Here is a 144,179-nt window from a genome sequence, read left to right on the forward strand (position 1 = left end):
TGTGGCCCAACAGTGGGTATAAAGACTGTTCATCACGTCAAATCCTCTTATGTCCATTTTCCCCTGTGTAACAGGAGTCCTTATAGGCAGGGACTAATATTGGAGGGGCTAAAACAGAAACGGTAATACTGTTTCTGCAACAGAGGGATAATCATACTTGACGTTTTCATTGCTTTTGTTACCACAGTTACGAGGAAGGCAACCTTATGTTCTGCTATCGAGTGCTTCCCTCAATTGCAGATGTGTTGTTTATCTGAAACTTTACCACACAAGCAGCCTTTACGACTCCCAGGATACATAGTCCATTCCCAGGCCGGAGAGGAAATAAAAACAAGGCAATAATAGAGTCCAAATGCCGTATCTTAATTTGACCCAGTTTCTCACAGCAGGAAAATACTCCTGCAGCAACAGGAAATGTGAATTGTTATGTGGATTATAATTAATAGCCATTTTTTGTAGTGGTTTCTACATTTTTCATTAGGGCAAATCAAGTCTGAAATGTACTAACTTTAGAAAAAAATGTAAACCTTGAATACAGTACAAGTTGGCATCCCTGCCGTGCAGGAAAGTTCCTGCAACAACAGGATGATCTAATTAAGATATGCCATCTGTACTTGAGGTGTAATTGCCTAAATAGCATGCAGTGCAGATCAAATTGAGTCAGTTCCACAGATACAGTATGAGTATCTGCTACTGTATGCCAAAGTCCTTTAGTGGTACTGTATAATTTGATTTGTGGGTTTGTGCTTACCATTTTCTCTCAAGACTCCTCACAATCTGGCCCAACAAGAGGAGTCAGACAGCCCAGCCCACGCCTGAGCCATTCATAAAAGGTATTGAATCAAATCTGCTCCGAACAGGGCAGGGAACAAAAATAGAATCCAGTGAATTCCTCTCTTACATTGGGTTAATTCACGATAAAATGGTGCTACTTGAACCCATATTTTCTAATCTGTCATCTTAAAGCAGTACAATATTTAAAGGCTTAATTCTCCATGGCTCTACAGCCGCAATAATCTGAGCAGAGGTGTGGGGCCCCATGCAGCCTGAGCTACAGTAGCAGTGAGAGATAGATAGAGAGAAGCACAAGCTAGCTAGCTAGGCCACATCATCAACTGATGAGCCAGGAGATCTAGGTCAGCCAGAGCACTAAATTAGTACAATGTGCCACATGCTCAGTAATGCTGCCACTTGTCTTTGGTTTGAAGCTACCGTGGAGTTTATGTTGAAAACAGATTGAAATGAATGACGCTGTGGGGGTTGTTTGAATTTCTGATATAACCACTGTGCAGACAGAGACATTAGAGAGAACGTTGCTCCTTCCCACGTGCCCAGAGCAGCATGTGTGTGATGGTAAGAGTCATGAGGTAAAGAGGTGTGATTCATCTCTGCCTGTCTGGCCACAGCACCCTCCACAACACAACTCGCTCCAGCATCAACATCCTAAACACGCAGGCAGCTCCCAGAATCCACCTCAGGCCAGGATCAGAGCTCCATCTCCATAAGAGGCTGTATGGGAGTGGACCAGGGCAAAGCAAGGCAATATGGAAGCTGCTGGTTCCACTGTGCAGTGTGATGACGACTCCTGTAATAGCCCTGGCCCCTCACTCTCTCAACAGACAGTGAAACGCCTCCCCCACAGGAAAAACATAGCTTTAGCTACGCTATCACATTGAACTCAATTAGGGATGAGCAGAAGACTCATACACAGTCAAGTCCATACATCATTCTGACCAATCTCTGAAAGTGGAGGATCCCATGCTAAATTATAAATCAAACCACATCTGTTGTCTCAGTCAGTATGGGCTCTGACTGGGTGAGCCAACTAGCCAAACAGACAGCACTGTGATGGTCATGTGGGAGGGAACAACGCTGGCTTTTTCAATGAATAATTCAGAAAGCTGGTGGGTTTGCTGCTGTGTGTATTCAGTGGGGGGTAAACCCAGTGTGGCTGGTAGACACTCAGTATAGGCAGGGACGGAAAAATCATCCTGCTGCGACAATTCCTCATATTAGCTCTCTACACGCACACCAGATGCTTGCATTTTTCTGAAACGCGACCTAGAGGTATTCATTCCGAAGTAATTTTCCACCCAACCAATTACCCTGAGCAGACAGCTTTTGATATCTTTCAGAGGTTTTAATGTATTCATTGGTCCCTTTGCCAATACACGTGTTTACACGCGCTCTCGTTTGAATGCGACCTGCTTACTGAAAGCTTTGAGGGTCTCTCAATTACCCGCTGTAATCTTATTGTATTGTATTCAGTGGTCTGCAAATCATACTTCTACAGCAGAGGTCCCCTTATTAACAAAAGTGCCTGTAAATACCTTCAGTATTACCTTGGTCGTAACACTGTTTAGTTCACTCGCATGCCTTACTGCCTATAGGTGAAATTGGTGTGCGCTCAGGAGTGTGGCATCCATTTTAGGACATTCATTCGATGTAAACATACTCTGCAGCATACAGGAGTGCAGAACAGTAAATAAGAGAGCAGAGCGATACCAATCCAAGTGGGTCCATATTTATTGGTTGTTTTTTTGCTCAGGACATGTTTGATTCAGTTACATAATTTAAATCAGCAAGTTCTCTTTAAGGACATTTAAACATTAAAACACTCTGCCCAACACGTCCTCTTTGAATAATCTGAGATTTGACTAGACCTCTAAATTGAGTTTCTCTGCCATCTGTTCCTACATGTATATACAATCAAAGTGACATGAAAACATGACACCAAAGACATAACTCAAAGCAATAATATGCATTCATTTCATGAAAAATAATACATTGTCGTAATAAATCGTTGCTTTACCTTCAAGCCATGGATTATTATTAAGTAAAGCATAATACAATAAAATCTTTGTTTTGTCAATGGGTGGCTTTGGTTGAAATGGCAAGGCTGGATACATGAAAACAGTTGGAAGAACATTCCAAATGCTAAACAAGCATATTCAATTCTCAAAAACGCTGCTGCTCTTGTTGCATGATCTGAATAGTGCACAGGACAAACAAGCACCATGAATGCCTTAAAATACTGATGAACATCACACAAAAATATACCAGGTTGATGCACACAGACAGCACCATCTGATAATGAGGCTTTAGTTTTAAAAAATTACATTGTTCAGCTATCAAGTTATTGTAACATCTCACACATACGGTTACTACAGACAGAGTGGGTAACACTGACAAGCTCTTATGGCACCCTTTCTTCACCAAAGCAACCAAGAAGGTCCCTGGGTCTGCAGCAGTTGAAAGCCCGAGTCACTCAGTCATTGAGCTGGAGCTGACATTTCCTGTACGTTTTACGGTACTGTGTTCACTGGGTATTAAGAATGTCTGTCTGCCTGGCCTAGTTCTGGGCAGCAGGCAGCCACTCCAGAGTGAATTTACAAACTCACCCCATGTTAGTGTCATAACAGGAAGGCAGCACTGTGTCAGGGCTCAGGGGCTCCAGAGCTGAACATGGCCTCAAGCTTCACCACCATGCAGGGAGAAACAAAGGAGCTCGCAACGGATGATCACACAGTGGCATACACTGACTGTACCCTTGCAGCCATTACAAAAGCTTGTTATCACACGGTATATAAGTCTACATTATATCTTAACTTCCACCATCATAAAATAAGATATAAGAAAATAATGTCTATATATTTTAAATACTGTATCTAAATTGGTTTTCAAGTAGGTGTAGCCATGCTGTTGTGGACAGCTTCACTCCTATTGAAACAAATAGTTTCAAGATAATCCTCAAAGCATGTGTAGTTAATACATCTTAAACAAGAACTCATTTCTGGAATCACATGACACAGAGAAAACATTCTTAACACTTCTGAGCTGAACCAATAGCTAATACTAAATCATCTCAAAATATAAAACAATTGTCATGTGACCTTGCTGTTGCAGAATTGTTTCATGGTACTGTACGCACGTCTTACTGTGTATCTTGTCTCAAATGCAATATGAAATACCTAACCTTGACACATGTTCCATAAATGTTGAAAAATGTAATGGTTTGAAGACACTGTTTAGCCAAATTTAACCATATATAACCATAGATAAGAAGCCATTCTGGATGAAAGTATTCCAATAGCAAGATTCAGACCAAACAAAAAATGTGGTCTCTGACAAAAACACATAATTCATTGAGCCTTGAACAGTAAAGGGGAGTTTGCTTTTAGATAGAGAAACCTGAACGTCTGTTTGAATTCCTCAAATGAAAGAGCCACATGCCTTGCTGTGCAAGCAGTCAGACACTTTCTGCTTCACATTTAAAGAGAACCTCATCATTATTAGAACTAATCCTGAGCTGCACTTGCCGGTTTGGACATTTTAGAAATTGTACCGAAAGTCCCCAGCTCCCAATCCTCTTTAAGCATGATTTTCCATCAACCTCCTAAGGTACCATTTTTTCACAAAATATTTCACAAGCACATACAGATTATTAACAGCAGTCTCTAGATGTGTTTCTGTCACAATGAGTTCCCCATTCTCCTGGGGTTTAGATCAGAAGTGTATTTACAGTTTTGAATTGGCACTTAACAATAACATATGGAACTCTGCTAGTAACTCTTATTCCTTTTTTTAAATTTATTTTTTTAGAAATATCCCTCAAAATGGTGGGTCGGGCCATCTTTATGATGCCAGAACAGGCTCTTCTCGTTCTCCAATCTCTTCCCTGCTCCTCACTTCCTTTTTATACCGGTGTTGGTTTTTTTTGTTTCAGGGGAACAAGGGCATTCTTTCCCGTCATTCTGTCTGTGTCTGTCTGTGTCTGTCTGAGGGTCAATGTTTTCTAGGCTGTTTGTGTTGTGTCAGACTCTACATTAGTCCAGCGAGAGCAGTGGCTGCATGTTCTCCTCCTCACTCTTCACCTTTTCTGGCCGTTTAAGAACTCCGGGCTCCACCACCGACTGAGACCTGTGGATATAAATAAAAGATGACTGGCATCCGAGAGGCCTGTGCTCAGTGAAGCATTATCACTGATGACTTCTCACCTACTCAAGTACAAAGGAGTGGGATGAAAAGGTGTGAGCCCCAGAGCCCCCTTGCCTCCTGCAGAGCAGGTAGCACACATGGGGGTCATATAAGATGGGTTTCATAAATGCATCCCAAAATCCCTCCGCATTAATTGTTTTAGAAGAGGCCTTGGGTTACATGCAAACACACAAATGCACACACATGCACAAGCACACAAAACCATCAATAAAATTATCTTCTCCTAGAAAAATAAATGGTGTTATCTTGTCTAGTACATGAGCCCAAAAAGTTGATCACAAAATGTCACCCTCAGACACTGATCTGACCTATTTTTGATGTATTTCTCTAATAAAAGCCTAAGCTGCTTTGGGGAACGGGAGCTATCATTCATCATGCAGAAATCTGGGACAGGTTGGTCTCCTGTGTCTACCGTGACAGAGAAAGATTCATATGACCGATGATGATAACTAAGTCAACAACCAGAGCTTCATTCACCTGTAGCAAAAAAACACCCCAAAACAAAATAAAATGTATGAACACAGGGGCTAAATTAACACAGGGGCTAAATTACCATAGGAATGAATAGTAGAACTCAATCACGTCAGCCTCAGTGAGGTTAACATTTAGAGGTTCATACAGCTACTGCTGCTAGCGGGGAGCTATGTCATTACTGCAGCAGTAAAGTAAAACAGATCTGCCTCCACTCACAGACATCATAGTCACACAGTACAGTATGGCTTCGTCATTATGGGGTCCCCATGACAGAGTGGCTCATCATACAAAACATATACTTCTCTAACAGTGACTCATACACAATTTTGCTATTTTAATCAAGTAATTGATGAGGTAATGTTTCCTTGAACTTTGTGGAGTGTATGAATGGCAGTGTACATTGGGGAGAAAATAGCACTGACTAAAGAAGTCACTTCAGATCATATGGCTGCTGGTGATTACAGCCTTTAGTTCACCATACATCAGGACCCTGGCCAGGATGCTATGATTCACCAATCAAATGCTCTTCTGTCACAGATACGGGGCAGTGCAGAGCAACAGAGTGCTTAACAATAGGAATAAAGACATTATTAAATGCGTTTATGTTCTTTATGAACATCCCATACTGTGCTGTATCTCTCATTGCTTTGCCTGCTGTGTCGGTCTACTGTCTTGGTAAGCAGAAATGTCAATGAGAATTAATTTCACTGATTCAAATCTGCTGAATCCAGACATGTTTTCACTAAAGAGTCTGTGCTATGAACGGTGGAAGTGCATGTATTTCCTTTCAGGTAGACACACATACACACGTAGATGCATGCATGCACAGACACAAACACACTTGACAAATTGAGATGGCTCTCAAAAAAAGGACATTAGAGAGGCCAATTTCCCCAAGGCAAGAAGGCCTGCCTTCATGACAATGTCATATGTCTGTAAAGGTTTAGTCAGAGGGTTTTGTGAGGCAGCAGGAGTGGAACTGAGCTTATTGCCGAAGGTAAAACTCCATCACTTCTGTTCATGCTCCAGAAGGTAGCTACAGTAGCTAGCGCACTCAGAAGAAGTCAGAGCTCCGTCAATTGAGTGCAGATCAGTGCATCATTTCATTTTTTTGCCTAATGCTCATTTCATGACCCAGTAAGTCGTAAGAGACACAGCCCTGAAAAAAATCACTGAGACAATAGACTGTCAAAAAAAGATACACTTCCAGTCAAAAGTTTTACAAAACCTACTCATTCAAGGGTTTTTCTATATTTTGACTATTTTCTACTTTGTAGAATAATAGTGAAGACATCAAAACTATGAAATAACACATATGGAATCATGTAGTAACCAAAGTATTAAACAAATAAAAATATACACTGCTCAAAAAAATAAAGGGAACACTTAAACAACACAATGTAACTCCAAGTCAATCACACTTCTGTGAAATCAAACTGTCCACTTAGGAAGCAACACTGATTGACAATACATTTGTAGTTGTTGTGCAAATGGAATAGACAACAGGTGGAAATTATAGGCAATTAGCAAGACACCCCCAATAAAGGAGTGGTTCTGTAGGTGGGGACCCCAGACCACTTCTCAGTTCCTATGCTTCCTGGCTGATGTTTTGGTCACTTTTGAATGCTGGCAGTGCTTTCACTCTAGTGGTAGCATGAGACGGAGTCTACAACCCACACAAGTGGCTCAGGTAGTGCAGCTCATCCAGGATGGCACATCAATGCGAGCTGTGGCAAGAAGGTTTGCTGTGTCTGTCAGCGTAGTGTCCAGAGCATGGAGGCGCTACCAGGAGACAGGCCAGTACATCAGGAGATGTGGAGGAGGCCGTAGGAGGGCAACAACCCAGCAGCAGGACTGCTACCTCCGCCTTTGTGCAAGGAGGAGCAGGAGGAGCACTGCAAGAGCCCTGCAAAATGACCTCCAGCAGGCCACAAATGTGCATGTGTCTGCTCAAATGGTCAGAAACAGACTCCATGAGGGTGGTATGAGGGCCTGATGTCCACAGGTGTGGGTTGTGCTTACAGCCCAACACCGTGCTTACAGCCCAACACCGTGCAGTGTGCATTTGCCAGAGAACACCAAGATTGGCAAATTCGCCACTGGCGCCCTGTGCTCTTCACAGATGAAAGCAGGTTCACACTGAGCACATGTGACAGGCGTGACAGAGTCTGGAGACGCCGTGGAGAACGTTCTGCTGCCTGCAACATCCTCCAGCATGACCGGTTTGGCGGTGGGTCAGTCATGGTGTGTGGTGGCATTTCTTTGGGGGGCCGCACAGCCCTCCATGTGCTCGCCAGAGGTAGCCTGACTGCCATTGGGCACCGAGATGAGATCCTCAGACCCCTTGTGAGACCATATGCTGGTGCGGTTGGCCCTGGGTTCCTCCTAATGCAAGACAATGCTAGACCTCATGTGGATGGAGTGTGTCAGCAGTTCCTGCAAGAGGAAGGCATTGATGCTATGGACTGGCCCACCCATTCCCCAGACCTGAATCCAATTGAGCACATCTGGGACATCATGTCTCGCTCCATCCACCACAGACTGTCCAGGAGTTGGCGGATGCTTTAGTCCAGGTCTGGGAGGAGATCCCTCAGGAGACCATCCGCCACCTCATCAGGAGCATGCCCAGGTGTTGTAGGGAGGTCATACAGGCACGTGGAGGCCACACACACTACTGAGCCTCATTTTGACTTGTTTTAAGGACATTACATCAAAGTTGGATCAGCCTGTAGTGTGGTTTTCCCACTTTAATTTTGAGTGTGACTCCAAATCCAGACCTCCATGGGTTGATACATTTTATTTCCATTGATCATTTTTGTGTGATTTTGTTGTCAGCACATTCAACTATGTAAAGAAAAAAGTATTTAATAAGAATATTCCATTCATTCAGATCTAGGATGTATTTTAGTGTTCCCTTTATTTTTTTGAGCAGTGTATTTTATATTTGAGATTCTTCAAATAGCCACCCTTTGCCTTAATGACAGCTTTGCACACACTTGGCATTCTCTCAACCAGCTTCACCTGGAATGCTTTTCTAACAGTCTTGAAGGAGTTCCCACATATGCTGAGCACTTGTTGGCTGCTTTTCCTTCACTCTTCGGTCCAACTCATCCCAAACCATCTCAATTGGGTTGAGGTCGGGGGATTGTGGAGGACAGGTCATCTGATGCAGCACTCCATCACTCTCCTTCTTCATCAAATAGCCCTTACACAGTCTGGAGATGTGTTGGATCATTGTCCTGTTGAAAGACAAATGATAGTCCCACTAAGCCCAAACCAGATGGGATGGCGTATCACTGCAGAATGCTGTGATAGCCATGCTGGTTAAGTGTGCCTTGAATTCTAAATAAATCACAGACAGTGTCACCAGCAGACACCCCCACACAATAACACCTCATTCTCTATGCTTTACGGTGGAAACCACACATGCGGAGATCATCTGTTCACCCACACCGCGTCTCACAAAGACACAGCGGTTGGAACCAAAAATCTCCAATTTGGACCAGACCAAACGACAAATTTACACCGGTCTAATGACCATTGCTCATGTTTCTTGGCCCAAGCAAGTCTCTTCTTATTTTTGGTGTCCTTTAGTAGTGGTTCCTTTGCAGCAATTTGACCATGAAGGCCTGATTCACAGTATCCTCTGAACAGCTGATGTTATGATGTGTCTGTTACTTGAACTCAGTGAAGCATTTATTTTGGGCTGCAATTTCTGAGGCTGGTAACTAATGAACTTATCCTCTGCAGAAAAGGTACCTCTGGGTCTTCCATTCCTGAGGCGGTCCTCATGAGAGCCAGTTTCATCATAATGCTTGATGGTTTTTGCGACTGCACTTGAAGAAACATTCAAAGTTCTTGAAATGTTCCATGTTGACTGAACTTCAAGTCTTAAAGTAATGATGGACTGTCGATTCTCTTTGCTTATTTGAGCTGTTCTTGCCATAATATGGACTTAGTCTTTACCAAAAAGGTCTATCTTCTGCATACCACCCCTACCTTGTCACAACACAACTGATTGGCTCAAACACAATAAGAATTAAGAAATTCCACAAAATAACTTTTAAGAAGGTACAACTGTTAATTGAAATGCATTCCAGGTGACTACCTCATGCAGCTGGTTGAGAGAATGCCAAGAGTGTGCAGAGCTATCATCACGGCAAAGGGTGGCTACTTTGAAGAATCTCAAATATTAAATATATTGTATAACACGTTTTTGGTTACTACATGATTCCATATGTGATATTTCATAGTTTTGATGTCTTCACTATTATTCTACAAAGTAGAAAATAGCCAAAATAAAGAAAAACACTGAGTAGGTGTTCTAAAACTTTTGACCGGTAGTGTATATGTCAAGGAGGATTTCCTAAACTACTCACCTGAATGAAACACACAGAAACAATATTTAGCATATTGAATAGTGAATAAATAAGATCATCTCCAAGTATACAATTTTCAATGCTTATCTCTCTCGCAATTCAACTAAATTATGCCAGTGAGAGGGAATTAATACACCCCACACACAAACAAGCATATGGATCTTTGTGCTCTGCACTACCATGTGTAGTGGAAAAATGAGAGAAGGTGATACTCGGGACTGGCGACTTGAAGGCGCCGAGGCCCAGCGTGATGACTCAATCACGATTTATGACATTGTTTGGATGAATGACCATCTGTGGGCTATTACAGGGCTCAAAAACACATTATCTGTGGTTTTCTGTGGGGTTCCCACAGAACCCTGAGAGCACAGACACCTTTGGAGATGTGAAGTTAGATGAAAATGTGAAATCGACTAAATTAATGTTCCTGTGTGAATTAAATTGTCATGTTTGGATTGTTCAAGAGATCGTAAAGAGCTATGAATTTTGATACCATATATATGTTTTATTGTACTGTAAGTGCTATGGATTTATTGTTACTGGGAAACTGTTATTTTGTTCATCGGACAACGGGTAGTTCAAAGAGGGAGTGACACAGGGGTGGGCTCCAATCATTTAAATTGAGTTGATTTGTTTAGAGATTATTCTGAATTGAAGACGTATAACCACGTTAAGTCTTATCCTATTGGTCGTAGTAATTTACTGTGCTAGTCTGCAATGGATCATGTATTTCATGTAATTGTTTGAGCATTAGTTATTTTGTGACTAATATATTATATTAGCTGAATTGAGTAAATACGTTCCTCGTTTTACAGAGTAATTCTTTGATTGACTACATGTTCATCATTTAGTAGGTCTATTTGTAGTTGTTATTTACACTACATGTTTGGGTAACACGTTGACATCTCTGATCTGCTTGTCTGAATAAATTAATGCTAGAACATTGGTTGCCAGGATTAGCTATTCGTATCTAGTCTCTTAATAATTGCATAATGTTGCAAGTTAGACACATGATCATTATAGTCATACTGAGAGGAGTTGTAAGGCTCGCTACCTTGACTAGATTCCTCCAGAGACGTACAGGGCCTGTTGCATTTTCTCACAGAATAATGGAGTCAGATTGATAAATGTAATTTATTATTATATTCAACATAATTTCTACATAATGGTTGGATAATTTCCACTGAACTACACGTGTAGTGCAATTTAATGAAGGATTGTTCTTACTGTAGGATGTGTTTTCCATAGATTGTATAGCTCAAGGAAGCCCTACCTACTCTTCTAGCTCTAGGAAGCCCTACTTACTCTTCTAGCTCTAGGAAGCCCTACTTACTCTTCTAGCTCTAGGAAGCCCTACTTACTCTTCTAGCTCTAGGAAGCCCTACTTACTCTTCTAGCTCTAGGAAGCCCTACTTACTCTTCTAGCTCTAGGAAGCCCTACTTACTCTTCTAGCTCTAGGAAGCTCTACCTACTCTTCTAGCTCTAGGAAGCCCTACTTACTCTTCTAGCTCTAGGAAGCCCTACCTACTCTTCTAGCTCTAGGAAGCCCTAGGAAGCTCTACTTACTCTTCTAGCTTTAGGAAGCCCTACGTACAGTATATTCCATATCTGCCCTATTACATGAACCATATACTTTATGATATATTTAAGCAATAAGACCCGAGGGGGTGTGGTAAATGACCAATATTACACGGCTAAGGGCTGTTCTTATGCACGACACGACGCATAAACTGGTTACCAACGAAATTAGACCAGTAAATAGTATTTTTTTTGTCATAGCAGTGGAATATGGTCTATTATAAACTGGGTGGTTCGAGCCCTGAATGCTGATTGGCTGACAGCCGTGGTATATCAGACCGTATACCACGTGTATGACAAAACACTTTTTGATCTCTAATTACGCTCTAATTATTTCTTAAATATACCACAGCTTTTAGCCAATCAGCATTCAGGGCTGGAACCAGCCGGTTTATAAATGGAAACAATGCATCAGTTATGACATATCTGACAGACTAACATATCGCTTTCTCAGAAGACACCTCCACCTTATCTTGTATGAAGACACACAATACACAATCTATCACATTGACACACGTGAATAACATGACTGTCCAGAGTCTAGACTGACCTCTTCATGGTTTTGGGAGACAGGTCTTTCTCCAGGTCTTTGACAGATAGGGAATAGGACTCGGGGCAGTACTCAGTCTCCTCATCATAGGCGTGGTCCAGGAGGGTGCGGGCCCAGGTGCCCATGTCGTAGGGGGGCATCATCCCACCCAGCTCAGAGGGCAGGATCTCAGGGTGCATGAGCTGGTGAAGGCTGTTCAGGTTGTTCCCATGCATGAAGATCTAGAGCGGGATGGGCAAAACCAGTGGTTGACTTGGGCAGGAGCTCACCGGAACTGAGTACCGGCACCTCGAACATTCTACTACTTTAGGTCATGTTCCTCTTACAGAATAATAGCTCAAAAGTATTGTGGAGCTTCTGTTTTATTCCAAGTCAAGCACTGGACAAAACAACAACATTGACACAGATAGATAATGAGTATATACTGTCTTAGAGCACGTTATAAAAGTCTACAGTTTGTTGGAGTGGATAGATTTGCCCTTTTGAAAAGCAAAAGTCCTGACCTGAACAATGTTTATGACAGCAGCTATTCAGAAATTATGATAACCGATGCTATATGTTGAATAGAATGACCTGACATTCATTGGTTACAGCAACACAGTTGACTTGTTGGTCTCTGTCAAAGTGATTTTTCAGAATGTTCAGTCAACAACTTCCTCACATCTTACCCTTTTTCTTGTCTTGTCCTTCAGAAAGGGTCGTATGACAGTGTACAGGGCGTGGATGTACCACGGCTGGTTCACAAAATGGATTCCTCCGAACCTGGCAGGAAAGCTGTCCTGTGGGCAATACAAAACACAAACACATTCACTATTCTACCTGTTGGTATGGTAATCCACTTTTGATGTGTTTTCGCTAAGAGTATATATTGTTTTATTCTATCAAACTACATTATGAGGAGGGTATGTTGGCTAATGAGAGTGGATTTGAACATTGTTTTGTAGAATGTAAATAGAAGGTAATTCTGTTTTTTTCATTTCCTTGTCCAACGTCACAGATTTATCTTGATGGGTTTGCATATGGGCATTATTGGCTTTATGTTAATGTTGCGCATTGAAAATCACCCAGTCCATTTATGTTACAATATTGCACTTACATTGGCTTTTTCCGTGCTGTTACATTACTATGCAGGTTTGAGACATACAGTGTCTGGCCGGGCGGCCAGCTCTAGGAAGAGTCTTGGGGGTTCCAAACTTCTTCCATTTAAGAATGATAGAGGCCACTGTGTTCTTGGGGACCTTCATATCTGCAGAAATGTTTTGGTACCCTTCCCCAGATCTGTTCCTCGACACAATCCTATCTCAGAGCTATACGGACAATTCCTTCAATATCATGGCTTAGTTTTTTGCTCTGACATGCACTGTCAACTGTGGGACCTTATCTAGACAGGTGTGTGCCTTTCCAAATCATGTCCAATCAATTTAATTTATCACAGGTGGATTCCAATCAAGTTGTAGAAACATCGAAAGGATGATCAATGGAAACAGGATGCACCTGAGCTCAATTTCGAATCTCATAGCAAACGGTCTGAATACTTATGTAAATAGGGTATTTATGTTTTCATTTTGAATACATTTGCAAAGAATTCTAAAAACCTGTTTTCACTTTGTCATTATGGGATATTGTGTCTAGATTGCTGAAAAAAATGTTTAATCCATTTTTAGAATAAGGCTGTAACTAAACAAAATGTGGAAAAAGTCAAGGGGTCTGAATACTTTCCGAAGGCACTGTAGATTGAACATTATTATCATAATGGTCTGTTATAATTTGGACACAGGGAGTATTCTGAGATTATACACTGATATAACAGGGTTGGCTGACGAGCAGCAGAACTGTGTCCCTGGGGAGAAGTTCATGTAAAGGAGCAATCTGATGATTTAGGGAATAGTTTGTGAGGAGGACGCAGGAGGAACACCCAGAGTGCCCCCTGTAATCTAGTGACACAATCTAGGGTAAAGTAATCTCACACAGGCACCGCAGCAGAGCAACATCACAGCTACAGTCAAACCCGTGGGAGGACAATCACCAGGAAAGCTCAAAATACACAATAGTCTCACAACATTTAACAAGTTGGTAATGCCTCATTTTCATGTGTAAGTGTGGTTCCCATCTGTTCTGCAGACTTTACTGAAGTTTAAGACTGGTGTAATGGCTACCTGTATTAATTGAATTAGCTAATGGAGGTAGTTGACAATGGTGTTACTAGCTCATTGTAGCTTCCCTGCTGAAAAAAACACTGCATAGAAAAGCTGGTCATGCTGGTCACCAGCCTTCCAGCCTTCGCTGTGTTTTTGCTGGTGATCAACCTTTGCTGTGTTTTTTTCTGGTCATCAGCCATGCACTGTGTTTCTGCTGGTGCCTTCGTTGTTCTTTTGCTGGTGCATTCGCTTGGTTTTTGCTGGTCTCTTCCCCGTGTTTTTGCTGGTGTTTTGCTTAGTTTTCGCTGGTGATCAGCCTTTTGCTGGGTTTTGCTGCTGACCAGCCACTATGTTTTGAACACTAGTGACCAACATAACCAGCATCAAGTCACATTATGCTGGCTTGCAAAGTAATGTTTAATTCCTATTGGAATCCTGACAGATTGGGGATATCCAACAATTGGAACTTTCATTCACCTAAAATCTGCATTCAGAATGACTGCCCGGGTTAGAAATATTCATAAATGACACTACCTACAGTGTATTCAGACACCTTGAATTTTTCCAAATGTTGTTATTTATTAGATTGTACCTTTATTTAACTAGGCAAGTCAGTTAAGAACAAATTCTTATTTTCAATGACGGACTAGGAACAGTGGGTTAACCACCTTGTTCAGGGGTAGAATGACAGATTTTTACCTTGTCAGCTCAGGGATTCGATCTTGCAACCTTTCAGTTACAAGTACAACGCTCTAACTACTAGGCTACCTGCCGCCCCAAGGGATATTAAATTACAGCCTTATTCTAAAATGTATTCAACAGTTTTTTTCCCTCATCAATGTACACACAATACAGGTCATTAGACATTTTAGCATGTCCAATCAATTTAATTTACCACAGGTGGACTCCAATAAAGTTGTATAAACATCTCAAGGATGATCAATGAAAACAGGATGCACCTGAGCTCAATTTCGAGTCCCATAGTAAAAGGTCTGAGTACTTACATAAATAGGGTATTTAAATAAGTAAAAATGTTGCTAAATTGTCTAAGAACCTGTTTTCGCTTTGTCATTGTGTGGTATTGCGTGTTGATTGATGGAAAAAAGGAATTTCATCCATTTTAGAACAAGGCTGTATTGCAAGAAAATGTGGAAAAGGTCAAGAGGTCTGAATAATTTCCAAATGTACTGTAACCACCTAAACTGGAACAACCATTTCGGTAACAGGTGCAATAACTCCAACTAACAGATTGGATTAGTTTAGAAAATGTTATTTATCTTTGTGTAGCATAAGATAATTTAATCGATTAATCAATCAAGTACATGCAAAAATACTGATATTGAAAAAAACAATTCCAAAAATCAAACTGCAATGAGCATGCTGGGAAAATATGATAATGATGGGCGTGGTTTTGCAGACTAGCTTCACCAGCTAGACCATGCTGGACTAGCATAGACCAGCATGGACCAGCTTGGTCACCAGCATACCACCATCACCAGCACATCAGCATGAGCTGGTCACCTGCATACCAGAATCACCGGCATACCAGCATGAGCTGTTCACCAGCATCGCCAGCTTGACCAGCTAGTTGGCCAGCCTAACCAGCTAGACCATGCTGGTCAGACCATCTTGACCAGCAATCCGTCCTGCATGGACAACATAGCCCAGTGTGGACCAGCTTGAAAATTAGGCTATTAGGTTTTTTTCCAGTAGGGTTACCCTCTTAAATCTGTCTCAGACTGCTATTATTGAGTTTTTTCCTCCCAGCTCAGAGAACCAACACTGAGAATTCTTCAATAACACAAGCTGTGCTATACCTATCTACCCAGCTGGATGTATACTTTTACTAAGCATGGTAATCAACTCTCAACACTAATTCTCTCTATCACACTTTCAGACAAAAAAATCAAGTGTCAGAGGGTATCCTTGCAGTTTGAGATAGATCTTGCCTCTTGGCTATGCATAGTTTGCAGATACCCAGATAGCTGTTAATTTTTAAAACAGGGCACTAATGGCCTAGAACAAATTCTTATTTTCAATGACGGCCTAGGAACAGTGGGTTAACTGCCTGTTCAGGGGTAGAACAACAGATTTGTACCTTGTCAGATTGGGGGTTTGAACAGTGGGTTAACTGCCTGTTCAGGGGCAGAACGACAGATTTGTACCTTGTCAGCTTGGGGGTTTGAACTTGCAACCTCCCGGTTACAAGTCCAACACTCTAACCACTAGGGTGGACCATTCTTGATACACACGAGAAACTGTTGAGTGTGAAAAACCCAGCAGCGTTGTAGTTCATGAAACAAACCGGTGCGCCCGACACCTACTATCATACCCCGTTCAAAGGCACTTACATTTTTTTTGTCTTGCCCATTTACCATCTGAATGGCACATATACACAATCCATGTCTCAATTGTATCAAAGTTTTAAAATCCTTCTTTATCCTGTCTCCTCCCCTTGATCTACACTGATTGAAGTGAATTTAACAAGTAACACCAATAAGAGATCATAGCTTTCACCTGGAAAAAAACAGTACAACACCGGTGCCCCTGCACATTGACTCTGTACTGGTACCTCCTGTATTTAGCCCCGCTATTGTTATTTACTGCTGCTCTTTAATTATTTGTTATTCTTATCTCATACTTTCTTTTTTTTTAGGTATTTTCTTAAAACTGCATTGTTGGTTAAGGACTTGCAAGTAAGTATTTCACTGTAAGGTCTACACCTGTATTCAACACAGGTGACAAATAACATTTTATTTGATTTGATTTGAGTCTATGTCAGTCTATGTCATGGAAATAACAGCTGTTCTTAATGTTTTATACACTGAATGTATAAGAAACACAAAATAGAATGCAGGATGGAGACTTCGTCTTCCTCCTCTGGTTTGATGGTCTGTACCTCTAGTGCGATGTTGGAGGAAGGAGGGAAAGGGGAAGAATAGAAAACCCCTGCTGCCCTCTTTGATGTATTCTAGCTACAAGCTACTTCTGCTACAGTTTCATTTGGAGAGGAAATAATAATTGAGAGAGCATGAAGCTTAAAGCTGCAATATGTAACTTTTTGGGTGACCAGACCAAATTCACATAGAAATGTGTGTTAAACATCTGTCATTCTCATTGAAAGCAAGTCTAAGAAGGGATAGATCTGTTATATGTGTGCTATTTCTATGCTACCTGTTTTTAAGATTCATTTTTGTGTCTTTTACTTTCTGTTTTGTACACCAGCTTCAAACAGCTGAAAATACAACATTTTTGATTATGGACAATACCTTTCACAGCGGTTTAGATGGTACAATGATTCTCTATACTATATTCGATTGTTTTGTCACATAAACTGAAATTAGGCGAACTATAAGAATTTTAGCAACCAGGAAATGCCGGAGCGATTTATGCATATGCATCTTTAACTGTGAGCAACTAAAAGGGCAAATGACATCCAAGCATCATCAGAAGCCAGCAACATGGAACATGAACAGATGGACGTGGGCATACGTGGGCCATTTTGCAGGGCTCCAAAGATCTTTTAACACAAGATCAGTTCAATTGATTTATTAGCTTCTGTTTAGATGTATTAGTTAATAACCAAACATATATATTTGTTTATCTCTTGGTGACTGTTATGTCACAGTTTAGCCTCCTGATATACTTGTCCTTTTGTTGAAAACATATAGGTTGCCTGATGTTACCTCATAGATTTTCCCAAGCAACAAAAGCAAGAAACTAGGGCAGAGATTCAAGGGCAGCCCACCTAACAAGGCAGAGATTGCTGATGAGACTTTCCTTGCATTGCAGAGAGGCACTGATGGCAATAGAAGCCTATAAAGCCAAGCTGTCAAACCCCTCAGTGAACACTGATGAACACATACTGGCAAAATCCCAGAATGTGTTGTTCCACAAGGACTCAATGGTATACACTGATGACGTGTGATTTGTCAACCAGAAAATGCTGATTAGCCCGATTGCAACAGTGAATGCACTATCCCCATTTTGAATGAATCTGATTTGAAGTTGAGCTTCATGGTCTGGAATGAATTTGGAAACTGATTCGTAAACATGACAAAAGGGTATATGCATGCAAACCCAAGAGATGAGATGGTGTACTAAAAGTTATAGCCTATAATATGTAAATCTGATTACATGAATTGTCAATCTGTGCTTTTTTCACTACTGTTGATGTTGAAAATTCTGGAAAGGACTCCCATGTTTTCACATAATTTTTTTTGAAGCTGATGAGCCCATCTTTTCCTGGATTCATTTTTCTTTTCATAGGATAGGCTTGACGAGCTCTCTAAATTCAGCTCTGCTCTTTTCAGGAGTCATTGATAAAGGATCGAGTGAATTAATCCTGCTGTGAAAATGAAAAAAAGAAAACGTCAATTTAGTGGAGTCCTTTTCAAAAAGAAAATGTAGCCTAAAGTGAAGATGCTACTTTGTTATATACCTTTACTTACAGCCACTGGAAGTAGTTTGGGGGTGGGGATGTTGCGTTTTATCATTATTTATTTTCAAGGGAGAGGGCACTTAAAAATATTTTGGCCCATGCAACAGACGCTGTATTGGTCCGCTAATACAGCACTATTAAAGGCCCACTTTTGTGGATTTTTATATTTTTCCCCCTTTATATATATATATTTTTTATTATTATGATTTTCAGGGGGTGCTGCAGCCCCCTCAGCACCCTTTCTTCCCACGGCTCTGCCTGTACTGGAATGAGGCCTCTTCATATGCACTAGTTTAACAGCAGACTACAATATAAACAGGCCCACAGCACTTTGTAGTAGGCTATCTGGGGAAGGCTTTTGATTGAGAGCTACATTAAGTGAAAACTGAAAATGACATAAAGCCATTCTCTGCTTTCTTTGAAGAGACAGACCCTGGATTAATACGTAGCCATGGAAATAGAGAGAGGATGAAAGGAGAGAGAAGAGAGACAGTTACAAACGATAGGTCACGTCAATAATGTAGGCACCACAGGAGACACTTTATCTGCACCTGCCAGATACGGCCTGTTAATTTGGGAAAAAGTAAAGTGAAAAAGTTGGGGGAAAGTTCATTGTGAGGGATGAAGCTCCACTTATTGGCAAAACCACATTCCGTTACAGACCAGACCAGCACAGTTCTTCTGCAGGAGAAACAACATTACAACTCCAGAGTGCCAGGCGGAATCGGAATCTGAGGCAAGCAAACTAACAATTGGTTTTCCTCTGCCCCTCGGTCCAAAATACTGTATGTCTGCTGCTGATTCCTCAGCCAGCTGAGAGTCCCCTGGACAGGGCTGTGGGATACGAGGCAGTGGAGCTGAACATTCAGATGGGAGACTCCCAGTCAGACAGAGAGATGGAGGGAGCACTTTGGTTGAACTTGTTACATGTGCATACTGCACTATTGAGCACAGCACAGCATAATCCCTGACCTCTCATTGAGGAAAGGCTCTGTTCTTCTGAATCACTCAAAATGTGTTAACAGGTCGAATCTATAAATATTATACAGACTCGCCCTTGATAAAACTCCAGACTCGACTGAGGGAAGGTCAAATCCATATTTCACAGCTTTTGGGTATAGTTTGGCGATAAACACATTGAAAAGGTTCTAGTTCAGGACTAAATTCATAAATACAATTTGAATAGCATGGAGCAAGTCCACTGCGTTATCGGCAAGCTTAGAGAACCATGTTGAGCGGTTTGCTGCTTTCAATTCATCCATCCTGTGGGTGGGCTTAATAATAATAATAAAGGGCTATCAAGGGCTATTTTATCCACCTGTAATGACATCATTATCGATGCATGAATCATAGTTTGCATCCAAACAATACAGTAACATTGAGTTGACTAAGAATACTGACCAAAATGTTTTGCTCAGTGGATTGTAAGAGGTATCTGTCTGGGAATAGGGTTTTCTCCCTTCATTACTACATAACGGAGTTTGGGGTCAATTCCATTTCCATTCCTGTCAATTCAGAAAGTAAATGAAAATTCACATTTTCCCTCACTGAAAATCATTGAGGATAATTGGAATTGGAATTTCAGTGTACATCCTGAATTGACCCTAACCCTGACACATACACAATATATACAAAGTATGTGGACACCCCTTCAAATTAGTGGATCCGGCTATTTCAGCCACACCCGTTGCTGACAGGTGTATGAAATCGAGTACACAGCCATGCAATCTCCATAGACAAATATTGGCAGTAGAATGGCCTTACTGAAGAGCCTTCATAGGATGCCACCTTTCCTATAAGTCAGTTCGTCAAATTTCTGCCCTGATAGAGCTGCCCCAGTCAACTGTAAGTGCTGTTATTGTGAAGTGGAAATGTGTAGAAGAAACAACAGCTCAGCCGTAAAGTGCTAGGCCCCACAAGCTCACAGAACGGGACCACCGAGTGCTGAAGCGTGTATCTCGTAAAAATCGTCTGCTCTCGGTTGCAAAACTCACTACCGAGTTCCAAACTGCCTCTGGAAGCAACGTCAGCACAATAACTCTTCATAGGAAGCTTCATGAAATGGGTTTCCATGTCCGAGCAGCCGCACACAAGCCTAAGATCCCCATATGCAATGCCAAGCGTTGGCTGGAGTGGTGTAAAGCTCGCCACAATTGGACGCTGGAGCAGTGGAAACGCGTTCTTTGGAGTGAAGAATCACACTTCACCAACGCTAACTGCCAAAATGCATAGTGCCAACTGTAAGGTTTGGTGGAGGACTAGGCCCCTTAGTTCCAGAGAAGGGAAATCTTAACGCGATGCATATAATGACATTCTAGATTATTCTGTGCTTCTAACTTTGTGGCAACAGTTTCTGGAAGGCCCTTTCCTGTTTCAGCATGAAAATGCCCCCGTGCATAAAGCGAGGTCCATACAAAATCGAGATCGGTGAGGAATATATTGACTGGCCTGCACAGTCCTGACCTCAACCCCATCGAACACCTTTGGGATGAATTGGAATGGCAACTGCGAGCCAGGCCCAATCGCCCAACATCAGTGCCCAGCCTCACTAATGCTCATGTGGCTGAATGGAAGCAAGTCCCAGCAGAAATGTTCCAATTTCTAGCGGAAAGAATTCACAGAAGAGTGGTGACTATTGTAGCAGCAAAGGGGGGGACCAACTCCACATTACTGCAGATGATTTTGGTGTGAGATGTTCGACGAGCAGGTGTTCACATACTTTTGGTCATGTAGTGTATATACAATGTGTAGCTACAGTATGTAGAAGAGTATTGATGGGTGAGAGACTGACTGGGCATCTAATAGATATAAAATCTCAGGGATTAGATGTTAGATAACAAAGGGAAAAGACACAGACAGAGATAACAGCTTTCAATCAATTGAACCACTCTCAAGGGCACACCAAGCTCAGGCCCAAGTTAACGCACAGCAAAAAAATAACTATTCCATCAAATTATCTAGCACTTTAATTGTAAACGATAAAGCCATAAATCATATTTATACTACACCTCTTCACAAAAGTAGACTTTCCTTCTCCCAAGCCTCAGACAGAACATCATATACTGTATAACTACAGCCACTGTCCTCAAAGCACAACACGGCATTATCTGCTGCTACTGAAATAAGTCTATTAGCCATATGCAGGGGGAAAAAACACATTCGTTTGTGAATGAACAAAATGTCGTTTTTCACCACTATACACTTAGAAAAAAATGGCAATGCAATATGAATACTTTATAGAGTGCTCAAAAAATGAGCTCTAAAAATAGCTCCAAGCATGAACCTCTCGCAGTTCCAATTATTTCACTGACGATCTCCCACAATCATTAATAATAGTAATGAAGATTTGGCGGCAGGTAGCCTAGCGGTTAAAGAGCATTGTGGCAGTAACCGAAAGGTCGCTGGTGCAAATCCAAGCCGACAAGGTGAAAATCTGTCGATGTGCCCTTGAGCAAGGAGCTTAACCCTAATTGCTCTTGTAAATTGCTCTGTATAAGAGCGTCTGCTAAATGGCTCAAATTTAAAAATGTAAGAGCATTTAAAAAATGTGTTGCACTCATATATAATTTATTGATCATATATAACTAATTGATTGAGCCTGGCTAAATGGGTTTTAAGCTGTCACCTTTTAAGATGTGAATTAACACCATTGCACCAAATTACATAATTATGGTGAAGCAGACCATATGAAGAGAGGGACTGACTACAGCCCTACATCTGCAGAATTATGTTAATGTAAAACATTTGTCCCCCAATCTGTCTTAAAACCACAGAAATAATGCACACATCATCACCCACTCTGAGAGAGAATGGCAGAAGTGTGTTTCTCTCATCTAGCAGCACAGTCCATCTGGAGAGTACATAGCATGGCGGTTGGACAGGTTGCCACGGAAACTTGTGGGATGGGATGGGGAAGACTGGTCTTTTGTGATTGGCTGCCGAACACAGGTTATTCTCTAGACTAAGAGGGACAAAAGGCATGGCTAAGACAGAGAGAGAGAGAGAGAGAGAGAGAGAGAGAGAGAGAGAGAGAGAGAGAGAGAGAGAGAGAGAGAGAGAGAGAGAGAGAGAGAGAGAGAGAGAGAGAGAGAGAGAGAGAGAGAGAGAGAGAGAGAGAGAGAGAGAGAGAGAGAGAGAGAGAGAGAAAGAGAGAGAGAGAGCGGGCGGGTGGGTGGGTGAGCAAGAGGAAACAACAGAGGCTCTAAGATAACAAAGCATAGCTTGGGGAAACCAAGGCCAGCATGGAGTGTTCTACTCATTTCAACCATTTGTTTCTCTTGGTATTGATTTGCCAAGAATACCCACACTCTAAACAAGTGTTAATTTCTTTCTCTTTGTTTTGCAATATGCAATGAAATCTGTACTAGAGCTGTGCTCTGTGTATTAGCTATTCCAACAACAATAGATGTGACTGTCAGTTTGGGAATAGGAAACTGAATTATCACACATTGACAATTACAATTTAGTTATTTAGCAGACACAGTTGGAGATGCATTTTGAAATATCCTTATGGGGTATGTTCAGATTTTCGGTTAATTTTCATTTTTCTGTTAAACTTCATAATCTTCCATAATCTCTTTCAAATTCTGTAAGCAGAGTGCTTTCATTGTTGCCAGTGGAAGTGTTAAAAAAAATGTAATTGTTGTTAGTAATGTTGAATTTCATCATGTTATTCTGAACACACCACCCACGTGCATTAACAAATGTACTGACAGAAAATGACAAAGAAGCTGAACCGAGATCCGGAATACACACACACAAACACACTGGTGGGCAGCAAACAGTGAGCTGCACCTGATGCAAGTACAAATGATATGTAATATGGATAAATCATTAGCTATAACATGTCCTTCACAATAAAAAACAACATCTTGACTTCTTGGCAATTTCAAAAATCAATACCCACAGAGGCAACGAGTGTTAACCTCAGCTGAGGATGAAAACCTAATGTTGATGTCTTGAATGTGCTTTTCTTTGTGTGTGATTTCTTTAGCAGATCAGGCCCTTCATGACAGTCATAGTGAATCATGAGGCGGGCTGGCACACATGAGCCCTTCAATGTCATTACACAACCCACCAGAGGGCCACAACACCCTGAGATGCTCTCAGTGTTCAGTGTCAAGCGGGCTCACAGATAGGATGTCACCACTATCCATTACACTGGAGAGAAGCATTATGAGGAGAAGGGTCAGGCACTGGACAACACATTTTGTGTCTGAGGTGGAAAATCAATAGTTGAAGATACCATACCATATAATAAATAGCATATATACCTTATAAAGTATCTACTATTGTAGAACCGATGATCATATATTATGTACTGTCGATATAAACTTGCTCAGATTGAAATGGGTTTCTGTTGGAGCTTTTCGTCTCCGACTCAGACAGGGAGAAATGTTTAGCCAGTAACTGTTGATTATGTGGCTGATTCCATTAGTAAGTACAATGTTTCTGTTGGGTTGTATTTTATTTTCCATTCAAATGATGACAAGTGTTCCCGCATGATTTGGTAGCGGCACATTGGGAGGCAGAGATACTAATAGTAGTGATCAATTATTCACAGTCTAATCTGTGTCTGGAGAGGCAGTGGAATGTGGAATGGCCTGATCATGGTCCTCCATTGATATTCAGTCAAGGAACCTTTCTGGTGATAACAGCCTACGCTCTATATGGCTACATATTACATGGCTACATAGCTACGGAACTAGCCTATCTTAACTTTCCATACATTAACATTTGAATGATGGACTACAGAGGAATTGGTTGGCAGATAGCCTAGCGGTTAAGAGCATTGAGCCAATAAACAAAAGGTTGCTGATTCGAATCCCAGATCCGACTATGTGAAAAATCATTCTATGCCTTTGAGCTTGGCACTTGACCCTAATTGCTCCTATAAGTCGTTCTGGATAAGAGTGTCTGCTAAATGACAAAAATGTCATTTGCAATTGCTGTATGCATTTTGTTATTAGGCTACACATCATATTTATAATTTGGTTGGCCACCTCCCAAAGGATGCACTTGGACAGAGACCTTGTCTTTTGTATTCCATTAGAAAATATTGAACATGGTCAAAGGAATGTTGTTCAAATTTGAGTCTCATCACCTGCTGAAGATTGCAATCATAGGCTCAGAAATAAAAATGGAAATGTCGTAATTAATTTCTTATGCAAGTCTTTGATTGTAAAGTAATTTCTGAGAGTACAGAGGAGTGATTATTGAGTGGATGTGCATTTACATTATAACAGCTTGTCACGTCACCAAGAGAATGATAAGAAAGTTGGTCAGAAACTGTTTTTCAGTAAGATTCGGTGACTTGTCCCACTACTCCAGCAAGCATCCCAGGTGTGCAGAACCATGTGTGGTTATATATAGCTTGTCGCTAATGTTCCCCCCATATAAACTAGTAGCAGTAGTGCTATATTTCTATAACCGACCATGACAACAACGAAGATCTGCACTTCCACACTGCAAGAGTGACAAGTGTCTGGTGTATTCAAAATCCCCAAAAACCTTTATTGTTTTAGGCTTGACTAAAATCAGTAAATGTAGCAAACCCCTCTAATCTGGGTAATCTCAGTAAATGGGAGTTTATTGTCAAAAGTAGCTAGGAACTGAGTGATGTGGAGCCCAGCAAAGAGAAGGTTTATAAGAATGTTGAGACTGTTACCTGTAGACCTTCTATGGCCAGTCTCAGCATACTCGGTGTTAGTTTGGAGGCTTGTTTGAACGTGAAGTTGCTCCAGTCGATGATCAGGACAAATCCATTCACCTGTAGCTCTGGATCTTCTATCATGGACTCCAGCGACAACAGAATAGATCGCAGTATATCCACAAATGTATACCTATAGAGGTGAGCAAAAGCATTAGGAGACTATTCTAGTACTGTAATCCCAGTTAAATAGTTAACTGTAAAAATTAAATGTAACCAGCATACCCTTGTTTGGCAGTAAATACAGAATGTGACTCTTTAACCTTTTAATTCAGGAGAGTAATACACAGAGATCCAGATTGCAGATTGACTTGTATGAGTGCTGTTATTAAGTTAATGGACACTCCTGATGGCCTTTTGCGTGTTTATCACAGCCTGCTATTGTGTGAAATTACTAATGTGTTTTCATTGTGACTATGGAGATCACATGAGTGGGCCCCTAAAGTAAAGGAAATCACAAACTCAAATCTCTAAAGTAATGTGGTGAAACGTAATTTGATTGTATCTGGTTCAACACTTACAGTCCTCATTCACTAGTGGGGTGCTAGCATTTTTACTGACCTGTGCAGCCTAGTCTATGCCCATTCCCTGGCCTACATCAATGAGACACTGACAGGGCTCGCCTTTTGGTTAATAGTTCAATTTATGTTTCGGTTAAATTCATGAGACTAGGCTATAACAAAGCCAATGCCACAGATTTGTGGGAAAATATATAGATGGTCGACTAAAAGCAAACTGTCAAGTGGCTTTACAGTAGTTCTGAAAGGACAGCTCCCAAATATCAAACGGACATTACCTGCTCTGGTCCCAGTTAGCAGCAAAGAGAATCAGTATTTTCCTGCCATATCTGTCCAAGTTGGTCAGCACCCCCGGAAATCCGTCTTTGAGAGCTTGCTTGATTCCCGGGTCGGTTGCTTTGAGGTTTTTAAACATATCCAGATTTTGCTGACGATATTCGAAATACTGGGCCAAGAGGCGAAACGACTCGAAATGATTAAATTTCCGCGCTCGGAGAAAGCGCAGGATGAAAGCATCTTCTGTCCTAAGAAAGCCAATGTCTGGGCGGGTGATGATCATGTCCCTCACCTCCTGAATGTCCTGATGCAGAGTGTCGGGGTTCTCCTTTAACTCCACCTTGGCTTTCTCCAGGGTTTCTGGAGACAACCCCGCTTGCAAGTGAGCCATTGTCCTTGCTTCCACCGCCAATATTGAATGGTTGGTAAAATATTACCGTCGATGGAGCCAAAACCTCCAACAATGAATGCGTCACCACTCAATCAGTTCCCTAAAATCAAAGCCTGACTTCCGATATCGTCCTGGGTCCTCCTGAGTAGGCCTGTGATAGAAGGTGCAACATTGGCTGCATTCACTTTTTGGACAGCGCCATTATGTTTCCACCTGTACCTATCTAACATCTGACTTCTGTTTCCAACTTTCTTCTCATATGTTGACATTTATAGCTCTCAAATCAGTCGCAATACTGGCTGTTGCTGACTTCCCAATTAGGTCTATGAATAGCCTATGTTCAGTCACCGATTGCATCTCTAACCTGGCTATGTTGGAAACCTAAACACACAATTGTGAGACAACCGTTATCATCCATCCCCACCCAAAATAATCTAACATTACAATTACCATAAAATCATTACACTATGCTACCTTCAAGCGGTCAGGCAATGCGGCACCCTGCAGTAACTCCTGTCATAACTCTCCTTACCGAATGCATTGTAATTCAGAATCAGAAAGATGCTGTCGCCGACTGCTAGAAATTACAGTCAAAGACTCAAGGCGACATATTCCGTCGACATCCTCACTCCATCCAGTATGCTGTCTATTTCCATTCTGTGTGTTTGGTCCCAATATTGGGTGACCAAGTCCAATTCCCGTTGTTCTGAGCGCGGTGCTTCTCCGGTTCTTTTTGTGGTTGCTTTACGTCAGTGATGCTGTTGCCGTTTTGTTGCTGTTGAAAGTGACTAAAAACCATCGCTCCAGTGTTATAGTCACTCTGGCCGTCATCACATGGTGTAGGAGGGAGAATAACCCTCTCTTCACTCTCTCTATTCATCGCACCCAAACACCACCTGCTCATTGGCTGGGACCAGACCAGACATAGGCTGCCCACTCTGATTTTACATTCGAATTTATGCTGATTCCTCTTCTATCGTCGTCTCAATCTCAGTCTGTCATCAATTTGTGGGTTCATGAATTATTTATTTTATTTTAGCGTATAGGCTATTCTAGTGCTGTATAAATAATATTTTTGAAACGACCTCCAACCATTCAACCATGTTTATGTCATTTATCATTGCATTGTGGAACCCATTTTGCGTTAGGCTATAAATGCATTAGGTCATATGGCTATAGCCTACAATTACAACTGAAAAAAATGCACGTGTTTTGACTTCTTGGGTAATTTTCATTCTCTTTAGTTTATTAAATAGTTTATTCCTATGGCCCTCCCTTTCATTATTGTGACACTTTACATCAAAATGTTTACAATGTTGCATCACACAGGCAACACAATTGGTTTGATATATCTATTTAATTGATTGCAGCAGTATCCCGACATGGCAATTAATTATGTCTTGTGGTGGTCTACGGCTGCACACTGTCCTCCTGGTCCTCCCACTCAGGGCGGGGCCAGTGGCCGCTCAATTGAATAATAAATACCAACCTGTCTGTTCCAGCATTTGTTGCGTTTGTTGCTCTCTCCCCATGTACAAAGAAATGTGATTACAAGTTGTGCTACAAAGGTTGCCCAAATTGCTTCCAAGCTCTGAGAGTGAGGATCAACGGCGCACACTGTTGATGAGGACTTGGCATGCGCACCGGTGCACACGCGCGCGCAGACAGCCGGGGACCCCTTGACTTGACAGGGGTCCAATCAATGTGATTTTTTGAGGTACCATCCGCATCATGGCTAGTGATTGAAGCCCTTATAATGGTGCGCAAACCTGTGTAGGCCTATATTCTAATTGCCTACCTGGATAATAATCTAATGGGTGCTGTTGTCTGAGTCAGACTGAGATGCACATACACTTCCTTGTGCAATGTGCGATGATGAGACATTCAGTTCAAAGTCTTATAGATATAAAAGGCTAAATTTTCAGAGCTTATCAACCTAGTGCAACAAAGGAAATGTCCTCCCACTCACTCAAAGTCGAACCAATTATGCATTGTTCCTTGTGAATCTCCTCTGGAGTCACTTATTCTGCAGAGCTTGTGTGGGGTTTATTAATTGGTTATTTCGTTAACTGATTCATAGTGTTAGTTAGACATCAGATATTCTGGACATCACTCAACCGCTCCCCCAGCTCGAGCGCGACACTGGTGAGGATGTAGCGGGAGATAAGCTGCAGCGCGTGGTTAATTTTATGTAGCGTGAGGGGCCAGAGGGAGCACAGGACTGACATCTGAGCAGTGACAGGGTGGAAAAATAGACTCCCGAGGGAGAGGGAAATGGGCAGACGATAATTACACTCTGTTCTGACGGGTGTGTGGAGGAAATGAATTGAATGGACGGACCTGCATAGCAAATTACCTTTGTTGTGAAGGCGCAGCTGTCATTTTGAAGTGCTCTCTCACGTTGCTATGTGAATAGGCCATTTGGTCTTTCGATGGTTGATTCCTTGATTATTTAAAAAATCGTAGCTTAAGATGTTAGAACTCAGTTTTCAGTATTTGTATTGGTGCATGATGGCATTCAGAATGGCATTTGGCTATCTATGCTCGATGACAATTACCCCTATCTACAAAAAACTGGAGATGTAGGCTTCCGCAGCTACCTGGTAAGACAGGTTGGATGTTTACAAAGTGGTTAATATTACAGAGCCAGATCACAAAGGTGTCATGAAATTAGTGACCTTGACCAAACTCACGCGTCCAGTCACTCCAGTGCTGCCCGGTGGCCGTTTCAGCACCAGGTGAGTGGACAGCGCCTTGTTGAATATGCTCTAGCTCTGCGAGGTATTTGGAAACTGGTGTCGCTGGTTTAAATGACGGCGATGTAACATTATTTTAAATGTTTAGATTGGGGTATAGATGTCAAGTTTAAAACATTCCAAATATACAGTAGTGAGACAAAACAGGCTACTTACTAAACAACACGGGACCATATAGTCCAGAACACTCAGTACATCAGTGCATGGAAAGATGCCATGAGTTGCTATTCTGTAAAGTGCATGAGCTAAAAAAAAATAAAAAAATAGTGTATGCCTATTCAACTCGAATATCAATGATGATTCAATTGCACATCTTAATGGAAAGACAGTGCTTTTAGCTTGAGTTTTGATTTTCTACAGTCATGTTAATAATTATAGGCCCGGGGCCTCTGCCTCTGCCTCTGACCTTGGCTGGTCCATAAGCGTGGTTGTGTGAAAACCTGGTCTGGTACTGCTTCAATATTAGATGGGGCAGGCGCCCATCAAGCCAATGCCCAGGAGCTTATCTCAATAGCCAGATGGTGGAGGGAATGGTGGATCTCTGAACAATCTATGGGGGGAATGGAAGCACGTAGCCTATTAGGCCTACAACAGAAATGCTAACAAATTACCCGAATTGCCGTTTAATTAAACATTATCGAGAACTGTCATGAAGAATTTTCATGAAAACGTTTTTCTTAGCCTTCCAGTCCCCCTTCCCAGCAGGTTCAGAGAAATTGGTGAGTGGGTTCAACATGGCGCCCAGTGCTAAGTAGCATCAGTGCTGCCAGGCCGGGTGTGCTCGCTCGTACAGACAGAGATTCAGATGCCATCTAATGGACTAGTGGTTTATCGGAGGCTTGCCCAGGGCCTTTGCCAATATGGTCGCCGCGTGTCCGCTAATGTTCAGATGGAGCAATATGCTTGAGCTGCTGTAGGGTATAACTCAGGATAAATTACACGCCATATGGCGCACCGGCCCGTGTTTAAGGCCTGAACCAATCTCACTATCTGGCATCTTGTCAGACGCAGCCTACATGGTGTTATTAGTGGCGACAGGTTCAATTAATAGTCTGGGGGTTGAGGGATGTTGTCATAGCATACCACTTACGAACGGAATTTAGAATTGTCTTATGCATGGAAAAAAGTGTGATTTGTCAAACAAACCTATGAGCGTCATATGCACACGGTTAGGAGATAACCATTGATAAACAAATACCAACTGTTCCCAGCATCAGTGCTCATGCACGACTGTAGCCGTTTGCTTTTCGAAACCGCCCTAATTAACCACGTGGTCCATTTAAACCGTGGGGATTGCAAGACGCCATACCATGAAATACAACCGCGCACCCAAAAAAAGGTAAGAAAAAATAATAATACATTAAATAGAGGTGCTACTGTCAGAGAGTGAGTACAACCAAAATGTTTTATTTGTCTTGCTCAGTTGTGGCTTGCCCAGTAAAAATAAAAACATAGCTACAAAGAGAGGACCATTAGGACAAGTCAAGTTGCTTTAGCAATGGCAAAATATAGGTACTGAGTAAGCAACACTCACCAATAAGCCATCCATCCTCAACGGCTACCTTCTGTCGGCATATATGCCAATAATGCTGTTCTGCAGGCATACAGGCCAACAATGCTGTTTTGCATAATAAACATGTCGTGCATTCCACCTGGCCTTCTTGCCACAACATTCAGCAGCGTCTTTTGCGCACCACATAAAGAGTGGAAGCCTTTTCTGTTCACATAGTTGAATTCGTTTTGTGATGGTGATTTTATGGCGATGTGGTGGGTGCCATCTATTGATCCGTTCGTATTTGGGAACCCATTGATGGCATCATGGCAAAGAAACCCCTGTTGACGTCAACCTGTTGTGCGATGGTTTATGGAAATGGTATGTGTTACTGTTCGTTTTGCTGATGATTGCATCTAAAACATTGGCTCATCGAGGGCTGTGAGATGCGAATTGGCAAGCTCCCGCTGTAAAGTACCGGTTGCCAAAACCCGGAGGGTGGATAGCACTTGGATGTGCACCGGAATGGCATGCCTTTTTAAGGTTAGTCTTAAATCCTCGCAAAAATCCTATAAAAATGGGTTTTGGAAATGGAAATACGATTACGTTTAAAAACGATTTCATGATTACTCTCACAGGTTCACACATGTTCAACATACAGTATATTTTCCCCATACTACGCTTGACAAACAGTTCCCTTATTCTACCACTTGGCACTGTGTGTACGCATGGTCATGGCACACTCTCAAGCCAACGTTCATATTGATACATCTCGCATTTTGCGTGGAAATGATCCCACGCATGGTTTACACACAGATGTGTGCCTACGCATGAATGATAAATGAGGTCCCAGGAGACCAATAATGTCATGTTCACTGATTATGTTACAAAATATTACAATCTGTTCCTACACCTTGTTTTTTTTCTGTGGAACATTAGGGGGAAAAATGAGGTTATATGTCACTTTGTCTACATTTATCCCAGAATCACTTGTATAATCTTAAGTGGGAGGGAAGTGCTTTTCAATTAGTTATTTTAATATATTTAATTGAAAAAGCCCTTGCCGTTGTTATTACCTCCTTTGTCACATTAACTATAAGGGAATAAAACATACCACTTCATTCATATGATATCAGGAATGTAATTTAATTATATTAAGGTTCTGACATGTTTATTGTTATTCTTATGATTCCATTCATTTAAATGTTCACATCACAAGTTTCCAAGTGTAAATGACCTGATAAATAAAAATAACACCCCCATATTTAGAGATGACCAATGCACTCCACCAACAAAAGTACAAAACTGTTGACAGAATTTTATTCAAAAGGATGCAATGAACATATAATGTCACATGATGGCACTGTTGTAGAAGTTAATCTGCAGTCTACCACCTTTTCAGACCCCTTTGTCACAGAGTAGTGTATTCCATTTTGGTCAGCAACTACAGATAGCTTGCACAGTTTTAATGCTAATATGATAACACAGAAGATGATCATAATGAGTACTTTTAAACAATTGAATAGCCAGTTTAAAACTAAAACTAAACATCAATTTTCCACATGAGCAGAATGCATAAGTCAGGTCTGATTGTGTTAAAGTATGTCCTGGCAACCTTCCCACACCACATCATCTCCATCCATTGTGTTGTAGAACATCAGGCCATTGCAATGAAGATGGAAATATACTGTATCATGCATACAACAGTGGACTGTGTAAACTAAGGGCGGAAAAACAATATCTTGGGAATTCAAAGTCAAATTGACAATATTGAGGTTGTCAGAATAGTGTTTCTACTGTGAATCATTTCAAGTACTATTTGTACAGTGTTTCTCAGAGCAATTGTTCATATCCATATCAAACTAGCCTGGTTAATGCATGTAACAATGGTGAACATCAAGAGTTCAAAAGGCAGTTAGCAGGGGCTAAATGTAATGAGGAAACCTGCCTTTAGAAATTAACCAGCTCTGTGCCCCTAAACTGCAGGCGGGGTCATCTGTTGGGCTTTGTGCGTTCCTAATGGCACCCTATTCCCTACATAGTGCAGGCCCTGGTCAAACATAATGCCCTACATAGGGAATACGGTGCCATTAGGGACACAGACATAGTATCATGGGTCATTAAAGTTGTTATCATGTGGAATAAAAGGGGTCACGACCCCCAGGCTCCACCATGATCAAAGACCTTGGCCAACATGTTCCATCCTGGGCAAAACCATTGACCCTGAACTACTCAATGCTGCCTACTGAGGCTCTGCCCCACTACAAACCAAGGATAAAGCCAAGGAAGGAAACCTGCAGCAAAGGCACACAATCAGTTTAGGCCTGTCTTTAGAAAATCATTACTGACTTGGAAATATGTCCTTCTGTCCACATACAGTGACTTCAGAATGTATTTATACCCCTTGACGTTTTCCACATTTTGTTGTGTTACAGCCTGAATTCAAAATGGATGAACTATCTGTTTTTTCTCACATATCTACACGAAATACCCCATAACGACAAAGTGAAATAATGTTTTCAGACATTTTTGCAAATGTTTGGAAAATTAAATACAGAAACAACTCATTTACATAACTATTCACACCCGAGTCAATACTTTATAAAAACACGTTTGGCAGCGATTACAGCTGTGAGTATTTCTGGATTAGTTTCTAAGATCTTTCCACACCTGGAAAATTTGACCTTTATTCTTTTAAAAATGCTTCAAGTTCTATCAAATTCGTTGTTGATCATTGCTAGACAAACATTTTCAAGTCCTGCCATAGATTTTCAAGTAGATTTAAGTCAAAACTGTAACTCAGGAACATTCACTGTCTTCTTGGTAAGCAACTCCAGTGTAGTTTTCACCTTGTGTTTTAGGTTATTGTCCTGCTGAAAGGTGAATTAATCTCCCAGTGGCTGGTGGAAAGCAGATTGAACCAGGTTTTCCTCGAGGATTTTGCCTGTTTTAGCTCCATTCTGTTTCTTTTCATCCTGAAAAACTCCCCAGTCCTTAACTATTACAAGCATAACCATAACATGATGCAGGCACCACTATGCTTGAAGATATGGAGAGTGGTACTCAGTATTGTATTCTATTAGATTTGCCCTAAACATAACACTTTTTATTCAGGACAAAAAAAATCATTGCTATGGCACATTGTTTTGGAGTATTACTTTAGTGCCTTTTTGCAAACAAGATGCATGTTTTGGAATATTTGTATTCTGTACAGGCTTCCTTCTTTTCGCTCTGTCAATTAGGTTAGTATTGTGGAGTAACTACAATTGTTGATCCATCCTCAGTTTACTCCTACCACAGCCATTAAACTCTGTAACTGTTTTAAAGTCACCATTGACCTCATGGTGAAATCCCTGAGCGGTTTCCTTCCTCTCCAGCAACTGAGTTAGGAAGGATGCCTGTATCTTTGTAGTGACTGGTGGTATTGATACACCATCGAAATTGTAATGAATAACTTTGCCATGATGAAAGGGACATTCAAATCTCTGCTTTTTTACCAATAGATGCCCTTTGCGAGTCATTAGAAAACATCCCTGGTCTTTGTGGTTGAATCTGTGTTTGAAATTCGCCGGTCAACTGAGGGACCTTACAGATAATTGTATGTGTGGGGTACAGAGATGAGGTAGTCATTCAAAAATCATGTTAAACTAGTGTTTCCCAAACTCTGTCCTCGGGATCCCAAGGGGTGCATGTTTTGGTTTTGCCCTAACACTACACAGCTGATTAACATTTTCAAAGCTGGATGATTAGTTGATTATTTGTCCCAAGGACCAAGTTTGGGAAACCCTGTGTTAAACACTATTAATTAACACAGAGTGAGTCCATGCAACTTATTATGTGACTTGTTAAGCAAATGTTTACTCCTGAACCTTTTTTTGGCTTGCCATAACAAAGGGGTTGAATACTTGAGTCAAGACATTTCAGCTTTGAATTTTTTATTAATTTGTAAAAAATAAAAATAAATCTAATTATGGGCTATTGTGTGTAGGCCAGTGACAGAAAATCTCAGTTTAATCAATTTTAAATTCAGGCTGTAACACACACAAAAACAAAAAAAAAGGTAAAGGGCTGTGAAAACTTTCTGAAGGAACTGTTTTTAGATTAAGCTACAGGGTGGGGGTAGGTAGAACATGATCCTTTAGGATGTTAGTCTGTTAGGTAAGTCACCTCTGATGAGGGAAATAAAAATAGGATGCCAAACAGATGTAACTCACAAGGAATAGATTTATCAAGAATTTGGTCATTCCTACTATGGGTTGTAGGTCATTTATTAATTAACATCTACCATGTTGTTCTCAGATGATGTTAGGCTGAAAACTATTCGAGCTACTGTCCATAGTCTCACAAAATATTTTGGGAAAATACTGTAGTAAGTGTCATGTCATTTATTCACTTTTGTGTAAACCCTACTGTTAATGAAGCAAGAAACAATCCACAAATTGGTTCGAGAACTAGTCATTTATTCACTCTGTCATGCAAAAAAGAATGTCAGTTTTATTCTTTCCAAATGAAACGACTTAAATTCACATCAGTGTACTTCTGTACATTCTTGCAGACCACTGTCTCTTGCACGCATACCTACAGCTCCCACTTCCATAATCAGAGCTTTGTGTCTGAAGACAATAGCTTAACCCTAGTGTATCATGGGAATCTCCATCCCGAGCCCAGTGGGGAACATGTTAATTGGCAGTAGTCTCCATAATGGTGATCTTCCCTGTATGTTTGGCCTACTTCCAAACACTCCCTCAATCATGACTGCCTACACGCCACTTTGTAAAATATTTCCCTGCAGAAATCTGTCTTTTGTTCTCTCTACACTCCGTTGTCAATGTATTCCTGGAGAGAGTGGTTCTCATGGAAGGCCTGATGGAGTTTCATTATTTTCCCAGAGTGCCTTTCTTCCTCTCAAAGGGGAAAAGAGGGAGTGTTTTTCTGGGTGATTGGCATAGACATCATATGATCATGAGGTAATGCCCTAGCTGGATGCCGATTGGCTGAGGGGGAACGGGCTATGCTCGGCCCACAAAGGAACGGGGTACAATCGGCTTAGAGCTCAATCAGATCTGAACCCCGACTGCTGTCTTGTGGGTTCATAAAGACGGCCATTCATGCTGGCTGACAAATTGCCACTGAAGCATGAGACGAAAGGAACCCCCCTGGTCGGGTTTCTGCCTGCTCCCCTTCTCTCTCTCACCCCTGGCCCTTTCCCCCTTCAAGACCCCCTCTTACCCCCATCGTTGGGGAAATAGGCTGGATTGCACAATCACCATGCCTCCCTCTCAATGGCTGGTCTGTGCCAAGTTTGGCTTTGAAAATCTGTTTCACTAAGTCTCTTTATATTTTGTAGGAGAAGGAGTAGGGTGTGAGAGCTAGCATCACATGAGGTTAACTCTATGAATAGAACATTGTGTTGGTCCACAGGGGAATTTGGCTATACAAAGAGTTATATTAGACTTTAGATTTACTTTTGATTTACTAAATGCTTATAGAAGTGGCAATGGCTATCTTGCATTTCACCACTTAAAAACAATAAAACACTTGCCATTCCTGTGAATTTACAAACATTTTCAACCTCCTGTATTGTAAAAAATCATTAGACGACCATGCTTCACCTTTCTGTGAGTTAAGGTAAAAAGTGATTAATCAATGTCCATACTTGATGAATAAAATAAAACCTGAATGGAACAAAGCAACACTTACATAGGGTTGAGCCTTGTTGTAGGCCAACAATACTAGTCTCAATTACTTTCCGGTGAATAAAACACAAAGCTGGGAACGAGACAGTGAACTGGCCAATAAGCAGAACAGTAAGCAGTATTTACAAACCACAGGAATTTCCCACAGGAGGATTGCCAGGCTGGGGAGAGAGAGGTTACTTAGCAGTCACAGACCAGACCCCTCTTGTCCTTGCTGACACAGATTCAACACCAAGGCTATGCATTGTTGACAGAGCTCCTGAAGATGAGTCCCAATAGAGGTGTGACTATGAAAAGGTCTGACCGTCTATCCAGACCATCTCTCACTCTCAGTAGGTAATACAACACTTGGGCTCCCGAGTGGCGCAGCGGGTCTAAGGCACTGCGTCTCAGTGCTAGACACATCACTACAGACACCCTGGTTCGAATCCAGGCCGTATCACAACCGGCCGTGATTGGGAGTCCTATAGGGCGGCACACAATTGGCCCGGCGTCGTCCGGGTTTGGCCGGTGTAGGCCGTCGTTGTAAATAAGAATTTGTTCTTAACTGACTTGCCTCGTTAAATTACGATGAAATAAAAATACTTCTCATGATTCAAGGGGTTTGTATTGGTCTTCAACTGGCTCTGCATCTATACTATCTGTAATGGGACCCTACTGGATGTGGCTGGTATTTTGTGGTAAAGTCATATCTGAGTCATCCAACAATGTTACAACTTGCAACATTGATTTGAAACATAATTTATTGTCTACAAGCACAAAGTACTTGTTGCTGGAATAGACCCACGGGTTTTTAGGCTATTTTGTACTTTAAATGGCACCCTTTTAGGTTTTAGTCGCTGCATGCAAAATAAGTCCTTTTAAAATGAGATCAGAATCTCTTACATTGAAATCAAGTGATAGAGAGAAGGGTAAGTGAGGACAGGTCACTGATATGCACTAGTCTTCACCAAGATGGCTTATGGCTTGTCTCTTCATTAGACTGAGGGTGTGAAATATTGACCTGGGGTATGCAACCCGTTCACACGCCACCTCCACATAATAACCATGCACACTAAAACCACGAGCTGCAATTGTTACTAGACACCCAGTGGCAGTTTTAATGCCTGAACAAGTTCATTACTGGCTACTACGCCTCCTCCTCCGCAACCCCGGAGCGTCTTGGAGACACGGCCAAGATAAATGGGACAACAAAACAATGCACAGCTGGCTCTAACACATAACACTTCAGTCACCATGGCCATAGATGGAAAGACTGTGGAGAGGGTGAGGTAATCTAACGTAAACAATCTCAAAACCCACCGTTTCAGTCTGTCTTTCCCCTAATTTTAGCTCCCCCCTTACTCAGCCCTAGCTAAGCAGCTTTAATAGAATTGTCTTATTCTATACTCTTTGCTGTTGATCTTCCTTGTTGTTGTTTTTTGAAAAGCACTTAAAATCTCATGTATTATTATTATAAGAGACTATAAGGATGTTTGGATGTTAAATAGTTTTTAATAATCCATAGGAACTCCTCAATAACATAATCCATAGGAACTCCTCAATAACTGAACAGATGCTCTAAGTGATATTAAGACTGGGTACGACACCATTACCTAACATTGTGTCATTGCTCTCCGTGTTGAATAAAAGCCTTTAAAGTAACAACAGTCTCCCTGATCAAAGTGGCACAGTGTATTCTGTGTTGAGTGGGTTCTGTGCTCTGCCTCCATTCCCTGAAATGAACAGTCATATTCCAAAGATTCCAGTTCCCCAAGGGCCTGCCCAGGTACACAATCTTGACAGTAATCCACAGATGAAATGTTTTGCAGCATAAACCCAGCCAGCAGAAATAAAAGTGCTGTGAGGTGTGGAGACTGATGACAGTCTACTTGACCATAATGAGGCCTGGTAATTAGCGTAGACTTGACCTGCTGGGGTCCCTCACAACTACAGCTCTTAAGGTTTTCAGGAAGCAAAGAGCACTCTACAAGTCTAAGCATACGTGACAGCATTAACCATGCCTTATTACTTTCTTCATTGGCTACAGGTACAAAATAGAATCCAATTCAGATAGAGAAACATGGACGTATAGAACTTGTGTTCTATTCTGGATTTGTACATTTTATAGCATAGACTATTTACATTACTGAAAAGATGTAAAGCAATACTCTCCATTATATAAGCAAGGCAGGCTGTTGAGTTCCTTGTATCTCTAAGGCGATATGAAGGTCAGAGGCATATAACGGCATTAAGTCCACTTAAGAACTCAGCCTTCTGTCACTATTGTCTGAGTGGATTCTTGGTTTGAAATGTAGAGGCTTGGAGGCTTCCTGAGAAAGCGTGCCTCCCTTCTCATAAGATGCCTAGAATGCTGCTGACAGTTGAAGTGTCTTTTCTGGGCTCAGCCATATTCCGCTCTCTCCTCAGTTCCACCCTACCCAAATCCTTGTTCAGAGGGTGTATAAGAACTGGTATTATTGCCTCTCTTTCAGTGTAGAGGAGGCCAATCAAGGCATTCACTACTACTGCCCACCGTAAGAGGGGCCCTCAGTCACTGTCTCCTACAAGATTTATACTGTTGTTTAAAACCTGGCCTGAACTCAGGACAACCCTGGGTGGCTAGCGGGGTAGTGAAGACTGAAGAGCAGGAGACCCATTCTATTCTCAAATGGAGTCACAGCGACAGGGAAAATATTGACCCATCTCTCTCTTTCACTCCATCAGTAGCTGGTTCTTTGAGATGAAACAGCTTATCTGATTGGCAGGCCAGGGATTCACGCTCATTAGTGGATCTCAGTCATTAATGAGGCCTGCCAGAGTTCTGCTGCAGTTACCCCGGAGTAGTCTTTATCACCATGTCAACCGCTAACTTCATTTCCACAGTCCCTTCCACCGGGTATTGCGGCTCCTCCATACTCTCTGCCCCTGAATGCTAATGACTAAACTCAGTTGAGGGCATATGAGTGGAAAGATTTTGTCCCCAATTCCAAAAGGCAAGGGCAGATAGTCATCCTGGAGTAGATCGTGTGTGGAGAGGGAGAGGGTAGAATAGGAGAGAGGGGGGAAGAGAGGGAGAGAAGGGGGGGGGGTAGAAGAAAGAGAGTGGGGGAAGAGAGGGATAGGAGAAGGGGAAGAGGTGGAGAGAGGGGGAAGAGAAGAGAGGGAGAGGAGAAGAGGGGATAGAGGGAAGAGGAGAGAAGAAGAGGGGGAAGAGGAGAGAAGAAGAGGGGGAGAGGGAGAGGAGAAGAGGGGGAAGAGATGGAGAGGAGAGAGGGGGGAAGAGATGGAGAGGAGAAGAGGGGGGTCAAATGGGTTTGGGGCTGTCTGATTCCCATCCGCTCAACCCCCATCTCCCCTACAGAGTGGTTTGGTCTAGCGAGGCATTTCCGAGGTCATGCGTTAACCTCTCTCACAGTACAGCTATATAAGGGGCTGGGGAGCACATGAAGAGAAGTGCAGCATTACAGCTGGGAAAACTAGGGCCCCTTTGATCCAGGGAGCTTGATCTCAGTAACATCAGAAAACAGATTGGTGTCTCAGAGAAATAATATCAGAACAACTTACAAATGCAGAGTAAATTGTTGTGCCATCTTTTATTTGTAAAAAAAAATAAACAAGCTGTTCATTGAAAAAAAACATCTTTCTCATGAATGCCCTCACTTTCTGTGCAACAGTTTCACTTAGAGCTAATTTGCTTTGTACTGCAAGCAAAGCAATTCAGTTTAGAGTTTATTCAATAACTGCCAGATATTTTCAAACAATAAACATACAATGTGCATAGGAGTTAGTTATTTATTTCCCTTTGATTATAACATTTCACAGAGAGAAAGTTTGTCAAAATATCTTGCCTTTTGCAATTATATAATCATCAACATTTCAAGGTATCATATACATATTTCGACTTCAGATTTGCTTCAAAATTGTCAAAGACTCCAGCCATAGACTGTTCTCTCTACTACCGCATGGCAAGCGGTACAGGAGTGCCAAGTCTAGGACAAAAAGGCTTCTCAACAGTTTTTACCCCCAAGCCATAAGACTCCTGAACAGTTAATCAAATGGCTACCCGGACTATTTGCATTGTGTGCCCCCCCCAACCCCTCTTTTTACACTGCTGCTACTCTGTTTATCATATGCATAGTCACTTTAACTAACATTCATGTACATACTACCTCAATTGGGCCGATCAACCAGTGCTCCCGCACATTGGCTAACCGGGCTATCTGCATTGTGTCCCGCTACCCACCAACCCCTCTTTTACGCTACTGCTACTCTCTGTTCATCATATATGCATAGTCACTTCAACCATATCTACCTACTACCTCAATCAGCCTGACTAACCAGTGTCTGTATGTAGCCTTGCTACTTTTATAGCCTCACTACTGTATATAGCCTGTCTTTTTACTGTTGTTTTATTTCTTTACTTACCTATTGTTCACCTTTTTTGCACTATTGGTTGGAGCCTGTAAGTAAGCATTTCACTGTAAGGTCTACAGCTGTTGTATTTGGTGCACGTGACAAATAAACTTTGATTTGATTTGTAATTATTCAATTGAGAGTATTACAAAAAATACATTTACATTCCATGGTCATGTGAAAACATAAGAAATATCTCTACACGTATAAAATCCCTGAATTTTCAGATGAACTCACACAAAAAAAAGAAGAGAATTGTTTTAATGTCCCTTTTCAATACATTTGGAATAGGAGGCACGTTCTAAGGACTGCACCGCACAGACCTGAGTCAGCTTGCAGGCCCCATCACACACAATGGTATCATCATAGCTCACCATAAAATGGCTAAAATACTTTTGAAATGCTTTGCTTTGCTGCATTTCAAAACTCAAGACAAGTTTAAACAGGCTGTGTGGTTGAATGTCCTTTAATCCAAACGCTTCAGTCATTACATATTCAAGTTTCCAGTCAGATCTTTTTTCTTGGTTGGCTTCGGTGAGATTCAAGTAGTACTGCCAAATATCCTTCAGAGAGAGAAAGACTATTTCAAAACCATGAAAAGCCATGTAAAACCCCCACTCTGAGAAAGTACCTCGATTAGAAGTAGTGATGTGTGACAGCACCATTAATCATGAAGGAACATCATTGCTGTGGGTCTAGGGGCTGGTTAAGCTGTTGAGAGCTAATTTACCTAAATGACGTTGACCTGAATGGTCCCAATTTTAATAAGTTTAGTCAAGATGTTTCTGACTCTCTTATTTTCCGCCTGGCCTTTTCTTAACAGATTACCCCAGAAAGTAGAGCTAGTAGATATTTAAGGGCTATGGCCTCCCCAATGTTGACAGTGGAGCTTACTGCAGTGCTAACATGTTCTAGCTCCCGTCTAAGGGGGATGCTGAAATCACCTGTAAGCTACTCTGAGCTCTATGTTGTATAAGCGAGAATCACATGGGGATTTCTGTACTTTGATCAACCAAGACAAGGACAGATCAGTGCAGACCTTAATGATAAGAGGGAAAATGAAAATGCAGAAATGAAATCGGCCTCTGCGTGGGAATGATGAAATAGTTCTGGCTAACCTACATCCACTTGAGAGAGTTAATAAGGTTAGACATGAGGATGATAATACATTATATCAATGGATATTTCCAAACATGTTCAAATGAAAGGGGCCTGTCCAAAACCACTGGATAATGGTGGTTGTACTTACCAGCAGCCTGTAGTCCTGCGGGTCATAGTGGTACATGCGGAAGGCTGGGTTGTTGGAGTATGGCTCTTCTGCACTCTTGATTGGAGTAACAGCCGGTGTGACAAACAGGGAATTAACCGGTTCCCCTTCAAAGCAAACAAATGAGGATGATTTGGGTAAATAAATAAATGGCTAAATGCATTCATTCCTCAGTCCCTCCTCCATTGAGTTAAACTAGTTAAGACAAACATGCACTTTCGTGGCCGTGGGGATTCTAGCCAACACTGGCAGTCATTGTAACACTGAACCCATAGGAGATGAAAGGTGGATTTGAATTGTCTGAGTAACTTGAGGCAGTGTTGAACATGATCTAAATGCGTCATTATATCTGGAAAGGTACAAAAGATGACTCAGTGTATGATGCCTCGTTCACACCCTGATGTGTTTGTCTGGCTACCAATCCACATCGCTCCGGGCAAACGCCACGCCCATTAACATTTCTTCTCTAGAATGATTCTAAATTTGTTCTCCTCCTTGATGACTTCTCGAATGCGAACACATTCAAGCCGTTCTGATTGGTCCCAGAAACCGATGGGTTGGGCCCAGGGCTGTAGCCAGGGTCCGAGTTATACTGAGGTCGAAAATGCTATGGAGAACAGTAAAAACAAGTAAAAATGACCCCAGCCATTAACCCATTAGAGGCTGTAGCTTCATTCACCTCAGTTAATCTACACACACATAGCCTATAAGATTTACAATTAGCCGCTACACATTAACTCAGAACCAGGATTAAAACCTAGCATTTAAAACGTACAGAGGGATCTGTAAGAGAAAAAAATATTTTATTAACAAAAAGGTAATTGTTTTTATTGTTGCAGTTTTATAGCCAATTTTCTGAAATTCTACACATTTTGCCATGGGGTAGGGAGAAGTTTTAAAAGCTAATTCCCTGCAATTCTACAAATTTGGCCATGATTTATGCCATGTTAATATGATATCTGAGTGAGTGCGACTATCAAAATCAATAGGGGCCACCTGGAGGCAAGGTAATTGGAGGTAATTCAGCCATGAATACTACAAAATAAGAGAGCTAGCTAGACTAATTTAACAAATCTAAAAATGTTTGACTGATATGGGCTAATTGAGTGACTGCCAATGAGTGACATAACATGGGGAAAACTGCTGATGCACAGCCAGTTTTCGAAATTGCACCTTGTGAATTCCACTATTTTAACGTTCAACAGTGTTTATTTTGATTGGTTAGAGATGATCCAATCGCTGATGTTTTGTACAATGCCCCTCAATTTCATGTCAGCAGAAAGGATTTCTACGATGGAAGTCTCAGACTGAATGCATGTTGTGATAGAGCAGTGGAATTAAATTCAGTATGAGTCGTCAGGCAACTGATATGTAGGATGGAGATGTAATAATTTGATCTCAGATAATACAAAATAATGTTCAAACCTCATCCTGACCCAGTCAGTTATCCCTTGATGACAGTAACACAGAGCTTTGACACTAGCCAGTGACTCACCTTGTTGGTCCTGCAAGACCATTATGCTGTCTCTGTGAGTGTGGCCATAGAAATGCCCTGAGATGATGTCACTGTAGTCACGAAAGATCTTCACAAGTCTCTCATTGTAGGCTTCTCTGACGGCGGTGGTGTTCCTGGCAAAGGGCAAGTAACCCACTGGAACATGAGCAATTACAATGACCTACAGAGGGACGACAGGAGGAACAGCATGTTAAGGCATCAGAAGAGAAAAATATTGCTTTTAAAAAGATATAATCAGTCTTCCATGTTATTTGCTGTATATTATCCTGTCTTCCGTAGAAGGCTGCTTAGGATCCATGCAGGACTATTCAGAAGCCATCCTCCCCTGGATAGACAGAGATATTCCTTCTACAGAGTAATGTAGCGATGACCTATTTACCTTCTCCATGCTCTGAGCAGATGCTTCCAGGGTGTCCTGCAGCCACCGGAACTGTCCAGCCGGGTCACTCATATTCACTGTCACTTTATTAGGGCTATAGTATAGGATAGTGTTCAAGCTTATCAGTCGCAGCTTGGGCAGCACCATCTGAGAGTAAAATCCACCTTCACAAAATACATCAAATTCAGGGTCAAGTAAGGTTATTGTATCAAGTTATTGTGAGTTCTGAAAGGGTTATCAATATGTACATGTTTATGTAGATTAAAAACAATGCAAAAAGCAAATGCATAGTAATACCAGGCACCAAGAGGCCTGATCATCAGGCCTAACACTAGTTCCCATGTTCTAAACACAATCAGCTTACCTTCTCTGAGAGTTACAAGGGCTTCTGGCTTTAACCAAGGCTCCCACAGTTTGGCTGCAGCCTGGTAAATATCATTAGTGGACGTTGGAAGTTGATCCTGAAAAGAATGACCATTGTGTCATGGAAATAGAGTAGGCATATAGACTGACAAAAATGAAACAAACATTCTGATGAGAGAAAATGACAAACTGCTGCTGCTCATCTTTCATTTATGCTAAAAATTCCTTTATTTCCAAAAAACATTCATCTTTCAGATGTACAGACTCAATCTCTGGTTTAACTCACAGTCTACCACAATCGGCATTTGGACAGATGACTATACATCACATGTACTTCTCCACCAAATCACCTCCCCATAAGTGGAATACTGTAAATAAAATACCTGTGGCCAGTAGTCATGATTCCCAAGGGCGGGGTACACTAGCATGTCTGGAAAGAACTCCCTGATGGTTTGAGTCATGTTGCTGATGACTTGGATTACCACGTCTGTGGACAGCTCCCCTGCAGGGACATGTGGAGGGCTGTCTCTGGGGGGGGGGGGGGATAAGCCCGTTTTAATAATTTATTAGAGCCCAGGACATAATTGATAAAATAAAACAAATATGTGCTCATGTATTACCCCTAAATCCCTGTAATCCAGGGGTTGGCTTTTTAAACACACATTTTAATATAGGTGCAGTGGCAGGGGCCTTCCACCAAAGCATATTAATTCTGCTTAACACACATTATACATGCCAATAAAATGTCAGGCTTAACTGATTAACTGGAGATTTATGAGTTGGAATGACAAAGCACCATACACATGCAGTACATAACCCTTCATGTGATGTATAATTCATATTTTCAGGCATTAGCTTAGCATTTACTTCATGTTTAATAGTCTTCCGTATGCATCGCTCTTCACTCTATTCATACTGTATGCACACCTATCTGATGCTGAGTCGTCCCCCCCCCCCCCACTGGTTGCACGTTGGCTTTAATGACTTTATAGCACTTCATTTTCATATCAGCAGAAAGTCTTGTATTGATGACTTATGGTTTATTTGGCTGCATGTGCAAATTACTTATTTTATTTTGTATAGCGACGCACACAGCTTAAAGCTGATTCAAGACCAGTGGCGTAATGTAAGGTCCAAGCATATTTTACACATTTTCCATGAGGCTGAGAGAAAATTGTGCTGTTTTAGAGCTCATTTTCTGCTATTCTATACATTTTGCCATGAGGCTGAGATTTTTTTCTCCAGTTTTAAAGCTCATTTCCTGTAGTCCCCCCTCCAAAAAAAATCATGGCTTATGACGTGTTCATATTTTATCGTGGGCCCGCCTTACGTATACTGCTGCAGTGTGTGCTACACCAATGTTCCAGCTGAATGACTATACAATGGCTGCCCAATACCAGTCCTGGAGGGCCAAAACACTTCTGGTTTTTGTTTCTACCTGGTAGTTAATTGCACTCCCATGGTGTCCCCGTTTGGAAGGAGAGGCCGTCCAGGACCAGAATTGGGCAGCCCTGCTATACAGACATTGATTATGTTTAACTTAACTCCAAAAGATCACTGATTTGTTGCTTATGTTACAACAATTCCATCGGTGACAAGATCATTTTTTGTTATCCAATGAAAGGAAAGAGGAAGCAATTTACTATTGTTTGTTTTTGTAACCCTCTCAAACTGTACTTCTGCAATGTTGTTGTGTGTGAAATAGGGATACAAATCCACAGGCACACTACATATGGCTCTTCATAACATATAAAGTTACAAACCCTGTCCAGAGCATAAACTCTGGCTGTGGTGCCACTTGTTTCATGTGCTGAAAGGCTGACAGGATGAGCTGGTAGGGAGAATCACACATGAAATCTCCAAACAGACCAGGGTTTGAGGCTGGGACACCCTTAGAGGAGAAACACACTTTGGTGTGGTCATCAGTCACATGGTACGTGGGGTCCAAATGCAGATCAGAGATGTGCCAGAATCTCCCTGAAATTGAAATATTATTGGGCATGTTATATCGATCTACTTTATAACATGTAGGGGATGATGTAAATCATGCTAGTTACATCAAATGACCAGGACGTAACTCTTTTTTTTTTCCCCAGAAAATAAATATGTAATTTTAGTAGGTTTGGGTTATAAAACTTTTCTGAAGTAAAACCTGGTTTAAACGTTAAACACAAGAATACACGGGCATATAATACAACACAAACAGCAGCATGCGCTTTCATTTTCTAAGCAAAATGATTTTGACAACTCAACATAATCCATGGGTGCAATCAACGCTATAAACAACGTACCTATGCTTGGCAGGTGAATGTTATTTACAGGTGAAAGAGGCGCCGCGTAAATCAGCAGCACGTTGGACAGCAGCCCAAATAGAAGATTGGACACGACCCCCATATTGTCACATTAAACAAACAAAAAACAGTGAGACAAATTGCAGTTGTTTGGATATATCATTGACGTTTTCTCAGCTGATACAAACGGGAAGTACGGCGCTCATGTGACTGCTTTGCCCAGGTCTGAAACGAACAGTACGGTCACGTGATAAATTCCAAAGCGAGTCAAGAGAGCACATGTGGGGAATTCTGACCCCGAGTTAAACGCGCGTAAATTGAACGTAATTCCCTTTTTGTGCACTTTTCTCTACTCCTATTCTGACCATGAATTTTAACATGAGAATAGCATGCCATTCACCTGCTACTCGTTGCGGGTGGAGATAATAGAAATGGAGGTGTGGTGGAGGTGTGTCTACAGATATGTTGTATTCTGACTTGATTTATCTCTATCATAATTCCACTATCTTTATGTGAGATTAAACGTTCAATAAGGTCTAGCAAACTGTTGGTTGCAAGTGGAACAACATATTTATTTTTTCCAATGAAATAACATCATTATCCATGCACTGTAATTTACAAATTGAGAAGAGCTATTGATAGAGCTAGGTAAATGAGTAAACCTTTGGATAAGGGTATTGTAAATATAAATTACAATTGTTTTAGATACATTTTACCTTATGATCACTGAAGACAAATGTGAAACCAGGAAAAGTCTATCCCCTTAGCGTTAGTTTCCTTATGTTTTGCATCATTACATAACATCGTTGGTTTGCCTTTCTTTCCTCTGTGTGGTTGTTTCTAAGGATCAAAATCAAATTTCATTTATCACATGCTCCGAATACAACAGGCATATGTTTGGCTGGGGAGGGGTCTTTGGCCTGGTTTGCTAACTATCTCTCTCAAAGAGTGAAGTGTATAAAGTCAGAACATCTGCTGTCTCAGCCACTGCCTGTCACCAAGGGTGTACAACAAAGCTCGATCCTAGGCCCCACGCTCTTCTCAGTTTACATCAACAACATAGCTCAGGAAGTAGGAAGCTCTCTCCCCCATATATATGTGGATGATACAGCCTTGTACTCCGCTGGCCCCTCCCGGATTTTGTGTTAAACACTCTACAACAAAGCTTTCTTAGTGTCCAACAAGCTATCTCTGCCCCTTAACCTTGTTCCGAACACCTCCAAAACAAAGGTAATGTTGTTTGGTAAGAATAATGACACTTTCCCCACTGGTGTGATTACTTCCTCTGAGGGTTTAGAGGTCTTGTATGAGGTCACCTCATAGAAGTACTTGGGAGTATGGCTAGACGGTGCACTGTCCTTCTCTCAGCACATATCAAAGCTGTAGGTTCAATTTAAATCTAGACTTTATTTCCTCTATCGTAATCGCTCCTTTTTCACCCCAGCTACTAAACTAACCCTGATTTAGATGCCCATTCTACCCATGCTAGATTACGGAGATGTAATTTATAGATCGGCAGGTAAGAGTGCTCGAGCGGCTAGACGTGCTTTACCAGTCGGCCATCAGATTTGCCACCAATGCTCCTTATAGGACAGACCATTGCACTCAATACTCTTCTGTAAACTGGTCATCTCTGTATACCCATCACAAGACCCACTGGTTAATGCTTATTTATAAAACCCTCTTAGGCCTCACTCCCCCCTATCTGAGATATCTACTGCAGCCCTCATCCTCCACATTCAACACCCATTCTGTTAAAGGTCCCCAAAGCACACACATCCCTGTTCGCTGCAGCTAGCGACTGGAACGAGCTGCAACAAATACTCAAACTGGACAGTTGAGTGAGTCAGAAGCAGGTGAAACGTTTTAATTAAACAACAAAACAAAGAACACAACATTAACATAAGGTAGACCGCTGATACACAAGAACAATACCAACTGGTGAGTGAACATGGGAGAATGGAAATTGTGAAAGTAATGGAGTCCAGATGTCAATCATAAAGATTAATGATGAGTGCCAGGTGTGCGTAATGATGAATCCCAGGACCGGTGGTTAGTACTCTGGCGACGTCGTACGCCGGAGGGGAGGAGCAGGAGCAGACTTGACAGTACCCTGTTTTGTGTTGCCACCATGTTGTGCTTCTGCCATGTTGTGTTGCTACCATGTTGTTGTGATGTTGTGTTGTTATCATGCTTTTTATGTAGTGTTGTGTTGTCTCTTCGTGATGTGTGTTTTGTCCTATATTTTTATTGAATTTATTTTAAATTTTTAATCCCAGCCTCCTGTCCCCGCATGAGGCCTTTTGCCTTTTGGTAGGCCGTCATTGAAAATAAGAATTTGTTCTTAACTGACTTGCCTAGTTAAATAAAGATTAAATAAACATTTTAAAAACAGTACTGAGTCCAAGAGGTAAAGAGTGGCAGACAGGCTCGATGTCAGGGCAGGCAGAAGGGTCAGGCAGGCGGGTACGGAGTCCAGAAAAAACAGGCAAGGGACAAAACTGAGAAGACTAGGAAAAGAAAACCTGTCAACCACCAACATGGTGTGCTTTGATGGAACCAAATGAAATCTAGGGAAATATGGGACCAGGGGCGATGACGAACAAGAAATGGCTGAAGGAGACCAGACGGAGCTTGCCTTGCTTTGAGCAACACCATGAGGCAGGGAGACATGGTCTCTGATTGGCCGAGGGTGTGGAGGAAAGCCAGGGTAACTGCACCAGGGTGACAGGTAAGCCTGGAGGAATGAGCACATTCCAGGACTTGGGACCAATCCGAATCAGGAGCGAACATCCAGGTTAGCCAGGCCTTCCCCAGGGTTCGTCTGAGATGGTGAACCAAAGACTCAATACCCCAGACAACCGCAGCTCAAACACAGAGCCCACCGTCTCTGATTCCTAGGGTGTGGCAGTTAAGCACGCCGGATTCACTGTGCAGAGATATTCCAAATTCTGTGCAGAGATTTCTTGTGGTCGGTCCAAACCAAAAATGGATGCTCCGCCCCTTCCAGCAAATGCCTTCACTCCTCCAGGGCCATCTTTACTGTTAGGAATTCCCAGTTGCCAATGTCATAGTTCCTCTCCGCTGAGTTGAGACGACGGGACATGAAGGCACAGGGATGAAGCTTATGGTCCTGGACAGATCTCTGGGAAAGAACGGGCCCTACTCCCACGTCGGAAGCGTCAACCTCCACCACAAACTGACGAGTCGGATTCGGATGGATGAGGATGGGGGCAGTGGTTGCTTCAAATCCACAAAGCCTTGTTTGCTGCTGGTGACCATGTGAACGGTACCTTGGGAGAGGTGAGTGAAGAGGGGGCCGCCACCAGGTTGCTGTAGCCCCGAATGAAATGGAGGTAAAAATGAACAAACCCCAAAAACTGCTGTAGCTGCACCCTGGATGTGGGTTGGGGCCAATCCACCACCGCTCTCACTTTTTCCAGATACATCTGAACATTCCCTTCAGAGATGGAATGGTGGAACTCTCACTTCTCCGTTTTAACAGAATGCACTGAAGAACTTGTCAAAGAGAACGTGTTCCTGGGCAGAACGGGAGAAAACTAGGATGTCATCGAAGTATACAAAAACAAACTGATTCAACATGTCCTGGAGCACATCGTGGAACACAGCAGGAGCGTTAGTGAGTCCAAACGGCATGACCAGGTACTCATAGTGTCCACTTGCTGTATTGAAAGCAGTCTTCCACTTGTCTCCTTCGCGTATCCGAACAAAGTCGTATGCATTCTGGAGGTCCAGTTTAGAAAAGATGGTTGCCCCCTGGAGAGGTTCGAAAGCCGAGGAGAGGAGTGGTAGCGGGTACCGGTTCTTGATCGTGATGTCATTGAGACCCTGGTGATCAATACATGGACACAGGGTCTTGTCCTTCTTTCCCACAAAGAAGAACCTTGCGTCGGGAGGAGAGGCCAAAGGGCGAATACTTACAGCCGCCAGAAATGTATCAATGTACTCCTCCATGGCCTTGGTCTCAGAGCCAGACAGGGAATAAATCCGGACTCAAGGCGGTGTGGTGCCCAAATCACAGGGATGTGAGGAGACTCAATGAGAAGCAGCTGTATTGACTTGCTGTGATTACCAGATATCCACAGAGTCATGGGAACAGTGCTGTGAGTGACTCTGCCAATGGAACAGCCGTCCAGTGCTCTGGCATCCATGGTAATGGAAAGGGGTTGAGTGGGAATACCTAGTTCAGATACCAGGGTAGCGTCATTAAACTTTCATCAGCCCCAGAGTCAATGAGCACCCAAAAAGACTTTGACTCGTCTCCCCACTGCAGAATAACAGCAAAAGGGGTACAGGTAATATGAATTAGGGAATTCCCAGTCTGACTCACCAGAGTATTTGTACCTGCTAATGATCTAGGTCTCCTCACTGGACAGGTAGCAATGAAATGCCCTGCAGCACCGCAATACAGACAACTGTTGGAGCTTAGCCTATGTGAACGTTCCCTAGGTGATAATCTAGCTCTTCCCAGTTCCATAGGTTCTGGTGTCACCTGTCGTCGATGATTCTCGGGGGAGCTCGGGTGGCTTCGGGTCCTCTCGAAGGTGTGCAAGCCACTGCGGATGAACGAGTGTGCCCGAGACCAGACCTCCTCTCACTCCTGCATTCCCTTAGGCATCCATCAATTCTAATGGTGGGGGCGATGAGGGAGTCGAGGTCCACCGGTACTTCCCGAGCAGCTAGCTCATCTTTTACCACCTCAGATAATCCGCGAAGAAAAGTATCGAAAAGAGACTCTGGATTCCAGGCACTCTCGGCGGCCAACGTGCGAAAATCAACCGTGTAGTCTGCCACACTATGAGAGTCTTGATGTAATTCAAGAAGTTTACTGGCCGCCTCTCTCCCCGATGCCGGAGAATCTAATACCTTCCTCACTTCTGCCATGAAATCCTCCAGATGACAACCAATGGTGGATTGTTACTCCCAAACTGCCGTAGCCCAGGAAAGAGCCCTTCCCGACATTAGCGTAATAACATATGCTATTTTAGATCGGTCTGAAGGAAACAAAGATGGCTGTAGCTAAAAAATGAAAGAGCACTGAGACAGAAAACCCCGGCAGATACCAGGATTCCCAGAATATCGCTCCGGAGGAGGTAAGCGGGGTTCTCGGGGAGCCGGGGTAACTCCCTGATTTGCTCCATAATCTCCTTAAACCCTTGCTCGTGTCGTTCCGTCAAGGAACGGAGCCCATCCAGATGGTCCTGTAACAGCTCCTCATGTCTCCCAATAGTGGCTCCCTGCAGGGAGACAGCGTGGCGGAGCTGGTCCAAGTCTGCTGGGTCTGTCATGGCCAGTTCGTACTATAAGGACACAAGGCAAGACCCTGATGCAGACACAGGAGGCAGATGGTTAGAGTCTTTGTTGTTTATTTACAATCCAAAAAGAGTAGACAAGAGAATGGTCGTGGACAGGAAAAAGGTCAAAACCAGTACTGAGTACAAGAGGTAAAGCTTGGCAGACAGACTCAATGTCAGGGCAGGCAGAAGGGTTAGGCAGGCGGGAACGGAGTCCAGAAAAAACAGGTAAGGTTCAAAACCCGGGAAGACTAGAAAAAGAGAATAGAAAACAGGAGCACGGGAAAAACATGCTGGTTGACTTGAAAACATACAACACAAACTGGCACAGAGAGACGGGAAACACAGGGATAAATACACTGGGGAAAACAAGCGACACCTGGAGGGGTTGGCGACGATAACAAGAACAGGTAAAACACATCAGAGCGTGACAATAACTTACTGTGAAATGCTTACTTTCAATGCAGTTTTAAGAAAATAGAGTTAAGAAAATCTTTAATAAATAAACTAAAGTTAAAAAATAATAATAATAACAACAATGAGGCTATATGCAGGGGTACCGGTACCGAGTCAATGTGCGGGGGTTCAGGTTAGTCGAGGTAGTTTGTACATGTAGGCAGGGGTAAAGTGACTATGCATAGATAATAAACAGCGAGTAGCAGCAGTGTAAAAACAAATGGTGGGGGGGTCAATGCAAATAGTACGGGTGGCTATTTGATTCATTGTTCAGCAGGCTTGGGGATAGAAGCTGTTAAGGAGCCTTTTGGACCTAGACTTGGCATTCTTGTATCGCTTGCCGTGCGGTAGCAGAGAGAACAGTCTATGACTTGGGTGACTGAAGTCTTTTTTTGTGCCTTCCTCTGACATCGCCTAGTAGATAGGTCCTGGATGGTAGCAAGCTTGGCCCAGTGATGTACTGGGCTGTACGCACCACCCTCTGTAGCGTCTTATGATCAAATGCCGAGCAGCTGCCAAACCAGGCGGTGATGCGACCACCAGGCGGTGTTGCGACCAAACCAGGCGGTGATGCGACCATGCTCTCGATAGTGCAGCTGTAAAATGCTAGCAATAGTGTATCATATTAGGCTAACGTATTATAAGTTGTGTAATAATTTGGGACATGTTGTCTATTTGAATCATTATGGAACACAGACCATACATAGCAGTTTAAACCAAGTGCACGGGTTCATGACAACTTGCAGCATATGTGAAGTGTGAAAGTATGTCTATGTGTGAGTGTGTGGCGTCAATATGCATGTGTGTGTGTGTGTGTGTGTGTGTGTGTAGTATTTTTGAGTGTGTGGGTAGAGTCTAGTGAGTGTAAATAGAGCCAGTGCAAGGGTGTTAGTGAAAAACAATTAAGATAAATAAATAAATAATGAAGGGGGTCAATGTAAATTGTCCTGGTAACCATTTAACTAACTGTTTCATAGTTTTGATGTCTTCACTGTTATTCCACAATGTAGAAAATAGTACAAATAAAGAAAAACCCTTGAATGAGTAGGTGTGTTCAAACTTTTGACTGGTACTTTATATATATTGTGCATAAATGCTCTCCAAACCTGTTTAATGTTTTAATGTTTTCCAAATACTTTCCTAATCCTAAATATTATACAATATCAGAGTATTTTCTTACCTACCAATTGGTGCTGAAAATGAGATATATGCGTGTATTTGTGGCTTTCTTTCATTTGATCCCTAATATTCTGAACATTCTCTCCATATATTCTAGTGAGTCTGTCAAAAAAAAATCGAATTAAATGTACACCAAATTTAAAGGAACGATCTTACATAAATGTACTGAAAATGCTATTAAATTAAAACTCCATGAGAAAGTCTGTTGACCAGCAAGTGGGAGGTTGAATTCCATTTATTCAGCGCATGCAATGGAACTACACCTGCAAAGCCAGTAAAGCACCTGCATAGGAAGTGCATAAGAAAAGCATACGTAGGAAAGAATTGGGCCCATAGAGAGAAATGGTATTAGAGTATTTTTTACGGGCACTAACTCCATGGCTCGTTGGCCAAAGCCTATGGAGAAATTAGTTTTTTGTAGGATTTTTGTATAAACGCAGAAAATAAGCTCTGCGGTAAACACAGGCTTAGCCAGGGGATCGTATAAATTCATTTTATAAGTTCATCTTCATCAGCTGACGTCACTTTTTGTCAATTGTGAGGCATTTATGTAATTTAAAAAAGCACACAAAGCACATAAAGGATTCCTACTTCATAACGGTCATGTTAACTGATTGATATTATCTCACAGAACAAAACGTATAAAATCTCCTAAACAAACCTGTTAAGCTCAGACCTTATTTCCTGTGTTTATCGCAAAAACCTATTATTTCACATTTATTTTCTCTAAAGGAATCTCTGAACGAAACAGAAGTAAATCATTTGCGTTTTTTAGGATTACGAGCTGGCGAGCTCTATTGATTTCTCCGGCGCAGCTCTGCAAAATAATATTTCGTGCACGCAGACACAGCCGCACAGACAAATGCCCCTTCGCAACACTTTTACAACATGGTCTTCATAGGCATGTGAGCTTGACTTCTGCTGATATATTGTATCGAATAGTCATGACATGAATACATTGTGGCAGACACCTGTTTCCTAGGCATGCCCAATCCTTGAGTGAATGAATATGTTGACGTTTAGGAAATTGCACAACAATGGGTATCAAACAGTCATTTACATAATAGAGTAAAAACATACTGAATTTTGAGTGCATGTTCTTTTATTTTAGTATGTTTCACACAGGTTTACAAATGATGAGCAATCACCAAATGAACATATATAAAAAATGTCTTACAAAAAAGACTTCCAGCCCATGTTGTAAAACATTTGGAAGGATGAAGTGCAAAGGTCAGCATGCAGTAAAAACAAAACACTTCTTGGCTGTAGTCCAGTAAAATGGACTCAAATGATTTAACTAGTGATGTCTCCCAGCTCATGCCTTCTCATAGGTACGCACTGCCACAATGTCTTCAAATGTAAGAGTCTGTGAATGAGATAAAATAACAAATACATCTCTGTGCATTGAAGATATCAAACATGAAATACAGTATAAATAACATTCATCATGAAAAGTAAGATATTGCTTGATGGACTCTTAAAATAAGAGTCCAGTTCCTATATCACATCAGGTCAGACTGGAACTGAAAGGTGCATAATATGGACTATTAGAGGTCACTCCTACAATTTGTGGGAGATGTAAAACTAGAGTCATAATGTTAAACTGATGAGGAACATGCACATTTAAAAAAAACTTATTTTCATGTATCTCTACACTGAGAACTATGCTACTATGCTACTATGCTCAGCAGCACCAGCTTCAGCATAAAGGCTTTCAGCATAGAAATACCCTCTACACCATTTCTAGTACTAGTACTAGTGTAGCCTTGCTTCCCCGTCACCTTGTTTCAAAATCCATATTACCCAGGAATTATCATTTCAGAATACATTTAAGAAGGCTCTTACCATGACCAATTTCCCATCCTTGATTTCTCTCACAAACTTGGTCTCCTTGCCGTCCCACTTCTGAACGTGAGCAAGTTTATCTCCATCCAAGCTCACAGTGGACTGCAACCAGATGGGACAAATAGGTCAGAATATTGCTCTCAACAACAAGTTAAATATAGTTACAATATATTATGGTAAATTCTATGAAGACATAAATGCAATACTTCCAAAGTTCCAATGTTTCATAATCCAGATCATATTACATATTACTAATGTGGCTAAATAGAAACTAATTGAATGAAATTTGTCAAGTAAACATGTTAGTTAATGCATTATTAAAGGGTGGAAACAATCAATTAAAACGTTGGACTGGGCTCTTTAACAGGTTCCTCAAACCAACCCAGTGAAAAATATAAGAGCTGTTCTAGCTGACAAAGCCTATATTCAAGTGCAGTGTCCAGTGCATATATCCCTTTAAACAAAATCCCATATTGTAACACTTACTTTACAGTTTCTGTCATCTGCAGTGGCTTCATCAAACTCCTCTCCCAGTTTGAAGGATATTTCAGTGTTCTTGAAAGTACTCTGGGTTTTAACGACCACTTTGTCCCCCTCTTTTGCGATGATAACGGTTGGTTTGGTCACATTTCCGACCTGCCTTGTTGCAAAACCAACACCTGTGAAAGTAATGAAAAAAGGCAATGAGAGAGGTGGGATCATGCAAAATGAATCACCTGACGCGAACCACTGTACATTATGTCATTGAACAAATATACAGGTAATAAATCACTTTTCTAATTATTAGGTTATAACTGTAAAGTCATGAAAACTTACCAAGTGCTTTCATGTACTCATCGAAGTTGTCACTGTCGACCAGTTTCCAGGTGGCACAGAAGGCATCAACCATGATGAAGAGTTAGAGGACCGTGCAATAAGAGAACTGAGGTAAAGTTGATACGGATGGTGCCGGAGTCAATATGAGCTTTTTCACATAAACCTTCATTATTTGTCTGGGGCTTATTAATATGCTCGTAGGGGGTGGAGACTTACTTCCTATTGGCTAAGGAGATACTTTCTGTCTTCTGATTGGTGTTGAGAGCTTGTAAAGCTATGCTTTGATTTTCACTTTACATAGCATAATATGCCATGCCATGATTTGACACACCTATTGCAAAATACACATATTATTTATCAACTGCTTGTGCATTGATTGCAGTTGCAGATCCGTCTTGTTGTGACTTAGAGTAAACATACTAGCTACACTAATCACTGTCCCTGCTCTGCAAGACAGACGGTAAATGGAATGTGTCAGATCTAGGGCTGAAAACCCACCCAGCTGGAATCAGAGTTTGTTTGACAAATCTTTGTCATTAAGTGGATTAATCCACTCTAACAGTCCCATGGGCTTTCTGCATTGAGGACAGTTATTATGCATTCTGTGTGCATTCAAGTACCAATGTATTTGTTTTAGGCAAAGATAGTTCTTCATTTTCAGTATCCTATATCTGAAGGAAAGTAAAAATCAAACATTTATGTCTTACATATTATTGGGTAGGCTATGGATACTGTAACTATTCCATAGCATGATCAGGTTTGGACTATTCTGATCACATATATAACATATGCTATGCATGTATGAATACCATTAGGAGACAATCATCTTTTTAACTAAAGATTTTCAGCATAATTTTCAGTGCTTTGCTTCCAAGAGCTTTGAAATTTGATACAGAGCTTTTCATGTGTAGTTTAATAGAATGTATATGTATTATTACAGTAGCATGGATAATCCCTATTTGAAGAAATATGTCTCCTTGATGTATTGTTTAATATCTACTCAGTAAGTTGCTTTATATTTCATGACAATAAAAAAGGGTGTTAAAAAAATATAATGTATATTTGCCAGTGGATTTTGTAAAAGATCCATTCATGTTGGTGTGAAAGACATGTTTGGTGCCCTCCTCTGGCCAAATCAGTCCCCACCAGACACTATGGTACAATATAAGGAGAGATATAAATGACATCTACAAAAACAAACAACATGGTTTCATTTTTCAAGGTACTGTAGCCTTTCATTCGTGGCCAACCACACACATCAATATTCTGGTTCCATGGCTAAGAAAAGCTTTTCTGATGTACTGTATTATTGCAGATGACTAAGAAAGAGTAGGAGAGACAATGTAATCGCCATTTTACTGCCAATGATTAAACAAAGTAAGTTGGTATCAATTTCACTGTGCAATGAGACGCCTCCCTTGTACAAAGACAACACACAATGTTTATTTTATTTTTTATTATAGCATCTGAAAAATATTTACCACAATGCCGTATATAAAGCATTATGTTTATTAGCTGCAGTGGACATTGAAATGCATCTTTAATGGGTGGCAACTATAATGTAAAACTATTTACTGCCCAAAAATACATATCTTTTTTTTGGTTTCTAGTTACTCAGTTGTTAACTATGCATATTCTAACAGTAAAAAAACACACAAAGTAGAGGTTGCACTGTAGTGCTCTAATAAACGTCAATTGTAAGATACAAATTTGACTTACATCACCAAGTGGAATGTTTATTATTTTGTTGTGCAAATATAAACATTCCTGCAACTACATTTTGACATTCTGAGAAAAAAATGCATTCATTGGAATAGCTCCATATGCAAAGTATGTACAAGTCCCTCTTGCTCAAATAAAAATGACATTTTTCAGTCATGCCACTTCACCAGTTCAATTCATAAGCTAATATGAACCAGACATAAGTGCAGTTTCATTCTCTGTACATGTAATAAATTATGGGTAATCTTGAACGAATACCCCCTTAACTTATAAAGAAACAGCCTTTTCTTTTTTATAGTGCTCTCCCTTTCTCACCCAAATATTTCAGTTTCCATCATAGGTGTCCTGACATTGCATAGCACAGGGCATGACGATTACAGTTGTCTAGTCAATGGGGTTGGTTTGAGGAGAAGCGGCCATAGTAGAGCCAGTCTCTCTCTTGTTCTCCATCTTCTCTTGTAGTCAGTTAGCCAGAGACCACGGCCCTATTACGTCCCCTCCGCCTTCTCCTCACCCTCTATAGGGCAATTCGGTGGGCTTCCAGAGGACGTGCACTCTCCGCCTTCTCCTCCATCATCTGAGAAACACACAGAGCAACATTCATCATTTCAGTCAGGAACAGATCTTTGAAAATGCCTTAATGCCCATGTAGTTGAAAATGTTTGCATTCCATTCACAATCCAAACTGTAGCGTATACTTTCCCCTATTTTGTGTTTGTTTGTAAGACATGGAAGATACAGTATCTTGCATTCACAAGATGAAGGGAATATGAGATTGTCAACCTCAGCACCTGACACCTTGAATATCAACAGAGACTAAACTTAACACAGATCCTCACAACTCAACCGCTTTGTTCATATTCAGCATTTTAATACGGTTTTGAACACTGTCAAAGTGAGTTACTCTACAGAGAGCCTTCACCATCATTGAGATGACCGTCTTCAGGGAAAATGAGCCAACACAGACTGCTTCTTGACAGACAATTCCTTTCTGTATTTTATAGGGGATTTTTAATTGCACGCAACTGTGATATATCTGGTTCATGCCCTCTACAACATTAGGATCTACAGTATATGCTGCTGGTTGGTTAAATCTGCTTAAATCAAGTCATGAAAAGGCCAATGTGAGTAAGAGAAGGAGATGAATTTCACAAAAGCTATTGTTTGACCATTTGAGCCCTTGTGTGTGTTTGTGTTTATCTGTGTGTGTGTGTGTTTGTTTGTCTGTCTGTCTGTATGTCTGTCTGTGTGTGTTTGTGCATGTGTGCAACCGTGTGTGTGCATAATCTTGTTATTGACTCATACATTAATGCTCAATGGACCAGTCGTTATAGTTGAAGGGTGTAACACTGCGGCCACAAAGTGAAAGGGAGCAACGCTGAGCAAAAAAGTTATACATAAACAGAGGCCTCCAACTAACAATGACTTCCCCTCCTACCTATGAAGCAATATGTGTATTGGCTTTAGTATATAACCAAGACAGCAGCTACTATTCCTGGAGTCCAAACTTCCTGGGCTTTCCCTCACTGATAGATAGTTAGCCCTTTCCAAACTGCCTTTGCGCTATTACTAATAGAGGAAGATGGCTGTTTCTTTCATTTGTTTCCATTTAAAAAGTTAAAGCTGTGGTTCATTTTACATTCTGTTAACGTCCAGATGCCCTTCCCATTAAACCCTGGTTGATTAATGGAAAGCTGGCTGTCCAGACATGACACTTGATAATGGTGATGGGTACTGGGCTGGCAGGGCCTCACAAAAGCACTATCTGAGTAAAGAGTTTCTTTAATGACAGTGCTTTATTACGTGTTGCTCCACCACACTTTTTCTATAATGGCTAAATACAGATAAGTATTGTTATGGAAAATTGCATGTACTTCTATGATTAAAAAAACAGACACAGTACCATCTTTAATATTCACAAAATACTGCTTCTGAAATAAACTGATTCAATTCAAAGTACAATTCATCTTAATCCATACCAGAGTGAAAGCATGCAATCATGTACTGTAGGCGTATGTCAATTATTGTAAATATCGCAGAAACCTTGCAATCAAGTACTGCATGTAATTGAGAGTAAATTTCACTACCCACCTACAACAGAGAGCTCTGCTAGTTTGTCTGACAGGTCAGCAGGCCCTGCCCCAGTGATATCAGGTACAGCGTTCCGCCGGCCAGTCCTCCCCGTGGCTGCAAAATCAGTGACAACAGGCTCCACATCAGTCATCGCTGGGCCCTGTTCTCATAGCATAGTCTGGAACACAACAACAAAGTGGAATTTATGTCTAAACATATTGTACCTGGTTGATAACACTGTGCTATGTTTAAGCAATAAGGCCCGAGGAGGTGTGGTATATGGCCAAAATAGCACGGCTAAGGGCTGTTCTTAGGCACGACGCAAACCCTCGACGTGCCTTATTGCTATTGTAGACTGGTTACCAAAGTAATTAGAGCAGTAAAAATAAATGCATTGTCATACGCATGGTATATTGTCTGATATACCACGGCTTTCAGCCAATTAGCATTCAGTGCTCGACCCACCCAGTTTATGAAACTCATTACACAAGCTTTCCGTCACACATTACAATTCAACAGAATATATCTGTGCACATTACAAAGGTAATGAATGTATTGTGCATGCTGCAACACATACATGTTGTAAGGACCGATGCCGGAGATAAGAAGCAGGTACGGGGAGTCAACATTTAATCAGGAACAAACAGGAAACAAGACAGGCACAGCGTTGGCACACGGGTAAACAAGGACATACGACAATCAATGCTGAAGCAGGGAACAGAGCAGGGAACCAGACATATATAGCGAAGGTAATGACAGAGGTGATAGAGTCCAGGTGAGTCCGATAAGCGCTGATGCACGTGATGGGGGAAAGGCAGGTGTGCATAATGATAGTGGCAGGAGTGCACAATGCTGGGGAGTCTGGCGCCCTCGAGCGCCAGGGGGGAAGAGCGGGAGCAGGCGTGACACATGTACATATAATAATAAGCAGTAATAGGCCTATTATTTTAATGATAATTATCAGAAGAAATCAGTGCATAATTCTTTGACTGTGAAAGTTTCATGCTTCTAACTAAATCTATATGGAATGGTATGGTTTAGTTTAGCTTATTATAATCCCCATTAGCTACAGCACATGCAGCAGCTAGTCTCCTGGGGACCACATAAAACTTACAAATACATTAAAAAGTACAGAACAGTAGGAGACAAGAACAACACAAGATATTAAATTAAATTCAAAATAAAAAATCTAATAAGAGTTATCTGAATGACACCAAGAGACAACAAAACAAGATGTGTCTGTTACATGAACTCTTCAGCAATCTGAAGTACAGTTGACTTTAGTGAACTTATCCTCTGCATCAGAGGTAACTCTGGGTCTTCCTTTCCTGTGGTGGTCCTCATGAGAGCCAGTTTCATCACAGCGCTTGATGTTTTTTTTGCGACTGCACTTGAATAAACTTTAAAAGTTCTTGAAATTTTCCACATTGATTGCCCTTCATGTCTTAAAGTAGAGATAATGATGGACTGTCGTTTCTCTTTGCTTACATGAGCTGTTCTTGCCAAAATATGGACTTGGTCTTTTACCAGATAGGGCTATCTTCTGCATGCCAACCCTACCTTGTCACAACACAACTGATTGGCTCAAACGCATTAAGAAGGAAATACATTTCACAAAATAATTTTTAACAAGGCACACCTGTTAATTGAAATGCATTCCAGGTGAGTACCTCATGAAACTGGTTGAGAGAATGCCAAGAGTGTGCAAAGCTGCCATCAAGGCAAAGGGAAAGGGAAAAGGGTGGCTACTTTGAAGAATCTCAAATATTGAATATATTTTGAATTGTTTAACACTTTTTTATTTACTACACGATTCCATATGTGTTATTTCATAGTTTTGACGTCTTCACAATTATTCTACAATGTAGAAAATAGTAAAAAAAATAAAAAATAATTTAAACTTTTGACTGGTACTGTATGTCTGTTTGAAGTGTATGCAAATAGATTATGCAAGTGGTTAGGCATTTTCAACACACAAACGTTTCTTAAAAAGACTAGATGTAGTGAATTTCTCCTCAACCCTGGTACAGTATGGTATGGTACACACTGAACCATAATATGAGCACTATAACAGACAATAGTGCTTTCAAAAAGAGCACTGCTTGCCTCAATACCCTGCTCTAAGGACATTTGGTCCCTTAGCTCTAGTCTAAATATCCAGGACCTTCATTACCTTGGCCTAATGACTATTGATTGCTACTACTTTATTACTACAGGGACATTGGTACACATGTGATCAATACTTAACCTTGTGTTATGCAACCTTTCCTGCATGCCATTACTGCAGCTCTATTTCCCCTTAAAATATAGAACTTTGACTTTTACATTATGGGACCCCATGTAGTAATGGAGCGACAACCAGTAAGTCTCAAAATAATATGCAATGCAGTATACAATTTGACCAGCAGGGGGCTCATTTCACAGCAGTACAGTACTGAATGACTAAATTACAAATCTACTCTCCATGTTAAACATTCCCTCTTGTTGCTAAATTAATGCAAAATAAAACACATTCCGAGATGTAATTACAGTTTCTCCTGGCCTATTCACTATCTTTCAATGGATTACAGTCTCTCCTGGCCTATTCACTATCTTTCATTGGATTACAGTCTCTCCTGGCCTATTCACAATCTTTCATTGGATTACAAATAGGTTTTAATAGCAGAAATAAATATTGCCAGTCGCTTGACATGGGTACGAGTCCCGGTCGGGGCTACCCCTTGAATTCGCTACAATACCATACACATTTAGACACCCTATACATTTACAAAGAAAACATATCCTACCTCCAAGAACACAACACACACACATGCATGCACACACATACATTTGCGCGCACACACTCACTCACACACACACATACAAAGAAAACATATCCTACCTCCAAGAACACAACACACACACATGCAAGCACACACATACATTTGCGAGCACACACTCACACACACACACACTAGTCATCATTCAACAGAAGGTGCATCACCTCTAATGGGAGTATCAGTCCCGTAGATGATAAGCACTCGCTGGATGTCACAACATTTAGAATTGAATCAAAGCCCCCTTAGTCAAGACAGGCAATTATTGCATTAGATTTGTCGCTATTATTAACAGGGCTCCAGCATAACACCTGGGGCACCGGTGAAAGATGGAATAAGGGGGAGACGTTAGTCAGAATAGGGGCCAGAGCCAAGCAGGGCCATTTAGACCAAAAATGTAATTGTCTTGACTTTGTGTTATGTAAACATTCACTAGGTGAACAACACTTCTTAAATGGGCCCTCTAATCCTCATAGCTCCCTCTCCTTTATCTGTGGCCAGCTTTGGAAGACGTGTTGTGCTGGTTAAGCAGTGTGGCCCTAAAGGCCCTGTGTGTGCTGAGATGCTCTGAGGAGTGTGTTTAAAGGCCCACTGCTAAACACATGCATCCATAACTGTGTGTGACTACAGATAGACTGCTGTATTTGGACTTGGGTCCATACAACAGAAGGCTCTGGGTAGCAGTGGAACCCACAGTGCCCTCGCAGAGTGGAAGCAGCAGGAACTGGTGTTGGCATTCTTCTCCTTGCAGTCTTCCACTCATCTATGTCCACTGGAATAAAAGGAGCTGTGTGCATTGCCAGCAGGCCCCTGTGCCAAGCAGCCAATGAGAGAGAGAGTCCAGTACCAGAAGGCAAGAGGGAGGCATCAGCTTGTGTGTGTTTGACTGAGAACATCGCCTGCCCATTGCTGTTAGAAACACAAGCTTATCTCCGTATGGTTGAGCTTGCTGGAGGGCGTTGTAAAGCATCATGTGCATATGTGGGTTGAAAGGTGTAGGTGTGTAAAGGCTTATGTTATCACAATCAGAAAGGATCACAGTTTAGACCACTAAAGACTAACATATCCTAGTTAATCAGCAAACATATTCCCCTCGAAAGTATCTTGAAAATCAACACCTTAACACAGACATGACCTAATAACAACCCCTCTAAAAAAAAGACTGCTACTCCAGTCTTGATCTGTACTAATCCTAAATAACATTGGAGCAGCACATCATTTTACCTCCTTCTAATACTGAACAACTTTCCACCTAGGACCTCAAGAAGTTGTTAATGGAGAGAAATGTTAATGACTATTTCTAGGAATGCTCAATGAATATCTTCTATGATTAGTGGGGGGTGTGATTGAAGGGACAAATATTGGACAAATAAACTGACTGAGCCCAGCCCAGATGACTGACATCTCTCCATCGAAGGTGGCCAGAACTACATTTTGATAAAGATGGACAATCTTGACAATAACCTTTAAAAAAAGTAGCAGTTAGGCTACAAACTGCAAACAATGTGGAATATCTCTAAAAAAACATGCAATTATTTTAGTCAACAACTTCCATTTCAGGGACATCAAGGCTTTTATACAGTACCAGTCAAAGGTTTGGACACACCTACTCATTCAAGAGTTTTTGTTTATTTTGACTATTTTCTACATGGTAGAATAATAGTGAAGACATCAAAACTATGAAATAGCACATATGGAATCATGTAGTAACCAAAAAAGTGTTAAACAAATCAAAATACATTTTAGATTTTAGATTCTTCAAAGTAGCCACCCTCTGCCCTGATGACAGCTCTGCACACTCTTGGCATTCTCTCGACCAGCTTCATGAGGAATGCTTTTCCAACAGCCTTGAAGGAGTTCCCACATATGTTGAGCACTTGTTGGCTGCTTTTCCTTCACTCTGCGGTCCAACTCATCCCAAACCATCTCAATTGGGTTGAGGTCAGGTGATTGTGAGGCCAGGTCATCGTGAGGCCAGGTCATCTGATGCAGCACTCCATCACTCTCCTTCTTGGTCAAATAGCCCTTACACAGCCTGGAGGTGTGTTTGGGCCATTGTCCTGTTGAAAAACAAATGATAGTATGCACTAAGAGCAAACCAGATGGTATGGCGTAACGCTGCAGAATGTTGTGGTAGCCATGCTGGTTAAGTGTGCCTTGCATTCTAAATAAATCACAGACAGTGTCACCAGCAAAGTACCCCCAAACCCCCACACCATCACACCTCCTCCTCCATACTTCACGGTGGGAACGACACATGCAGAGATAATCCGTTCACATACTCTTTGAACCAAAAACTCTTGGAACCGTTCACATACTCTTGGAACCAAAAATCTCAAATCTGACCTCATCAGACCAAAGGACAGATTTCCAACGGTCTAATGTCCATTTCTGATGTTTCTTGGCCCAAGCAAGTCTCTTCTTCTTATTGGTGTCCTTTAGTGTCCTCCTGCTCTTAGACCTTAGTGCTGCTTTTGATACCATCGATCACCACATTCTTTTGGAGAGATTGGAAACCCACATTGGTCTACACGGACAAGTTCTGGCCTGGTTTAGATCTTATCTGTCAGAAAGATATCAGTTTGTCTCTGTGAATGGCTTGTCCTCTGACAAATCAACTGTAAATTTCGGTGTTCCTCAAGGTTCCGTTTTAGGACCACTATTCTTTTCACTATATATTTTACCTCTTGGGGATGTCATTCGAAAACATAATGTTAACTTTCACTGCTATGCTGATGACACACAGCTGTACATTTCAATGAAACATGGTGAAGCCCCAAAATTGCCGTCGCTAGAAGCCTGTGTTTCAGACATAAGGAAGTGGATGGCTGCAAACTTTCTACTTTTAAACTAGGACAAAACAGAGATGCTTGTTCTAGGTCCCAAGAAATAAAGAGATCTTCTGTTGAATCTGACAATTAATCTTAATGGTTGTACAGTCATCTCAAATAAAACTGTGAAGGACCTCGGCGTTACTCTGGACCCTGATCTCTCTTTTGACGAACATATCAAGACTGTTTCAAGGACAGCTTTTTTCCATTTACGTAAAACATTGCAAAAATCAGACATTTTCTGTCCAAAAATGATGCAGAAAAATTCATCCATGCTTTTGTTACTTGTAGGTTAGACTACTGCAATGCTCTACTTTCCGGCTACCTGGACAAAGCACTAAATAAACTTCAGTTAGTGCTAAATACGGCTGCTAGAATCATGATTAGAACCAAAAAATGTGATCATATTACTTCAGTGCAAGCCTCCCTACACTGGCTTCCTGTCAAGGCAAGGGCTGATTTCAAGGTTCTACTTGCTAACCTACAAAGCATTACATGGGCTTGCTCCTACCTATCTCTCTGATTTGGTCCTGCCGTACATACCTACACGTACGCTATGGTCACAAGACACAGGCCTCCTAATTGTCCCTAGAATTTCTAAGCAAACAGCTGGAGGCAAGGCTTTCTCCTATAGAGCTCCATTTTTATGGAATGGTCTGCATACCCATGTAAGAAACGCAAACTCGGTCTCAACCTTTAAGTCTTTACTGAAGACTCATCTCTTCAGTGGGTCATATGATTGAGTGTAGTCTGGCCCAGGAGTGTGAAGGTGAACGGAAATGCTCTGGAGCAACGAACCGCCCTTGCTGTCTCTGTCTGGCTGGTTCCCCTCTTTCCACCGGGATTCTCTGCCCCTAACCCTATTACAGGGGCTGAGTCACTGGCTTAGTGGTGCTCTTTCATGCCGTCCCTAGGAGGGGTGCGTCACTTGAGTAGGTTGAGTCACTGATGTGATCTTCCTGTCTGGGTTGGCGCCCCCCCTTGGGCTGTGTTGTGGCGGAGATATTTGTGGGCTATACTCGGCCTTGTCTCAGGATGTTAAGTTGGTGGTTGAAGATATCCCTCTAGTGGTGTGGGGGCTGTGCAAAGTGGGTGGGGTTATATCCTTCCTGTTTGGCCCTGTCCGGGGCTATTATCGGATGGGGCCACAGTGTCTCCTGACCCCTCCTGTCTCAGCCTCCAGTATTTATGCTGCAGTAGTTTATGTGTCGAGGGGCTAGGGTCAGTTTGTTATATCTGGAGTACTTCTCCTGTCTTATCCGGTGTCCTGTGTGAATTTAAGTATGCTCTCTCTAATTCTCTCTCTCTTTCTTTCTCTCTCTCTCGGAGGACCTGAGCCCTAGGACCATGCCTCAGGACTGGCATGATGACTCCTTGCTGTCCCCAGTCCACCTGGCCGTGCTGCTGCTCCAGTTCCAACTGTTCTGCCTGCGGCTATGGAATCCATACCTGTTCACCGGACATGTTACCTGTCCCAGACCTATTATTTGACCATGCTGGTCATTTATGAACATTTGAACATCTAACCCTACTTCAACTCTGAGAAACATTTATTTGAGCTGCAATCTGAGGTGCAGTTAACTCTAATGATCTTATCCTCTGCAGCAGAGGTAACTCTGGGTATTCCTTTCCTACCTTGTCACAACACAACTGATTGGCTCAAATGCATTAACTTCTTGCGTCGAGCCATCCCGGATCCGGTATCGTGACTACAGCCTCAAGCTCATTACCATAACGCAACATTAACTATTCATGAAAATCGCAAATGAAATGAAATTCATCTATTTGCTCTCAAGCTTAGCCTTTTGTTAACAACACTGTCATCTCAGATTTTCAAAATATGCTTCTCAACTATTGCAAAACAAGCATTTGTGTAACAGTATTGATGGCTAACGTAGCATTTAGCGTTAGCATTCAGCATGCAACATTTTCCACAAAAACCAGAAAAGCATTCAAATAAAATCATTTACCTTTGAAGAACTTCAGATGTTTTCAATGAGGAGACTCTCAGATAGTAAATGTTCAGTTTTTCCTGAAAGATTATTTGTTTAGGACAAATCGCTCCGTTTTCTGCGTCACGTTTAGCTACGAAAAAAAAACTGTATCCAGGATTGTGTAAATCTATCCGCAAGCTCATTAGCATAACACAACGTTAACTATTCATGAAAATCGCAAATGAAATGAAATTAATCTATTTGCTTTCAAGCTTAGCCTTTTGTTAACAACACTGTCATCTCAGATTTTCAAAATATGCTTCTCAACCATTGCAAAACAAGCATTTGTGTAACAGTATTGATGGCTAACGTAGCATTTAGCGTTAGCATTCAGCATGCAACATTTTCCACAAAAACCAGAAAAGCATTCAAATAAAATAATTTACCTTTGAAGAACTTCAGATGTTTTCAATGAGGAGACTCTCAGATAGTAAATGTTCAGTTTTTCCTGAAAGATTATTTGTTTAGGACAAATCGCTCCGTTTTCTGCGTCACGCTTAGCTACGAAAAAACTGTATCCAGGATTGTGTAAATCTATCCGCAAGCTCATTAGCATAACACAACGTTAACTATTCATGAAAATCGCAAATGAAATGAAATTAATCTATTTGCTTTCAAGCTTAGCCTTTTGTTAACAACACTGTCATCTCAGATTTTCAAAATATGCTTCTCAACCATTGCAAAACAAGCATTTGTGTAACAGTATTGATGGCTAACGTAGCATTTAGCGTTAGCATTCAGCATGCAACATTTTCCACAAAAACCAGAAAAGCATTCAAATAAAATAATTTACCTTTGAAGAACTTCAGATGTTTTCAATGAGGAGACTCTCAGATAGCAAATGTTCAGTTTTTCCTGAAAGATGATTTGTTTAGGACAAATCGCTCCGTTTTCTGCGTCACGTTTAGCTACGAAAAAAACCCTGTATCCAGGATTGTGTAAATCTATCCGCAAGCTCATTAGCATAACACAACGTTAACTATTCATGAAAATCGCAAATGAAATGAAATTAATCTATTTGCTCTCAAGCTTAGCCTTTTGTTAACAACATTGTCATCTCAGATTTTCTAAATATGCTTCTCAACCATTGCAAAACAAGCATTTGTGTAACAGTATTGATAGCTAACGTAGCATTTAGCGTTAGCATTCAGCATGCAACATTTTCCACAAAAACCAGAAAAGCATTCAAATAAAATCATTTACCTTTGAAGAACTTCAGATGTTTTCAATGAGGAGACTCAGATAGCAAATGTTCAGTTTTTCCTGAAAGATTATTTGTTTAGGACAAATCGCTCCGTTTTCTGCGTCACGTTTAGCTACGAAAAAAAACCTGTATCCAGGATTGTGTAAATCTATCCGCAAGCTCATTAGCATAACACAACGTTAACTATTCATGAAAATCGCAAATGAAATGAAATTAATCTATTTGCTCTCAAGCTTAGCCTTTTGTTAACAACACTGTCATCTCAGATTTTAAAAATATGCTTCTCAACCATTGCAAAACAAGCATTTGTGTAACAGTATTGATGGCTAACGTAGCATTTAGCGTTAGCATTCAGCATGCAACATTTTCCACAAAAACCAGAAAAGAATTCAAATAAAATCATTTACCTTTGAAGAACTTCAGATGTTTTCAATGAGGAGACTCCGTTAGATAGCAAATGTTCCGTTTTTACAAAAAAATATTATTTGTGTCGACTAATCGCTCCGTTTTGTTCATCACATTTGGGGAGGGAAAAAATATATATATATATTAAGTCATTAAAACGCAAACTTTTTTCCAAATTAACTCCATAATATCGACAGAAACATGGCAAACCGATGTTTAGAATCAATCCTCAAGGTGTTTTTCACATATCTATCGATGATAAAATCCATCGTGGCATTTTACTTTCTCTTCTGAAGAAATGGAACGTGCATGGACCTACAGATTACGCACACAGGACACCGGGCGGGACACCAGGTAAATGTAGTCTCTTATGGTCAATCTTCCAATGATATGCCTACAAACACGTCACAATGCTGCAGACACCTCGGGGAATAGACAGAAACCGCAGGCTCATTCCTGGCGCATTCACAGCCATATAAGGAGACATTGGAACACAGCGCCTTCAGAATCTGGGGCATTTCCTGTATGAAACTTCATCTTGGTTTCATATGCCTGTTGCATTAGTTCTGGGGCACTCACAGATAATATCTTTGCAGTTTTGGAGACGTCAGAGTTTTGTCTTTCCAAGGCTGTCAATTCCATGCATAGTCGAGCATCTTTTCGTGACAAAATATTGCGCTTAAAACGGGCACGTCTTTTTATCCAATAATGACATAGCGCCCCCATAGGTTGAACAGGTTAAGAAGGAAACAAGTTCCACAAATTAACTTTTAACAAGGCACACCTGTTAATTGAAATGCATTCCAGTTGACTACCTCATGAAGCTGGTTGAGAGAATACTAAGAGTGTGCCAAGCTGTCATCAAGACAAAGGGTGGCTACTTTGAAGAATCTAAAATATATTTAGATTTGTTTAACACTTTTTTGGTTACTACATGATTCCATATGTGTTATGTCATTGTTTTGATGTCTTCACTATTATTCTACATGGTAGAAAATAGTAAAAATAAAGAAAAACCCTGGAATGAGTAGTTGTGTCCAAACTTTTGACTGGTACTGTATATATTATGCCCCCCCCACACACACACTTATAAAACCAATGTTGTGCTCCTGTGTCATGTAGTCTGCTCTCACAACCTTTGTCATCAAAGCTTTGACATTTTAGTGTCACTTGAACTAAAGGCTGAAACAGAATACAGTCTCCCTCTGTCCATCAGTGCTGGTGGGACCAATGTGGAGTGATGACCTAGAGCAGCTTGGCCGAGTGTGATAAGAGTAACGGCCATGGAAGCTCCTCCTCCTGTGTCAGCACAGCAAACAACACGCAAAGCCACCCCAGCCAATTTACTCAGTGACAATGGCTTGAAAGAGAACCATGCCATGTGAAATCGCTGATTACTCTGGGCTAGGCTGACCTTGAAGCTCAAACATCCACCACCACTCATCACCAGCATTGCACACCCTGCCAGCCACAAGGTTCATTTATCCTCCTCATAGCCTCCTATTCTATGGAGAATTTAACAAGCTTTCAATAGCCCCAATAACTATTAATCCGCACACTCTTTGAAAAAAGGGTTACAAAAGGGTTCTTCGGCTGTCCCCATAGTAGAAACCTTTTAAGTTCCAGGTAGAACTTATTTGGGTTCCATGTAGAACCCTCTGTGGAAAGGGGTCTACCTGGAAACAAAAGAGTTCTACCTGGAACCAAAAAGGGTTCTTCAAAGGGTTCTTCTTTAGGGACAGCTGAATTACCCATTTAAATACTAGATAGCACCTTTTTAGAAGCTCTCCATTGTGGTAAGAGGATTGATAAGTGAGGGAAAGTGGAACTTTTACAACAGCTCAGATGAGACACGGGGTGCAGTGTCAACATGTGCATGTACTCATAAAGGAATGTAGTGCTATTTCAACCAACTATTTCTAGAACCTTCTGTAGTATTTTCTATCTAGGTGACAAATACAATTTGTTAGCGCATAGTCCACCATAAATTACATTCAACCAGCTGTCATGAAGGCCATTGTTGTGATAAGTTTTTAATCGACAGTATACGTATGTCCGATTCCCAGGAGGTTTAAAGTGACACCACGGCCCAATCAGGACCCTGTCCCTGGGTCCCCCTCTTCCTTTCACTCCACTGAGAGAAGAGAGAGCTCCCAATGTCCGATAATGAGCCGTGTTCAGTGGGAAACTTCAAGGAATGAAGTCACATGGCAGCATTGTGAATGAACAGTTGACTGTTCATTATTCAGGAAGGCCTGGTGGGTCAGGGCCTCTCATAACTGTAGCCACACACAAACACAAGAGTCCTGCTCACAGAGCATAGGGAACTGCCTGCCTCTCCACTACCACTGTTACTCCCACTGTTACCCTGTCATATAGCAGTGCAAAGCATAACATTATATCATTGATCAGGCACCATTATCGAATTATCCACTGAGGTATTCTTGAAAACAATGATTTTCCAGATCCCAGATACTCTACTACAAAAAAGAGAAATGGCCTTCCAAGAGACAGTGCCTTATTTATATCTGAGAGATGGCCATCCAATAGTATTTTATCTTGCCCCTATGGGATCTTTATCCAACCCAGTGGTAGCTGTTGACGCCGCTGTGAGTGACAGTGTGGAAGGCTAGCACGTCCTCGGTGTGTCCCTCTCAGCAGGCTCAAAGACTTTTCCCAGCACCCCTCTGATCAAAAGGGCAGCATGTGACCAGGTGAGCGGTCAGATAAAATGGCCACCACAGAGAGACCCCACCAAGGCACTGAGGACGCCTGCCAAACATAACCGAAAAATTCTGTGATAACCTCTGACAATGGCACTGCAGAACATAAATAAGACACAAACAAACACGCTAATAAACAGCTATTTATGGAGAAAATCTCTTTGAATGTTACAGGAGCGTAATGCTTGTTTATGTAACTGATAAGAAAACACATTATATTGCAAAAACATGCAATTAAATTAATCACAGCAGTACAATATTTGCAGAGACAATGTTATTTCAGCGTTACATGTGTTACTATAAAGGCTTCTGACAGCAGATGCCCTTCTGATCATGTTACACTGCTCATTGGACCTCTTCTATTCAGAAATAAATCCCAGTGGGGGAGGCCACAATATTTCCTTTGTTTTTTCCACCTCATTTTCCTGCTATTTGTCCTTTTGCTTTGGAAAGACGTCATTTGAAACAAAGCCTACAAAGTGACCTCCATATTTTGAAACATAGGGAGGCTAATTAAGTACATGTCTCCCATAGCAGCCAGGAAGAGAAGAGAGCTCTCCTCTTCAATACAGGGCTATATTTGGACAGGCGACCTCCTGCTGAATGGGCTTTAGAGGATACACCTCCCAGGGTTTTTCAAATGTCAGAGCACCAAACTAACAAGTGACTTCAGTGCACTCAAAAGTCACTGAGTAAGGCTCCTCCAGCGTACTTCCAATGGGCTCTAGGGTGCCATTTGGAGAGTTCTAGGGTGCCATTTGGAGGGCTCTAGGGTGCTATTTGGAGGACTCTATGGTGCCATTTGGAGGGCTCTAGGGTGCCATTTGGAGAGCTCTAGGGTGCCATTTGGAGGGCTCTAGGGTGCCATTTGGAGGGCTCTAGGGTGCCATTTGGAGGGCTCTAGGGTGCCATTTGGAGGACTATAGGGTGCCATTTGGAGGGCTCTAGGGTGCCATTTGGAGGACTCTATGGTGCCATTTGGAGAGCTCTAAGGTGCCATTTGGAGAGCTCTAGGGTGCCATTTGGAGGGCTCTGGGGTGCCATTTGGAGGGCTCTAGGGTGCCATTTGGAGGGCTCTATTGTGCAATTTGGAGGGCTCTAGGGTGCCTTTTGGAGAGCTCTAGGGTGCCATTTGGAGAGCTCTAGGGTGCCATTTGGAGTAGAGATCGACCGATTAATCGGCATGGCCGAGTAATTTGGGCCGATTTCAAGTTTTCATAACAATAGGTAACCAGTCTTTTTGGACGCCGATTATGGTCAATTACATTGCAATCCACAAGAAAACTCCGCGGCAGGCTGACCACCTGTTACGCGAGTACAGCCTCAAAAGGACCTTGTGGCTGCAATGAGCCAAGGTAAGTTGCTAGCTAGCATTAAACTTATGAACAATATTAACTAGGGAAATTGTGTCACTTCTCTTGCGTTCAGTGCAAGCTGAGTCAGGGTATATGCAACAGTTTGGTCCTGCCTGGCTCGTTTCGAACTGTGTTTCTTCCTAACAAAGACCGTAAATGTGCAATGTAACAGCAATATTTAGACTTAGGGTTGCCACCCGACAAAAAGGAATGGTTCCATATTTCACTGAAAGAATAAACATTTTGTTTTCGAAATGATAGTTTCCGGATTTGACCATATTAATGACCAAAGGCTCACATTTCTGTGTGTTTATCATAATTAAGTCTATGATCTGATATTTGATAGAACAGTCTGACTGAGCGGTGGGTAGGCAGCAGCAGGCTTGTAAGCATTCATTCAAACAGAACTTTACTGCATTTGCGAGCAGCTCTTAGCAATGATTGATGCACAGCGCTGTTTATGACTAGGCTATCAACTCCCGAGATTAGGCTGGCAATACTAAAGTGCCTATAAGAACATCAAATAGTCAAAGGTATATGAAATACAAATGGTATAGAGAGAAATAGTTGACGCGTCATAATTCCTATAATAACTACAACCTAAAACTTCTTAACTGGGAATATTGAAGAACTGGGAATATTGAACAACCAGCTTTCTTATGTTCTCATGTTCTGAGCAAGGAACTTAAACGTTAGCTTTTTTACATGGCACATATTGCACTTTTACTTTCTTCTCCAACACTGTGTTTTTGCATTATTTCAACCAAACTGAACATGTTTCATTATTTATTTGAGACTAAATAGATTTTATTTATGTATTATATTAAGTTAAAATAAAAGGGTTCATTGTTCGTTCAGTATTGTTGTATTTTCATGTCACGTTCTGACCTTTATTTCCTTTGTTTTGTATTTATTTTAGTATGGTCAGGGCGTGAGTTGGGTGGGCAGTCTATGTTTGTTTTTCTATGTTGTGGGGGTATTTCTATGTTTCGGCCTATTATGGTTCTCAATCAGAGGCAGGTGTCATTAGTTGTCTCTGATTGAGAATCATACTTAGGTAGCCTGGGTTTCACTGTGTGTTTGTGGGTGATTGTTCCTGTCTCTGTGTTTTGCACCAGATAGGGCTGTTTTTGGTTTTCGCACGTTTATTGTTTTGTTAGTTTATTCATGTATAGTGTCTTTATAAATTAAACATGAATAACCACCACGCTGCGTTTTGGTCCGCCTCTCCTTCACCACAGGAAAACCCTTACATTTCATTATTACAAATATATATAAAAATCGTCCGATTAATCGGTGTCGGCTTTTTTGGTCCTCCAATAATCGGTATCGGCATTAGAAAATCATAATCGGTCGATTTCTATCGGCCCTCCATTTGGAGGGCTCTAGGGTGCCATTTGGAGGGCTCTAGGGTGCCATTTGGGATGCACATATGATCATGGTGCACAAGAAGACTGCATGGGCTGTGCTGTTGAAGTGATGTTTCAATGGCAGGAGATGCCAAAGTGAATCTGTGGGATCCAGCAGTGTTTTGGGAGCCACTGTCCCTCTTCCCCAAATCCCGTCTCTGGATCGCTACCAGGGATTTCACAGAGCAGATCAGGAATAGAAGTCATGCACCATCTAAGTGAACCACAACATCTTTTCAGTAATGAAACCTCCAGTAATAACATGCCTACCACACATGTCTATTGTGTTGACTCACACCATGATTCATAGTAGATAATGTAAGCTATTAAAACCGATTGCCATGTTGAAGGCTATCACCTATTCAGACAATGTAGATGACTTAATCGGAGGTCGCATCTTGCTTTCCTTCAGTTTTGAAGATGTGACTCACTAACGCAGACCAAGCCAGACGTACAGTATATCTTAATCAGGACTAATTATAATCACCAGTAATTCAGACAGCTAGCAAATACAATCAGCTATAATGATATAACTCATCATTCATAACCACTAAAATACTGTAATCAGAACATCACATAAAACATCCATAGAATATAAACAGATACGGTTGTTTCCCATGCAGACCAAAACATTGTCTTATTCACCTTCATATTCAGTTCTCTTCCTGATAGCACACATAAAATGGTTACCCACACTGAAAGCACTGGTCAAAGCAAATCCCTCCAGGCTTTACTAAAAATCCTTTGAACTGGATAGTCAATTGGATATCTTATTTGTGCTTTGAAGTGAAGAAAGCCAGATTTGCTTTTGAAATAAGACTCCACAACCAAAAGAGCTTTTGAAAACAGCTGCACATGGCTAAGTTGGCAATTTATAGAAAATATACAACACATTGATATCTTATTGACGTTGAGCATTGGCAGAAACAAAATGCATTTTGTCGTTCTATCTATAAAATCTTCTGGATGCCTAAAATAGTCCCACAAAATGTATAAATACCCAAACCAAAAATCAGCAATTAACATTCCTCTCACACCAAACAGTATGTTCCCAGCAAACCGGGAACATTCCCAGGACATTAGCTAACATTCCCATTAATATTTAGTTATGGTGTTATCTGACATTAGGATGATGACATCTCAAAAACATTCATTTAAATAATGTTTTTTTTTCCCAGGAAATGTTTTAAATTAAATATCCTTGGAATGTTCTCCTAACATCCACTAAAATGTTGTGCACGACATCTGTAACAACCACCGCAGAACATTCTGGTTGTTTAGGTTTCAACATAATAAAAAAATGTGTTCTGGAAACATTCTTGCAACATCAGGCGAATGTTTTATACAAACATTGTATGATCATCAGCACAACCATCATTTTTGTATTATTAGAACTTTTGGGGCAACATAATGAATGTTCGGTTTGATATACCACGGCTTTCAGCCAATCAGCATTCAGGGCTCGAACCACCCAGTTTATAATTACAATTAATGCATATCTTAGAAGCTGGTGGAAACTGTGACCCATCGTGTTGCCAAGGGTAGCTTAAAAGTTATGTACCTCTCCCTCAGGAAGCAGCCTGTGACTTTGAGAAGGCCGTCTCCCTCCACGCTTTGTTGAAAAATCACCTTGGGAAGATTTATGAGGAGTTTAATGTTTGGGAGAGCAAGACTCAGAGAGAGAAAATACACCTGAAAGCCAATTCATTACACACACCTGCCAGAAGAGGCATGTACGCACCCAAACACTGTAACTCCTCTCTCTGGCAGGTCTATGATGGCCTCACCATTAAGTGCTCTGACTGACAGTGACCCTATGAATGGAAAACAGCTCTTTTTGCTCATGCAAGAGTGAATACAATTGAATAATTACTGATATAAGCATATTTGAAGGAAATCTTCATATATTGTACTGTGTATATTTACACACATGCACAGGCATTCACTACAAAGAGTCATAGTGATTCACCTACACTTCATGACCAAAAGTATATGGACACCCCTTCAAATTAGTGGATTTGCCTGTTTCAGCCACACCTGTTTCTGACAGGTGTATATAATTGAGCATACAGCCATACAATCTCCATAGACAAACATTGACAGTAGAATGGCCTTACTGAAGAGCTTAGTGACTTTCAAAAGGCCACAAAAGCTCACAGAACAGGGCCGCTGGGTGCTGAAGCGTGCAGCGCGTAAAAATCGTCTGTCCTGTTGCACCACTGAGTTCCAAACTGCCTCTGGAAGCAACGTCAGCACAATAACTGTTCATCAGGGGCTTCATGAAATGGGTTTTCATGGCCGAGCAGCAGCACACAAGCCTAAGATCACCATGCACAATTCCAAATGTCGTCTGGAGTGGTCGAAAGCTCGCCGCCATTGGACTTTGGAGCAGTCGAAACGCGTTCTCTGGAGTGATGTATCAGTCGAAATGGAAGGAGAAACAATCATCTCTTTTAATTATCATGGGCTTTAATAAATAATTTGTTTCTTCACATCAGAGAGAATTCTTGCCAGAGGTTGATAACAAACACTTTGTGAATGCCACACTTGTCTTTATATCGGCCCATATGTGTCACAGACTACATTAGCAGACAGGCAGTTTGTTTAGCAGGAAATGAGAGTGCCATTTCAGCAAATCACATAGGGCAGTCTAGAAAAAAACATCCTCCTTGTTGAAGAGTTTACCAGGCAGTTGTGCGGTCGGTTGTGGCCAAACGATGACAGCTAGGCGGTCTGTCTCATATTTGTTATTCCTCATACAGTGTCTTGTTCAACCGCAGATTTATTTTCAGAATGTAACACAGGATATAAAGCAGAGCGACGAGTACAGCCTAGATTGCTAGTGGTTTATTTTTAGCCTCTGCGATAACTCAGTTCAAATCCAGTGATTTAAGATAACACGATCCTGGTCGTTTTATTGGCCCAAAACTCAGACTTTACACAAGGCTGGATAAAGATAAGGATTAGGCCACAGAGCTGTGTGTCTGTGGGGCTCTTCACCCGGCATTGTGTGTGCTAAGTGAATGATATGTATGGTAATAATCAGACTTACAACGTAGTTTATTTGTGTTTTAAAGACAATCAATGTCTGGTATGGATTGCCAACTGTGGCCCTAGGAACAAGGAACGCAACCTGTGTTGTGGTCTTAAAATGACTCGTTTTGGGATGCACCACTGCACTGTGTAGACTAGAGTAGCATAATTGTGGGCACTACCAGTGAGAGCTAAGTGCACTCATCGGGTTCCTGCATGTGTATCATGCAATACTGGCACTGCAACATTATAGTACTCCACTGTTCTCTTGTCAGTGACAAACTGGCAGCTGGTGACCCAAAGGGACTTAGATACAGGCAGATGAACATGGACATACCCATAGGGTAGGAACCTCTGAGGAGAGGAATACTGCGGTTCACAGTGGGTCGATGGGCCAATCAGCACATTTGGATCCTAATCCAGCGTGGCAACAACAGTGTAATGAAGCTTTAATCACTAAAAGATCGAATTACTCCAAAACCCTAATCCAGGGGATGACCTTAACACTTTACTACAGTACACAAAATAAACACAATAATATGGGATTTTATTGTTTTGCTGTTTAACCACCTAACCCATGGCTCCTTTCATTACCAAAATGCCAGAGGTTTAAGGGGCTAAAAAGGGCAAAATGCGACCCAATAGTATGAATAAAGCATTAGTAATACATCCAATACATAGTTTAGTCTTATTGTCAATATGTCACAGAGAGAAAATATGTGTGCAGCAGTCTCTACAAGCTGTTCTGTCTCTGGCAGAGTGGTCCAGAATGCCAAAGTGATAGATTTTGATACATACACCCCCACCCCCACAAGGACCTGTTAGTCTTCCACAGAGGGACCGATTTGTGATAATTTTATTGACTCAACAGTGAGAGGAGCGAGAGCATGCTTGGCTATGTGCTAAAACTGAGCCGGTTTCACAAGAGCCAATTACTGTGCTGCTGACTGAGCTGAGAGAGAGCCAGGCAGAAGAGAGGAATGATGGGAAAAAGGATCCCTCCTGGGGCATTGCCAGTGAAATACCAGCACAGAAACTGTCAAAGACAATCACAGGCGCCTTGATGACACTTGATGAAAAAAAAGACTTCAAACAGAGTGAGCTACAACTGTTACAAAAAAAGATTTCCTGAGTCGCAGCTCGCAGGTAGTTAAGGATGTCCAAATTGAAATATCACCTATTGACAGTGTTTACCTGACTAATCCCTTCAGACACCATCTTTAAAAGACTTTGTTGGTCTCTGGGGCTTTCAGGTAGGGGTGTCTTCGATCAAACACTCTTGATGAAACTGATTTAGTTACACCTCCCACTTTATTTGTTTGATACAACAGGCACAGTTTCTCTTCACATTTGTTTTAACAGACGTGCCTGAGAAAAACAATTCATGTGTAGACACGACACAATGTGACAACAGGAAAATAAGTGATACCAAACTGCACTTTTCATTCCCATGTGTATAATTACACATACTAGTAGACAGACCATTGGTAATTCTCTGTCATCAACACAGCCAATTAAGAGGATAATACAAATGGGACGCACCTGGATCCTCCTAGGCTCATTAACTGAATGTTTTTTTAAAGTACAGTCACGATTGACCATATTGGAATTACCTACTGTGACATTTAGATCCTGAGTGACAGGCTGGCAGATGATGTATGACACTAGTTCACTTGAATAATGAATAGTAATAACTGCATATCTAACACCGGACAAGCTCCAGTTAGCAGGAATATAAGCCTATAGGCAGCAGCCAGCTAGGGACAGACAAACCCCCCCTCTAACGTTAAAAGGGTAAACAGCGTTCTTCACCTCCCTCTTTACATTTCCAGAGAATAATGATAACGACATAGTGTTGTGAGGTGAAGGGGCACCCGTCTGAGTCTATTTGAGTCAGTGCTGCCCAGAGGAAGCAGAGGGGTTGTAAATACTATGTCCCCTGCAACTTCATCCGTCACTCTGGATATGCGTTAACAACATTTCATTTCTACTTTTAGTATCCTCTTTAGAAAATACAGCAGTCAGTAGACAACAACAGCCTGGTCCAAGCTGAGTGGCACTGTTTGAATGTTAAAATGACACACTACAATATGGTGGAGAAGGTCAGACAGATTGTACGAGAGGGTCTGGAAATTACGTTACACAGGATTCTAAAGACTAGAGTAAGAAGGAGGGTGGGGGTGTATGCCTTATGATTAATGAGTCATGGTGTGGTCATAACAACATACAGAAACTCAAGTCCTTCTGTTTACCTGACCTAGAATTCCTTACAATCAAATGCCGACAGCAATATCTACCAAGCGAATTCTCTTCGATTATATTCACAGCCGTGTATATCCCCCCAAGCAGACACCTCGACGGCACTGAAAGAACTTCATTGGACTCTATGTAAACTGGAAACCACATATCCTGAGGCGGCATTTATTGTAGCTGGGGATTTTTAACAAGGCTAATCTGAAAACAAGGCTCCCTAAATTTTATCAGCATATCGAATGCACAAACCTGGGCTGGCAAAATTCTGAAAATCTAACCACGACTCCATTTTGTTACTCCCAGCCTATAGACAGAAACTAAAACAGGAAGCGCCAGTGCTCAGGTCTGTTCAACACTGGTCCGACCAATCTGATTCCACACTTCAAGATTGCTTCGATCACGTGGACTGGGACAACAACACTGATGTAAACACACCAGCCAGCTGGTCTGCGCATGCTCTGAGGACATGGCTAGGGATGCCGTCTGGGCTGGCAGCCATGCGAGGATTAACACGTTTAAATATTTTACTCACGTTGGCTGCGGTGAAGGAGAGCCCGCAGGTTTTGGTAGCGGGCCGTGTCAGTGGCACTGTATTGTCCTCAAAGCGAGCAAAGAAGTTGTTTAGTTTGTCTGGGAGCAAGACGTCGGTGTCCGCGACGGACCATGTTCTGTTATAATCTCCACCCGGCACAGCCAGAAGAGGACTGGCCACCCCACATAGCCTGGTTCCTCTCTAGGTTTCTTCCTAGGTTTTGGCCTTTCTAGGGAGTTTTTCCTAGCCACCGTGCTTCTACACCTGCATTGCTTGCTGTTTGGGGTTTTAGGCTGGGTTTCTGTACAGCACTTTGAGATATCAGCTGATGTACAAAGGGCTATATATATATACATTTGATTTGATTTGATTTGATGTAATATGCTGATTCGGTGAGCGAGTTTATTAGCAAGTGTATCGGTGATGTTGTACCCACTGTGACTATTAAAACCTTCCCCAACCAGAATCCGTGGATTTATGGCAGCATTCGCGCAAAACTGAAAGCACAAACCACTGCTTTTAATCATGGCAAGGTGACCGGGAACATGAACGAATACAAACAGTGTAGCTATTCCCTCCGCAAGGCAATCAAACGAGCTAAGTGTCAGTATAGAGACAAAGTAGAGTCACAATTCAACGGCTCAGACACGAGACGTGTGTGGCAGGGTCTACAGTCAATCATGGATTACAAAGAGAAAACCAGACCCATCGCGGACACCAACGTCTTGCTCCCAGACAAACTAAACAACTCCTTTGCTCGCTTTGAGGACAATACAGTGCCACTGACACGGCCCGCTACCAAAACCTGCGGGCTCTCCTTCACCGCAGCCAACGTGAGTAAAATATTTGAATGTGTTAATCCTCGCATGGCTGCCAGCCCAGACGGCATCCCTAGCCATGTTCTCAGAGCATGCGCAGACCAGCTGGCTGGTGTGTTTACGGACATATCCCGCACCTTAAAAGCGGTAGACCTGCCACTTTCAAGGTGCGGGACTCTAACCTGGAAGCTTACAAGAAATCCTGCTATGCCCTCCGACGAACCATCGAACAGGCAAAGTGTCAATACAGGGCTAAGATTGAATCATACTACACCAGCTACGATGCTCGTCTTATGTGGCAGGGCTTGCAAACTATTACAGACTACAAAGGAAGCACAACCCAGAGCTGCTCAGTGACACGAGCCTACCAGATGAGCTAAATCACTTCTATGCTCGCTTCGAGGCAAGCAACACTGAGGCATGCATGAGAGCATCAGCTGTTCCGGACGACTGTGTGATCACGCTCGCCGTAGCTGACGTGAGTAAGACCTTTAAACAGGTCAGCATACACAAGGCTGCGGGGCCAGACGGATTACCAGGATGTGTTCTCCGGGCATGTGCTGACCAACTGGCAGGTGTCTTCACTGACATTTTCAACATGTTCCTGATTGAGTCTGTAATACCAACATATTTCAAGCAGACCACCATAGTCCCTGTGCCCAAGAACACAAAGGCAACCTGCCTAAATGACTACAGACCCGTAGCACTCACGTCCGTAGCCATGAAGTGCTTTGAAAGGTTGGTAATGGCTCACATCAACACCATTACCCCAGAAACCCTAGACCCACTCCAATTTGCATACCTGCCAAACAGATCCACAGATGATGCACTCTATTGCACTCCACACTGCCCTTTTCCACCTGGACAAAAGGAACTCTTATGTGAGAATGCTATTCATTGACTACAGCTCAGTACCATAGTACCCTCAAAGCTCATCACTAAGCTAAGGATCCTGGGACTAAACACCTCCCTCTGCAACCGGATCCTGGACTTCCTGTTCTCTCTAGTACCACATGGCAAGCGGTACCGTGGTGCCAAGTCTAGGACAAAAAGGCTTCTCAACATTTCTTACCCCCAAGCCATAAGACTCCTGAACAGGTAATCAAATGGCTACCCGGACTATTTGCATTGTGTGCCTCCCCCCTACAACCCCTCTTTTACGCTGCTGCTACTCTCTGTTTATCATATATGCATAGTCACTTCAAAGCTGGGACCGAGAGACTGAAAAACAGCTTCTATCTCAAGGCCATCAGACTGGTAAACAGCCATCACTAACATTGAGTGGCTGCTGCCAACATACTGACTCAAATCTCTAGCCACTTTAATAATAAAAAATTGCTTGTAATAAATGTATCACTAGTCACTTTAAACAATGCCACTTTATATAATGTTTACATACCCTACATTACTCATCTCACATGTATATACTGTACTCTATACCATCTACTGCCTCTTGCCTATGCCGTTCGGCTGTTCAGCCATCGCTCATCCATATATTTATATGTACATATTCTTATTCATTCCTTTACACTTGTGTGCATAAGGTAGTTATTGTGAAATTATTAGATTACTGCACGGTCGGAACTAGAAGCACAAGCATTTCGCTTCACTCGCATTAATATCTGCTAACCATGTGTATGTGACCAATAACATTTGATTTGATTTGATGGTGGAGAAGGTCAGACAGATTGTACGAGAGGGTCTGGAAATTACGTTACACAGGATTCTAAAGACTAGAGTAGGCAGTCGACAGATTTAAGATTAGAATGTGTCTGCAATCTCTTCTTTCTCCATATCATAATCAACACATTTCCCCGGGCTGGCTTATTATTCTTCCAAGCATGTGGTCTCTCAGGGCAGGTGTTGACTGGTGCAGTAGATGTGTTGATGGTGGGTGTGGAGGGAATAACATGGTGCTTACCGTCTAATCAGCAGGAGTTAGAGAGTCAGAGCACTGGCATGAAATGCATGCTGCAACCAATAATAAACCTAGTGCTTGGAGGTCACCATAACTACAACATCTTACTGCATGATGCATGATGGCCAAACACTATTTTAAACCATGGGGTTGAATTTTGTGATAAGAAAGCTGCTGGCTGACTCACATTCATCGTAAACAGCTCATTCAATAGACAAGACCCATGTTTATACAACCATGCTTTATTTAATCAGCAGGAGAATATCAACAAAAGTTAAAAGGAAACATTGATTAATATGATCATGTTTGTTCCTTGTGATTGCACTGCAGTCAGGTCATTGAAATAAGCTATTTATTGCATTAAAGAAAATCAGCCAAGTAGACGGACAGGTAGACAGAGGGACAGACCATTGTATTTGAGATAGGTATGCGGGGTTTTCAAGTATTCAATAGCCATCAAAGGCAAACGTCATTGGAGAAGACAGGAGAGGAGGATGTGTCATTCAAATAAAACGCATTTATGATCAAATAATAGCATATGCCTTTTAATGATCCTGATAATCAATCAATCCCAAGTGGCATATGTATGATTGATATTCGTTGATATTCTTCTGCATCACATAGAACATGTTTTTTCCCATAACAATGGAATACATGTGCAACGAATCCATCAATTGACAAAAATGTTGCTCTCACACATCTCTGTGCATTGTAGCCTTTATGCATGACATTGCATACGGTATGGTCATGCGTTGAATTTACATGACCAACATTTTCTGGTTGCAGGTTTCAACAGCAAGCAATGACAATAATAACCAGCTGAAATAAAAACTTGTAGTAGCCTACAATCTGCTGTCCATAAATTAGGCTACAGCAGATTGTAGGCTACTTGTCGGCATTTGGCAACAACCTGACGACGAGAAACCTGCCAAAATAAGATATATTGTGACACCTACTTACCCAATGTGTAGAACAATGATTGTTACGAGAATGTTATTTATTTGCGCTCCAACGAAATAGATATTTCACCATCGACAACCCATGGAAAGGACTCGGTGCACACAGTCTGCCCTCATCGTGATTTCCTCTACTCTCTTTATTTAAGTGCGAGGATAACTATCTCCGCCGCGGTGACATCACACAGAACGATATTTTTTTTTATCACCCAGAACTAGTATTCTACCAGCAGCACAAATGATGACGTCACGTTCTTTCGAAAATGAAGAAACCTTCCAAATAAAAGCAATGTTATGGTTAGTAGAGACTACTGAGTATTTCCCACACCACTTTATCTGAGACAGATAGTAAAGTTCTCTCTCTGTATCCCATGTACAGTCTATTACAGTGTATTGCATTGAGCTATGGAGCTGGTGGAGAACGAAGTGCTGCTGGATATGTTTATGTCCCCTTCCCAAACTACACATATTTGGTTAGTAGAGGAACTACTGAGTATTTCTCACCCCAATTTAGCTGAGACAAGTAGAAAAGTATTTTCTCTACAACCCAAAAAATATCCCATATACCGTGTATTGCATTGCAGCGAATGAAGTGGGGGAGTAAGGAGTCACCAGTACTCTGTATTGTCACGGATTCCTCCGGTACTGATGTTGACACTGTTCACCAGCTCCTGAGGTCTATATCACCAGCCTTCTAGGCGTCACTGAACTGGATCATTACCACCAACCCTGGACTGTCTTGTCTCATTAAGCACACCTGGTTCCCATTCTCCCTGATTAGTATGTGTATATATGTGCCCTCTGTTCATGTTGATTATTGTTCCATGTCCGTTGGTGTTGTGAGTACCTGTGCTCTGTTGTATTGGCTTGTGTACTAGTGTTATTACGTGTCTCGTCCCATGTATTTATTAGAGGTTTACATCTCACTCTTTGTTTGGGTTACAGCCCTGTGATATATATATATATATACAGTGGGGCAAAGTATTTAGTCAGCCACCAATTGTGCAAGTTCTCCCACTTAAAGCTGAGAGAGGCCTGTCATTTTCATCATAGGTTCAACTATGACAGACAAAATGTGATAAAAAAAAAATCCAGAAAATCACATTGTAGGATTAATGAATTTATTTGCAAATTATGGTGGAAAATAAGTATTTGGTCAATAACAAAAGTTTATCTCAATACTTTGTTATATACCCTTTGTTGGCAATGACAGCGGTCAAATGTTTTCTGTAAGTCTTCACAAGGTTTTCACACACTGTTGCTGGTATTTTGGCCCATTCCTCCATGCAGATCTCCTCTAGAGCAGTGATGTTTTGGGGCTGTTGCTGGGCAAACGTATTTCTTTCATCACATTCCCAGTGGGTCAGAAGTTTGAATGTACCGGTCATACAATGAGAGAGACAGGCCTATTTCAGTCATTGCAAAGTCTAATGGATTAAGGTATCCTACCAAATGAATGCTTGAATTCATTTCTTGTGTAGTGGTTCATCTATTTGTAGAATATGCCTATGCATCACTGAACACTAGGCGACGTGTCACCTCCACAATTGCTCTCTTCCCAGAAATAAAATGAGCAATGAGGTTTTCTGGAAATGTACTCAATTATGAAATGTAACACTGAATCCTAGACCAGACAGCCAAAGAAAAAATGGATTTCCATGGTATAATTGTGATATTAAATATGCATGGGAGGACAGGGAACATATGCACCCCTTTTCAGTTGGAGAAAACACAGACTAACTTAACTGGGACAAAGCCACTGCAATGTTGGAGCTAGAAACATGAGCATTTCACTGCAGCTGCAATAACATCTGCAAAAAATGTGTATGAGACAAATCAAATTTAAATTTGATTAGCAGCACAATTTTGTGTTGTGAACCATGTTGTAACGGCTTTCCTCCTGGGAAGGAGAGGCGGACCAAAATGCAGCGTGGTTATAGTTCATGTTTTTTAATAGGAAAACTCAACATGAACATAATACAAAACAATAACCGTGGCAAAACCGAAACAGCCCTATCTGGTGCAACAAACACAACGACAGGAAACAACCAACCACAAAACCCAACACAAAACAGGCTACCTAAATATGGTTCCCAATCACAGACAATGACTAACACCTGCCTCTGATTTTAGAACCGTTTCAGGCCCAAACACAGAAACAGACAAACTAGACATCCAACATAGAATGCCCACTCAGATCACACCCTGACCAAACAAAACATAGAAACATACCAAGCAAACTATGGTCAGGGTGTGACACATGTAATGATGCAAATCCATTTCAAGAGTCTCAAATGGTTGGGGTCTCTTGTGATGGTGAGAAAAGTGTTATGCATGAATTTCCCCTAGACTTTCCTATTCTACTAAATCATTAGTGTCAGGCTATAGTCAGAGTTTCTTTGCTATAGTAGCTTGGAGAGGTAAAACGAACTGCCTCAATACATGATGACCCTTGATAGAATTAGGCTACGGTGTCCCTAATCTTTCCCGATTCCCATTAATGCAATTAGTTTTATGAGTACTGTCTGAACAAGGAGTCACTGACTCTTACTGTACAGAGGCCTATGTAAGGCTTTCATCCAAACCAAACAGGGTAAAGAATAGGGTCATGCTCAGTGAGGAAAGGCTCAATTATCACCTGAGCATGGTATCTGGAAAACTGATGCCCATGTGAAACCCACAAGCCAAGGCTCGTGCGAGGCTACTTCTGAAACTCAAAGCACTCATGGATGACTTCCTAATGCTCCATATCCAGAATATGTGTTTATCCAAAATAGCCTAAAGGTGATAGAGCTACCAAATAGCTGATCTAACATCATGGTTGATTTGTCGACTGTGAACTTTAACAGTAGCCCTTCGCTCACTGAAAAAGCCATGCATGAATCATACTTATTTCCCACACATTCTCTTTTTCTCTATCCGCAGCATTTGTGCTCAGGGGGTATTTACATGTTCAATGTGACTCAATTATTAAAATTAGAAAAGAGCTAAGAAGTAAGTCAATTCAACGTGATAGGAAAATGCAATTAGGACAAGTTATTTGCTTCTTAAATCAAATAAAATGTCACATACACATGGTTAGAAGATGTTAATGCGAGTGTAGCGAAATGCTTGTGCTTCTAGTTCCGACTGTGCAATAATATCTAACAAGTAATCTAACCTAACAATTTCACAACAACTACCTTATACACACAAATGTAAAGGAATGAATAAGAATATGTACTTAAAAATATATGAATGATCGATGGCCGAACGGCATAGGCAAGATGCAGTAGATGGTATAGAGTACAGTATATACACATGAGATGAGTAATGTAGGGTATGTAAACATTATATAAAGTCGCATTGTTTAAAGTGGCTAGTGATACATTTATTACATCAATATTTTCATTATTAAAGTGGCTAGAGATGAGTCAGTATGTTGGCAGCAGCCACTCAATGTTAGTGGTGGCTGTTTAACAGTCTGATGACCTTGAGATAGAAGCTGTTTTTCAGTCTCTCGGTCCCCGCTTTGATGCACCTGTACTGACCTCGCCTTCTGGATGATAGTGGGTTGAACAGGCAGTGGCTCAGGTGGTTGATTACCTTTTTGGCCTTCCTGTGACATCGGGTGGTGTAGGTGTCCTGGAGGGCAGGTAGTTTGCCCCCGGTGATGCGATGTGCAGACCTCACTACCCTCTGGAGAGCCTTACGGTTGTGGGCGGAGCAGTTGCCGTACCAGACGGTGACACAGCCCGACAGGATGCTCTTGATTGTGCATCTGTAAAAGTTTGAGTGTTTTTGCTGACGAGCTGAATTTCTTCAGCCTCCTGAGGTTGAAGAGGCGCTGCTGCACCATCTTCACCACGCTGTCTGCGTGGGTGGACCATTACCTGGACCAGGTACTTAAAACTGTCCACCTTCTCCACTACTGCTCCCTCTGCTGTTTCCTGAAGTCCATGATCATCTCCTTTGTTTTGTTGACATTGAGTGTGAGGTTATTTTCCTGACACCACATTCCGAGGGGCCTCATCTTCTCCCTGTAGGCCGTCTCGTCGTTGTTGGTAATCAAGCCTACCACTGTAGTGTCGTCTGTAAACTTGATGATTGAGTTGAATGTGTGCATGGCCACGCAGTCATGGCTGAACAGGGAGTACAGAAGAGGGCTCCAGTGTTGAGGATCTGTGGGATGGAGATGTTTTTACCTACCCTCACCACCTGGGGGTGGCCCATCAGGAAGTCCAGGACCCAGTCGCACAGGGTGGGGTCGAGACCCAGGGTCTCGAGCTTAATGACGAGTTTGGAGGGTACTATGGTGTTAAATGCTGAGCTGTAGTCGATGAACAGCATTCTTACATAGGTATTCCTCTTGTCCAGCTGGGTTAGGGCAGTGTGATTGCGTTGTCTGTGGACCTATTGGAGCAGTAGGCAAATTGGAGTGGGTCTAGGGTGCCAGGTAGGGTGGAGATGATATGGTCCTTGACTAGTCTCTCAAAGCACTTGATGATGACAGAAGTGAGTGCTACATTTGATAGTCATTTAGCTCAGTTACCTTCGCTTTCTTGGGAACAGGAACAATGGTGGCCCTCTTGAAGCATGTGGGACCAGCAGACTGGGATAAGGATCGATTGAATATGTCCGTAAACACACCAGCCAGCTGATCTGCGCATGCTCTGAGGAAGCGGCAGGGGATGCCGTCTGGGCCGGCAGCCTTGCGAGGGTTAACACGTTTAAATGTTTTACTCACGTTGGCTGCAGTGAAGGAGAGCCCACAGATTTTTGATAGCGGGCCATGTAGTGGCACTGTGTTGTCCTCAAAGCTAGCAGAGAAGTTGTTTAGTTTGTCTGGGAGCAAGACAAACTAAACAAGACATCGTGGTCCGAGACAGGTCTGGTTTTCCATTTGTAGTCAGTGATTGACTGTAGACCCTGCCACATACCTCTCATGTCTGAGCCATTGAATTGCGACTCTACTTTGTCTCTATACTGATGCTTAGCTTGTTTAATTGCCGGAAGTGTAAGTTATCCCATGAGAACTTTTGTTTTCCGAAAATGCTAGTTATGGGCATGTTGCAGTAGTGTGTAGTAGGGAGATCCGTAGATCTGAGAAGTGTGCAGGAGCAGTGACGAGAATGTTAGCGGAAGATGGGTACAGGGTGAGGGATATTGAGAGGATTCCTGTGGATAGGCAGAGCCCAAGAGAGAGAGAGCGATGGGAAGAATTTGTGCTTCATTAAGGTGTGATTTTTTGGTATTCATAGCCATGGATGTCAATTATACTGTAGAAATGGATCAGAAGTCACAGAAAATAGAGGTTGTGGTGGCTGCCGCAGAGAAGTACTTTGGATTGCAAGGATTTTTTGCAGAACAGTTGCATGGGGTGTTGAGTGGTTGAGTTATATCCTCTCAGACCTAGGATTAGATAGGGTTAAATAGTGGAATGTTTTTTTTTTTTAGAGGGTTAATAGTTGGCAGGGCACTTTTAATTTTCTCAAATTGTGTGTAATTTAATGTGGGTACATAATTTAATGTATGTACAGCAGGCCGTGAAATGCCTCACACACCAGTACAGTAGATGGCGGTATATGCACCTTCAATTGGATGCGATCCACGAACCAAAATCCTAAGAAGAAGCGCGATTGTGTTGTAAACAGACGAAAAGCATCCATCTTTTACATTACAGAGAAGTCTTATTTCGGCAAAACATCATGGGGGCCGTTCTCGGACTGTGTTCCATGGCGAGTTGGGTAAGCCTTCGTTTTTATGATAATTAAAATAAGTCGACATCACTCAGATCCACTTTTTTTTAAAAACGGACCGAATCAAATATTTATTCAGACGACAGTTTCGCTAGCTACAGGAATCCTAAAGTAATTGTAGCTGTGTTAGCGTCAATGCACAACAACAATGCCAGGGTGGTTCCCTGTTCAGTATGGCTTGGTGCATTGCCTTTTAATCAAATACATTGGCCCCGGGTAATCTTTCTAAAACATGACCACAATTTTAGCTAGCTAACGTTGGATGGTTAAAATCTACATGTCATTTGATAAACACTCGTCATATGCAGGTTTTGACAGTTCGATCCCCGAACTGGTTTGCTTTGCTTGCTCTCTGTACGTTTACATTTGAAATTCTACAGCAATGTAGGCCTACTTGAGACCTAGCTAGATAGCCACTTTGTTATTGATAGTGCCTATATGTTCAAGAGTATTTTAATGACCCACATTTCACAATGCACTGGTGGCCTAACTGGAGACGTCATAGTTAACGTCAGCGGTTATCTAGCTAGGTCTCAAGTAGGCCTACATTGTTGTAGAATTGAAAATGTAAACGTACAGAGAGCAAGCAAAGCAAACCAGTTCGGGGAGCGAACTGTCAAAACCTGCATATGACGATTGTTTATCAATAACATAATGATCATTTTAACCAGCTAACTACTGCCCGGTACTTGGAAATATTGCAACACCGTGGCTAGGCATCAAAACAGAATCAAATGTCAGATAACCGTTAACTGTGACGTCTCCAGTTAGGCCACCAGTGCATTGTGAAATGTGGGTCATTAAAATACTTTTGAATTTAATGGCACTCAGTTCAGTTAGGCATATGTCTGGTATTGTTTCCTATTTAGTTTAACTAATAATATTCCTGAAACTATTGAAGCTAAAAGTGTACCGTTAACTGCCTGGTCTCTCCTCCACATTGGTATCAACTTGATTAGGTTTGACACATGACGTGGCCAGATCTCTATTCTTAGCAGAGATTTGGTTTCCAACGCAGTTAGCAACTTGGGAAAAACAAGTGTGTTGGTATTATGTCAACCCTACGTAGATGTATTAATTTTTATCATTGAATGAAAACCCTATTGACTTTGTACTTAGGCTATATTCTAACTGTAAAACCATTCAGCGGTGGGCAGATATATTATTTTGTCAGCATCAGTTCTATACTTGTATGACTTAGCTAATTGGTTTTAATCATATTTAACCCCATTCCCTTGTCTTGCCTTGTAGATCCCCTGCCTGTGTGGCACTGCCCCCTGTCTGCTGTGCAAATGCTGCCCCAGTGGGAATAACTCCACTGTCACCCGACTCATCTATGCCTTCTTCCTCCTGCTGTGTGTGGGCATCGCATGCATTATGCTCATGCCAGGGATGGAACAGCAGCTCAAGAAGGTACCAAACTATGTGTTTTATGTATTTGATATACAACATTTACAGTTAAGACAACTAATTCTACACATTTTTGTTTGGCCTGACTAGTTACTTGTGCATCTTGGCTCTTGCAGATTCCAGGATTCTGTGATGGGGGAATGGGTACATCAATTCCAGGTGTGGAGGGTCATGTCAACTGTGATGTCTTGGTTGGCTACAAGGCTGTGTACCGTATCTGCTTCGGCATGGCAATGTTCTTCCTGCTCTTCTCCCTCCTCATGGTCAAAGTCAAGAGTAGCCAGGATCCCAGAGCTACTATACACAATGGGTAAATAGCACTGTGTCCTCTTCATATATGGGTAATGACAATATCAGTAAGCATTATATACTGCGATGCAGGAAGAGAAATAAGGAACAAGGGTATCCATAGGTATATTTAAGTTCAAACAGGTCGATCAGTTAAAATACTTATGCTTTCTTTTAGGTTTTGGTTCTTCAAGTTTGCTTCTGCGACTGCCATTACCATTGGTGCATTCTTCATTCCAGAGGGTCCCTTCACAACTGGTAATGGCCCTTTTCATACAAATAATGTTTTTCTGTCTCATAGAAATATACAGTACCAGTCAAAAGTTTGGACACCTACTCATTCAAGGATTTCTTTATTTTTACTATTTTCTACATTGTAGAATAATAGTGAAGACATCAAAACTATGAAATAACACGTATGCAAAAATATATTTCAGATTCTTCAAAGTAGCCAACCTTTGTCTTGATGACAGCTTGGCAAACTCTTGGCATGCTCTCAACCAGCTTCACCTGGAATGCTTTTCCAACAGTTTTGAAGGAGTTCCCACATATGCTGAGCACTTGTTGGCTGCTTTTCCTTCACTCTGCAGTCTAACTCATCCCAAACCATCTCAATTGAGTTGAGGTTGGGTGATTGTGGAGGCCAGGTCATCTGATGCAGCACTCATCAATCTCTTTCTTGGTTAAATAGACCTTACACACCCTGGAGGTGTGTTGGGTCATTGTCCTGTTGAAAAACAAATGATAGTCCCAATAAGCGCAAACCAGATGGGATGGTGTATCGCTGCAGAATGCTGTGGTAACCATGCTGGTTAAGTCTGCCTTAAATTCAAAATAAATCACACCGTGTCACCAGCAAAGCACCATCACACCTCCTCCATTCTTCACGGTGGGAACCACACATCCAGAGATCATCCGTTCACCTACTCTCTGTCTCACAAAGACACGGAGGTTGGAACCAAAAATCTTACATTTGGGCTCAGATTTCCACCGGTCTAATGTCCATTGCTTGTGTTTCTTGGCCCAAGCAAGTCTCTTCTTATTATTGGTGTCCTTTAGTAGTGGTTTCTTTGCAGTAATTTGACCACGAAGGCCTGATTCACGCAGTCTCCTTTGAACAGTTGATGTTAAGATGTGTCTGTTACTTGAACTCTGTGAAGCATTTATTTGGGCTGCAATTTCTGAGGCTGATAACTCCAATGAACTTCTTCTGTGCAGCAAAGGTAACTCTGGGTCTTCCTTTCCTGTGGCGGTCCTGATAAGAGCCAGTTTCATCATAGCGCTTTATGGTTTTTGCAATTGCACTTGAAGAAACTTTAAAAGTTCTTGACATTTTCCACATTGACGGACCTTCATGTGTTAAGGTAATGATGGACTGTCATTTCTCTTTGCTTATTTGAGCTGTTCTTGCCATAATATGGACTTGGTCTTTTAACAAATAGGGCTTTCTTCTGTATACCACCCCTTCCTTGTCACAACAAAACCTAATTGGCTCAAATGTATTGACAAGGAAATCAATTCCACAAATGTACTTTTAACAAGGCACACCTGTTAATTGAAATGCATTCCAGGTGACTAACTCATGAAGCTGGTTGAGAGTGCCAAGAATGTGCAAAGCTGCCATCAATGCAAAAGGTGGCTACTTTGAAGAATATCAAGTAGAAAAAAGTAAAAATAAAGAAAAACCCTTGAATGAGTAGGTGTCCAAACTTTTGACTGGTACTGAAAGTGTAGCTAATAATACTCACTTAGCCTGCAGCTAGTTCACACTTCTCTCCCTTAGTTTGGTTCTACATAGGAATGGCTGGAGCTTTTTGCTTCATCCTGATCCAGCTGGTCCTGCTGATAGACTTTGCCCACTCCTGGAATGAGTCCTGGGTGGAGAAGATGGAGGAGGGCAACTCTCGCTGCTGGTATGCAGGTATGGTAATCAACAGGAGCTTATCTTTAAGAATACCTTGTGAAAATGCACTGGTGACAGGTTGAGTTAAAGCAACGACTACACTTTTAACTCCCCCTGTCCCCATTGTCCAGAAATAACCAGTAAGTCTAATTTCTCCCGTGCAGCTCTGCTGTCTGCTACAACCATCAACTACATCCTGTCCCTGGTGTCTCTGATCATGTTCTACGTCTACTACACCCACACTGACGGCTGCACTGAGAACAAGGCCTTCATCACTGTCAACATGCTGCTGTGTGTCGGAGCCTCAGTCATGTCCGTCCTGCCCAAGATTCAGGTAAGGAAGTGCATTGGACCAGCATGTCACCTGTTGTACCCCAGAAACCTTAGTCTCTGGACCTTCATCTTGTATAATAAACATGTAATTATAATATGTTCTGACACATTTACATCTTAGTGTTATCTCACCCCTTTTCTCAACAGGAGTCCCAGCCAAGGTCTGGGTTGCTGCAGTCTTCCATTGTGACTCTGTACACCATGTATCTCACCTGGTCTGCCATGACCAACGAGCCAGGTGAGAAGTTTAATGATCTTTTTTTTTTTTACCTTTTTAACCAGGCAAGTCAGTTAAGAACTAATTCTTATTTTCAATGACGGCCTAGGAACAGTGGGTTAACTGCCTGTTCAGGGGCAGAACGACAGATTTGTACCATGTCAGCTCGGGGATTTGAACTTGCAACCGGTTACCAGTCCAATGCTCTAACCACTAGGCTACCCTGCCGCCCCGATCAAATGTCTCCGATACACCAATAAATGGCTAACTCTTCATCAAGACAAGCACTCGAGTAAATGTGTTTGTCTTTGCCATCCACAGACAGGAAATGCAACCCAAGCTTGCTGGGTATCATTGGCCTCAACAACACCACCCCAGCTGGTAAGGACCACCCTGTTGTTCAGTGGTGGGATGCCCAGGGTATTGTGGGGCTGGTCCTGTTCCTGATGTGTGTTCTGTACTCAAGGTAAGGAAACAACAATGTCTGCAGTTTTCTCTTCGAAGAAACTGCTAATGCTATTTTACCAGTTACCAGCTTTGTGCAGTTGCTATTGACCCTGACAATAACATGTTATCCATTCATTCCTATAGCATCCGCAACTCCTCCAACACCCAGGTGAACAAACTGACTCTGACCAGTGACGAGTCTTCTCTGATTGAGGATGGCCACCACCCTGAGAACTTTGACGTGGAAGATGGTGAGAACCGGGCCGTGGACAACGAGAAGGAAGGAGTCACCTACAGCTACTCCTTCTTCCACTTCATGTTCTTCCTGGCCTCCCTCTACATCATGATGACCCTCACCAACTGGTACAGGTGTGTATCCTCACTCTCCTGGATTATTTGGTCTAGTAGGATGATAACTAGGCAACAGTAATGAGTCTGTAGCCTTACACTGAACCCAAACCGGCTGCGCGCGTACGCCATTGTGCGCTACCTTGCATAAATTTATAGCTAGTAAACAAATCTGTGGTGGTAGTCAGTCGTTTTGAACTCTAATGCAATTGATTGGTTAAGTATTACATGGACATGTATTTGGGTTGACATCCATACAAGCATTATACTCAATTTTTACCTCAACAGTGTGAAATGCACACAAACAGTAGCCTAAATGAGATCTTTCCCTCACGGCCCTTTTCCCCCACACATTTCCATGGCAATTCCATTGTTTTGGTCAAGTTTGATTGACCTCTTTTGCATCTATCGCTCGTGAGTTTGACTTGTCTGTTTTTGATTTTCTCAGCCCTGACTCCAACTATGAGACAATGACCAGCAAGTGGCCCTCGGTGTGGGTGAAGATCTCCTCCAGCTGGATCTGCATTGCCCTCTATGTGTGGACCCTAGCAGCCCCACTGGTCCTGGTCAACCGAGACTTCGACTGATGATCTAAAGAATGAGGGGGGCAATCATTTGCTCATGATAATTTTGAATATTCAACTCGTAAGGTGAACAAGCTCTGTAAATACTGTATGTGCATTCCCCACCCACCCTTTTTGTTAATACACTGCATGCATGCTATAGTATTGAATACATGGGTGTTTTATGTACCATGTTTTATGCTGAGTTGGGGTTGTAAAGGTAGCTGGGGCTTGGAGAGATGGTCAGTGAAAGGAGGACTCTTTGTCAACTGTAATTGACTCTGGATAAGAGACATGCAGAAAGAACCATTGATTTGTTACAAAATGGGCAAGACTGCTTGATGTTTGATAATATGGTACACTTTGCTTTAAGTTATGCAGCAATGAAGTGCAGGGTTTCAGATATTAGCTCATTGTTGTAATCCTAGGTTAATTTCCATCAGTGATGTACCAGTGGCATATTATAGGCTAATCTACCATCATGCTTTGCTGTGCTTTCCTTTTCAGAACATCCTCCCAAATTGCAAAACTGAAACTACAGCTTTCCCTTTTGTGATCATGCACATCTTGTTGTAGGTCAGATATTAGTCCTTCAGTTTTGTGTACCTTCTTACTTATGATTCACACTGGAGTTATCTTAATGTAAAATACTGATGTTCAGTGGATAAATTATTTTGTAGATGCTTTAACATACTAGAAATGTGTATTCAGTATTTCCAGCAGACTGACAATTGTTTTTGTCTTTTGACATGTATTAAAGTGCATTGTAACCCACCTTTTAATAAACTTTAAGGCAAAGCATGCATTTTCCTGAATATACCTTCACTTACAGAACGTAATGATGCTTTTGCTGTTCTTTTAATGTAATTGTCACTGTTAAGCTTCGCAATCTATGAATCTTAACATGAAACATTATGATACACGGTACATATCAGACTACAGTACTTGAAATGATCAACATTGGGGTTTTACTAAGGAAACAGGCACTTCTGTTTTTTTGTTCATTAAAGATGAATGTGATCCTTAACATATCAAGAATACATAGTGAAACATTCCCCTTTTCACAAGAAATGCTGAAACCTAAACCAACAATTGCAGCCTCATCTTAATCGGGGTTTACGTACAGCTGTTAGTAGATTATTCCACTAAATGACGGAATGTCTTACTTCTGAACAGGAAATAGATCATTTTAACAAGTATCTACAAAAGGTCCAATCCTTTTTCTGCTCCTTGGTTAACCTTGTTAAATCTCCAGCTGCGTCGAGTCAGTGGTGTCACCTTCTGGGTTGAGTTCACACAGATAGAAGAGCGTTGACTCGCTGGCCTCTGCCTCAGTCAGGGGCTCCAGGCGGATCAGAGAGCTTCGTGGAGGCTCCTCGTCTGGCTCCAGCAGGTCTGTGGGGACCTCAGTGTTGTGCTGCAGCAGGCTGTCTCCCAGCTCTGTGGCTGTGCTGCTGTCTGCCTCTGTGGCCAAAGGGGTGCAGCCATCCAGGAAGGCCAGCAGAGGGCAGGATGTGTACTGGACCAGCTGGTTGTCTGCTGAGAAACTAGACTTGTCTCCTTTGGATAGCAGCCCTGCATTTTCTTTGGGACCACCACTCCCCTAAAGAGTGAAATGAATGAGTATTCAGAAACACACAAAATTCAGACAAACTTGGGGTATAATCATCATGTCAATTCTGTGGCAAAAGGTTTCGCAACAGAAACCATTTACTCAAAATGGGAAATGCAAACGAGTTTCTATTGGCCAAATTCAGGTAGGTCCCTCCATGTTTCATTCCGTTTGCTGTGTTTGGTTCTTAAACAGTTTCTGTAACAAATACATCCCGGATATTGAATTAAGTGGGTTAACCAGGTAATTCTATACAAGTGCAAAACTGTAGATTTTGTATGGAAATGTAATTAACATAAACCTCTGTGGCCTCTAAAATATCTGGATCAATGCTGAACTGCTTCCCGTACAACATAGCCTGAAAGTCTTCCAAACTGCAGTCAATGCTGTCCAAGTAGTCCATCAGCTCAACCCTGTTAAAACATTTGGATGCCAATTAACTGTAAGACGAGACAATAATTCAATAGGCCTATAAATGCAACGCAGTAATATGGAACATAATGTGAGAAAGCCTTCTCATGTTCTTCATGAACTACAGGCCACAAACGTACAGCTAGTCAAGTCCACTTACTTGCCGAGGAGATTGATATTCTGAGAAATAGCTCCACTCTCATTGAGGATTGAGTCCATCATCTTCATTGGATCCTCCAGGCTCAACCCTGACTGTTTGTTGAGCTGCAAGGTGCTGCTTGTGGGAAGGCTATCATATGTGCTTATGGTGGTCTCTTCTGGTTCGATTACTAAAGAGTTGGTCTGTCCTATACTGTCAGCGCTGTCTGTCTGTGACACAGTATTGCTGTTGAAGACCTCAACTATTTCTACATCCCTAAGAATGAAGGACAGGAGAAAAGGCATGAGGATGGATGATGGCAGATGGAAATATACATGAAACAATTTTTTTTATGTTGAATTACGATTGATCCAATGCTCTTGAGGGGCCCTCTGTGATCTCTGTGTCATCGTCAGTTACATCACAGATGACGACATCGTCAGTAAGATCAGCACTCTTCAAACCACTGACAGAGGGCTGTGAGAGAGTTCAAAATGTACATCTTTAGAATAGCTTACATTGAGAAAACAGACTTTTGAAGTAACAAACTCATATTATGGAAAAAATCTGTACCGCCGCCAATGTCAAGTTTTGTTCTCACAATGCGGCATTTTCCTTGTCAGTGATCCTGCCTTAATATTGTAAAAAAATTAAAGGATCTGTTTGCTAGCATCATTAGCGTCCTGACTGATTGGATGGACACCACCATGTACACCTTACATAGGGAGGTAAACCCATTCAGACCTCTACACATACTTTGTTGTGGTCCAGAGGAGGATCATCGTAGATTTCATGGATGTATTTAGGCTTCTTTCCATTGCTGTTCAGTAGAATAGGCCTGTAAAATGGAGATTCAGAAATGAATTAATAATGTTTAGTAATCGATGTCATTCAAAGGAAGAATTGCTATACTACGAAGCCTTACCTCTTGCGTTTTAAACTCATCCGGTTCTTCTGTACCAATGTGACGATGAATTGTATTAACTGCAATGAATAAAGATAATTATTATCAAAGTTAGACAACTATTATACCCTTAAGGACAATTGTTAAGCATTTTTATTGTGAGCAAATTGTTTCCAATTCAATTCCTACTAAATATGGAAACTCATTCTTGGTGCAGAATGTTTTGCTGCACCTTCTTAATGATTTGCTGCTGTTGGGAGTGCTTCTGTCTCAGGTCTGATATTTCCCTCCATAGACCTTCATTATCTCTGTAAACATAAATTCAAGCATGAGCATAGAACTCTCTCCAAACCAACACATCAATACTACTTTCTAACCTCCATTTGATAGCCAGGGCATGTTAGTTTGCTTACCTTTTCAGTGTGTTGAGTCTGGAATCAATGCTTTCTTGTTTTCCGTGAACATTCTGAACACTGGCCAAAATATTGGACAGGTCTTCCTGTCTGACCTTCGTATCATTTGGTCTTGCATTGGAAACCTGAAAAAAATATGCCCTTATTCAGTTTGACGTACTTACTGATATAGGTGATTTATTTGTTTACCATTATATGTTTGTTTCCATGAGGTCTTACCTAGGGCTGTTGCGGTGACCGTATTACCAACACACCGGCGGTCACAAGTCGAGAAGGCAGTCAAATTCCACATGACCATTTTAGTCATGGCAATTAGGCTTCTCTAAGCTCTGATGCTGCTGCTTGTCATTAGTAGCCTACCAAACTTGCTAACTGCCTGGTACTCAGCATGCTATTGTCCCTCTAATCACTATAACATCAATGCAAATGTTTTCGAAAATCTAATCAAACACTTCATGAGAACCCATCAGCTCATTTGTTTAGACTATGCGGGAGAAAACAGAGTGATGGCCGCTAATAAAAAGAGGAGGATCCCATCAGCCTTCTATAGGCTTGCCATACTATATTTTTTCTCAACTTCCCTAATACTAAGCACATTGCTTATATTTACAACAGGAGTAGAGCCTAACTGGCTGGCATGAAAATAAACCACAGGGAAAAGTCCTCCATTCGCTATTTAAGTGCATAGATTGCGTATTTTTCCCCACTGCCCCTGTTTCGATACAGGTGCATGATAATGGTCCATTCTAAATCAAAACAAATGTCACACATACAGTACCAGTCAAAAGTTAGGACACACCTACTCATTCAAGGGTTAATCTTTATTGTTTTTACTATTTTCTACATTGAAGAATAATAGTGAAGACATCAAAACTATGGAATCATGTTGAACCAAAAAAAAGTGTTAAACAAAGCAAAATATATTTGATATATTTCAGATTCTTCAAAGTAGCCACCCTTTGCCTTGACAGGTTTGCACCCTCTTGGCATTCTCTCAACCAGCTTCATGAGGTATTCACCTGGAGTGCAATTCAACTAACAGGTGTGCCTTAATAGTTCATTTGTGTCATTTCTTTCCTTCTTAATGTGTTTGAGCCAATCAGTTGTGTTGTGAAGATAGCCCTATTTTGTAAAAGACCAAGTCCATATTATGGCAAGAACAGCTCAAACAAGCAAAGAGAAATGACAGTCCATCATTACTTTAAGGCATGAAGGTCAGTCAATATGGAACATTGAGAACTTTGAAAGTTTCTTCAAGTTCAGTCGCAAAAACCATCAAGCGCTATGATGAAACTGGCTATCACGAGGACCGCCACAGGAACGGAAGACCCAGAGTTACCTCTGCTGCAGAGAATAAGTTCATTAGCGTTACCAGCCTCAGAAATTGCAACCCAAATAAATGCTTCACAGAGTTCAAGTAACAGACACATCAACAACTGTTCAGAGGAGACTGTGTGAATCAGGCCTTCATGGTCGAATTTCTGCAAAGAAACCACCACTAAAGGACACCAATAAGAAGAAGAAACTTGCTTGGGCCAATAAACACAATCAATGGACATTAGACCTGTGGAAATTTGTCCTTTGGTCTGGAGTCTAAATTGGAGATTTTTGGTTTCAACTGCCATGTCTTCGTGAGACACAGTGGGGGTGAATGGATGATCTCTGCATGTGTATTTCCCACCTTGAGGCATGGAGGAAGAGGTGTTATGGTGTGGGGGTGCTTGGCTGGTGACACTGTGATTTATATAGAATTCAAGCACACTTAACCGGTATGGCTACCACAGCATTCTGCAGCGATATAACAACGCATCTGGTTTGGGCTTGGTGGGCCTATTATTTGTTTTTCAACAGTACAATAACCCAACACACCTCCAGGCTGTGTAAGGGCTATTTGACCAAGAAGGAGAGTGATGGAATGCTGCATCAGATGACCTGGCCTCCACAATCCCCCGACCTGAACCAAATTGAGATGGTTTGGGATGAGTCGGACCGCAGAGCGAAGGAAAATGCATGTTCAGCATATGTGGGAATGCCTTCAAGACTTTTAGAAAACCATTCCAGGTGAAGCTGGTTGAGAGAATGCCCAAAGTGTGCAAAGCTGTCATCAAGGCAAAGGGTGGCTACTTGATGAATCTCAAATATAAAATATATTTAGATTTGTTTAACACCTTTTTGGTTACTACATATGTTATTTAATAGTTTTGATGTCATCATTATTATTCTACAATGTAGAAAATAGTACAAATAAAGAAAAACCCTTGAATGAGTAGGTGTTCTAAAACTTTTGACTGGTAGTGTAGGAGTACCTATTCCTTTGTTAACCGCTCAACACAGATTAGCCGCATGTGCGCACTCCCTCAAATCATTTGTAGAAAATATTTATATTTTATTCAGCTTTGTTCAATTGTATTCTTCATACTATAAAATAATGCGAAGGAATTATAAGTAAATCTTGTCTGCTAAATGAACTAGCCCACAGCCATTTGGCATAGCCACATCTGGATCTAACATAAGGAAAACTCAGATTATGCTATTCTTTCCTTCTGAAATAGACTACATTTTCTTTGGACATGTCTAAAATAAATAATGGATTTATTGTGAAGGTGTAGGCTATATTACATGGATTTATTAGACTTTTTAAAATGGCTTATAAGACTGTGTGTGGAGATGTTAAATGTGTTTATGTTAATTAATGGTCAATTACCGTGAGACCGACAGTTATTTGCTTGACAATCAGCGGCTGACAAACCGCCACAGACTTAGTCTTACCTTTCTTTTGATGTTTTCCAGCAAGTCATCCTGCCCTTGTTTAAAGTAATGATGCTGAAATTCAACTGGTCCATCCCTCTCTTGCTTTACTATGCCTGTGTCGATGTGCATCACTTTGCGAAATCCATCTGCAAATTGACCACCCATTAGACAGCTGCACAAGAGGCATTCCACTAAAACAGCAGAGCCGCTATGTTTATAGAAGCGCTTACTTACACATATTCAGCTGTCTGACAAAGCTGGCCATGTTGTTGTGCTTGAAGAACTTGGGAAGGATATCCTTGGAAAAACGCTGTTCATCCATGACAAGGAAACTGTTACCTTCCTAAATAAATATGTATATATTAGGAGACTAGAATGTCTACAACTACATCCAATCGATTACATTTATGTGTCTTACATTTCAGGACCTAAATAGTGCATGGGTATTCTTGCTTAATTTGTATCAAGGAATGCTTATTTATATGCTCTTTTGTTAGCTAGCCAATTTTATTGATATGCTATTGTAAGAAGCTAGCCAATTTTATTGATATGCTATTGTAAGAAGCTAGCCAATTTTATTGATATGCTATTGTAAGAAGCTAGCCAATTTTATTGATATGCTATTGTAAGAAGCTAGCCAATTTTATTGATATGCTATTGTAAGAAGCTAGCCAATTTACAAACAGATCATTCAAAATAACGCGCTAGCTTTAGTCAGCAGGGACAACAATAACAAAAGAGTATCAGTAACAAAACAAAACGATGCTTCTTGAATCCTACTAATCGACACATGCATCTAGGACTAGGCAGACATAGCTACTATAACTGGCTAACTCGTTTCACACCATGCAGAGTCAAGTGCTAGCGCTACCTAGCTCTGCCAGGCTGGCACGCTCAGTGGGGGCAATTTAATTTACCTGACTCCAACAAATAAATTCATTTGTGTCAGAATCTTCCACAAGAGTCCAAAGCTTGGTGAGAAAGGCTGGTACATTTGAATTTTGTTTCATTTTGCAAACTGAAGATGGAAAGATGCCTCTTGGTGATGAAAGAAGCAAGTCGCTGAGAAGAAGAAAACAAGCGTCCTAAGCATGCATACGACTTCCTGTTTGAAGAGCAGCAGCTGATTGGTTGAATGTGGACTTACATTACACATGTGTAACATGGAGAATAATGCATAAATCATTATTCGTTTGCAAATTATTGCTGAAATATTTTGTTTTTCTGTGACATGCATTAAAGTAACTGACCAGATTTCTATTAAATATGACCTTTAATAAATTGCAATATGAGTTAAATCGTTTTCCTTCCAAAAAAAGGTAATTAAGTATTGGTGAAATGTTGTAGTTTTTCTGACATGATTTAAAGGTACACTCAGCAATATGATATAGATGCAGAAACTAAACAGCACAGTGGGTCACTTTCTGTAACAACTAAGAGTGTTGAAGCGCGAGGCTCAACTTCTCTGGCTTTTTGGTGCCTGCATGATGTGAACCCGAGCACATGTGCTTGTGTGTGACTTTGTGAGAGAGAAGTCTTGTGTCTTCTCAATATCTAAGGTGCTACTACCTGCATTGTCAATTTGCTGAGTCTACCTATAAGAGGTCATACAATAAGTTTTGTAGTGATTCCTATGTTGTTGATGTTAAGAATGTTTGTTGGTCTGTGGTGTGTAATGAGGAGCATCCAGACGCTGCACTTGACACATTTATGAAATAGCTTATTCCAGTTACTAATAAGCATGCATCCATTAAGAAAATGACTGTAAAAACGGTTAAATCCCCGTAGATTGACGAGGAATTGAAAAATTGTATGGTTGAGAGCTATGAGGCAAACGGAGTGGCAAATAAGTCTGCCCAAACGATTGGAAAGTGTACTGCAAATTAAGAAATCACATGACTAAGGTTGATAAAAATAAAAAACTATACTATGAAACAAAGATACATTATATAAAGAATGATAGTAAAAAACCCTTTGGAGCAGCTTAAATGAAATGTTGGGCAAAAGGCTAACTCAGCTCCATCATTCATTGAATCAGCTCATTCATCACAAAGCCCACTGATATTACTTTAATGATTTTTTCATTGGCAATATCAGCAAACTTAGGCAGGACATGCCAGCAACAAACGCTGACATTACACATCCAAGTATAACTGATAAAATTATGAAAGACAATAATTATAATTTTGAATTTTGTAAAGTGAGTGTGTAAGATGGAAAATTTGATGGAAAATTACTGAGGATAATAACGGCCAATATTGCCACCTCTATTTGCCATATATTCAGTCTAAGCCTACTAGAAAGTGTGAACCCTCAGGCCTTGAGAGAAGCAAAAGTAATTCCACTACCCAAAAATAGTAAAGCCACCGTTACTGGCTCAAATAGTCGACAAACCAGCCTGTTACCAACCATTAGTAAACTTTTGGCCAGATACAATACTATTTTACTGTAAACAAATTAACAACTTTCAGCACACATAGAGAAGGACATTCAACAAGCATGGCACTTACACAAATGACTGATGATTGGCTGTGAGAAATTGATGATAAAAAGTTTTGTTAGACATCTGTTTGGCTTTTGACATTATCAATCATAGTCTGCCGATGGAAAAACATATGTGTTATTGCTTCACATGCCATGCTATATTGTGGATAAAGTGTTACCTGTCTAACAGAATACAGAGGGTGTTCTAAGGAACCGCCCCCTTTTTTTCAATTTTCACTTAAAATGACATACCCAAATTGAACTGCCTGTAGCTCAGGCCCTGAAGCAAGGATATGCATATCATTGGTACCATTTGAAAGGAAACACTATAAAGTTTGTGGAAATGTGAAAGGAATGTAGGAGAATATAACACAATAGATCTGGTGAAAGAATATACAAAGAAAAAAATCAACCGTTCTTTTGTATTTTGTTTTGTACCATCATCTTTGAAATGCAAGAGAAAGGCCATAATGTATTAATCCAGCCAGGTGCAAATTAGATTTTGGCCACTAGATGTCAGCAGTGTATGTGCAACGTTTTAGACTGATCCAATGAACCATTGCATTTCTGTTCAAAACGTTGTAGCAAGACTGCCCAAATGTGCCTAATTTGTTTATTAATAACTTTTCATGTTCAAAATTGTGCACTCTCCTCAATAGCATGGTATTATTTCACTGTAATATCTCATGTAAATTGGACAGTGCAATTAGATAAAAAATTATTTAAGCTTTCTGCCAATATCAGATATGTCTATGTCAGATATGATATGTCTATGTCTCCTCTACGTGATAGTAGAGGAGTGGCCTGGGGGAAAACACTTAATGTGTTGTGAAAATTGTTATGAAATGTAATGTAATGTAATACTTTCAATTGTATCAACTGCCTTAATGTTGCTGGACCCCAGGAAGAGTAACTGCTGCCTTGGTAGCAGCTAATGGGGAACCTTAATAAATACAAATACCTTTAAAGTGGCAGACCAGTGTTTACAGATTTCTACGAAATATGACCTTTAATTAATTACAATATGAGTAAAATAGTTTCCTTCCAAAAAAATGTAAATAAGTGTTTAAAAGCAACTTTTCTGTGTTGGCAAACCCGAACGGTGTTTACCGTTCATAAAAAATATGAATGCGTGTAGACCACTGATTGGCCAGCTCATCCTCCTCGGGAGGATGACATCATCCTCTATCAGGAAATATCTGTTTGAGTTAAAAGTTTGAAGTGGGGTACTTGAAATATTTGTTCTCCAATTTATGCTTTTGTCACAAATACAAGTATAGGAAGAGTCAACAACATTATTTTGGTATGAGTCAAGAGAAAATGTACTTTTAAAAGTGAGATTTTCACTGAACAGTTATTTTAAGGTAACTGGAAATGTTCTCACACAGATATTGACAGCCTTTCAATTGACACTCTTGAATTCAGCTGGCATAACACCCCCTACAACCTAGCTTTGTTTACATTAGATTGATGAGTCATGCTATGTCTTGCCACTAGGTGTCAGCCTTAGATCATGTAGTATGTAACAACAGATATTTCTCAAATTTCTGCTCCTATAAATTCTGCTCTTGGCACTTTTCTTCTAATGTAAATATTTGTTTGTTTTCATTACAATATGCTTTTTTCAGCTCTATTCCCTGCATAAAGGTCTAACACAAATAAAAGTATAGCAATTATCAAAGTGAAATTAAGAATAAATTGTCAATTGTTCTTGATCATTCATTCAATTTCTGGAGTATCTGGAATAAATATTTGCAATGTTCAGGACAAAATGTCCTGAAAAAACTGAGAGAAAAAAAATCTATTTACTATTATAGTTATCTCAGTGGAAAAAGCCATAAAGGAGAGTTCAGGGGTTAAGTAAAACCATTTCCCTCTGCAGTTTGAGAGAGCCACTGTTGACTACCTACCTGCTAGAGTGCAGCTAGAGTACAGCAGAAACAATGTGTCGGGGTTGGTTGGCCAAAACTGCCTGCTTTGTGAACCAGATAGGCAAGGACATAACTTATTCCCAATAGAGGGCATTTCTTATTTGCCATAAAAAGTATAATTCAATAAGTATCACCAATCATTTGATTGGTGTTTATTGCATTCTTCAGAGGGATTAATGCAAATGTTTAAGAATTCCTAAATGCTGCACATTAACAAAATGTAATGCTATTGTACTGTATTTATCTCACACACATAAACATAATTTCAGTGCTTTTTTCCATGTGTGGCTTAAAAACATAGGCTAGCACACTACACAGAGAGGGGGACAATTTGCAGAAAGATCTATGTTGCCAACAGCGCATGCCTCTTCTAACATTCAGACATCATAACAAAATGAGGTTGACAAGTGCACAGCTAATTGGGACAGACGGTAATATTACATCAAAAGACGTCATGAAGTCCTTTTAAATGGCAGTAATTAGGACATTCTTTGATTCTGAGACAGAGAGATTATAGGAAAGGCAAAATCACAGCACACTAAAGTAAGACAGGTGATATTCTGCCTTTCATTGTATAAGTACAGGGAGGTAAGTTCAGTGCCATATGTACAATTGTCTTGGATAAAAGTAAAATACTGCTCGACCCTTGAACATTAGTATATTTAGACAGTATGGTGCTGAAGTATGTAAGTTGCTTCTTATTATATTTGACAATATCCCTGCCACGGTTGAAAAACTTCCATTGTTGAAAAAATGCTGGAGAGTAGGCGTAGCGCCAGCAAATAGAGTGCTTATGGGGACTTACAGTATGTCTCACTTGGTGGCAGGCAGCATTGTTAAAAGGCTCATTCAGAAGATTAAATTAGCTTCTGGTGAAAGGTTATGACACTCTTCCCATCTGACTTGTAAGGTGTTAATGCCATAGGAAAATATTGATACAGTGTTCCAAAAGGAATTGGCTACATGATTTGACCTATACTTGTCGTAATATCTACTTTTATTCAGGCCTGTGTTTGTATGGAACCGCGAGGAGGACCAAAGCACTGTTAGGTTCAAGTTTTACCAAAGCATTCCTTAATCATGCCCATTCCCTGGACCAGGCTCAGGGTGTTCAGGTAGTGGTTGTGAAGCTGCATACTCACTCTCCCTCTTTTTGCAGCAAATTTGGAACAAAAATGTTGGAATGAATTTACATTTTCCATTGGATGTAGAACTTGGACCCTCATTTTACAGTTGTTGTTGTTCTCTCTCATTATTTGATTAATCTTGAAGTCTAACAGAACAGAAAAGAACCAAAGAAAAATATATTAGTCCAGATCTCAGCAGATTTATTTTTTACTTAATTAATTAATAAATACGTTTGGAGTTTGCCATGTACTGATGGTATTAGACTTCCTTTAGACTGCCAAGGGAGAAGTTTTACTGCTGTTTCAAACATCTTTGATTAAGTGTAACCAAATGGGAATGCCTCTGTATATTAATTGATGCTGCATATTCCACCACACAAATTGAAATAAAATGATCTCACCAAAGTAGTTCTTTTTAAGAGCTATGTGCAACAATAAAACACACCTTCTCAGTTGGATGTTAGAGACAAATGTTCAAACTCATTTCTTTGCTTTGAGGAAGTTCTTAGTAAAAAGATCATTGCATCCATTTCTTTTCTTTTAGCTCAGTGAGACTTGGAAATGAAATGACTACTTTACAAGCCAGAATCCATAAAAGATATGTTTACACGTTTCACATTAGTGTTAGGTCCTGGGTTGAGAATAAATGGGTTGCAGCATGGTATCAATATCCAAGAGCAGAGAGGACATTTAGGCCAATAGCGCTGGGATGGAGGCCTTGTATTATGTTAATTGGTTTGAACTTTGTCTTCAGATTGATGACATACTGTATAGGCCTGGTAAAACTATTGTTAATTCAGAAAGCTGACCAAAGTCTTTACTTACTCATCAGCTTGCGTAGATCTCTCTCATTTTATTAAAGGAACAATGATGGTATTGGGAATACATGGATGGCTTTATTCTAATGAAATCTAAAATAAAGTAGTTTGTCCAAAGGTAGATTCAAAGTGGGACCCTAGGCACATCCCTATCCTAAACTCTAACCCTAAACTTAACCCCCTACCCTTACCCTAGGTTTAGCCCCAACCTTAACCATAACCCCTTTACCTTAACCATTTTACATTTCAACTTCAATTGACTGATGTCAGCGTTAGATGTCCCAAAGATTCCACTTAGACTTTACCTTGTCCAAATGGTCTTATGTCCCTTTTTTGCCTCCAGCTTCCATCAGCTGATGGGAATAACCTGTACATTTCCCACTCGGGTGGATGTTGTGCTTTGCGACAGATGGGGGTTCAGTACACTTTAGCTAGCTAGCTAATATTGATTTGCTACTGCATTTTGGTGTCTGTTTACTTTACAGGTGACATGCCTGATGAGATATTTTATCACCAGAGAATTTGATAGCTACTGACGTTAATTTCAGTCAAATTAAACTACTGCGGACCAGAGCTAGCTAGCAAAAGTCACATTTTCTAAGAAATAATCTCTCGTCGACTCGGACAATGTTCTGGTCTTACTATATATTTTACGAGGTTGGCCTGCTATTGGCACTTCTGACACCATGTTATGATCGATCGTAAGATATGACCAATACAGGGACACTACACAGAAGAGCCGAAGGGAGCAAATGGCTTAGCTTCAAAATGTTAGTAATCAATTTAATCATTCATGAAAATTATACGCAAGCTCAGACCGTAAACCTAGTTTTTGATTTAAAAAAAAGGCCCTACCCAGTTCTAACCCGATGTAAGATGTCGGAGTCCATAGAACTCGGGTTGGGTAACAGAGCTCAACTAGGGCAGACCAGAGCTACTGCAGACCAGAGCTAGCTAGTAGCTATAACATGGATCAGAGCTAGTTAGTGCAGACTAGAGCTGGGACAATGCTAGTGTGGACCAGAGCTGGCTAGTTACTAGGTACACCCTGGATCAGAGCTGGTCCAGAGCTAGTGTGGACCAGAGCTAGCTAGCTACTAACTACTCCCTGGACCAAAGCTATTTATTGCGGACTAGAGCCAGACAAGAGCTTTGATCCGGGGTGTAGCTAGTAGCTAGTAGCTAGTCATTGTTTCCTATTGAAGCCTATTGAGCTTTTATGCAAATGCTAAATGGTTATAGTTCAAAAACAAAATAGTATCAACAATCTTTTGTCAAGCAATCTAAGTTGAGTCAGTCTGAACATGTCAACGTTGGTTTGGTGTTTTTAGCTTTAACAGTTCAAGAGCAGTGGCGAATCCAAATTCTTCCCATTGAAGCCTATGGATCTTTTATACAAATTTTAAATGATTCGATTTACTATTAATGGTATAAAAAAAAACAGTATACGAGCAACCAATTTCAGACCAGTCTGCGCCTTTTAGAGTTTGAATAGTGGTTCAAGCTTAAACAGTTTGAAATAGTTATTCTTCTTCTTCTGTGAGGTTTAACGGTGGTTGGCATCCAATATGTTGCATTGCAGCTCCCGACTGAACTATAGTATACAGTATATCACTCATTGGCCTATCCCTCTGTTCTGGCACAGATCTACTATTCACAGGGATTCTCTCAGAATCGTTGACCCTTGATCCTGCTCTCCTTTCTTCACTGCCTCAACATACAACCCCTTCCGCACTACTCTGACCCTGGCCACCTCAACCTGCCTCTCCAGCACCCTGACACGTCCGATCCTCAGCAAAATGAGCACCCCTGCAGTTGCACACACAACTTCTACACATTACTCTGTCCCATGTCCTCACGCACACTTCCCACATATTGGAAACTCCCTCCTACACACTCCTGCGACATGCCCATAAATGTGACACTTAAAGCTCACGCACAAAAGCTCTAACAGTATAACTCATATATCCTAACATTACTTTGTCAGGTAAAGACTCTAAATCAAAGTTCAAAAGAACAGAGAGCATAACCTCTGTTTCACCACCCTCTCTGGCAGGTCTGTGTCGCACCAAACGGTGAGCGTCACAAACACCAGGAATCTTCAACTTCAATTGCTCCACCTCCACACTTAATGCTACACCAGAAATCATTCCTTTCAATTGTGGCCTGTACCTAAGTGCAAAGCAAGATACAGGCCTGCTCCCTCTGATCTGAAGAAACACAAGCAAACATCACAAGTCCACTTTGGGTTACCTTCAACAACTCAACAGCACCCACCATCTTTTCCACCCAACCTGAATCCACCCATTGATCAGCCAAAAGGCCTAGTTCCACCCTCTTCAAAAATCTCACTCCCACTGGATCAAACTTATCTTTATAATAACCATTTCTATCAATACAAGGCTCGGGCTCCGAGTCCCTCACAACACCTTCTACCCCTTCCATTCCATCTCCAGAACTCGAACTGGCATCCAAATTACTCTGTTTGAACTTGACACCAATCTTCCTCGACATACCCTCTCCCTTGTTATTGCTAGCTTCAACAGATTCAAACCTATCCTCTGCCTCCCTCAGTCTTTTCAACCTCCTCTATCTTTCCCTCAAATCCTCCTCCATTAACCAATTACCCGACTCTTTCTGAAAATATTCAACTTTTACAAGACAAAATCCATTTTATCCTCCTTGAGAGACATGCTTAGCCCTGTACACACACCAATCTACCACAAGAAATTCTGAACCTACCGTTGAAAATAGTAGCGACCAGAATTGGAATGGAATGCATTGGGATTTATGCAAATATGGTGTAGTGTGAAAAGTATAAGTTGCATCAAAACATCCTTTTTTTCTCAAGTAACCCGAAGGCAGTCTGCCTACACGTTCTAACATTGTTTTGGTGTTGGCTCCTTTTACGGTTTTGGTCCTAAAGGTGGCAGTGAAAGGCTGAGTCACTGGCTTACTAGGGCTCTTTCATACCGTCCCTAGGAGGGATGCGTCACTTGAGTGGGTTGAGTCACTGATGTGATTTTCCTGTCTGGGTTGGCGCACCCCTTTGGGTTGTGCCGTGGCGGATATCTTTGTGGGCTATACTCGGCCTTGTCTCAGGATGGTAAGTTGGTGGTTGAAGATATCCCTCTAGGGGTGTGGGGGCTGTGCTTTGGCAAAGTGGGTGGGGTTATATCCTTCCTGTTTTGCCCTGTCCGGGCGTGTCATCGGATGGGGCCACAGTGTCTCCTGACCCCTCCTGTCTCAGCCTCCAGTATTTATGCTGCAGTAGTTTATGTGTCGAGGGGCTAGGGTCAGTTTGTTATATCTGGAGTACTTCTCCTGTCCTATCCGGTGTCCTGTGTGAATTTAAGTATGCTCTCTCTAATTCTCTCTTTCTCTCTTTCTTTCTCTCTCTCTCGGAGGACCTGAGCCCTAGGACCATGCCTCAGGACTACCTGACATGATGACTCCTTGCTGTCCCCAGTCCACCTGGCCGTGCTGCTGCTCCAGTTTCAGCTGTTCTGCCTGTGATCATTATTATTTGACCATGCTGGTCATTTATGAACATTTGAACATCTTGGCCATGTTCTGTTATAATTTCCCCCCGGCACAGCCAGAAGAGGACTGGCCACCCCACACAGTGGTGGACTGGGACCTAGGTTTCTTCCTAGGTTTTGGCCTTTCTAGGGAGTTTTTCCTAGCCACCGTGCTTCTACACCTGCATTGCTTGCTGTTTGGGGTTTTAGGTTGGTTTTCTGTACAGCACTTTGAGATATCAGCTGATGTACGAAGGGCTATATAAATCAATTTGATTTTATTTTATTTGAAAGGCAAATAATAATACGTGTAAACAATTTCTAAAGTTGTGCTTGGCTTTCAGCAAGCACACCTAACTAGCGCTGGCTAGCTAGCTAACTAGTTAGCTAAACAGTGTAACTTCCAGCATCCTTCGCTAGTCTATTGGTCAATTTCGCGCCCATCTCATTTTCTCATTTGACATACATTTTTGTTTAGCTAGCTAGCTAACACCTTTCATAGAAACAATTCTAGCTTGTCTTTTTACTTGCAGATGGAGGAACGAACTGCCTTTTGTGGCCTCCCAAACAGTGCATTAACCAACCTGCATTGATAGGCCAGTGATTGGTCACACTAACTCGTAGTTGACCGACCAAGTAGGTAGCTGGATGCACTTTCAACTCTCTCTGGTGCATCCCAGATCCCAATAATCTCTCCATCTTCCTGAAGTGTGCACTCGCTCACTACACTACTTACTCCCCACAAAATTAAACGCATTGGATTGGTGTTGGCATGGGCTACAGGGGGTTTAAATATATCGGTATTTTCCTTTCAAATCTTGGGAGAAATCTGTTTTTCTTGCCCCCCCCCTCTCTGCCTGACCAGCTGTTTCTTAAAATAAGGGGATGCTCTCATGGCTACAGTTTTTGTACAAATGGCCTGTCTCTCCTTTCTTTACGTTAACCTTTGCTGTAACACAAGTAGCTAATAGGCCATTTGACTGTAAAATGTGAGTGTGTATGTATATTTATTAATGTGATGTAGAAATGTCTTTAAAGCTATATAAATTGGATGGACATTTGTTTGTATGTGTCTCTACCTTGGGAAATCCGGTTTGCTCCTAGCCGCCTAACATGAGCCCACAGTGCTACTTATTTACCAACCATTGTCTGTGCCTGTTTTGCGATGCTTCTCCCACAGGAAAACATTACATGCAATTGTTAGATGCCCCCCCCCCCCCTGTCTGGGCCTGTTTTGCGATGCTTTTCCCCCAGGAAAACATTACATGCAATTGTTAGATCCACCCTCCCCCCCATCCATGTTTGGTTTTGATCTGGAGGGGTAGGTAGCATCCAACACTTTGATTTAATAGTTTCTTGTGAACTGCTCTGTGATGTAAGATCTGTCTGCCGACTATGGATAGCCTATACATTCCGATGTGGAACATGGGCTGCTGCTACACAGGTACAGTCATTTGATCGTGAGTTATCTGGAACACGTTCTCTATGGAATGCAATTAGACCTTGTCTTATTAGTCAATTAAATAATTCATAAAGAGGTCTAATTTCGGGGTCCAAGACCACTCAATCATCACTGACAACCCCATTGTGTCCACCTTCCAGACTGTGAAGAACCTCAGTGGGACCTTGGAAGACACCTTGTTGTGGTATTCAGAGCCGAACCGATGTTGCTACGATGCATAGACTACTACTGCTGCAAATCACACTGATTCACATGGAAGTTCTACCTGGATATTTGATTTGATTTATATGTCTCAGGCTCTGCACTCTCTTTGTTGGCATCATGTACCTTGCTTTCTGTGAGTAGTCTCAAAAACCTGACCCTAGGCAACGCAGTGACTGGGGTCTGGTTTCAATGATAGGCTCTTTTGGCACATTGAAACTACGTCACTATGTGCGTCACTACTTTATCCGCTTGAATAAAATACAAAATAGTAGCTAGCAAGATGGAGCTCACAGAGGTTATTTTTAATGAGTGCTTTTCGCAAGTGGCTAGTTTACCTTCACTAAAACCACTGCAAAGGTTTTGCCTGCAAACTTTGGTTTTAAATCGGACATTCTGGCATGTCTGCCTCGTGGCAGTGACATAGTTCCTCTAATCCAAAAGAGTACATCATTGAAACCAGTCACTGTGTTGCCTAGGGTCGGGGTTTTGAGACTATGCTGTGAGCCAGTCATAATTAGCACACTAACTGTTTGCAGATGGTAAGTCTCACACATTGTTTGACTCACAAATGTGAGTTCTTCTAATCATCTGGTTTTATAAAGGACAAAACATAAAACTGGTTATTTTATTGTATCAAACGTTATCCTTTCTCTCAATTTATTTGCTGCAGGAATAGACAGATACAAATCCAGATTAGCATTTGTTTTTTGTATTCAGGTTATAGACTGTTGATTCAGGGTTTCTACTCTCACCATCTGCGTGAGGTGACATCATTTTATGTACAATGACATCACTTTATAATAACAATATCAAACCTTTGTAGAAAACACCTGATTCCTACATAAAATCATTAGCAAAGCAGCAGAGCAGGGATCAAAACAGCATGGGCACATATGGCTTTGTTCTAACTAGACAGATATAGTTAATTACCTAACTAACACCTTCACATCTTTGGGGTTAGCTCCAAATCCTTCCAGTTGCATGATATACATGTCTGAAAATCCTGCTCACTCTTCAACTTGTTGCACTTTCTCACCACTTTTTTCCTTTTCGATAAATTAAATAAAGCAATTTGGCCTGCATGCAGGCTGCTTTATCCCAGTGCGAGACCTGCATTCCTGCATGCCAAGAGTAATAAAAGTAAATAAATATATAAACGAAGCCTCCAAACTTTCAGAACCACCTGGCACACATGTTTATATGCTACGGTATTAACATTTTCTTGTACTTTATGGCTCAGAAAACACTTACAGCGGTGTCACAAGGCCATGGGGACACACAGCTCAGCCCCATTAGGCATTTATACATGACCCAGGAGTGAACTACAACGTGAGGAGAGGAGATGGATCACTGGAGGGTAACCAAGATTTGGCCTGGCTCAGTCAAGGTGATTAGGACAAACCTTTTTTTCTGATGGTTGTATGATCTTGAAGAGTGTAGAAAGATAGACAGCAGTTTTCTCTGTACATGACAGTGGAAGGGGAGGACCATCCATCTCAGGGAAATTTCATAAAAATAAATATTGTGAAACATTAAAGAAGTAATCGTTTTTAGATAAACTATACTAAAAATATTCTTATGTCACCAAATAATTGGTTAAAATACACTGTTTTGCAATGAAGGTCTACAATAGCTGGAGGACAGATAACTTTCATCCTCCTCTGGCTACATTGACTTCAATACAAAACCTAGGAGGCTGGTAGGCCTCACTCCCTTCCATGGACATACAGTACATGGTAATTATGATCACTTCCGGAGGACGTCCTCCAACCACTCAAAGCTTTTGTAGTATGAACTGACATGTTGTCCGTCCAATCATAGATGTAGGATCAGAGAACTAACCCAGTGTGTTGTATTGGGATTGTGCCACAGAGCATTATGGGGGGTGTTATGTGTTGAGAAGCTTGGTGACATTGTTGGATAAAGATTAAGAGTGAAGAGTGGCAGTTGAGCATTTTTGGGATATTATTCAATTCAAATTACAGGAGACGGAGGAGGTATATTACACATTGTTTCTTGGGTTTAGAACTTTTTTATTTTTAAAAATGTTGTCCAGTTAGTGCTATTTATTTAAATTTGCCTTGCTAACTTCAGTAGCTAGCTAGCTACCAGCGGTTTTCTCTGCCAAAATGGTAGAATGGCCAACGCTACCAAAATGCTGTGGACTTTTTGTTGAAGAACCCCTTTCATTCTCTGGGGTTCATGGAAGATGCGAATTAGAAGTGAGGGCCAACTTCTGCCTGAGATCAGTTTCATGAAGAAGGATGAAAAGTTGAGGGCGTTCAATACCAACTGGTATCAAATATATAGCTCAGTAATAGACTGAGGTAAAGTTGGTTTAATATTCACACATTCGGACATTCAACAGACAATCAACAAAGCCAATTACAAATGTATAAATCAATAACTAATTCACTGTTTGTCACAGAAAAATCTAACGAGGTATGATATATTCTTTAAATGTCTAGCATACTTTTACAAACTTTTTTTAGGAAAAATTCCTGTTTTGATTTGATAGAAATACATAAAATCTATAAAATGCCATTAAAAGCGGTATAAATCAATAACTAATTCACAGTCCAGTCCAGCTCCAAGGCCAGAGCCTTCCTCTGCGCCGGTTCCCAATCCAGGCACGGCATCCAGCCCCGCTCCAAGGCCGGAGTATTCCTCTGCGCCGGTGCCCAGTCCAGGCACGGCGGCCAACTGGGCATCGGCGCAGAGGAAGGCTCTTGCCCTGGTCCCGGACTGGTTCCGGACTGTGAACCGTATCAGGAGGTTCCGGACTGGGGACCGTTTCAGGAGGTTCCGGACTGGGGACCGTCGCCGGACGCTCTGCACTGGGGAACGTCGCCGGAAGCTCTGAACTGGGGACCGTCGCCGGAAGCTCTGGACTGGGGACCGTCGCCGGAAGCTCTGGACTGGGGACCGTCGCCGGAAGCTCTGGACTGGGTACCGTCGCCGAAGCTCTGGACTGGGGAACGTCGCCGGAAGCTCTGAACTGGGTACCGTCGCCGAAGCTCTGGACTGGGGACCGTCGCCGGAAGTTCTGGACTGGGGACCGTCGCCGGAAGCTCTGGACTGGGGACCGTCGCCGGAAGCTCTGGACTGGGGACCGTCGCCGGAAGCTCTGGACTGGGGACCGTCGCCGGAAGCTCTGGACTGGGGACCGTCGCCGGAAGCTCTGGACTGGGGACCGTCGCCGGAAGCTCTGGACTGGGGACCGTCGCCGGAAGCTCTGGACTGGGGACCTTCGCTGGAAGGAGTCAGGAGACACTGCGGCCCCATCAGATGAATAAATGTCTAGCATACTTTTACAACATTTTGTTTTGAGTAAACATTCCATAATACCTGAATACTTCTCTGCATGATTTAGTGTCTAGCAAGCCAAGACCACAGGGCTTGATGTACAGTATGTAGGAGCAATTATTTTTTTGAATAAGGTGGTGAACTTAATAAAACGGCAACTGAGTGTATATCACAAATAACTCATTTTGAGCAGTGTCTGTCTGTTATTATCAGGTTTCAGGTAAGACCCAAGTGTAGACTGGGTTGAAGTAACAATGTTTATTGCAACAACAGGGGCAGGCAAATTGACAGGTCAGGGCAGGCAGGGGTTGATAATCCAGAATAGAGGCAAAGGCACAGGATGGCAGGCAGGCTCAGAGTCAGGACAGCCAGAGGTTGGTAATCCAGAGTAGGGGCAAAGGCACAGGACTGCAGGCAGGCTCAGTCAGGCAAGAATCAAAACCTGGAAAGGTAAAGAAAAAAATATGAAATTAGGACATTAAAACACATCCATTCACATAAAATATGTATTTTAAAGTATAAATACCTTTCTAAGACCACTGTCTTTCTGGAGGTTTTAAAAGGTTTGCAAATAGTTATTTCTGCAAAGAATGTGAATTGAAAGGGATATGGTAATACCTATATAGGTGACGTAGTTTCTCCACTGGTGTAATGGGTATAATGTGTGGTAGTTGCGTACCTCCCTGCAGAATTATGTAGAGCTGATTTGGGCCAGTTATTTTTTTTCATGATCTTTTGTGATAAATCTAATTTTCTCGTAGGCTTTGTGCTAGCAGTCTAAGAGAGAAAGAGAGCAAATAGCATAGTTGAAGTCCTATATTTTAATGGTTAGTGCCAGTAGATTGCAGAGGGGTTCACATACAGTCCTGAGGCAAATCATAATGTAAACATTTAGTCCAAAAACAGAACATGTACCTTCCACTTCTTATATTAGTGTTTTTGCTTTTTTGTTATCCACCCTCTGATATCTTTCAATACCCATGCTAATATATATATACAGTATACGTACACCATCGTTCAAAAGTTTGTGGTCACTTAGAAATTGTTGGTCACTTAGTCACTTGTTTTTAATAGAAAATCTATTTTTTGGTCCATTAAAATAACATCAAATTGATCAGAAAATACATTGTAGACATTGTTAATGTTGCAAATGACTATTATAGCTGGAAACAGCAGATTTTTTATGGAAAATCTACATAAGCGTACAGAGGCCCAGTATCAGCAACCAACACTCCTGTGTTCCAATGGCACGTTGTGTTAGCTAATCCAAGTTTATAATTTTAAAAGGCTAATTGATCATTAGAAACCCTTTTGCAATTATGTTAGCACAGCTGAAAACTGTTGGTCTGATTAAAGAAACAATAAAACTGGCCTTCTTTAGACTAGTTGAGTATCTGGAGCATCAGCATTTGTGGGTTCAATTACAGGCTCAAAATGGCCAGAAGCAAAGAACTTTCTTCTGAAACTCGGTCTATTCTTGTTCTGAGAAATGAAGGCTATTCCATGCGAGAAATTGCCAAGAAACTGAAGATCTGGTACAACGCTGTGTACTACTCCCTTCACAGAACAGCACAAACTGGCCCTAACCAGAATAGAAAGAGGAGTGGGAGGCCCCGGTGCACAACTAAGCAAGTACATTAGAGTTGTAATTGCACGTTAAGATTCTTTACACGCTGATCATCTTTTCTGGGATATCGCAAATGATTTGATAGCTTCCATCGAATCATCCATTCAAATTTAGAGTAAAGAGAAAGGTTGACACAGCACGTTTTTTTTGTGTGCGCTCATGTAGGCTTTCCACTTTCCTCCGGTATTTATTTAGCAAAGATCATAACACATACTCGCTCCGGACTCATGGCATAAATGTTGCAGGCTACACCTAAACATTAGAAATCTGACATGCTGTGTGGGATGAAAATGAGACAATATTTCCATCTGATCAACTGTAGGCTACTAATAAGAACAGCTGCATACAGCCTATGTGCTCTGTCCATCTGGTCAGGGTAACTAATTGGTAACGTTATGTATTTATAGTGTTTGTGTGGCAGGAGAAAATGTGAATGTGATCCAATTTGATTCTATTCAAAATGATTACCTGGAATGAATCAGTCAGATGTGAGTAATTTTTTATAAGTCCTACAGTTGCATAGGCCTGCATGATGCAAACATGGATAAAGCAAGCTCAGCCATGTGAGTTCTATTACCTATCAGTTGTTGTCTGTGTCTGGGTGAAGGAAATGCCCCTCCTAATCTAGTCTAAATATAATTTATATGAACAAATATAAGGTAGCTGCAGTTTAAATGGATTCATCCCTGTTACGAATCCCTTTTGGCCCGACAGTCTAGGGGGGATGGTAATGAGACCCGTAACATAACTCATGCAAATTATTATTGTGACAAAGTAAAAGTGTGCACGAAATAACCACGACAACAGAAATCTACCGTCAAACTCTAGGTTTATTTATAAACGCACGGTAATGGGGGGAGCAGGAAAAGGGGCTGAGCTGGACCAAAGGAAAGAAACAATAAGCATCCAAAACACCCCTAAGCTAGACTAGCCTACTTTAACAACAGCTAACTAACTAACCAAAAATACAGTGGGTGGTCCGCCCAGTTCTAACTAGTGTATTTAACAAAGTTTACCTACGGGTAGTGTATGCCCATGGGCGACTTGTCTTGGTTTCCCCTTTTCCCACCAGCAAACAAACAAACACCATAACCCAAAAACAATACTCACAGGTGATGACAAAGTGCTATGGAGGTGCTTAAACAAAAGAGAGGTTAAGACACAAAGCGAGAGTGAAACACAGAGACCTACAGACATGGCATTTACAGAGAGATTGAGCTAGAGATTGCTTTAGAACAAACAAATGATGGGGTTTTTAAACCATGGGGAAGGAACTGTGATAGGGTAGGAAATAGGAGGAGGTGTGTCTTCTGATTGATGATTGATTGTTGACTGATTGGGGAGTGATGATTTTCACCTGTGAGGGGAGAAGGAGAGAAAAGAAACACACACACAGGATACACACACACAGGATAACTGTATCCGTAACACTCCCACCCTTAAAAGAGCAACCCTAGGGGCTGCGACTACAGTATGTAGTCGCGACTACAGTTTCACGAGTAGCAAACAAAACTAGAGGAACTCCCTCATCCCAATCTTTCTCAGATTCCAAACAATATTTACGTAGCATAGACTTCAGTGTCTGATGCCATCTTTCAAGTGCACCCTGAGACTCTGGGTGATAGGCGCTTGACACACGGTGCGTAATTGACAAGGATTTTAACACCTGCTTGAAGAGCTTGGATAGGAAATTGGTACCTTGATCGCTTTGTACCACCCTAGGTAACCCGAATGTCGTGAAGAATTTTATTAAGGCTTTACTCACTACCGGGGCTCTAATCCTTCTCAGAGGAATGGCCTCGGGGTATCTTGTAGCCATACACATTATCGTTAACAAAAACTGGTTACCCGATTTTGTCTTCGGTAACGGTCCGACACTCTCACCATGTCAAACTGAGTTGGACCATGGAAGCTGTTCACGTCCCCTCCATGTCCTCCAGTTCCTCCAGAGAAACTTCTAAATGAACATGAAGGAACTATATCAGACTGACCTGGTTGTTTTACCAACCAATTTATGTTAGCCAGACATATAATCCAAATAGAATAGTGAATAAGCCTTCATTAAATACTTCCTGATTACTCTAAGAGAATATAAATGAATGCCCGTGTTTCTTATTTATTGTTGACTGATTGGGGAGTGATGATTTTCACCTGTGAGGGGAGAAGGAGAGAAAAGAAACACACACACAGGATACACACACACAGGATAACTGTATCCGTAACACTCCCACCCTTAAAAGAGCAACCCTAGGGGCTGCGACTACAGTATGTCAATGAATACTCATCACAAAGCAACAACCTTGCAAAACATACAGAAATAATTTTCACACACGAGACAAAGCATCTGCCAACACATTATCAGAACCCTTTTTGTGGCGGATCTCCAAATTATAATTTTGTACAATCAGCGCCCAACGCATAAGGCGCTGGTTCTGGTTGTACATTCGGTGGAGAAAAACTAAGGGGTTATGGTCAGTATATACAATCACGGGTAGGGCACTGGAACCAATATATACTTCAAAGTATTGCAGAGCCAACAACAAAGCAAGAGCTTCTTGTTCTATTGTCGCATAGTTTGTTTGACATTTATTAAATTTACGTGAAAAATAACAAACGGGATGATCCACTCCACTCTTGTCCTGCTGCAGTAGAACAGCACCAGCACCTCTGGCACTAGCATCTACCTCAAGTTTGAACGGTTGTTCAAAATCTGGAGCAGCAAGTACAGGTGTACTACATAAGAGTGCTTTCGCTGATTCAAAAGCTCTCTTACAATCATTTTTACAGAAGCTACGGTAGTAGCCAACCATCCCTAAAAAGCGGCGTAGCTCTCGTCTGGTGGTAGGTGCAGGGAATGCAGTTATAGCCAAGACCTTGGCATCAACAGGGCGCACCTGTCCATGGCCAACCTCTTTACCGAGATAGGTAACAGTAGCCTTCCCAAACTCGCACTTTGCCAAGTTCAGGGTTAGAGAAGCAGCTGCCAACCGTTCACATACTACCCTTAGCGAGTCAACATGATCTGACCACTCAGACGAATAAATCACTAGGTCATCAAGGTATGCACTACAATTAGGAACGCCAGCTAATACGGAGTTAACCAGTCGTTGGAAAGTGGCTGGTGCATTTCGCATCCCAAAAGCCATGACTGAGTACTGTAGGAAGTTGTCTGGGGTCACAAAGGCAGAAATCTCAGAAGCACGTGACGTTAACGGAACCTGCCAGTAACCTTTAAGAGGTCTAACTTAGTTACATACTTAGCAGCACCAATAGTGTCGATACAGTCGTCCAGTCGGGGTAACGGGAACGAATCTGGCATTGTGACAGAATTTACCTTTCGATAATCCGTACATAACCTGGACGTACCATCAGGTTTAGGAACCAGAATGCAAGGAGAACTCCAAGGGCTTGAACTTGGCTTAGCCAGGTCATTCTCCAACAAATATCTCACCTCATCCCTCATTATCTTCCTCTTGGAAGCGTTGATACGATATGGGTGTTGCTTGATAGGTGTAGCATTTCCAACATTAATGTCATGTTCCAACACATTTGTGCGAGTAGGAACGTCATTAAAGAGACATGGAAAACTGTGTAGTAGCCTCACAATATCATTGGCCTGTCCATCCGTTAAATGAACCAGACCGGATTGGATAGACAGCAGCATTTCTGAGTTGGGCAATCTAACACACTGCTGCTGAGTATTGCGCAACTCCAAGCCATCAACATCATCAATATGACAGTCCACTATCATAGCAGTAGTAGCAGAGGAGACAGCAGTACCTTACTCTGTTTTTGAACTCTCTAACTGTATGATGGGTCGGTGTGGTAAGCTTTCAACATGTTAATGTGACACACACGAGATTGGCGTTGTCTATCAGGAGTTTGAAGCACATAGTCAGTTTCACTTATTTTCTTTTCAATTAAATAAGGACACGAGAAACGAGCTGACAGTGAAGATCCTGGAACAGGTAATAACACCAGTACTTGGTCACCTGGCTGTAGTGGACGAGAAACAGCCTCTTTATCATAGTGTCTTTTCATGCTCCTCTGTGAGGAAGACAGAGCTTCCTTTGCGAGAGCACAAGCTTGGTGTAGGCGCTCACGAAAGCGACTAACGTAGTCCAACACATTCTCATCTCTGGTACACAACTCTTGGGACAAGAACTGTTCTCTAAGGACTTTCATTGGTCCTCTCACTGTGTGACCAAACACCAGTTCAGCCGGGCTGAAACCTAGGGACTCCTGCACAGTTTCACGAGCAGCAAACAAAACTAGAGGAACTCCCTCATCCCAATCTTTCTCAGATTCCAAACAATATTTACGTAGCATAGACTTCAGTGTCTGATGCCATCTTTCAAGTGCACCCTGAGACTCTGGGTGATAGGCGCTGACACACGGTGCGTAATTGACAAGGATTTTAACACCTGCTTGAAGAGCTTGGATAGGAAATTGGTACCTTGATCGCTTTGTACCACCCTAGGTAACCCGAATGTCGTGAAGAATTTTATTAAGGCTTTACTCACTACCGGGGCTCTAATCCTTCTCAGAGGAATGGCCTCGGGGTATCTTGTAGCCATACACATTATCGTTAACAAAAACTGGTTACCCGATTTTGTCTTCGGTAACGGTCCGACACTCTCACCATGTCAAACTGAGTTGGACCATGGAAGCTGTTCACGTCCCCTCCATGTCCTCCAGTTCCTCCAGAGAAACTTCTAAATGAACATGAAGGAACTATATCAGACTGACCTGGTTGTTTTACCAACCAATTTATGTTAGCCAGACATATAATCCAAATAGAATAGTGAATAAGCCTTCATTAAATACTTCCTGATTACTCTAAGAGAATATAAATGAATGCCCGTGTTTCTTATTTAGTAATATATTCAACTATGATGACACATCAGGCTACTCTTGAGTTCAACACTTCAATGCAAACAGAGAGACAAGTGGAACAATCGACAGCCCACTGAAAGACTGCTTAAATAACTAAAAAAGCATCTTCCTTGGCGTAGCTCCATGGCAACAAATGTTCAAAGCTTAATTTGCAAGAGAAGTATGTGAGGAAATTACTTATACAGAAGATTACCATCCTTCTTATATCACTTCCAAATCCCAATTCAAGAGGTACTTGGTTGTTTATACGTGAATAAAGAGTGTTAGGCAGTCACATGTGGCAGGCATGGCCGTAGCCAGGATCTGAGTCTTAGTGAGCTCCCCCATCCAAGAATTGTAAGCAACTGCATTTCTATACATTTTTAAACTCTAAAATGCTATTTGGAGAAAAGCAAAAACAAGCAAAAAAATGACCCCAGCCATTATCACATTAGAGGCTGTAGCTTAAATCATCTCTACAAACATATAGCCTATTAGCTATACAATTAGCTGCTACACATTAACTCAGCACTGCGATTAAAAACTATAATTTAACACCTACGAAGGATCAGAAAAAATATTTTAATAGCTAAAAATAAACAAAAACAACCTTCTTTTGTTGCAGTTTTACTGTCATGCCCTGACCTTAGGGAGCCTTTTTATTTCTCTATTTGGTTAGGTCAGGGTGTGATTTGGGTGGGCATTCTTTGTTTTCTGTTTCTTTGTTTTTGGCCGAGTGTGGTTTCCAATCAGAGTCAGCTGTCTATCGTTGTCTCTGATTGGGGATCATACTTAGGCAGCACCTTTTCCCACATTTGGGTAGTGGGATCTTGTCTTTGTTTGTTGCATGCCGAAGTGTTATTTTCGGGGTGTATAGTTTTTTTGGTGGAACATTTAATAAAGAAAATATACGCCTACTATGCTACACCTTGGTACGGTCATTCTACCACTAACGATGGACGTAACATGTACAGCTAATTTGCTGTAATTCAATGTGAGTTTCAGACCTCGGTATCCTCCTATGTAGCTACAGCCCTGGCAAGTCAGATGTTGCATTGCTAGAAATGTATAGGTGAACAGTAAACTAGTAGACTTTAATGCACATGAGATCCTCTCAGCACAAGCAGTTTCCTCTTAAACCTGAGCAGTATGATGAACACATTTACTCAATCATCTGTGAATTTACTATTTTAAAATCTGCAGTAATATCGGGTGCAACTTGGCCTCTAATAATGGGGTTCTTTATACATATTGACTAACTGGGTTGCAGTGGCTTGTTACAATCTATCCTGTGTAAAGATGTCTGTCCGGAGCATGAACCTGCTTGCAGCCAAGCTTCAAATCAAATGTTATTTGTCACATGCGCTGAATACAATAGGTGTAGACCTTACAGTGAAATGCTTATTTACAAGCCCTTAATCAAAAATTACGTTTTAAGAAAAAATGCCACACCCCCCCCAAAAATAATACATATATATATATATATTTTTTTTTTTAGATACATTTTTATATATATATATATATATATAACGAACATATTTTTAAATAAAAGTAACAAATAGGTAAAGAGCAGCAGTAAAATAGCGAGGCTATACACATGGGTTACCGGTACAGAGTCAATGTGCGGGGGTGCACCGGTTAGTTGAAGTAATTGAGGTAATATGTACATGTAGGTCGAGTAAATAAAGTGACTATGCATGGATAATAAACAGAGTAGCAGCAGTGTAAAATAGGGGGTGGGGTAATGCAAGTAATCTGGGTAGCCAGTCATAGAACAGTCTATGACTAAGGTGGCTGGAGTCTTTGACAATTTTTTGGACTTCCTCTGACACTACATGGTATAGAGGTCCTGGATGGCAGGAAGCTTGGCCCCAGTGATGTACTGGGCTGTATGCAATACCCTCTGTATTGCCTTGCGGTCGGAGGCCTAGCAGTTGCCATACCAGGCAGTGATGCAACCAGTCAAGATGCTCTCGATGGTGCAGCTGTAGAACCTTTTAAAGGAACTGAGGATCCAAGCCAAATCTTTTCAGTCTCTTGAGGGGAATAGGTTTTATCGTGCCCTCTTCACATCTGTCTTGGTGCGCGTGGACCATGTTAGTGTGTTTGTTATGTGGACAGCAAGGTACTTGAAGCTCTCAACCTGCTCCACTACAACCCTGTCGATAAGAATGGGGTGTGCTCCGTCCTCCTTTTCCTGTAGTCCACAAGCATCGCCATTGTCTGGATCATATTGAGGGAGAGGTTGTGTCCTTGCACCACACAGCCAGATCTCTGACCTCTTCCCTATAGGCTGTCTCATTGTTGTCGGTGATCAGGCCTACCACTGTTGTGTCATCGGCAAACTTAATGATGGTGTTGGAATCGTGCCTGGCCATGCAGTCATGAGTGAACAGTGAGTACAGGAGGGGACTGAGCACGCACCCCTGAGGGGCCCCGAGTTGTTACCTACCCTTACCACCTGAGGGTGGCCCGTCAGGAAGTCCAGGATCCAGTTGCAGAGGAAGGTGTTTAGTCCTAGGGTCCTTAGCTTAGTTTTAAGGGCACTGTGGTGTTGAACGCTGAGCTGTAGATGCTGAGCTGCATTCTCACATAGGTGTTCCTTTTGTCCAGGTGTCAAAGGGCAGTGTGGAGTGCAATAGAGATTGCCTGTTTGATGGTTCGTTAGAGGGCATAGCGAGATTTCTTATAAGCTTCCGGGTTAGAGTCCCGCTCATTGAAAGCGGCATCTATACCCTTTAGCACAGTTCGAATGTTGCCTGTAATCCATGGCTTCTGGTTGGGGTATGTACGTACGGTCACTGGGGACAAAGTCCTCGATGCACTTATTGTAGATGGTGTGGTCCCCAGCTTATCATGAGATACTCTACCTCAGGCGAGCATAACCACGAGACTTCCTTAGATATCGTGCACCAGCTGTTGTTCACATATATGCATAGGCCCCCGCCCCGTGTCTTACCAGATGCTGCTGTTCTGTCCTGCCGATGGAGTGTGAAACCCGCCAGCTGTATGTTCTTAATGTTGTTGTTCAGCCACGACTCGGTGAAACATAAGCTATTACAGTTGTTAATGTCCCATTGGTAGGACATATACGTGATGTTATAGTCTATATATATATACGTCTATTTTATTATCGATTGATTGTCCTCGGATGGGGCCACAGTGTCTCCTGACCCCTCCTGTCTCAGCCTCCAGTATTTATGCTGCAGTAGTTTGTGTCGGGGGGCTAGGGTCAGTTTGTTATATCTGGAGTACTTCTCCTGTCCTATTCAGTGTCCTGTGTGGATTTTAAGTAGGACCATGCCTCAGGACTACCTGACATGATGACTCCTTGCTGTCCCCAGTCCACCTGGCCGTGCTGCTGCTCCAGTTTCAACTGTTCTGCCTGTGATTATTATTATTTGACCATGCTGGTCATTTATGAACATTAGAATATCTTGGCCATGTTCTGTTATAATCCCCACCCGGCACAGCCAGAAGAGGACTGGCCACCCCACATAGCCTGGTTCCTAGGTTTTGGCCTTTCTAGGGAGTTTTTCCTAGCCACTGTGCTTCTACACCTGCATTGCTTGCTGTTTGGGGTTTTAGGCTGGGTTTCTGTACAGCATTTTGAGATATCAGCTGATGTATGAAGGGCTATATAAATAAATTTGATTTGAATGTTGGTTGGCTAACCGGTGGTAAAGGTATATTACTCTCTCGGTGACATGTCCTAATAAGGCACCCGGATCTTCATCCATGATACCTCCGTCTCTTTTTCCTGCAAATAACGGGGATAAGGGCCTTGTCGGACGTCTGAAGTAAATTCTTCCCGGGTGAGTAATTGCTGTCCTGATATCTAGAAACTATTTCCGTCATAAGACACGGTGGTGTCACGCTCTGACCTTAGAGATCCTTTTAATTCTCTATTTGGTTAGGTCAGGGTGTGACTAGGGTGTGCAATCTATGTTTTCTATTTCTTTGTTGGCCTGGTATGGTTCCCAATCAGAGGCAGTTGTCTATCGTTGTCTCTGATTGGGGATGGTCTTTAGGCAGCCTTTTCCCACCTGTAGAGAACACTACAGTTACATTGGAGGAGTGTGTTGTCAAGGGCAGGCAATTACTTCCAGGGGACATGTGTTGGCCTTGGCATACTTATAAAGCGCAAACACTTGCCAAAGGAGATTCTTCAACATCAGTGGTTTCTAGAGGTGATTGTGTCAGCAAATCTACTCAGTGTACTCACAAAACCCATCAGATTTGGTGAATATGTACATTCTGCATCTTCCCTTCTGTTATTTTACGTTATTCTACGACAGTGTAAGTTCTAATGACTCCTTAGAGAGAGTTCATCCAAGTCCCTGGTGCACTTGAAAAAGCAGGGCACCTCTTTGTCTGGCTTTGCAGTGCCCTTTTCCCAGTAACCCCATTGTGAATTCACTTAAGCATTCCATACACATCTAACCCCCCACCACTCACAGTACCATAGGAGAGGTTAACCTTTGTAAGTCAATCGCTACAATTCACCATGTGTCTGAGGGGCTGTACCAGCACTGCCAGAGAAATGAAAAAGGTCCAGTAATCATTGGGTAGCCCCAATTAAAGTACATTGAATTCCTTGACAATGCCCTTTTCTCTAGTCTGTCAAAGTGCCCTCCAGAGAAATCGTGACTTATAAAAAAAGAAATTGAATTATCGGGGGTATAAAACACAGATTGTCTTTTTACTTACATTTGCTATGATTGAATAGAGACAGGTCCATAGCTTATTTGGGGCACAGGGAGATTAAGAGGTTTAGGAAGCCTGAGCAGACCTATACAATATGGGAACATTTTCCTTCGTGTGTAGAAATATAAAATGAACAATTCTCTAAATAAATTATTGTTTTAGTATCAGCATTTAATAGATATTACATTTTTGTTCCAGCAATGTTACAAATTCACCCAATAATAATTGGTTTACTGAGTTAAATAAAGTTGTTGAATTTATTTAAATCTCATTACTTCCCTGAAAAAGTTGTGTCTTTGGCAGTCATGTCCCCTGCTTAGGGTATTGTGACGAAACTTGTAACAATAAATGAAGCAAGAACTTTAATGGAAAATAGTTCCACACCATGAACGTTCAATTTTTTTTAACTTCAAATACACTACACATTTTAAATGTCCTGAGCATTGCAGGAAAGTTCTCCTGCAAATAGGTTATGAAATTAAGATCCTACATCTGTAGGAAGTCCCACTCAGTTGACTACTTAAAAATGGTGAAAGTCCTTAATGGCGCTGCCCATACTAAAACTGGCTTTTGGGCACTAGAGTTCTCTATCTGTCTCTGGCACTGACCCTCAGAAGTATAGAATAATGATTTATAGTGCTCATTCCCATCATATTTTTCCCTGCTGCAAATGTGTACACCGTTTTGGATTTGATTGTTTAATTGTATGTTGTACTGCACTGTTAGTTTCAGAAAGTATTCACACCCCTTGACTTTTCCCACATGTTGTTGTGTTATAAAGTGGGATTAAAATGGATTTAATTGTCATTTTTGTCAACGATCTACACAAAATACTCATCAAAGTGGAAGAACAAAACAATTATGAAAAATAAAACACTATCTTGATTAGACAAGTATTCATCCCCCCCTGAGACAATACATATTAGAATCACCTTTGGCAGCGATTACAGCTGAGAGTCTTTCTGTGTAAGTCTCTAAGAGCTTTGCACATTATTCTTTTTAAAATTCTTCAAGCACTGTCAAGTTGATTGTTGACCATGGCTAGAAAGCTATTTTCAAGTATTGGCATAGATTTTCAAGCTGATTTCAGTCAAATCTGTAACTAGGCCACACAGGAACATTCAATGTCGTCTTGGTAAGCAACTCCAGTGTATATTTGGCATTGTGTTTTCGGTTATTGTCTTGCTGAAAGGTGAATTAATCTCCCAGTGTCTGTTGGAAAGAAGACTGAGGATTTTCTCTTGGATTTTTCCTGTGCTTCTGTTTATTTTTATCCTAAAATACTCCCTATTCCTTGCTGATGACAAGCATACCCAAAACATGATGCAGCCACAACCATGCTTGAAAATATGAAGTGGTACTCAGTGATGTGTTGTGTTGGATTTGCCCCAAACAACTCTTTGTATTCAGGACAAAAAGTTAATTTCTATGCAACATTTTTTGCAGTATTACTTAAGTGCCTTGTTGCAAACCAGATGCATGTTTTGGAATATTTTTATTCTGTACATACTTCCTTCTTTTCACTTTGTTATTTAGGTTAGTATTGTGGAGTAACTACAATGTTGTTGATCCATACTCAGTTTTCTCCTATCACAGCCATTAAACTCTGTAACTGTTTTATAATCACCATCATCCTCATGGTGAAATCCCTGAGCAGTTTACTTCCTCTCCGGCAATGGAGTTAGGAATGATGCCTGTACCTTTGTAGTGACTGGGTGTATTGATACACCATCCAAAGCCTAATTAATAGCTTCACCACCCTGAAAGGGATATTCAGCATCTGCTTATTGTATTTAAATGTTTTGGTACATCTACCAATCGGTACCCTTCTTTGCGAGGCATTGAATAACACTGTCTTGTTGGCCAAACATTATCCTAATTTGACTTTGGTGCAGATCATGTTGCTCTTCAAGTTTATTTGTCACATGCACAGGATACAGAAGGTGTAAACAGAACAGTGAAATGGTTGCTTGCATAGTGGAGTTTTCAGCTTTGTTTTTAAAAATACATTTCAAAGATGTTTTATGAACAAAATTCTACTTTGACATTATAGTGTATTGTGTGTAGATCAGGCTGTAACACAACAAAATGTGGGTCAGGCTGTAACACAACAAAATTTAAAATTTAAAATTCAGGCTGTAACACAACAAAATGTGGGTCAAGTAAAGGGGTGTGAACACTTTCTGAAGGCACTGTAGCTTCCTCTCTTATTTATTGTTTTTTCTTTATCAGATATATTTTTTCTTTGTATTAGTTATACTATTTTGATATTGATTACTGCCTGCTGGGTGGAGATCGCAGTGAATCATTTCAAGGTACTTGTGCATGTGACAAAACTTGAACTTTAATTACCCCCACTTTAGCTCTGTTAATTGTCTCCATTTTCATCTAGGTGTTAAACCAAATCAAAGCACTGTGATGGAGAATGGAACTGAAAGGATAGACCACTTGGAAGTAACTTGATTTCATATTTAGTTATTTTCTTACCGGGGGGAATAAACCAGGTTTCCAATCAGTCATGTCCTAATGATCTGCCAGTCTAAAGTATGGAGGACTGCCTGTATATTACTACCTGATTATATATGGACGTTCTTAGTGCCTGAAACCAGGGACAGTGTGAATGTTTCCTATCTGTAAACTAGGAAGACACTGATTCTGTGCTTGGATAGGAATGACAGGAAGTAAGGGGGGTTCTATGCCCGAATCCACTTCCTCTCAGTGTCCTGTTTGGTGTTTTCTCACTGAACACTATGGTTTTCAGTGGTCCTAGCATCCAGATGGTTGGTGTGACATATAGACCCAAAAACAGAGCCACGAGGAAGGATGGTCCTCGGCTAGTTTTTCCCCTTTTTTCCAAAACACATGTGATTCCAGTCAGCCCTCCCTTCTCAGCCGTGCCATCTGAAACTTTGACACTTCCCCTCATGGGCCAAACCATAGTCAATTTTTTTCACACAAGGTTATATATATATATATATATATATATATATATCACAAAAGTGACTAAACCCCTCACATTTTTTGTAAATATTTGAGTATATTGTTTCATGTGACAACACTGAAGAAATGACACTTTGCTACAATGTAAAGTTGTGAGTGTACAGCTTGTATAACAGTGTAAATTTGCTGTCCCCTCAAAATAACTCAACACACAGCCATGAATGTCTAAACCGCTAGCAACAAAAGTGAGTACACCCCTAAGTGAAAATGTCCAAATTGGGCCCAATTAGCCATTTTCCCTCCCCGGTGTCATGTGACTCGTTAGTGTTACAAGGTCTCAGGTGTGAATGGGGAGCAGGTGTGTTGAATTTGGTGTCATCGCTCTCACACTCCCTCATACTGACTGGTCACTGGAAGTTCAACATAGCACCTCATGGCAAAATACTCTGAGGATCTGAGAAAAAAAAATGGTTGCTCTACATAAAGATGGCCTGGGCTATAAGAAGACCCTGAAACTGAGCTGCAGCACAGTGGCCAAGACCATACAGCGGTTAAACTGGACAGGTTCCACTCAGAACAGGCCTCGCCATGGTGGACCAAAGAAGTTGAGTGCACGTGCTCAGCGTCATATCCAGAGGTTGTCTTTGGGAAAGAGACGTATGAGTGCTGCCAGCATTGCTGCAGAGGTTGAAGGGGTGGGGGGGTCAGCCTGTCAGTGCTCAGACCATACACCGTACACTGCATCAAATTGGTCTGCATGGCTGTCGTCCCAGAAGGAAGCCTCTTCTAAAGATGATGCTACAAGAAAGCCCGCAAACAGTTTGCTGAAGACAAGCAGACTAAGGACATGGATTAAGGACCATGTCCTGTGGTCTGATGAGACCAAGAAACTTATTTGGTTCAGATGGTGTCAAGCGTGTGTGGCGGCAACCAGGTGAGGAGTACAAAGACAAGTGTGTCTTGCCTACAGTCAAGCATGGTGGTGAGAGTGTCATGGTCTGGGGCTGCATGAGTGCTGCCGGCACTGGGGAGCTACAGTTCATTGACGGAACCATGAATGCCAACATGTACTGTGACATACTGAAGCAGAGCATGATCCCCTCCCTTCGGAGACTGGGCCGCAGGGCAGTATTCCAACATGATAATGACCCCAAACACACCTCCAAGACGACCACTGCCTTGCTAAAGAAGCTGAGGGTAAAGGTGATGGACTTGCCAAGCATGTCTCCAGACCTTTAACCATATTGAGCATCTGTGGGGCATCCTCAAACGGAAGGTGGAGGAGTGCAAGGTCTCTAACATCCACCATCTCTGGTGAACTCCATGCCCAAAAGGATTAAGGCAGTACTGGAAAATGATGGTGGCCACACAAAATATTGACACTTTGGGCCCAATTTGGACATTTTCACTTAGGGGTGTACTCACTTTTGTTGCCAGCAGTTTAGACATTAATGGCTGTGTGAGTTATTTTGCGGGGACAGCAAATTTACACTGTTATACAAGCTGTACACTCACTACTTTACATTGTAGCAAAGTGTCATTTCTTCAGTGTTGTCACATGAAAAGATATACAAAAATGTGAGGGGTGTGCTCACTTTTGTGATATACTGTATATAAATATATGTACAGTATGTACCTGTATATTCACTATTCTTCAACAATGTAGAACATTGTAAAAATAAAGAACCCCTGGAATGAGTAGGTGTGTCCAAACCTTTGACTGGTACTGTATATACAGTCAAACGTTCAAAGGTTTGGAACATACAGTACCAGTCAAAGGTTTAGACACACCTACTCTTTCAATGTTTTGTCTTTATTTGTACTATTTTCTACATTGTGTAATAATAGTGAAGGCATCAAAACTATGAAATAGCATATGCAATCATGTAGTATTAAAAAAAAGTGTTAAACAAATCAAAATATATAATATATTTTGAGTTTCTTCAATGTTTCCACCCTTTGCCTTGACAGCTTTGTACACTCTTGGCATTCTCTCAACCAGCTTCATGAGGTAATCACCTGGAATGCATGTCAATTAACAGGTGTGCCCTTTTAAGTTAATTTGTGGAATTTCTTTCCACTGAGAGAATGCCAAGAGTGTGAAAAGCTGTCATCAAGGCAAAGGGTGATTTACTTTGAAGCATCTCAAATATAAAATATATTTTAATGTTTAACACTTTGTTGTAATTTCATAGTTTTGATGTCTTCACTACAATGTAAAATAAAGAAAAACCCTTGAATCAGTAGGTGCGTCCTATCTTTTGACTGGTACTGTATATATTTATTTCAGTAGACTGAGCAAAACAGTTGCTATTAACAATTGAATAGACCCATAGAGACCCACAGATATCCACAATGCTGCTTTTATTGTGTTGTATTGCATGTGCGTGAAGTTGATAGCATGGCTTCGGTCAAGCTCATATATTACCCAATGCTAACCGAAAACCTGGTACAATTTAAAAAATATATATATATTATGATGCTATGTTGTACTACATTACATTTGAATTAATTGTCAAACTAAGTTTTTGAACATAATCTCGGCTGTTTATTGTATGATGTTATAAATTATAGTGTACAAACACAACATTGTTCAACAAAATTGGTCTTGGGCTTAAAAAGTAACTGAAGTTGACCCAGTTGTCAGGCACTTGTTTAAAGTAACCAGAATGAACCCAATGGCATTTTTATGTCAGATGTTCACTCCTTCACTGTGCTCCTTTGGCCACATTTAAGACACTGCATCATGTGGTTATGGATTCTCAAAGAGGAAGAGAGAATATGTTAAAAAGGAAGTATAAGGATCTGAATACTACAAGTAACTGCATGTTGCTGGCAGAGGCAGTGCTACATGCCTGTTTAGTTTTGTGTGTGGCACGAAAGTGGTTTGCTTGTTTTATAATAACCATCAGATACACACAAAGACCCTTTAACTAGAGTGCACTTATCAAATTGTAAACACTGGCAAGCAACCCTGTATATTCAGGAGGCAGGAGTGTGGGAGAACCAACATTGGGCAACAAGTGGCATAATGAGTGGTAATTTACATGTACATTTGAGAATCTTACTTGAACATATTTTAAGAGCTTAAAAGCTACTGAAACGTATTTTTGCTGAAGTGTCTACTGATAAAATGTGCTAATATCCCTCTAATTATTTTCAATTAAACTTCATACTGTATGTCCAGCCATGTTGACCACACCTGTTCCATTTTTATTAGGACAAACTATTAAGGAAATTCCCCTTTCAACCCAAAATTGTCTTTGATGGAGAGAGATAAATGAGTTTGTTTTGTCACGAGTCCACCACGTGCTCAAGATGAATTAAAATCGTATCAAGAACTCCACAACTCAATACTTCATCCACATTTTAGTAGTAAGGCTATCACCAGGAAGTAGTGGTGGAGGGCTGGTGCACACCTGTGTTTCTCACTGTCTGGTTCTCTGGCCATTCTGTCTGTGTCCTTCCAAAGATATACACAGGAAGAAAACCCAAACATAGCTGTTTTTGTGTTAGTCTCAGTCTTAATAACGGGCTCCATTCAGCTGAAATCTCCTTGATATGGGCCTTTGAAAGAGGGGATTTTTTTTACTAGAAGACAAGCGACACTGTAATCACCAGCTCCCAAAGAAAACCACTGTGTTAAATAATTTACTGTAAACAGCAAGGGAATGTTAATTATCCACTGGCTCTGATCTTAAAGGACTAAATGGATTTAACTTGTAATTTTGAATGGCGGAGGAGGAACCTCACATATGGCTATGTGGGGGACTGCACTGTACACCAAGTTCAGTGTTTCACCAGCATGAGCTTTCTCTATGAAACAATATGTTGTCCATCAGTAACTCTTCTCTAGCATGCTACCTATCTAAATGGCTATAGCAGGTGTTTATTCTGTCCATCTACGGTTGCTAAACCTGTTTTTAGATGACATCATTGTGTACTGTTGGTTGAAATATATACTTACTTCTAAAATACCAACTGCATCACTGCTAAGTCCAACATTCGGACACCACTGATTATAGTCATGCCTGATAATCACACTATAAAAAAACAACTTGTATTGGAGAGACTAAGAGAAAAAACTCAAGAGTGAGCCTATGATGAGTTTCTTGATGATGTCAGGCCAGTGGATATTGACTCTAACCAGCCTAATCTTGTTCTGAACACCTGGCTTTTTCATTATCTATGACGATGGTCTCATCCCTTGGACAATTGTATAAGCTAAACAATATGCATTTAAAATTAAATAGAAAGAACTGGATGGAAAAATGAAAACAGTATAATTCTCATCAAAGACCAGAGGTTTGTTCATATCAGTTCATGGTTACTGATTTATATCCAAAAGGTTTTATTTAGTAGTAGCAATGTGGTTTTAATTACATTATACCATGTGCTTTCAAATCGAAGTTAGCTGTACTGGAAGACATGCTGAAGTCAGAGCAAAAACATCGACTTGCCTTTCAAAGCTTGTGAAAGGCATTCTTTTGATCTAGTGCATATGAAACAAAGCCCATCATTTAAAAAATAATAAATAGAATATCCTAAAAACAAAAGCGGTACTGTCACCTGTTTTACATTTCTTTTCACTGTATGTAACTGTGGTTTTGTAGAGCTGATGCTGGAGGAGTATAAAAGCTGTCTGGGATAATCCTCTATTCCCTGTCTAAATCCTCTTAGCTTCCTCGGGACCAGGACCGGAGTTGGCCATAAATGCAGAGCTTCCAGCAGAGGTCCTTCTTTTATACATTTTATCGTGACAGGTTACAGAGCGCCAGGTCAGGGGAGTGAACCCCACAGCTTTTACACAGGGATTCAGGCCCACCACACATGCTCAGAGTTTATGCCACACAGGAACACTCTCCGAGTCAACAAGGGGTCACACATTTTTCTGTTACTTAGGTCATTTACTGGGGTAGACTTAATGATGGAGCCTCGGGATTGGAAGTGGCACTGAGCCGGTTGTCAGTTCATTTCACAACCACGCAGCACATGATGATGAGGCTGATTAGCATTGATTGCTTAGTCAGTTGATTAGCAAGTAATAATAGATTGATTGACCGTGATCCAAGGTATGGATTCTAGTTAGGGTTCTTGTCTCTGACTCACCATAATCTCAAAGAGGCACATTCCTGTTGAACTCATTAGGACAGGTATTTTTCCCATAGAGGGGCTAAATACATTTAGATACCAGCGTCTGCACACATGCTAAGTAAGCCAACGTGCATACACAGATGCATGCTAACATAGAAGCAAATCTAGTTATTTTTAATTTACTGTAGTGTAGCCTATTCCTCTGTAATCTACGATGTAAATCTTGATAGTTAGCCCTTTCAACATTGACCTTTTCACTATGTCTTAAATCATTGTTAGAGGATGTTTACAATCTTTAGAAACTAACATTTTGATCTGACTGTATGTTTCTTAATTCCCTTGGTAACCGTTCATTGGCACAGCAAACCTCCATGTTCAGGGCATAGTCAGTAATATATGACAACTGTGAATGATTATGATTGTTAAAGGTCGTGGCAAGCAAGAATGATGTTTTTAGATTCATATTCAGGTGGTTAAAACCTAGATTGCCATCAGCATGTAAGTAAATCTCTCTGAAGATTCCACATTCCCAGTAGCCTTTGAACTCGTTCACCCTATATTTCAATTATCCTGCGTACCTGTGTTTCAATTTCCTGTGGACTTGAACACTGGCATTTCAGACAACTTCAATAAAAGTAAACAAATCCCCTGATGGAAATCAAAGCTGCTGTACTCTGGCAAATAAATAGAAAACGACATACTCTAGAGTGGACAGTGTTTGTGTACCAGAGGCTTCCACTGTATTGTTGGCTCCCACTGATGACCAAAGGCACCAAAGATGTTGAGAGTCATTTGTGCAGGTTTCAAGACATGGCTTCATGGAAATGTATTTTTACTTGCACTTGTATCTTTGTTATTCATGTGCAGCTAAAGCAAACTCAGTGTGGTCAGACTCCTGCTTGAGTTTTTATCTACCAGTCCGGAGCAGTAAACCCTGAACCTTTAAAAGCCTGGCATAGAGAGACAGTGGACTTCATATCTCTTTTGCTCTCCTGAAGCGGCATCAGTTGGACAACAGTGTGATGAGCAGACCAGAGCCGGTGAGCAGTCAGTGACTGCAAGGACAGCACATTAAGGTGCATCTATTTCCACTGACAGGTCAATCACTCATACACACTGATATGTCAAGGAAAAGAGGAGAACATCTGATCAAAATGACATCAGATGGACCCTTTTCCCCCAGAAATATCATGCTCCTGTACAGGATTATTTTCCGATGGCGACCTGCCAGGTATTCAACTACATTATAGGGTCTCTTTGTCGACTGTTATATAACACAGCATCCGTAAATAATGTGAGGACATTTCCAACACCTTGTCTTCCGCATGTTTAATTCATGAAAAGTTCCTCAGTGGTATAATTTTGTGGTTGGGACAAAGCTGTTGCTAAGCATGAGCATTCACCACTGAGGAAATGCACTATTTCTTCTGGCTCCCCGTTGGAGGCTCTCTCTCAACATGCAGGAAGGTACTCTGAGGCTGCTGGGCAGCGCTGCTTTGCCTGGCTGTTTTGGCTGGATGCTAGAAAGCCATCAGCATGTGTGATGGGGCTAAAGGGATAAAGGGCCGGATACTCACAAAGAGGGATGGAGCTCAAGCCTGAACTTTGACCATCTTTCTAAAACACTAGGCGTAAATTGGCACAGATGATTCAATATGTCATGGCAACAATGGGGGCATTCACACAGCCGTTTAGCTACTGGTCACAATAAACACACGTGGGTCTTCCATGTGATGTAGAATCCCTACTTGAACCCTGCGTGAAGTAGCTAGAACCCTATTTGGCTTAGCGTGTGCAGGTATCTGCAGTCCGTCTGATGAGAGGGGTTTCTGGATGCAAAACAACTACTATCACAGCTTCTTTCTCGTCCTTAGATCGTTTGTTTCACTTCATTACCGTCTGTGCGTAATCATTCCACAATCGAAAGTCGAGCCCCATTAACAAAGGGGGAGTGTAGAAACATGACGTGTCACATCACGTCTCTAGTTGGTGCAATGTCTATTCCAAGCATGAAATGATGAAAGCCTAGTTAAGTTTCAGTCTGCTGCACAAACATTTAAACTCCAACCACTGCTTTGATGTTGTGTCATGTCTAGACCATACATCATTTAAGAGTGTGGCACCAGCTGGTACCATGTCCCCTCTCTACCATCTCTTCAGGGTTCCCACATACTGTAGAATGTCCCCTTGCTTCTCTGAGAAAGCATACTGAAGGGCCTTGCTCTTTTACGCTGTCTCAACTAAAAACAGGGGAGACCGCAAGACTTACCACATGAGAATAGCGTGTAGAAAGGACTGCATATCAACAAGATCAGAACTTGATTGAACTGTTGAACTAGAACACCAGGGTCAAAGTCACAAGATCTAGACAAGGTCTTTGGAGCCCTAGTACATTACACATCCTGGACTGTGTTGGACATGCATCTGTAGTCAACGGCCTCCTAGGTACTCCTGTACAGGTTACAGGCTGGCCTTTTTGATGTCAGAAGTCACCTGTGTTTAAGGCCATGTCCAATATGTAAGCAAAACAGTTTGAGAAGCATTGAAACATATGTTCTGCTTAATTCCTCTCACTTTTTAGAAATATGATGTGTAATTCTTATGCGGGCTTTACGCATGCTCTATGAAAGCTTTGTGAATACTCTATGAAGTCACTCTGAATCTGCTTAAAAATGGGACCGCATCTCATAATACCAGCTGCACCTGGTCTGAGTTAACATGACAGTCATACAACTGAAAATAGGCTGTTATGGTGACCTGAAGTGATATGAATTGAACTGATGCAAAGCCCATCATTGTCAGCCAAAGGAGTTCATGTGTTTTGCCTTGTTTGTCTGTGTATCGGTCCGTATTGGGACTTGCCTGACTGGTGAAAGACAACACCCCAGCACATGTGGATGAGGTTGTGAGCTTTGAGGTTTAGAGTATTATCCTTACGAGTCTTTGCGTGACATGCCCTTGTGACACACACAACGCTAAGATCAATACCCCTGACAATGTGGGATATCTCGGATCACACAGGATCAAAGGCAGAGCTTCCGCTGGCCAACCTTCACAAAGATATTCAGATGCTTCAAAGGATTTAGAAAAACATAATGAAAAGCTGGATTAAAGGCCAGGTGATCTCAACACGAATTATGTCAGTAGTGGTGCCTTGTGTTAAAGATCAACTGATCATGCTTATTAACAACAAGCTAACACAAGTGTCTTCAAAAAATGTTTAAGTCCATGTTCTTTTATGTCATTTTTGAGAAATTGTAGTGCAAAACAATACTCTGTAGGAAGTCTTGCAAGGCATCTATAATTTTCACAATAGCTGGCAATAACACTACTGCAGCTTACCTTGGCAGTCCCAGATGGAATGCATATCCCCAAGGAATAGAGATGATTACTGGAGTCTACATGAGATGCTTTGGAAAATGTGAAGTGCCTTCTGTAGATTAGATACAGAATGGGACAATGTTTTGTATGTTTATCAGGGCTCAGAGGTGATAGATAATGGACAACCTCATTGGATACAGTGTTGAATGTGCAATGCTAAGCTTATTGTACTTTCTTACTTTCAGATATCAGTGCCCTTGAATGCCCCCCTGCTTTACCTACATGTGTTTTGGCTCTGGCCCAAACAATCGGTTTCTGGGACAGATCAGACAGTCTAGAATGGATTTTCATTCTAGAAATCGTCAGGGAGGTAATCAAATCCAGACTTATTGCTGGGAGAAGAAACTAACATCCGTGGGCGTGGTGTAACGTTTGGCCGGAGCAAGGAGTTTGGGTATCCAGGTAAGTATTAGGCCACAAAACATGGCAACTCCTTGCCCCCAGTCATGCTCTGCCCTGGAAGAACACATGGCATTTATTACCAAAGGACTCCATATGATTAGCAAGAGAGAGGGGTATTATAGATGAAGCCATGGGTTTATTGAGAGTCTCAGTTCATCAATCCATGCTGTGCACAGTGCACCACCTCTCTTCTATTCCCCTGGGTTTCTGCAGCAGGTGGTTCACATTTTTGCAGAGAAGAATTCAATAATAATAATAATAACATACATTCAGCATGAAATGGAATGGAATGGAATGGAATGAAAAATTCATCCAGGAAACAAAAAGAAAAGTTTCCGACATGATTCCAGCCATGACTGAACTTCATGACACCATGTGAGTCAGGTGAGGGCCGGAGGGTGATAAATCAAAAATCCCTTATTTTAATGTTCGCTTGGAATGTTGCATGTTACCAGAAAAGCACTTCTATTCTTAAATGGGACCTGGCTATTTTTAACTGATTAGGTTAGCGTTCTTCCTTGAATTTAGTGCATATGCTTATGTTTTCCACCATACAATTAAAATCAAATTCAATTACATGTGTCACATGCACTGAATACAAGAGGTGTAGATGTCAAATTGCAAAGCTTACTTACAAGCATATAACCAACAAGTTCAAGAAAATGATTTTACTAAATAACTGAATAAACTAGAGTAAAATATAAAAAGTAACACAATAAAATAGCAATAGCGAGGCTATATACAGGGGGTACCGGTACCTAGGGTATGTGTGTGGGTACAGGTCAGTTGAGGTCATTTGACTCCAACACTTATGTGTTATTGCCATCTTTTATTTTGACCATATTCCAAATAAGTTCTGCAACTCATTTCTTTCTCTCCCAATAACAGTTATCTGATGCAAATGGCTGGCAAGTTTTGCTACTTGACCTTTTGAGCGGGGTTAAGGAAGTCAGGTTGCTAAGACGCACACACACACACACACACACACACACACACACACACACACACACACACACACACACACACCACACTCTCTCCTACCCACACTGCAATACATTCTTAATTAGATGATTTGGGATGTTACAGATATCCAGAGCCTATACCCAGCGGCTAACTCACCCTGTGTCTGATTTTCGTCATATGAAAAAGCAGGTCCAGAAAAGTACAAATACATCATTTTTGGCTCTTACTGAAAAGGCAATAATCCAATAAAAATATCCCATTGTTCTCTTCTAAATCTAAAATAGCTCAACAATTCATCATTGAATCAACTTTATTAGACCCACAGTGTTTTATGATGCAGTCAAAAGGCAATCAAGTTTTTCCTGGGACTTTCAAATTTGCACTGGCACTTTGTACATTTCAAGTGTTTAGAAAGCATACAATTACCATTGTGTTGATAATGGGTTCCAAGTCATATCTTATGAGATGAGACTACATGGGTGACAGGCCTCTTAACCAGTTCTTCAGGAAAGGTGGTTAGATCTTGCAGGATTTGCCCATCTTTAGTATTCAGGACATAGTGGATGAATACCAGCACGGTCAAGCAAACTCTCAAAAGACAATGTGCTCATGGAATTGGTAGGCCTTTCTAAGTTGGCCAGTTATTTGCAGAGACCAGTCTCAAAGAATGATCCTTTCTCACTCTCTCTTGTCATGTGATGTAAACTGGCTTTGGGTGGCCTCAGTGTCGGTCCATCTATAGCAGAATCTGTGCTGTTCTGTTACACCAACATTGTTGCTCTCATGATTTCAACTATAAAAGCATAACATTCCCTTTCTTTTTGATTCAAATAAGCATTTCATTTCTGAGGCCTTCTGTGGTTTGGCTGCCAGCTGCTGTTTGTACACGGAGATGCCCATGATGATAAGGTATTCGCTGGAGAAACTGGAGAGGGCTGCAGTACTGGCGAAACCCGAGTGCCGGAGACAGCCAATAAATACTATAAAATCCATGTGGTCCTGGTGGAGTGGAGGATATAACCATGCACTGCTGCTCTGAGGCTTGGGCTTTGGCTCTTTCACATGGTGGGGGAATAAAAAGACTGAGTGGTTCAATGTGGCTCGCTCGCTGGGCGAAGCAGCTTGTCAACCCGCTGACCTCTGTAAAGGTTGCTCCATCTGCAGGTTACGCCTCAGACCGCCACTACGAGGAGGAGAGAGGGGGAAAGGCCAACTCTGCCTCAGGCGCTGGTGCGGTTGGTGGTCTTTATGTATTTAACTGATTGTCTTTTTTCAACTGGAAGGTTTTGCTTATACTTTAAAGGAGCACATAGAGAGGTGTGTTTACCATGATGATCAGCTGTCAGAATCAACCAGGTAATGCCTCAGTCTGAAGACACTTTAAGCTTTTGGTTTGATTTGCCCGTGGTTTGGATTGGCTCCTTTCTGCCGGCGTCTGTCAGAACCATGATGCCAATGGGTGTTTGCGTATGGGCTGATAGGAAATGAGTGGTTCATCAGCAGTAGTGTCAAAAACAGTATCTCAGATCACATCTTGACACTACATGGCCCAGTCCAGGCCTGGCCCTAGGCTTGTGCTGCTATTATCTTTTCATTGTTTGCTCAACGCCACATTCTTTGGCTTCAGCAATGGCATGTAACAATTGCGTCCAGATTCATACAAACCCTCCATGGATTCATCAGAATCTTTAGAGGACTTGATTTACAAGCCAGTGTGGTGTGTTTATGCGTGCTAGATTACCTAGGTACAGGCCTAAAGGAGCCCTAATGCTGCGCTGGTGACACTTACTCACTTTATTAGAAATAGTTGTAACAGTTCTGTGCCACTTGAGGAACTGCCCCCACTATTAATGGCTACAAGGGAGCTATGTAAGGTTTTTTATTTGAGAAATGTGAAAATATTTCCAAGAACACCAAACCTCATTAAACTCAGAGAGCCAGTAGAAATATGAACATCCCAGCAAACTGGTAACATTCCCAGAACATTAGCTAAGATTCCAAATAAGTTCTAGTTAGGGTTTTATCTAGCCTTAGGATGATAACTTCCCAAAAACACTCCGAGAATGTTTTTGAAAACTTAATCTTTACATTTTTAATTTTCCCAAAATATATACTGTATATCCTTGGAATGTTCTCCTAACTTTCACTAAAATGTGCACAACATCTGTTTAGGTTTCCAGGTAATGTAATAACACAATGTACCAGTAATGTTTTCCCAGCAAACCAAAATTGGTTCTGTGAATGTTCCCAGAGCATTCGTTTGGTAGCTGCAAATGTTTTCACAACACATATAAAACATTCCCCTGATGTTGCAAGAACGTTACTATAACACATTTAATCAGTTATTTAAAGGTTCCCAGAATGTTTCATTATGTTCTGGGAACATTGTGCGGACATGACAAGAGATATGTTCACAAAACACAAAAACTCTCCAGTTGTGTGGATGATTCTACAACAATGTTTATTTTACTGCGGAAAAAACATGCACCTGATGTTCCCAGAACATGGGCATCTTTAAAATTGAGATCATTACAATATTTATAACCAACACGCTAAGTTCTGGTTCTTCCTCTGCTAGAGGGACCTGTAACTCCCATAGTGCATTCGGAAAGCATTCAGACCCCTTGATTTTAACCACATTTTGTTACGTTACAGCCTTATTCTATAACGGATTAAATAAAAACTTTTCCTCGTCAATCTACACACAATACCTCATAACAGGTTTTTAGAAATGTTTGCAAATTTATTAAAATTTTTAAACAGAAATACCTTATTTACATAAGTATTCAGACCCTTTGCTATGAGACTTGAAATTGAGCTCAGGTTCATCCTGTTTCCATTGATCATCCTTGAGATGTTCTAAAACTTGATTGGACTCCACCAGTGGTAAATTATATTTATTGGACACGATTTGGAAAATCACAAACAGGTGAAGTCGGATGTTTACATACACTTATGTTGGAGTCATTAAAACTTGTTTTTCCTGTTAACAAACTATAGTTTTGGGAAGTTGGTTAGGGCATCTACTTTGTGCATAACACATGTAATATTTCCAACAAATGTTTACAGACAGATTATTTCACTTATAATTCACTGTATCACAATTCCAGGGGGTAAGAAGTTTACATACAATAAGTTGACTGTGCCTTTTTAAACAGCTAGGAAAATTCCAAAAAATTATGTATGGATTTAGAAGCTTCTTATAGGCTAATTGACATCATTTGAGTCAATTGGAGGTGCACCTGTGGATGTATTTCAAGGCCTACCTTCAAAGTCAGTGCCTCTTTGCTTGACATCATGGGAAAATCCAAAGATATCAGCCAAGACCTCAGAAAAAATTGTAGACCTCCACAGGTCTGGTTCATCTTTGGGAGCAATTTCCAAACTCCTGAAGGGAACATGTTCATCTGTACAAACAATAGTACGCAAGTGCAAACACCATGGGACCACGCAGCCATCATACCGCTCAGAAAGGAGATGCGTTCTGTTTCCTAGAGATGAATGTACTTTGGTGCAAAAAGTGCAAATCAATCACAGAACAACAGCAAAGGACCTTGTGAAGATGCTGGAGGAAACAGGTACAAAGTATCTATATCCAC

At 41.4% G+C, this 144,179-nt stretch overlaps 6 protein-coding genes across 8 annotated transcripts; 1 reads left to right on the top strand and 5 right to left on the bottom strand.

Moving 5' to 3' along the window:
* Window positions 1–2,521: 2,521 nt before the first annotated feature.
* On the bottom strand, window positions 2,522–27,281 carry LOC115107716 (clavesin-2-like). Its single transcript, XM_029631294.2, has 5 exons — window positions 26,065–27,281; window positions 25,227–25,401; window positions 12,649–12,759; window positions 11,981–12,201; window positions 2,522–4,920 (listed from the first exon to the last, which is right to left on the bottom strand). The coding sequence occupies exons 1-5, from the start codon at window positions 26,451–26,453 to the stop codon at window positions 4,827–4,829; spliced, it is 990 nt and encodes a 329-aa protein (XP_029487154.1). The 5' UTR covers window positions 26,454–27,281; the 3' UTR covers window positions 2,522–4,826.
* Window positions 27,282–40,157: 12,876 nt separating this feature from the next.
* LOC115107717 (cyclic GMP-AMP phosphodiesterase SMPDL3A-like) lies at window positions 40,158–46,943 on the bottom strand. Its single transcript, XM_029631295.2, has 8 exons — window positions 46,609–46,943; window positions 46,081–46,294; window positions 44,701–44,845; window positions 44,319–44,415; window positions 43,955–44,118; window positions 43,555–43,735; window positions 42,042–42,166; window positions 40,158–41,355 (listed from the first exon to the last, which is right to left on the bottom strand). The coding sequence occupies exons 1-8, from the start codon at window positions 46,709–46,711 to the stop codon at window positions 41,053–41,055; spliced, it is 1,332 nt and encodes a 443-aa protein (XP_029487155.2). The 5' UTR covers window positions 46,712–46,943; the 3' UTR covers window positions 40,158–41,052.
* Window positions 46,944–54,638: 7,695 nt separating this feature from the next.
* Window positions 54,639–56,366, bottom strand: LOC115107718 (fatty acid-binding protein, brain-like). Its single transcript, XM_029631296.2, has 4 exons — window positions 56,220–56,366; window positions 55,890–56,062; window positions 55,404–55,505; window positions 54,639–54,924 (listed from the first exon to the last, which is right to left on the bottom strand). The coding sequence occupies exons 1-4, from the start codon at window positions 56,290–56,292 to the stop codon at window positions 54,874–54,876; spliced, it is 399 nt and encodes a 132-aa protein (XP_029487156.1). The 5' UTR covers window positions 56,293–56,366; the 3' UTR covers window positions 54,639–54,873.
* Window positions 56,367–57,660: 1,294 nt separating this feature from the next.
* LOC115107719 (cAMP-dependent protein kinase inhibitor beta-like) lies at window positions 57,661–84,438 on the bottom strand. Of its 2 annotated transcripts, none has more exons than XM_065008761.1 (3): window positions 84,266–84,438; window positions 60,033–60,192; window positions 57,661–58,518 (listed from the first exon to the last, which is right to left on the bottom strand). In XM_065008761.1, the coding sequence occupies exons 2-3, from the start codon at window positions 60,163–60,165 to the stop codon at window positions 58,430–58,432; spliced, it is 222 nt and encodes a 73-aa protein (XP_064864833.1). In that variant the 5' UTR covers window positions 60,166–60,192; window positions 84,266–84,438; the 3' UTR covers window positions 57,661–58,429. The 2 variants fall into 2 exon arrangements, with proteins under 2 accessions (XP_064864833.1, XP_064864834.1); XM_065008762.1 differs by lacking the exon at window positions 84,266–84,438 and adding an exon at window positions 61,654–61,827.
* Window positions 84,439–89,868: 5,430 nt separating this feature from the next.
* LOC115107721 (serine incorporator 1-like) lies at window positions 89,869–96,309 on the top strand. Its single transcript, XM_029631301.2, has 10 exons — window positions 89,869–89,987; window positions 91,251–91,412; window positions 91,526–91,719; window positions 91,876–91,955; window positions 93,481–93,618; window positions 93,765–93,934; window positions 94,081–94,171; window positions 94,472–94,616; window positions 94,742–94,966; window positions 95,394–96,309. Exons 1-10 carry the CDS (start codon window positions 89,949–89,951, stop codon window positions 95,530–95,532), a joined length of 1,383 nt encoding a protein of 460 aa, XP_029487161.1. The 5' UTR covers window positions 89,869–89,948; the 3' UTR covers window positions 95,533–96,309.
* Window positions 95,715–102,835, bottom strand: LOC115107720 (heat shock factor protein 2-like). 2 transcript variants are annotated; one of them, XM_029631299.2, is made up of 11 exons: window positions 102,656–102,835; window positions 101,973–102,081; window positions 101,757–101,884; window positions 98,988–99,112; window positions 98,807–98,882; window positions 98,596–98,654; window positions 98,427–98,508; window positions 98,035–98,147; window positions 97,692–97,946; window positions 97,471–97,533; window positions 95,715–97,111 (listed from the first exon to the last, which is right to left on the bottom strand). In XM_029631299.2, the coding sequence occupies exons 1-11, from the start codon at window positions 102,746–102,748 to the stop codon at window positions 96,862–96,864; spliced, it is 1,353 nt and encodes a 450-aa protein (XP_029487159.1). In that variant the 5' UTR covers window positions 102,749–102,835; the 3' UTR covers window positions 95,715–96,861. The 2 variants fall into 2 exon arrangements, with proteins under 2 accessions (XP_029487159.1, XP_029487158.1); XM_029631298.2 differs by having other exon boundaries at window positions 97,422–97,533; window positions 102,656–102,833.
* Window positions 102,836–144,179: the final 41,344 nt, after the last annotated feature.

The sequence above is a fragment of the Oncorhynchus nerka genome, linkage group LG24, assembly GCF_034236695.1.
Source record: "Oncorhynchus nerka isolate Pitt River linkage group LG24, Oner_Uvic_2.0, whole genome shotgun sequence".
Taxonomy (NCBI): Eukaryota; Metazoa; Chordata; class Actinopteri; order Salmoniformes; family Salmonidae; genus Oncorhynchus; species Oncorhynchus nerka.

Excerpts from the sequence above, each read along its gene's own strand:
- LOC115107718 (XM_029631296.2), bottom strand. The coding sequence starts at position 56,292 with ATGGTTGATGCCTTCTGTGCCACCTGGAAACTGGTCGACAGTGACAAC. Across the intron at positions 55,506-55,889 it reads CAGATGACAGAAACTGTAAA|TCCACTGTGAGCTTGGATGG; the intron begins GTAAGTGTTACA and ends ATCTGGTTGCAG. Across the intron at positions 54,925-55,403 it reads AGGATGGGAAATTGGTCATG|ACTCTTACATTTGAAGACAT; the intron begins GTAAGAGCCTTC and ends TCTCATTCACAG.
- LOC115107716 (XM_029631294.2), bottom strand. The coding sequence starts at position 26,453 with ATGGCTCACTTGCAAGCGGGGTTGTCTCCAGAAACCCTGGAGAAAGCC. Across the intron at positions 25,402-26,064 it reads GCTAACTGGGACCAGAGCAG|GTATACATTTGTGGATATAC; the intron begins GTAATGTCCGTT and ends TCACCTCTATAG. Across the intron at positions 12,760-25,226 it reads TGGCCATAGAAGGTCTACAG|GACAGCTTTCCTGCCAGGTT; the intron begins GTAACAGTCTCA and ends TATTGCCCACAG.
- LOC115107720 (XM_029631298.2), bottom strand. The coding sequence starts at position 102,748 with ATGAAACAAAATTCAAATGTACCAGCCTTTCTCACCAAGCTTTGGACT. Across the intron at positions 102,082-102,655 it reads AATTTATTTGTTGGAGTCAG|GAAGGTAACAGTTTCCTTGT; the intron begins GTAAATTAAATT and ends ATATTTATTTAG. Across the intron at positions 98,509-98,595 it reads ATGAGTTTAAAACGCAAGAG|GCCTATTCTACTGAACAGCA; the intron begins GTAAGGCTTCGT and ends TCCATTTTACAG.
- LOC115107721 (XM_029631301.2), top strand. The coding sequence starts at position 89,949 with ATGGGGGCCGTTCTCGGACTGTGTTCCATGGCGAGTTGG. Across the intron at positions 93,619-93,764 it reads CTCTCGCTGCTGGTATGCAG|CTCTGCTGTCTGCTACAACC; the intron begins GTATGGTAATCA and ends TCTCCCGTGCAG. Across the intron at positions 94,617-94,741 it reads ATGTGTGTTCTGTACTCAAG|CATCCGCAACTCCTCCAACA; the intron begins GTAAGGAAACAA and ends TCATTCCTATAG.
- LOC115107717 (XM_029631295.2), bottom strand. The coding sequence starts at position 46,711 with ATGGGGGTCGTGTCCAATCTTCTATTTGGGCTGCTGTCCAACGTGCTG. Across the intron at positions 46,295-46,608 it reads CATTCACCTGCCAAGCATAG|GGAGATTCTGGCACATCTCT; the intron begins GTACGTTGTTTA and ends TTTCAATTTCAG. Across the intron at positions 44,416-44,700 it reads ATCATGACTACTGGCCACAG|GATCAACTTCCAACGTCCAC; the intron begins GTATTTTATTTA and ends CATTCTTTTCAG.
- LOC115107719 (XM_065008761.1), bottom strand. The coding sequence starts at position 60,165 with ATGACTGATGTGGAGCCTGTTGTCACTGATTTTGCAGCCACGGGGAGG. Across the intron at positions 58,519-60,032 it reads AGCAGAGCTCTCTGTTGTAG|ATGATGGAGGAGAAGGCGGA; the intron begins GTGGGTAGTGAA and ends TGTGTTTCTCAG.